Source organism: Melopsittacus undulatus, chromosome 5 (assembly GCF_012275295.1).
Source record: "Melopsittacus undulatus isolate bMelUnd1 chromosome 5, bMelUnd1.mat.Z, whole genome shotgun sequence".
In the NCBI taxonomy this organism is placed as follows: Eukaryota; Metazoa; Chordata; class Aves; order Psittaciformes; family Psittaculidae; genus Melopsittacus; species Melopsittacus undulatus.
Genome location: NC_047531.1, coordinates 52,990,001 through 53,110,411, shown reverse-complemented (window position 1 = coordinate 53,110,411; position 120,411 = coordinate 52,990,001). Strand labels below are relative to the sequence as shown.

General features: G+C 39.3%; 1 protein-coding gene across 1 annotated transcript; it reads right to left on the bottom strand.

Annotated features, from left to right (window-relative positions):
- Positions 1-7,803: 7,803 nt before the first annotated feature.
- Positions 7,804-117,068, bottom strand: DGKI (diacylglycerol kinase iota). Its single transcript, XM_031051320.2, has 27 exons — positions 117,026-117,068; positions 116,389-116,505; positions 110,067-110,153; positions 108,818-108,913; positions 106,632-106,714; positions 105,504-105,564; positions 101,908-102,021; positions 101,198-101,335; positions 100,073-100,151; positions 95,994-96,049; positions 95,180-95,242; positions 94,885-94,958; positions 93,486-93,597; positions 91,028-91,227; positions 78,550-78,650; positions 70,125-70,131; positions 68,339-68,459; positions 66,459-66,503; positions 61,286-61,355; positions 59,766-59,806; positions 58,041-58,168; positions 37,695-37,720; positions 21,374-21,411; positions 19,772-19,892; positions 11,620-11,656; positions 9,627-9,726; positions 7,804-8,241 (listed from the first exon to the last, which is right to left on the bottom strand). The coding sequence occupies exons 2-27, from the start codon at positions 116,479-116,481 to the stop codon at positions 8,125-8,127; spliced, it is 2,208 nt and encodes a 735-aa protein (XP_030907180.2). The 5' UTR covers positions 116,482-116,505; positions 117,026-117,068; the 3' UTR covers positions 7,804-8,124.
- Between the last annotated feature and the right edge of the window lie 3,343 nt (positions 117,069-120,411).

The window sequence follows — 120,411 nt, the reverse complement described above, 5'->3', positions numbered from 1 at the left end:
AGAAACAAAGCTCCCAAGAGCTGCTTAGTCCTTTGAAGGCTCAGCCACTTATTTTCTTTTCTCCCAAAGCTGTTGTGTGATCAAAGGAGGTAGACGGAGGAGAATCACTCTGCAGTGACATGTAAACGGAGCAAAAACCCTGATAAGCCCCTGCCATCTTCCTGTGATGTTTCTGAGTTATATGTTGAGCAGAATACCATACAGTAGCAGGGCCAGCCATTTTGCATGAGAGATCAGGGCATTTGCTCACCCGTTAGAAGCAGATGCCACTTCTCACAAGCATGTAATGGAGCAGCACTATCACATTTGTCTAGGCGAAGATTATTTTACAGGAAAAACAGGGAAGGAACATTAGATTAGACTTTTTTTTTCCTACTGATATTAAAACTAGGTCTGAAAAGGTCAAAATCAGCTCTTCAGGTGTGAAATACCCAAGTCTATCAAGCTTCCCATCTGCTTCAGTCTGAGACGTTACAACTGCCCTCAGAGAAGCTTTTAGTACTGCACATCCAGCTCATTCCCAGTACAGCAGAATTTCAACATGCCTGGGCATGGGCAGAGGAGATCCAACAACCTGCACGGTCAAGCAGAAGTGTTACAGAGGCAAGCAGATAACCAGGATTTTGACCTTTCCAGTCAAAAATGAAGGTAGCATGAGGTAAGGAGAGAAGGGGTGATCAAAGAATAAAGACTTCAGTAAGGAAGGTCTGAAAAGGACAGATAAAAAAAAAAAGAAGGAAGGAAAAGCAAAAAAGCACAAATTTAAACAAAATTATGTTGCATTTTATTCCTGTCACTAGCTGCCAGCAAGTTCACTCTCTTCTTAGCTTTGACACAAACGTACTGCTCCTGCACTTTGTCCTTATGGACACACTTAAAATAGTGCAAGACCACAGGAGAAAACAGTGTGTAACTGCACCCATCTCCTATTAAAGTAGGCACATCAACAACAGTTTTCCCATTCTGATCAAGAAATTATCCTGATACTAGGAAAAAGGCTGAAGCTGGAGACAGGAGAAGAAAGACAGCTATTCACTTTGTGGCCTATAGCCCAATCCTTTCTTTTGTGGTGGCATTGTTTCCAGTCATTTGGAAGGAAAACTTCTGGTACGGCTAAGGAACAGGGAGATGTGTCATTGCATAACTTATGGGTTATGTCTCACTTCCTGAAGCTTCAAGATGTGCAAATAGAAGGGTGTGCTCCACCAGCCTGTGCAGTGGAGAATGGGATACCTCCTGAAGCTGGATGACATAAATATTGGGAGCAGTGAGCCTGGATCAGAAATGCTCCCTTTATTAGAAGTAGATGCATCTAGTTATGGTACATAATTACTCGTTACAGTGATATTCAATAGCTAGCATTTCAACTCCCTTCCCAGAAAACAGCAGTGCTTATGGAAGCCATTCTGTAGGGTCCCCATTCCGAGAGGCCAGCTTGGGGTTTTTTAACTGATTTTGCCCTCTTTCATTTTTTGCATGAATGTCATAAAAGCCCTAGAAAAGTGGGACTATTAGAGCCCAATTAGCCAAGTAGAAATCACTCATGTCTGCTGCATCAGGCTGAAGAGCTTCTCAAGCTGCTTCTCCATACCTACAAACATAACAAGTTTCTACAGTTCCTAGATAGGGTCTGGATTCTCAAATACACATAAGAACAGGGACTGCCTTGTCCCTCTGCTCAGCTACAGGCTGAGGAAAAAGGAATAACTGAATGTCATTAAGGTAGTTGGAACCAGAAAGACATTTTTCTCATTAAAATAAAGTGTAATACTGAGAAATTAATTGCTACTGTGGTTCATGCCTTAGTACTCAAATAATTGCTGCAGCACTTGTCATAATGGAGCACTGAATTGTCACCATGCACACTTCACTGAGTTACACATCAAGCAGACTCTAAGACAGGGACTAATTGAAGAGCCAGGTGTTACACTTTGCCTGAAATAAGAGTCTGGCTCTAGATGAAGCAATTACGTATATAGTACTATACTGCTAAAAGAAGTAGTGCTTATTTCTCGCATGTCAAGATGCTACAGCTTTATGTATTTTGTGTATGAATGATGGAGCTGTTAACATATGGGTGAACTCTGAAATAGCATTCCCAAATCAGGCTTCTGTTTCTAGTAGATGAGGGCAGCATAACAGAAGTGAATTTCTGAAGAAAGTAAGACTTTCGCTTGCATGTGTCTGTCAAGAGAATCACTGCCTTATATTTCACAAATCTCTTTCATATAAGGGATCCAAGAGCATAAGCTGACTGTTTTTAAAGGGCTAAGAACCAAAACATTTTTTGAATTATAGATGTGTTTATGTTCAAACAAATGCTTTTGCTGCAAGGTATCCTCCTTCTTAGACTTAAAAGTAGTCAAGTGCTATATCAGAATGAGGGGTTTTTGAATGAGCTGCTTGTCTTCCCCAGTCTCTGAGTAACTAGATACATGTGTACTGCACAACTGGATAGGATAGATTGTCTTTTTTCTTTTAAAGCAGTCTGAGAAACAAGAAACTGCAGCTGAGTCTGGAATGTGGCACCTTATAAATAAGGCAGGAGACAAGATGCACTCTGATGGCTGAATACAGTAAAGTTATTCAGCTCTAAGCCTGCCTAATCACTGAAGTCAAATGTAATGAATTTACTGGTGTGATCAAGGCCTGAGGGAGGGAATTTTTCCTTTTGCAGGAGTGGCACCATACGCGGGTCAGGAAATCCCTCGGCCAAGGGGGCGGGGGGTGTTGCTCCAGTGCACATGTAAAGTGGATGAGAGAATGCCACTCTCTGTGGGCACCACCAAGGGCAGCGGAGCTGGAAACACACTGGGGAGTGTAAAAGAGGCCCCTGAACTCTGGTCCTCACAGAGGAGATCAGGTAGGCAGTCCAGAGAAGCTTGGTGCTGTGGCACAACTTGGAGTACACTTAGCCATGGCCACTGCTTTAGCTGCTGGGTAATCCATTCCTCCCAAGCCATTTTTTACATAGTATTAGAAGTGAGAAACTGCCCAAGTACTTGACCTACTTTTGGGAAGCCCAAGCCAAGTGCCAAACTGCTCCAGTCTGTCTGTACTGCTAACTGCTCAGCAAAGGCTGAGACATCCTGACTCCTCCATATATTCTATTCACAGCAACAGGGTGCAAGGCTGGGTTATAGCTCCTCTTGAGTCATTTCCACAGTGCAGCCATGAGCTGCATCCTGCTCTTCCAAAGGGAATTGAAGCACTGAAGCTGAAGACACATCCTCCACATAAAATTCTGATCTTTATCAATATGCTAGCAAGTTACTTTTAGCACATTACTGAGTTGCTGTTGTAATCAACAGATTCTGGCAGACACCTAATGGGATTTAAAGCTGTAGCTTCCCGCTACTGAGAAAAATAGTTGCCTACATTATTGTCAAGAAAGCAAAATAAGACCATGAGTACCACAGTAAACCCTGTAACACTGTGTCCTACAGCTCCACAGGTATTCAGAAAGGCACAGGTATATGATAAGCTATCTCCAGGACTGCTGAAATGACTGAAGATACTCACATTTGATGCTTTAGATTAATTAAGAAGCTAATAACCCAATATCATTTCGGTGCTGATTTAGTGAGGAAAAGAAAGAGAAGAAATAATGTCTGATGGATAGAAAATAATAGGTATAATGGAGACAAAAATGTTACTTTCAACAAGTTTAAAAACCATTCTTATAAAATACTTCTATATGGACACTAGTCAGGTGCAAAACAAAAATTAGGTGAAAGAAAATGACAGACCTCAAATGGATCAGCATGAGGAACTGTTTCCTACATGGAGTATAATGACAGAATTGTCACTGGAGTGTTTTCAAGGTGTTCAAATTCCCAGCATGTCTATGCATTTCTTGAGTATCATTAAACTCCCAGCAAGCTTAAAGCTACCAATTCATTGCCCATTTTATAGCTTTTGCCCAGAGTCAGATCATGTTTACATGCTTTTGATATACTGAAGGGTCAACATATAACCTAGAGGAGGCTGAAAGGAAAATAACTACCTTCTAGGTGAAGTTATGCTAGTGACTTTCACTACTGTGCATGTCACTGTCACAGCAAACACAAAGACAAAAATGAGTAAAAGACACCAATAAATACCACCCAAACAAACCTCCTATGGCCACATCATCAGAAAAAAAGCATGTGCCCCATCTATTCATCCACACCAGCACCAGCTCTGCAAATACAGCTGGGAAGATCAATGGCAACAAAACATCAATTTTGTTCTATTTTCTTTGTCTATGGTGCTTCTATATGACAGTTCTCATGTAGCAGGGGACATCTCATGTAGTCTGAATCAAGGCTACAGCATCATGAGTTGAGACTGAGCAATTCTACTGTTGCTGAGGAAAATCAAGGGTGACAGGTGTCAGTAAAAACATCTACAGGCATCTTAAAGTTCTAAAACACAGACAAGCCATCACATGAAAGAATGAAAGAGCCAGTGGAGTCTGAGGCTTGTTTTGTAACAGGCAAAATTTGTCTAGAACTCCTGTCTTACATGAGTCACTCAGCCTCACACCTCACTGTATTGAGAGATACTATAATTAGTGAGAAATGTATGATATTACCATGTCTTGGATAACACAGAAAGATACCTCTAGCATTGAAACATGAAATAATAAGAGTAACTGATGTTATTAAATAGCAAAAGTAAGTTTATTTTGTCAACATTATAAATATTTTCTTTCCCTCCATTTAACTCCAAAATGAGATAGTAAAACCAGTACAATGGAACAATTCAAGAGGTCCTCAAGTCTACTGAAAAGGGTCCCCTTTAAATAACAAATTAAAATGGAAAATGACATTTTGGCAGTCCAGCAACCTCAGTAGCTGAGCATCTCTAGGTACTTTGTCATTCAAGTGGAACAATTCTGAGTGTGTGCACGTATGTGTGTCTATCTATATATATATGCATACTTATATCTACAGACACGCATATATACAGTAATATACACACATAAATAAACAGAGCCACTGAATAGGCACTTTTAATAAATCAAAATGTTTTACATGTCATTTAAGTGGGTTCCCATCTACATACTCAAATTCGGGTCCTGCTCAGTGCAGTCACAATGATACTGTACTGAGTCAAGATCCAAAGTGCTCAAGAGATTCAACACATACATTGTCACCTCTAGCTGCTGCAGAGTCTGCCTGCTTGTGTGGGCTGTCCAAAATTGGGAATCATATTGCACTTGAAAGAGAGTGGGTAAGGAATAATACTGCAGCATCCTGGCCCCAGTCTCCTTCCCTCAGTGAACCAATTTTTGATATCCCTGGCTGTGTGTGCACCATTGCAGAAAACGGTATACATGCTTTGTTATCTACAAATAAAATACATCTCCACTACCTAATGCATTACATGTGCACTGCTTTGGGACACCTTGACTGTTAAAGGCACTACATACAGCAGCTCCTGTCCTATTTCCAGTGCTGGGGTTTATTTTTATCATGCAGTAACTGTCTCCTGCTGAAAACACAGCACAGGCAGCTTTCCAGAGGCACAACATGCTTGCTCTGATCGCAGCATCATATTCTAGCTATCAGTGAAAAAGGCAAGCCAGACTCTCTTGGGTGCTCTAAGCTCCTGTGAGCAGGCCAAATGGCACAAAGGAGCTCAGGAAATCTGCCCATCCTGAAGAGCTGCTCCAGAGCCAGTCCTGCTGCAGCCACTCCACAGGCATGAGGGATGTCTCAGTAAAGGAAAGACCTGACCCTTACCATAATTCACATGTGGGTTCTGGAAGAGCCTGTGGTTAGAGCAAGCCTTTACTGCTCTACCTGCTTCATGGGACTAAAGGACCAGGGAGCTGCAGCAGGCACACTGACCATCACACACCAGTCTGGCCTTAGCCCAGGACAGAACCCAGTCCCTGGTGTCATTGAAGCTTCTTCCATTTCTCACAGTAAAACAAACAAAAAAGATAAAAGTGATACTACGATAATTCTTATTTTCATCAAATATATAGAAATATTACAGTAATGTCTTTCCTCACAGATGGGGAATGATGCAAGGCCTACCATGAAACAACAGCGTGAGGATCTTCCTTGTGGAAATTTCACATACACCAAAATTATACTCTGGGCTTTTTTATTTTAACAATTGCCAAATTCTGTTCTCATATATACATATTGACCTTTGCCACAAGCCCCTGGATGATTATCAAGGGAAGGAATTTGGCTTTCATATTTTATTTTTTAAACAAGAAATGTAAAGACAGAAAATAAGACAAAATACATTTCATGTCGCCATTGATCTATTGATTACAAATATATATAGTTTCCTTCCAGATGAAGGAATACTAAAGAAATACTTTGCTCATATCAAATTAACTTTTGAAAACAGAAATAAATTTAACCCCCTATTTTTAGCTCCTTCTTCTCTGCCACAACATTCAGTCTTATTTGAAAAAAAAAAGGATCACATTCATTTCATTTCCACTTCTACCAAGGAAGAAAAATTTATCTGAACAATGACCTGAGTTATTTTCATGGTTTCCAAACTGCATGTAATCCTGATGATCACCACCTACCAGGGACCTACACCTAGCAAGGCGCATGAAAGCAAACACCAGTGTATTTTCCAAAACAAACAACAAAGTAAAATTCGAAGAACTATTGCAAGAATTACGCCAAAAGTGTGCCATGAGTGTCTTCATGTTAACTGGTCAAGCAAAGTGTGTAAGTGGAAGCTCTGTTACTTCTGGCAGTTGAGTTGTCTGTAGTGATTGAAAACCTGAAGGAGAACATTTTGCGTATGCCTACATACATTGCGTGTGTATGTATATTTGCTTTTTCTTCTTTCATGGTTATAATCTTTGAGGTAAGACAGAGAACAGACGAGTACAGAAGACACAGTTAGCCTTTACAGTGGCTAAGCAACTTTATGTTTCCAAGCCTATAGTGAATAACAAGGCAAAAAGCTTCTGCTTGTCTTTCTCCAGTGGGATAGCCTCTCTGAAACTTTGTTCCCTTGGGGAATCAGACAGTTTGCAGGTTCAAAGAAGATTTGAAGATTTTACTATTCCAAATGTGACTGAGTGCTGCTCATTTGTTGACAGCAGCAAGCCTAGGCTGACTGCTGATGTTCTAGGTCTCCTTCCCACCTCCAGCCATAATGCAAAAGGGACTGGGTCCATGAGTCAGTCCGTCAGAATCTCCTCCGTCTTGCACTGATGGATCCATCCCAGTGTAAAACTCATACTTTCAAAATTAAAAAATATCTATCAACTCTTAGGCAGGCTTGAAACCAAAGCTGAACCAGGTCAGTCATTATACGCAAAATAGTGGCATGAGAAAACTTACTGGTAACTTTCTGCTTTGTCATACAACATGGTATATTCCATATAATTAATTTCCATACATGTCTCATGTCTCATGAGGATACTATAATTGTGTACACAGCAACAATAGGGAGATAAGATTTTGTTACTGCTTTAAATCTAACTGTTCCCCACACCCTGGAAACAAGGCAATAGGCAGAGCCCTCTCTAAAAGTGAGAAAACTCCCTGATGAGAGAGCACTGAGGACACAATTTCCAAGAGGACAGCAAGGGAGGGAATGCAGCCAGTAAAAACACTGGGTTTTTTCTAAGGGCATCCAGAGCTCCTCAGATTTTATGCTACTGCCTGACCATTTGTGAAGACTTAACACAGAGATAACAGGTACTATTTAACTGATGAGAAGTGAGGGGAATGGGAGAAAGAAAGGAATGCAGGAAACTTGGTTGGGAGTCTTAATGTCCCAGTTAGTTTGGTTCCTCCACAACCTTTTTTCTCTTTCCTTTCTTTTTTTTTTTTTTCTTTTTTAAATAAATTGTACAGATGAACATGGGAGAAGTTCATGCTACTTGCTGGAAGCAATAAAGGTAAGTTTTCATGGCCCATGGATTCCACAGACCTTTGAGTATCCCACCTTATCTATCATGGGCTAACTTATGGAACCTAACTGTTCCGTGGCAAGACTCAGTAGCCCTTAGAAACTGGTGGCATGTCCTCAGGTATTTTCCACAAGAGTGAGAGACACGTTGATTCCATCAGCTTCTTCTTCACACGACGCCCTAGTGCTCAGGTGCACTTTGCAATTTCCAGGGATCCTCTTTGACATTTTCAGACATCAGACTGCTGTCTCCAGATCCTCATGGGAAACCATTTGGTAGTTTTGTTGACTCTCCAGATAGGAAGCCAGATCTGGGTCACCAGCTTGCTGAGCCCTGTCACGAGGGGTCTTACCCTATAATAAAGAAACACGAAGAGAAAGTCTTGTGCTAACATATTTAGAACAGGTGAAAACATGACCCAGAGAAATTACTACAGGAAGGAAGGAAAGAAACAAATTTAGATATTTTAATTATTTATTCTACAGATTGGTGTTAAGTCAAGATTTTCTATTAAAGTCACAAGATCCTGAAGCTTTTTAAGGTCCTTGTGTGGTTTAGAACAAATCATGCAGTTCTGCAAACACATGTTATTTGATACATCACACAGAAGGGCTCACATGCTGGAACTGATTTTTCATTTTATGACTATGATCCCTATGTAATGAATATGACTCACAGTACTGTAGCTAACACTTGAAAAGTGTACTTCAGAGACTCCACACTTTGCTAAGGATGTGTGGAGAGAGATGCCCAACATTTGAGATGAGTTCAGCATGTCTCATTCTACCTCAAGTACAGATCAATTTTCAGTGCATCAATTTACCACTCTGTTATCTGAGTTACCTTATAAGTGCTGTTAAATTGAACCAAGAGTCTTGATCCTGAACTATGAAAAAATATTGGAAACACCTTAATGTAACAAAGGTAACAAACACACCCCTGCTCCTTGGATTTCTGGGCAGATGAAGAAAAATCAGAATCCACTTGTCTGGATTTCAACTGTTGCAGAAATTATGTTTTTTTTGTCATGTACAGTGTTCTCATCTGAAGAAGGGGTGATCTCTGTCCCCCTTAAAGGTGATCCCATACAGCATAACATGGTAGGAAACTGTTTTATTTGTCTTGTTACAGCAAAGGTGTTTCTGACTTGGGAACCTAGGGACACAACCACCTCTCAGTTATGATCAAGAATGCTTACGTTCAGAAATGTCAGAGGGGCAGCTTTTGGACCGTTTCTAAGTAAATATTCCTATAATTTTGCCCAGACTTCCATCTCAGCCAAGCATACACCAAGAGGGGGTCGTGTCACATCAGTGAGCATAGGGGCAAGCAAGGGCAAAAGAAAATGGTTAACCATCTTCACAAAGCAAGTCAGCCACAATAATGAAGCCTCACAGACACTATGCAATCACAAACCAAGACTCCCCCAGGTGGTCTTTGCCCAGAGGCCTCTCTTGCGACCACACAGGAGGAGAAGGATGCTGTGCCACAGAGATGCCTCATTCACACCCAGTGTGCCATAGAGTTTGAGGCCAGGCTGTAACTATGGTGAAGATGACCCATGAGCTGGGTTCTGAAGTCTCTTGTACTTGTTTAAATTAATAGAGTTTTCTAAATAAAAAAGACAGCTGCTTTTGGCGCACAGGAGGAAGCCTTAATCATGCAAACAGCAGGGATGGGTGCTGATCAGTCCCACTTGGCTGCTGTATTTTATAACTGGTTGATGGGGCTGGGTTACCTTTGAGTCTGTCTTTCTCAGCGAGGCTCCTGCATCCACCAGAAGCTGGCAAATGGCACGATGGCGCTGACAGGCTGCCTTATGTAATGCTGTCTCACCCCTAAACCAAAGTAAAGAAACCAGCAATGAGACACATCGCACCATTTTACGTTTACAAAGTATAAGGTGCAGACGACAGGCAGAGAAGTATGCTGTATTTCTGCAAGGTTCCCTCTTTCTGGCAGAGGTAGACTTGTGCACTCTCTCCCTTGGCATTTACATCCTTTGACTCAGTAGGAAAGCCTGCAATGCACAAATAGCAGACAAAGAACTTCTGAGGGGTGGGAAAGAAACATGCACTGGTTTTATGTATTCAAAGGGCTGAATGTGCCATCCAACCACCAGCTCTGCTATCTGCTGCAAAGGCAAAGTAGCCACCTTCTTATTTCTCAACAGGCAAAACACCATCCGTGTTTGTTTCTTCCTGCAACTTGTTCAATTCCTTCAATTTTCTCAGCCTTATTCTTAGATGCATCCTAAAAAATTCCTGCCCATGAAAGGTGTGACTGGTGTACTTGCTGGTCTGATTCTGATACTGTGCTCTTGGATGTAGAAGAGCAAGAGCTGTGGTTTTGTTTTCTGTCTCTGGACTGCTGAACTACTGAGGAAGCTTGAACATAGGCTTTTCAAAAGAGAAATCTGTGGGAACAGATTTATTGCGAAGCTCCTCATTCAGGCTGGGATATGAGTAATGGGATTATGAGACTGACTGTAGTACAGAGGATAAAGAAATGTATCTAGATTCTCCTAGGAAGAGAAGCAACTTATACTTTGACTGTGTAGAAAAGTTGTCTTTAATACTAGCATCTAACAAGTAGGGCCATTACATAACCTCCAAAATAATAAATGAGAAGAAATTTGTGTGGTAGATCAAATATTACACCTACCTCCCTACCCACCCAGAAAGTGGGAGTGCATAAAGGAGATGCAGCTTCAGTTCACAACAAGGCAAACTGAAATATTAACAGTCAACCTTGTAATGAATCTGCCTCTACTGCATGAGAACTAGATTCAGAATGGGATACTGTCCGGTTTCCCCCTGATGATCAAAAGACTGATTCATGTTGCCAGTTACAGCTTGAACCTTCCCTTTTCAAGCCTTAGCGGTAAAAGGACTTTTGTAAAAGGAAGCCCTTATAGTCGTGTTCATTTGCTCTTTATTTCAGAGGCTGTGCTATGCTACTGCATGAAGAGAAACAGTTTGTTCATCCAGACTTCGTCACTCCTGGATTGCACACATGCATTCTGGTGCTTTCCAGTAGCAGAGGACGGCACTGTGGAATGAGGAATGGTAGGTTTCACCTCTATGACAAAGGCAACTTTTGCTTCCTATATATTTCATACAGTTCCCAGGATGGTTCATCCTTCCATTACATACTCTTTGTAACACCTTGATTATACAACAAGACAGAGCAGATTGGAATGGCAAATATGTTGGCTTTGGGTTGTTTGTTTGGGTTGTTTTTTTTAAAACAAAAGAGGTGATTCAGGTTATAACTACTTGAGAGAAATCACAACTGCACAGCTCGTGGCCACTAGGGACAGCTAAGGCAGAGCACCCTGGGTGAATCGTGAAGGGATGGAAGAAAAGGTGTAGAGCAAGAAAAGTAATTTCCTGACATCTGGAATTTACTCTTCAAGCTGGTTCTTCAGTAACTGGATGCCAGAAAGATCAAAGCAAAATGCAGTACTTGTATTCCTCTAGAAAGATTAATAAGGTGTGCGAAGCAATAGAGAGGAAGTTCTTTACAGAATTCAAGAAACATTTGGTTTAGGCCAGAAAGCCACATATGAGGTAGATGTTTGGGTTAAGGGAGGCTCTAATTTTCTTGCTTGTTTTTGAAAAGCTGTGCCATTTTACAAGCTTTTTTATTTTAAATTTTGCATGTGAAAAACAAGAGAAGTCTGCTAGGCTAATGCATATAATGTGAAGGGTGGGGTAGGCTGTACTTACGTTTCACTGTCTATCATGTCCAGTAATTCAGACGGACCTGCAAAAGATAGTCAGGTACATCATATAGACACTCATTTGCATGATTAGAAGAGTACAACTACTATAAGAAGGTTCCTGGTGAAAATACAAACAAGAAGCCAACTAAAGCACAATTTGCACAAATATGACAAACTTCAAGGTAATATTTGCTTGGATGAGCCCTTGCACTAACAAAATTCTGAATGCACAGTCACTGCTGTGGGGGACTATCAGCCTTTAAATTATACTGGAAATGAATATTCATGGAGTTTATTTTCTTACACTTCACCTTGCTCAATTAAGTGGTTCACGTAAGTACAGGGCATTGGAAATGCTGATATACTGGAAACCCTGATATATTGCAAGTTAAAATCTATTGTTAGTACTAGAGGGAAAATGTCATTAGGAAGTTGAAATTAGCCAGATTCTGTCCTGAATGACATCCCTGTGCTATTCCATTTAATAGCGTTATACAGAATGTAGATCAGGGTGGAATATTCCCAGCAGTCTTTATATTGATATGCAAATCCTGTACTCTGCTGGTTAGCAATGATCAGGAAAGTAAGTTTAAGAAAAACAGAAAAGATTTTTGTTAAGTGGGACCAAATGATGCATTTATGCTAATGTTCTTTTGTCCTTGATATTCAGTACAGGCAGATGTTTATAGCTGCAAATTCCATCTCTGAATTACAGTGATATGGAAATGCTACGATCTGGATAGCATTTGAACCAAGAAAAACTTTTCCCTTTGCAGTCTGTTTTATTATTCTTCACTCCTCTGGAGCATAGTGCCAGTTGGTATGGAGCAGTTAGCATGGGGAACAGGGAAACTTTACATGGATTTTCTTTCCTACGCATGAATATTTCTCTTCAACATGCTTTGACTTTGAAATTCAAGAGTCCTCAAGAGCTTACAGCAAATCTCACCTGAAACTGAAGAATTTCACACTACTTGTTTACAAAGGCCTACACACAGCCTCCCTACACTCCTTTCACTCTGAGTCTGTGTTAAAATGGATCAGAGCAGCCCGTCTCTCCCTCACTGCTTTTACAACACATGCACTCAGTATCACTGGGGGAAGCTGGCTGCCTTGGCTCCTAAAACTGCAAGGAGCTCTTTCACTTCATCTTCTGTCATTATGAGAAAGAGGTGGTCAAAAAAGTAGTCTCCATACTTAAGTCTCCTGTGCACAGGACATTGCATAACTATCATGGCAGTCCTCCAAAGTATTTAGCCATTCTCAATTTTTAATGCACAGCACCCTGATACTACTGCCACACATCCTCATCTCCACAGCTGTGTTCACTCCTCCCTATCAAAAAGAAGAATGATTCATGCTCCTGTAAGTATGAAGAAGAATACAGGGGGCTATGCAAGGCCGGTTGCTGATATCAAAGAAAGATAATGCCTGTGCAACTAAAAAGGAAAAAAGCAAAAACAAAACAGAAAAAAAAAACATTAAAAAAAAGACTGCTTTACATCTCACAGGAGAGATCCATGTTCTCTCAAAAATAGAGGCAACTTCCCATGGCTTGCTGCAATGCCACATTCCACTAAAAGTAATCAAGAATGACCAGCAGTGTTTTAGGAAAGATACTGTCAAGTAAACTATTATTTCCATTCATGGATGGGACATGGAAGGTTGTGACGCAAGGGTGGAACAGGATGTAATGGCTGCATTGGGCATAGAGGTATCTGCCCTGGTAATTGGAAAAAGGTGTTCAAACATTTGGAGAAAGAAAGGAAAGAAGTTAGAAGAATATGACCGAAAGGGAGGAGGAGATGGAGCAGAGCAGTTCTGGAGAGATAGGAAAACAAGGATAAAGGAAAACTGGTCTAGAGAAGGAAGAGATAGCAAGGCTAAGACAGAGGAGATGAGTATTGAGGACTGAGCAGGCAGCCTGTGGGTCTAGACCTGAGGAGGTGCCAGGTACATCCCACCTGTCTGCGATGAGTGCTCTCCCAGCTACTGTCCCAGATAAGACGTTTCATGGGAGTGCCCCAACTCTACCCCAGTCATACATAAGGGACACATATTGGGGTTAATCAATTAACAGCACAACATGGTACCAGGATTAGTTTCATTCTTTCTGGCCTAGCTGTGGAGCTGGAATGCCCCAACTCACTCACAGCCTGAGCTGTGCCCTTTACTTCTTTATTTTATTTTCGCTTGTGCTTCTCTTAAACCATCTCACGCCCTCCTTCTAATTCCTTTTCCCCTCTTTTTTGGACCTCATTTTTACATCAGTCTCCCTGGCGCTGCCAACCGACCATTCCAAATCCCCCTCTGCCCTGGGACAAAAGCTGCACAGATGTGGGAAGGGCTGGCACTGGGAAAGCTAACGGCACTGTCATCCTGACCCAGCAGGGAGGCAACTGTTTTACTCTGGGACAAGAGGCAGAGAAAGAAAAGGGGACCAAGGCGCAGAGAGAGTGAGGACAAAATAACCCAATAGAAATCCGGAAGGGAAATGCATGAGTGAGATTTCTATCAAGGAAAACAGCAGGGGGGGAAATAAAAACAAAAGATAGAAATGTGTGGAGAGGTGGAGGGAGGAAAAATAGAGAGAGAGAAAGAGAGAGTGAGTCTGGGGGACTAAAGAATGGCAGGATGGGGACAGGGGGGAGAAGTTTGCATGAAAGGAGCTGAAAAGCATGACACACTGAGGGGAAGCCCAGCTGAGATCACACTCTTTCCTTAACATCTCTGATAGACTGTCTGTGTAGAATTATTAACTTTTTCCTTCTCTCCTTCTGGCCCCTTTCACTCCACCAAAGCCCCTCTCCATTTTCTTAGGAGGCAAAGCAGCCTGGGCTGGAGATGGGAGGAGGGAAGGAAAGGAGATGTTCAAAAGCAGCTGCACTTTCACTGAGCTCACTACAACATAAACAAGAGACTAAATGACCATATTTCACAGGTATTTCCAAAATATAAAATACCATGCAGTCCAAAAGGCCTCCAGGACAACAGCACACTCTGCCCTCCCCAGTGCATGTGGTTACGGCTACCCACAGGAGACCCACAGCTATTAAGCCCTGCCAGGCTCTTGTCCTTCATAGAACTGGGGAAGAAGGGTATTCAGTTTAAAGCAGTTGGACATAATCAGCATTTCTGGGTGCTTATCTGTCAAAACCCTCTTTGCTTAATAACTTGATTGAGGTTGTTATCTGGGGAATAAAACTGAATTCTGTTCCTTATCTTCAAAGTGGGAGTATTTTTAAAATAACAGTAATCTGCAAAGTCAAAACTATTTAAAGCCTTTCCCTCACTCCACACTCCTCATTCTTACCCAGTGTGAAGATTAACAATGTCTGGTTAGTACTGTTAGTCTCCCTTAACTCAGAATTCCTGCTGCAACATAGATGGTAATCAGGTTATGGGAGCATGCATTCCATTGTAACTCTGTCTCAGTCACATTGACCTAAACTTGTTAAACTTGCAAATTAAAATAGACTGGCTTATACCTTGTACCTTTACAGGAAAATTAAGTTATTTTCTCCTTAGGACCCTCACAAACCTTAAATCATTCTGCAAATCTAGACATACTAAGAAAAGTCAGACAAATACACTCTTCTTCAGTCCTCCTGATGACTATTCACACTTTGTGCCTGACATACGTCTCTGTCATGGCAAAGTCTGCTTTCCAAAAGCTTTCTTTGAAACTTCTGAATCTGGTCAGGATTCAAATCCAAACTCACTGTCAGCTCTTCATTGTCGAGTTTATAGCACTAATAGTAACGAAAGACTTTCTTCTCAGAGGATGTTATCTAATGGAGCAAGGATGTTGAGGTTTGAAATGTTCATGATGGAATGCTTTACTGACTGTTCTAGCAGAAGTTCCCACCACAAACTCCTAAAGCAGCTGCAAAAAACTTTCTTCTCTTCTGTTTAAAATTAAAATACCCTAGATGAAATACTGAATTCTTGCTTGTCCTTTGAGCCCCTAGAGAAGAGGAGGAGGCAAACAGAATGTCTTGTACAATGGTTATAAATAATAAGTAGTTCACAACTGCCAGATAAAGACTCAAAGCCAACTTTGATTCCAAATACAAATGGTGATTTAGGAGGTCCTTTTTCTAATGGAGCTTCTTAAACCTTCCTTAATTCTATTTGTGTCTTCCTTAATGCGCATGCATTATGGTGTGAGACAGTTGCTGACTGCAGCAATAAACAGATGTGGTTCTTATATCTACTGAGATTGGCCCTTAGTTTCTAGTTGTGTTTCTTAGCCCAGCTACAGACAGATCTTAAAAGGTCACCTTCCTACTACAAGCAAAAGACCCCTAATTTAGTTAGGCAGTCTTGAACAACAGATAGGTCTGTGTATCTGCCCTTCCTGCACAGGGAACAGAGAGGAACTGTTTTGCAGGAACAGCAGCCAACACAACTGTTCGTGCAGCAGTAAGCAGCTGTTGTCCTGACACCTACTACATTGGTGCTTCAGCTGCTATTCCAGGCTTCAGCTAGTCCACTAAGTATCTGGCGATACTGCACAGCAGTCTCCTTGTATGACTCACCTCTGCTTTTTCTAATTTAAGAAGGGTTATTTTCCTCCCTTCAACATCTGAAATCATTCTCATCAAGATCACAGGACAAGCTCTCATATTAACATACCCTGCATGTTTGCAGAAAGCATAAAACCATCTCCACTGTATGGAGCTTCAGCATCACTACAACATTTTCTCTCCTGCATAATCACAGTGCTTGGACCCCACTCCTGTATTATATTTTATTTACTCTGCTATTTTCAAACTAGGCAGTTAAAATTCCTGGTGAAATGATTTTTCTCCTGTGCAATTTTGTTGTTGCTGCTGTTTTCTAAAGATATCCAGAAGATTCTCTTTGTGTCATTAAATAATAGGTTTTCTGTCTTGTATGCTGGAGAGTATTTTACACTGGAACTCCTATTAATTCTCTCCAGATATGTATGGGAAGCAAACTACAGAGGAAGTATAGCCGGGCAGAGGTAACTGCCAGAACAAGAGTAAGTCTCATTTTTATCAAGGGTGGGTATCAGCAGAAATGAGAAGCTAGCTACGGGGAAAGCCTCAGTTATTAGTAGCATTGGATTTAATGCAGTAATTAATGTTGAGAAGATGCCAGATACAAGAGATGCAACAAAAAAAACAAGGGTATTGTGATGATGACGATTCAGCAAGAGAGCTTGTTTGTGAGTAAGAAGTGCCCAGGGTAGAAATGATTGCTTGGTGGGTGAAGAGCAGAGGCCTCTATTAAAGCATTGTCTCATGCACTCTGATCCCTAGAGAATGTTAAACAAACAATGCATTTGGAGAAGCCCAGAGGACGTATGTCTGGAAAGCTGCAAAATCTTCCTGCCATCCTTAGGGATAAAGGGGAGAGAGAGGAACTGAGCTGACATTTGTTCAACCTTCTGATTTGTCTTTGTCTAGCAGTCCGTAATCCCTCACATTTCTCTATTAAGTTAAAAAATTCCCAGGGATTGCCTGCTCACATCCATACCAGATTAACTGGTCCCATCTTAAACCTCACTAAAGAAATGGTGACTGGGTCAGACTGACTAAGTTAAGGTATATGCATCAAAGAAAAATCCCAGAGAAGCAGCCATGACAGTGAATTAGCCCAGGTCACATACAGTGTGAGAAGAGACCAGAGGCAGTAAGAAAATTGAGTGAAATTATGTCTGTCTACAAAATTCAGAAGCACGTATAACGGCTGTGAGTAATGACACAATCCACAGAAGTTAAATAGAAGTTAGAGTTAGCACTGGCAAGGCTTGTCACAACTGGTAAGAAACTAGACAATATTTGGATATATGGGCAACTTAGCTACCTATATGTAGGTATCTATACATAAAAAAGAGCAATTCATCCCCCCTTAGTCTGGTATCTGGGGCACAGTTCAGTTGCCCACTGTCATGGTTTAAGCCCAGCTGGTAAATCAGAACCAAGCAGCCGCTCACTCACTCTCCCTCATTATCCCCCCCTCCAGGTGGGATGGGGAGGAGAATCAAAAGAATGTAAATCCCACGAGTTGAAATAAGAACAGTCCAGTAACTAAAGTATAATAATAATAATAATAATGGAAATAGCAAGGGGAGAGAATATTAACAACAAAAGGGAAAGGGAAAAGAAACCAATAAACACAAATGATGCACAATACAATTGCTTACCACCTGCCAACTGATACTCAGCCCAGCCTGAGCAGCCATCTGCCCTTACAAGTGACTCACCCCAGTTTATATACTGGGCATAACGTGCTATGGCATGGAATACCCCTTTGGCTAGCTTGGGTCAGGTGTTCTGTCTCTGCTTCCTCACAGCTTCCTTGCCCCTCCTCACTGGCAGAACATGAGACTGAAAAGTCCTTGATCGGAGTAAACATTACTTAACAACAACTGAAAACATTGCTGTGTTATTAGCACTGTTCTCAGGCTAAAGTCAAAAACACAGCACTGCACCAGCTAGAAAAGGCAGGGAAGCTAAAAAGGAGAAAAATAACTGTTTGCAGCTGAACCCAGGACACCCACACACAGACGTTTTGTGCCATTTGATATGCCTACAGACAAGCCTTGGGATGCATTTGGAATGAGAGGGATGTTTGCTTGGCCTCAGCTGACAGTCTAGCATGGTCTCCTACACACCTTATATGTTACCTTGTAGACCCATGCATATGTCCTGGCTATCCAAGAGAAATGACATTAAATAGTTATGTTTAAGTAAATGAACAAAGTACACAGGCAACTGTCAGCTGAATCAGCTGCTGGGCTCCAATAACTACCTTGACTAAGGTCTCCCTTGAGCTGGTTATGATAGAAGTCTGCTGCTATTAAAGATGCCCTCCTCACTTCCATCTGCCACTGAAAAAGGGCAGATCTCTTCTAGTATTTCTGTCATACATGTGCAAATGAACTCAGTCATAGATCTCTGTTGACAGTCAGGAACTTAGACCCACAGGTTATCTGGCACCTGTATGTAAACGTATAGCTTGACAAATAAATTTAAGAGTCAAGCTTAAACTGAATCCCACTCCAATTAACACATATACTAACAGATGGATATTGCCTCTTCCTTTCCTGTGAATTGTGCTTATTTCTTCTCCTTTTACAATTTCTGCAGTAACTTTCAAGCATTAGCTAACACTTACTCCAGTTGCCAGAGGCAGTCTCTGTGGTTAGTGCTAACACTGCTGCTGAAATAACATAGCTGATTTTGACATCTAAAAGTCAAAATAGCCATTGATATTTTGAAGAGGGATCAGAGAAGAGCTACAAGAATGTTTAAAAGACTAGAAAATATTTCCTACAGTGCAGCATGCTGATCACTGGGACTTTAGCAACAATATTATTGTGCTACTCTCCAGTAATCAGTGAACAAGATTTAGGCAGTTCAAGAGGCAGAAACTCCTAATGTGGCTGTCTCAAATTGCTTCATAGCCTGTGTAAGGATGCCTGCAATGCTGTTACTGACAAAGGTAAAAAGAATCAAAAGGAAAAAAGGGAAATAACACTACCACAGTCTAAATATAAAAATATAAATAAATGTAAGTATAAAATATAAGTATACATATAAATATAAATATGGAATGGAGATAAAGAATCTTTGTTATCAAGTCTAACAGAGAAACTTTATTATCGAATCTAACAGAGACAATAATGAAGGGTTGAAAACAAAGCTAGGCAGGCCTATTCTACAAATAAATGCAGATTCCTAACCAGAATGTTACTAAATATTGAAATAACATACTAATGGCTGGATGGGCTTTCCACTGATGTAAATGTTTTAATGAAGATTAGGTACTTTCTAAATTATATGCTCTAATTGAAAAACAAATTCATTCAGAGGTTTCATCTGCTACAAGTTCTAACTAAAGCATCATACTGTTTCTTTACAGCCCCTCAACTGATGCAACTGTGAAAATACCCACCCTACTCAAAAGCCATCTTTATTTTCATTTCCATACTTTCCCTTTATCTGGAGCCATCACTGCCACTGGTGCCACGTTCCTAGCCTCCTGCTCACACACGCTGCAGATGGACATTTTGCTGAGGGTGACCACAGATGACTGAGGGCACTCCCAGCCACACGGAAGCTTTACCTGACTGTCATTTGGCCAAAGTACAGCACTCTGTGGATTTGCCCACTGTGACTCACCATGTTCCAGGATGTATTTCACAATCTCACCGTGCCCTGTTTTGGCAGCATGGTGCAACAAGGAGCAGCGATCGGGTCCTTGGATTAACAAATTGGCTCCTTTTTTACAGCATTCTATGAACTGGAAACAAAAGACACACAGAAGGATAACATGTGAGGACCAGAAAAACAAATTTGCAAACAAATTATTTACTAATTTGAAATAAAATATTAAAAAGCCAGCTTTTAAGTCCTAATGAAAAAAAATATCTAAAACTAGGAGTATTGAAACTATATGTGTTAAGAAAAGCACTTTGTATTTTCTAAACAATGAGACTTTTTGACTCTACTGGCAATGAATTATTGCTTGCTAGTGATGTTTGCAAACCACTTCTGGTGATGCTGTTGAGATATTTTAGACTATACATATTTGATAGAAAATTCTGGCTTCTCTACTGAAAATTCCAATTTCTCCTCAGCACAGAAGACAAACACTTTCTGACTAAACCAGAACTCAAAAGTCTACAGGGAGGTGGGATTCAGGTGCCCCACATTGCCCTTCTCACTTTTTGCTTCCTCCCTAGGGCTGGCAGAGCCAGGGTAAGAACAGGCAGGAAACAGCAACCTGCCAGGTCTCAGAAACACTGCAAAATCAGGGGAGGAGGGAAAATGCAATGCAGATCACTGCAGAGAAGAGGGAGAGGACTGCAACAGAGAGAACATAATTTCCAACGCAGTACATCTGAAGAAAAGCAAGAAGTTTCCTTGTCAAAGCAAACTTGGGCAAAAAGTTTTCGAGCAGCAGAAAGGGGACAATATTTTTATGACTTCTGGTTGAAGGACTGCTTCATAGATGCTGCAGACACAAGTGCAGTGTCAGAGGTACAGAAGGGGCACCTGCAGGCAAAGAGTTGGCCTAACAGTACTGTCATTTTTACAAATGGCTCCAAGCTTGCTTCTCAAAGATAAAATTGCAATCATTAATCACAGTCTCCATCCAAATTCGAGGGCGTGTTTTCAAATCCTGACTTGGCTACTGAAAACCACAGCCTGAATGTGGAACTTCAGACTTGGGGCACAAAATGGTTTTGCACGGGTACCTTTTCCTCCCAATAGCAGACAATACCAAAACACTACACGTTTTGAGACATCCATCAGGTGATAAAACAGCAAGCTAAGGCTTGCTTTACCTGGTCTAGCAATTGTCTTGGTAGAAGTTAAGAAAACTCCAGCAACTCTAGGGGCTTGGCCAGCAACCTCAATGCCATAAAATATCCTTGACTGTGTAAGGCTGTGTCAGAACTACCCTGCTGTTCAGTACTGCATTTGCCAGTATAGTAATTTCCCTGTTAGTAACTGACACATTGCTCTGTGCAGTGCATTATGAATCCTGGGCTGAAAGGTGGTGTCTAACACCAGATCCTATTCACTTGTATTTCACACCTCACCTAACTGATGTGTTCCCCTAATATTCAGGGTTTCCTGGAAAGGCTGTAAAATGGCACTTGCCAGCAGTCCTTACATCAGTCTATTTATGTTTTGAGCAGAGGTGTGATAAAATTTACAGTATATCAGACCTGCAAAAAGCTGTGAAAAAGGGGACACTCAGTGCTCTGTACTTACCTTCAGTAGATCACCAGCTATGACTGCCTGTAAAAGTGCTGCAAAAGACAAATAGAAAACTAATGTCAGGCAGAAAGTATTATGCGTATAGCCTCACACCTGCAAACATAACTCACAGTATGTTAGGACTGCAAGTTAGGACCAATGCCTCAATCCACTTGCATTCTCATATACTACCAAAATCAATGCCAAATCTGCACTGACACACATTATAAAGGCAGAAGACTGCCCATGTTGCATTAAAGCTGTATGGACATCAGGCCAGCATTGCCAATTCTGCCCTGGAACTGCATGCTTCTAGCTCAATTTTCCCCTTGAGACACTTCAGGGACCTTTAGTAGTGTCCATAGGGTGGGTCTAAATCTCAAGCACCTGAACCACCACTGAAGATATCAATGACAAACACTGAGAACCTGAAAGTATCCTCAGACCCCTGAGACTTTTCATACTGATGGCGGAGTGATTGGTTATCCTCAAACACAGTGAAAGTCCCGAGCTGCAGACGATTAAGTGGCAAATGAGAAATTTCCTAATAATTATTACAATTAAGTATTTAATTGTAATATACAATTTAATTATATAATACAGTACAATTAAGTATTACAAAAACATTTTGACATGCCGTGTGCAGCAGGTGCCCCAGGTTTGGCAAGGCAGGGTCAAACACAGAGCGGGGGCTAGTCCCCACCTTTGTAGCCTTTGCAATTTAAACAAACAGAGAAGGAAAAACAGACAAAGAGAAGCAAACTGAGCAAAGGCTCACAGCAAGGCAGGACAGAGTTCTACACAGAGCTGGGAGCTGCTCACCACTCACTACTGTCTGCCCTGTGCCCATTACAAGGAAGGAAGGCACAAGCCTGGGATGCGGCAATACCCTATCTATAGGCTGCATTCAGCTGAAAATACCATGGTGACAAGTAACCATAAACATGAGAAGCTGTTACAAATCTACTGCTATGCTCCTTCTCCCTGTCATGATATATATAGTAAAAAACAATTATGAATAATCTTTCTGAGAAAGCACTTATTTGGTTTGCATCTTAGAAAGCACTAAACATCTGCCTCGGTTCATACATTTCAAGAGCACCTACGCCCTTTTCTATCTTCAAGTCTAGGCACTGCAATCAAGTTAAGCATTTATTGAAGTGCCATCCTTGATAAAGATACCAAAAGCTCACATAGGGAGAAACAAGGGGAAAAGAGAACCATAGCATAGCCTGGCCTATGAAAAATAGCATGCAGGAAACTGCACAGTGTGAATTCCATAAGGAGCTTGTTACGGCTTCAGAAATGACAACACCTCTGAGCTAACCACGGCAGAAGAGGAAGGGTGTGCAGACAACTCAACAAATGTCCCTTTCTTTGAAAACACCTGGTGCTGTGCGTTGCTTTCTGGTCTCAGCAATGCCTCATGCCCTGGCTATGCAGCAGCAGGAAAAGCAAAAACATAACCCAGTTAAATTCTGACTTGGGAAAGCAGTAGCAGCAGTTCTTGTAATATTTTACAGTGACTATGAATTAAACTAAATCCTGAAAATCTCCCTGGTACCTAAGGGAGTATGAACACACAGATCTGAGGAAAGGAAAAAGACAAACACCAGCAGATAAGAGCTAGAGCTGGAAAAATACATGTACATCTTTTCTTCAGATTTCATTTTCAATGGTTTAAGTCCTTTGTTTCTCCCCTCCCCACTTCGATAGTTCTAATACTGGCTTAGCCCAAATTACTAGCAGAGCAGAATTTAACCCTTGTGCCATTCATTTTATTTAGTTTTTCTCCTTTTTTGCTGATCTGGTCTCACTGTCACATTTATTCTGCAGGCTACTGCAGTCTGGAATTATATTAAATAATTTGCTCTCCTAACACATATGAAAATCAAATGAACTGGTAACATCAGCTTTTCATTGCCTTCTACATCCTGTATTTTAAGACATGGCTTCCCAGAGGTTACTTCCTAAAACGTGGAGATACCTTTACTTGTACAAACCATGCTCAAGATTACAGTTCAGAAAAGCCAGAAGAGACATCTAGAAAAACATGAAGTAAAAAGAAAAGCCTGACAAGCTCTGAGAAATCTTCCATATTGAGTATTCATAACCAGAAGTTGGTCTGATGATAAGGCTATTATGATAAATCAGCTCTAAACCACATTCAACATTATTAGACCAATCTTATCCTCTCTTTCCTGAGCCTCCAATCCAGCAAAGCACTAAGGCAGGTACTTAGCTTTGAGATAATCACATTCCTTCACCAAATCTACCTGCACACTTAGGTGCTTTGCTAGAGTAGAGCTTATTGCATAAATGAATACATTACAGATCAACAAAACCAGCTGGCATAACAAACAGATTAAACTAGACTAAAATAATTCAGTGCTGTAAGCCAGGATGCTGGAAGACTTAGTTATTGAACTAGAAATGCAGGAAGGTTCTTTAGAACAGAGAACACATTTACATAAACATATGAATATTGCTTAACACACTAACCCCATAAACCCAAATGGGACTGCTGGGCATATTGACAAGGAGGGTGAAGATGGCAAAAATCACCTGGTTGTTAAAGTGGTGGTAAAACAAGCAGCAGATGGCATTAACAAGAGAGAGCAGACTGAGAAATTGGACAAAAATTCTGTTAACATGCAATGCCAGGCTAGCTTAAAATTAAAAACATTAAAGTGAGAATGGTTTTATTTCTTCTGAGCAGCACTGCACCACTGGTATAATATATAACATGAGTTATGCAATTGTTTTATCATATCCTAAAATTCCTTCAGGTTTTAAGGATGGCTCAAAAAATAACTTGATTTAATAAATATTTAAATCTAGTAATTATTTTCTCAACTTATAAGTATTTGTCATGACTAATAAAAATGTCTTATTACCTTTTTCATTTATTTAGCAAGCAGATTTATTGCTAATGAAAGATGACAGCTTGACAAAACTAGAGACTGAAATGCTCTGTCCATATAATGAGGAAGTACTCTGTCTGGTAGTAAACACCCCAGGCTCCCTTTTCAGCAAAGCTTTACTTCTACCAGTACACCCCTTCGGACAGCCCTTGCTCCATACCTGCTCTATCACTGACCTCTCTGCTGAAACTGCCAGCAAATGTATCTATCAGTCACTGTCCAGGGTGATGCATCTTGACAGAAACAATTACCTGCTAGGATATGGACAGCCAGAAATGCAGACTATATGTGTAACAGCTGCTAGAGACTACCAAACTGTAAGTTTCCACTGGGTAAATTTTGAGATGATGTTCTAACCACCCCTGTGGTGACCTTACAAAAGAAACCTCATTAAAACACACACACATAGATAACAACCCCCAAATAAACAAAATTAACTCCTATACTTGACTGAGAAATTAGATGTTGAATAGCTACAAGTGGATAGTGTATTAACAGGAAAAGAAAAAGCCACATTAAAAAGGCAGCTAATTGATTCCTGGTAATGCTGCAAGCTAGTGCAGCTTGAGACACAGGAAAAACATCTACTAATACACCTACACATGCTGAAAACAATAACTTTCCTGTGGCATGTGTCACTCTTCATTTCTATGTTAGTGCCCACAGTTTCTATTAGAAACAGCTATTTTTTATTTCATATTCTAAAAATACATATTAATGCATTGATTTACAATAAACTTTTTGGTTTCCCAGTCATGAAATTAACCTACTAAATAACAGTTGTTCTCTGGTTCTGCATTGGAAGTAAATAGCATTAAAAGAGCACTGCAAAATAAGTCATTAAACACTGGGAAACTGATAATGAAGGAGGAAGGCATTTGTACCTAGTAACTCCACTGGCTACAAGATGCCTAGGACATCTCACAGGGCTGCCTGGATAGTCAGAAGAGAAAATAACCCTCCATAGAAAACAACCTGGTGTCCTTGCAATAGTTCGTAAAGGGTGGGTGTCAGGATGATGGAGCTAGGTTTTTTTCAGTGATATCCAGTGATAGGACAAGGGACAATGGGTGTCAACTGGAGCATAGGAGGTTCCACGTTAACATCAAGAAGAACTTCTTTACTTTACTTTAAAGTACTTTACATACTTTACTTCTTTACAGTACTCACTGTACTTCTTTATAGTGACAGAGCACTGGAAGAGGTTGCCCAGGGGGGTTGTGAAGTCTCCTACATTGGAGATATTCAAGGCCTGCCTGGACAAGTTCCTGTGTGATGTACTCTAGGTTACCCTGCTCTTGCAGGGAGGTTGGACTAGATGATCTTTCGAAGTCCCTTCCAAACCTTGGGATTCTGTGATTCTGTGTGCATCTCCCTTCACAGGCTATAGAAGTTCTAGGGAAAATTACCTCTAACTCCCAGTACCTAAATGATGAGACAAACTAGGACAGAGAGGGGATCCTTCAGAATGGCATCATACCAGGAGGCATGTCTAATCACCTGTGACAGCAACAAAAGAAGAGCAAAATGGGGCTTCCTCTTTTTTTTAAGAGCTTTAAGAGTATGATACTCCTGGGACCAGGCAATGATTACAGTCTCAGAAATTTTAGGACCTCTCTGTATAACATAGAGATGCATCAGGAGAACACCTTGTATAAGGGCTAACAAAGGGAGACACACAACTTCAGCATAGTAAAGCAAAACAGCAGAAGAGGGACAGAAGTCATTGCTACTATCTCACTCACTTCGAAAGCAATGAAAATGCTTAGAAGCAGCACAAGGAAGAAAAGCTTCAATCAGCAACTACCATTTTCCATTTGCCCTGCAGGAAAACTCCCTCCTGATCCCAGAGATAAGCTTGGTCAGCTCAACACCAAGGACATAAGCAGGGCTCAGCACCAGGCTACTGTAATGGAAGAATTTTGCTGCCAAAACAGTTTCAGAAAGACCATGGAGAGAAAAAGCAAATCTTATAAAGCCTTGTAAGCAACATCTTAGGATCACAAGGTTCTTTGTTAAAAGTAGGTTGACATGGAAGATGTTTAGTAAGTTAGCTAAATAATCATTAGTGAGTCAGTGGGATGAGTTGGCTTTCACTGTAAAGAATCTCCAAGAACAGTACAGTTCTGCAGTCTGCCACTGTCAGTGGTACAGAAGTAATGTGTCTTTCTACATGAAGTATTTATAAGCCATAAATATCTTCCAGATTTTACCAGTCATATTGCATGTTTGATCTGACCCTTTCCATACTATATTTACACCCACTGCTGCTGCACAAACTAAGCCCTGGTGAATGCTGTTAAACATGAATGGCTATTCTGAAGCTTCCACCATCTCCAGGCAATTCTTCAGTGTGTTTAAGAACGGTCACAGGAGGGAACAGAATTATTTAAAACTATGTTTTAGAGAATAAGTATCACACAAAGGAGTTGTCACATCTGTGATTAAAATGCAGCCAATTTGAGATCTATGAATGAAATACAGTGTGAGAGCAAAGTATTATTTGCAATAATACATCTTACCATGGGTTAAGAAATACCAGGCTAACAATGCATCTGATCAGTGTGCAACAACATTTAAGAGCATGGGAAATTATAGCAGAGTTCAACTACCACAACTCCAACAGAATTAGGGCTCATAAAACTTTTAGCTCTTTCAAAAGACGCAATAAGACAGTTGATGATCTGAAGTGCTCAGGACCTTGTAGAAACCTCTTTTATCAGTCAGTGCCTACAACTGTCCAGCCCTTTCTAAGACACAGCTGATGCACTAACTAATTCAGTTCTCGGAATTAATATGCTATCCCCATTTCGGTACTGGATATTTCTTACCAGCTAAAGGCAACTAATAAAACAAATTAGACATTAGAGCTTTGGTGTGGGGTTCACAGAATTTGAACCTCAGTGTCCACCACCATCTCCTGCTAGATTTTCTCAGGGGAACTCTTAAGGAACACCTCATTAAATACTGCTTCTTTCAAACCCTGCTGAGCTGATAGTGAAGAAGACACTGCAGAAGAAGGTGATATAATCAAATTTCTTGAGTTATTAAATGTAACTTGGCCTTCCAGAACATTTCCATCTCTTTATTGATATTGTAGACTTTGCAAAATTCATAGAGTCAGAAATTTGAAGTAATTACTGGTTTACATGTTGAGAAGTTAAAAGATGGCCTTGACTAGAAGAGTGCTTTTACACAGCTGGAGTCTTTTGAGCTGTTAAAGATCAGTATTATAGAAATGATAAGAAAACAAGCCCTCATTTTTAATTTCCCAATAGTTTTATACAAATCAATAATAACTTCTATTTCAATCACTCAAAAATCACTTGAGTATGAAGTCCATATAGATTATCATTCAGAAATACATTCTTTTCTCTGTAAACAACAATTTGCTTGTAATAGCTTTGTGCAATCTAGTTAAGATCAAATCTAATATAAAAAACTGACAGCAACATAACTCATCCAGAAATGTACAGAACTGACTTTTCTTCTACTCTAGCTGTGAACTTTAACCTTGGCCTGCAAATGAGGTGGAGGCCATCACGGGGAATTGGTTTGTGAACTACTTCCAATATGATAATGAAAAACAAGCATCTAAGATACAGAGCAGTACATAGGCTTGACATTTCTGAAGGGTCTGCAAGTCCTACAGAAGAGTTTTAGAGATCCATGGTGAAGAAAAGTTGTAAATCTCTGCATCCGAGCTTTCACAAACCCTTTACTTGGTCTCAGTATTTAATCTGCTTTTAATGTTACAGAAAAAAAAACAACCAACCACCCAGCTTAAAAATATGTATGCTAAACTACCTACATAACTGAGAAATTAAACTACAAAATTAATAATGCCTTGTTGGAATGACTGTGAACTTGCAGGTCTTTGATCTGCAGGCAATATCAAGTCTCTCCGAAGCTGACAATACTTAAACATTTCTCTTTGAAGCTAAGCTGAGTGGAAGGAGCAATTAAATGTTTCTTCATGTATTTCATGCACCTGCAAGTACCTGAAGCTACTACTGAAGACCATGAAAAAAGTAAATGCAAGTTAAGCCTTATGTGTTGAGGGGTCTCCCAGTGCTGTCAAAAACCTAGAAAACGAAAAGCAACAAACAATCCAGAAATAAATGGTTAAATCTCTGTGTGGGTATAAGAGAGCCAAAATGCTGGCAAAAATAAAAGCAGCAAAACACCCACTATGCAGACTTGCTTGAACTTCTACACAACAAAATCACTTTTTCTGTGTTCACTGAAAAAGGTCTTTACATCAAACAGCTGTCTGACTCTTTCAACCACATTTTCCTCCTGATAGAACAGGGCAAAGGTGCCTGAATAGTCTAACTGGTTAGGCAAAAAAAGAAAAGCTGTACCAAGCCCCTATAAGGAGTACTTACCTGCTTCGGAGCCTGTTATCATACATATTATTATGTCAAGGTAAGGACACGAACATTTGGTTCTATATAACCATCAAGAATTAATTTTCCTTACAACTAAGCACAGGAAAAGGTAGTTCAGGAATTAAAAAGTCAGTTTTCATGAGAATACCCTGTAAATGCAACACATGTACTGATAAGGCATCTGCCTGATCATAAAGCTTACTAGTGCTGTACTTACTAGTGCTTTGATGATTAATAATGCTGGGTATATCTGTGTCAGGTGTTAACCTCCATCTTGTTCTCTTTTTATGCTGATTTTTAGCTCTACATTGAACTACAGCTGACTTGTAGTAAAAGAAAGAAATTCTCACACCAAACCGAAGAATATTTTTTTTTCATGATTTTTAAAATTTGGTGTTGAACAATCAAATTGAACATCTTCAGCAAAAAGATGGCTAACAGAACAGGAGAACCAGTCTCACATTGCAGTATGAAGAGAGGCTGAGAAAGTTTGGGCTGTTCAGCCTGGAGAAGAGGAGGCTGCATGGAGACCTCATAGCAGCCTTCCAGTATCTGAAGGGGGCCTATAAGGATGCTGAGGAGAGGGACTCTTCATTAGGGACTGTAGTGATACAACAAGCAGTAATGGGTTAAAACTTAAACATGGGAGGTTTAGATTGGATATAAAGAAGATGTTTTTTACTGTGAGGGTGGTGAGGCAGGGGAATGGGTTGCCCAAGGAAGTTGTGAATTCTCCATCCCTGTCAGTGTTCAAGGCCAGGTTGGACAGAGCCTTGGTTGGCATGGTTTAGTGTGAGGTGTCCCTGCCCATGGCAGGGGGATTGGAACTAGATGATCTTAAGGTCCTTTCCAACCCTAACTATTCTATGATTCTAAGAAAGAGGTTGCTTTATAACCAAACAAGGGGTTATTTAATGGGGAACTTGATTGCCTGTAAGCCTGTAGAGGCATCAACTTATAAACATCGGTATAGCTTAAAAAATTGTTTCACTAGCCATTTTAGAAAGTCTAGCCCTGTACGTCAGCAGTATCTCTTTCTATCTAACATCAGCTATCAGAAAAGTGATGCTGGCTGTCTGCATCTGAAGCAGCTGACTGGCATGGGAATGGAGAATGGGCTTCATGGACTTTCTAGAGGAGTTCTGCCTCAGCCTAAATATATTGTCAAAACCATGATGGAAATATGACTGCAAAAATGCTCTCAGTTTAGAGGCCACCTGACTAGAACATAGTATCTCTTGTGCTAGCTAAAGCAAAGACTCATTGATGTTTTAAAATCCTGCAAAAATATACCTGTTCACTGCCGCTATCCACTGTCCTAAAGAAACAGATGGCAATCTAGATTTCCCCACAGCTTTGGGAAAAGCTTACATCACTTAAGAAATCTAAGAGCAATGGCATAAGTCTAGGTAGCTCACGACAGCAGGGCTGTGAGGCACTACTTCCATGAAAGACAATTAAAAAAAAGCCTGAGAGCTCAAAATGCTCCCAAGAGATGAACAAAACCAACAGTGCAGCAACCTGCTGCAACCAAAAGCTCAAAAGCACATCAGCTGAACAGCAGCCAAACACAGATGTCTGATGACTATTCAGCAATGGGAATTTTATGGAGACCTTCACACAGCATCTCGAGCTAATCTATCTGAACAGCAAAATGTGCACATAAGCACGCATCCTGTGTTTGAGAGACACTTTTCAAGAATGCTGGCCCTCTGATTAAGTCATACCTCAATAACATCTATTTCTAGGATTGCACAAAGAGGTAGAAAACCCTTCTGAAATATTCATGGGCTGTCTTTTAGTTACAAAAAGTACTGCATCCTGTGCAGATTCAAAGGAGAGAAGTGACACAGCTTTGACTGCACCTGTTTGCCTAAGTTGGGAATAGGACAAAAATTTTAACATGCAAAAAATCATCCATTACTCAAGTAGTTATAAATATGCATTACAGACTTCTTTTAAGAATTTCAGATTCAAACAACATATAGCATTAAACCATTTGTTTAGAGAGAAAAAAAGAAAAAAGTAAAAATAACCACACAAGCTTGCTGGAAGGAAAGAAAAGCTAAATTCTCACTTACACAGAAGTCCCTTCATGCAACTCTGGAAGGATAAAGAGTCTTTCAAGCAGATGTAAATTACACTCAAGCTGCCTTTAAGGTCCCATTTGCACTGTCAGACTAGTTTAAAGGTACTTTGATGCTAATTAGAGTCCACCCTGAATTGTTTATATGGCACTGATGCTGAGTTGAGAGTGCAATTGATAGTTAAGAATGGAAATATACAGACCCTAGTGCCAAACTTTTCCTGCAAGACTGTTTAACACAGATTTACAAAAGGAAGGGATGTCCAAAAAAGAAAAAGGACTTCCTTTGTAAATGGTCCAAAAGCCCAAAGAACAGTCGCAGATAAACTAAGTACCATCTGGCAAACATCCTCACTTTTTTTTCCTTCCTTTTTTATTTTTATTTTTAAGCCAAGACAGGAACAATTAATGTCATTTTCTGGAGTGATGTAGTGGATGAAAATGGCTCTGATTAAGCAAGAACACAAGGCAGGGAAGACTTTGGCTGACTAATGCAGCCACTTTATCAATAGAGTGGCATTACTTCGGCAGGAAGAGAATTCTAGGTAAAACAATTAAGCAGTGGTTTATTTTTTATTTAAAATTAAAAGGGTAGCAATAAAAGGACCACTGTTGGCCATGTTGTTCCTCCCCCTTCCCTGACGTGGTGGACAACTACTACCACAGGCTGGCTGCAGTGTCTTTGCCTGGAAGTATCTAAGTAGCTCTTCCTCAACAAGCTAGGTCTTCACAGTAGGAGTAAAGAATCTGAAAGTTAGTTCAAGCATTTATTTGCTGACCAAAGTCTTTGATGGGTGGAGCAAACTGTTTTTTTGTTTTAGTTAAACAAGTTTGCCACTCTTATCTGATCATGGGCAGCCTCCATAAGAAAGAATAAACAGGAGCAAAGTAGTTTGCAAGGTTACCTAGAGCTTCTGCTTGAAAATAGGTGCCCTGATTCAGACAGCACATTTCTTACACCTACTTCCTCCTGAGGAGAAAGGGATGACAGAGGCTATTTGGAAAGAAACATTTCCTGGTTTTCCTCTGTTACTAATTCACTTATCTGAAAATCTTTTCCTCCCAGTTGCCTACTGACCCTTCAGACTGATAAAAGGTGGGGTGCAGGAACTTTTTAAAGGTTTTGGGCAGAGAGGACCTCCCTCAGACCTAGAGAAATGCTTTGGTAAAATACTTTCTCTTGCTACAGGTACCACAGGTCTGTGTTGATACCAGCTGAGCTGAGAAGTAAATGAACAAACTCAGAGCACATCTCCAAGTCCGAGTTGGCTCAACTGGCCAAAGACTATTTTCAAAACACTATCCAGGAGGGCTTCCTTCCCAAAGTGGCTAATTAATCAAAATAAATACCTGCAGTCAGGAGCCCCCCACTATACTGTCTTTGCTCAAAGAAAGTATTCCAAGACATCTCAATTTGTTGCTAGGTAAATGGCTGCAACATCACCTTGAAGAATATGGCTTTTGAGCTGGAGCTGCACAAAACGGTTACTCTTTTAAAGGAATCTAGTGTAAAAAGCAGAGGTGCTTAAAAAAAGCATATATCATTTCTTTTTTTGTTTTTAGTTCTACTAGGACTGAGATGTTTGGGTTCACCTGTAGCACCCTACTCATCCTTTTATTCACGAAAGCAGGATGCTTAAAAAACTCTTGAGGAGAACACCCTTTTACAGGCTATGACCAGCAAGATTAGTGGGCAGTAGCAACAAGAAGAAAGGAGGTTGAGAGAGTAAATTCCATCTTCCTGCAGGCCTCCAGGGAGGTTTCTCAGCTCTTGTGCTCTTTTCTGGGACTCCAATAGACATCTTCCTCTTCACATGAGTTCAAGACTTCTCTTTCATGGAACAGACAACATTGGAGAAAATACCATAGTGCACAGAACATTCTGCCCCTGAGGCAGCAGCAGATATTGCATAGCAAATCATTTTGCTGCATGGGGTGGAGCTGCCACTGTCTTCCATGCATACACCTGATAACTCCCTTCCTTATAATTCATACAGTAGTTCTCGCCATCCTGAGGGACATCTAGAGACAGAATTATACCTTGCCCCAAGCTTGCTTGCCTCAACCTTCCAGTTTGAAGCTGCTGAAAGCAATCCCTGTGGAAAACTCTTCCAATAGAGGCTAATTTGAAGGTCACCTTATAAACCTACTTCACTGCTAAAACATTCCTGGCTCTACACAAATCCCGGCTGAGGATAGGACATCCAGACTGGATGACTCTAAGTTACATCGTGGAATTACCATATGCCAGAATCTGAAAGACCTTTGAGTGTCAATGTTAATCTTTCCAAGCAGAAAATATTTCCCTCATCTTCATCTTCCATATAAAATTAATTAATTCATCTTAGTTTCTCAGTCATCCCCTATTCCCTCATGAATTTATAACCAATTACAGGGGGAAAAAAACCCAACAACAAAATAACCAAAACAAAACACACCAAAAAAAAAACCCAAAAAACGAGAAGAAAGAAACACAAAACCACCACCACCACCAAAAAATACCCAAACCACCACACAGCCAAAAAAAAAAAAAACCACAACACAGTAAAACAAACCCACAAACCCAAAGTTTAATCACAGCAAAGCTTCCTAGAAATTATGCTGATGCAGCAAAAAGGCATGCCTGCTGGAAGCTAACAAGGCAAAAAGCCCAGTTTCATGGGTTTATAGAGAAACAAGAATAAAAGAATAGAGACAATATTTGGAACCTCCCTTCTCCAGATCATAATGCATAAGGATTAAGCACAGAGGTTGACTGCTACTTGAGGTGTATTAGTATAGCCACTTGAAACTGAATAGTTCAATCAAAGGCGAGGTTCCTCTGAAGTTAGGCAAACAAGTACTGAATTGCAACAGATCCAAGTTGCCAGTAGGTAATTAACGTATGAATGTCCACATGCTGTTAATAGCATACTCAAGAGTTTGCTAGTACTTTTCTTTCAGAAGACTGAAATGGAACTTATTGTATTCTTTTTAAGAGCATTTCCCTCAGTTGCTCAGGTGATGATGAACAACAATCAACTCACAGGGTAACCAAAGAATGACAAAGATAACCCAGATGAAGTTAGACCAAAGGTAATGTAAATTATGAGATTATTCAATGTGTTTGCATTGAAAAATTTGTAGACAGACTTTTGCAGGCCAGCTGTGAATAAGAGCAGGCAACACATGATCTAGCATACATATGATGTACAGAGCAGTACTGAAAGGTGCTGGATGAAGGAAGAGTTTGGTAAACCTCAGCCATTCACTAAATAATCAGGCAATGACTGCATACCAGCCAGGCAATGCATCGGAAGCCTACAATCCCACCACAGTATCACACCTGATCTAGAAACAATGGATTTGGTTTCTTTCACTAATTTCCAACAGCTTCAGACATCCTGAGCATAAGACCTGGATTTTTATAGAGTGAAAATACAGCAGGTGGTACCAATTACTAACAGTAGAACTGCCTTTTCTCCATCTCATGACATCCACCAGGTCTTCTGTGACCCTGCCACTTACCCACTGTTGACTCTCTTCAAATCCCAACACCCAAAGAAGACCACGGTCCTCCATGGCTGCAGGTCATGTAAATGCACTGGGGCCCACACAACTGAACAGGTAGCCCTTACATTCCTTTCTTCATAGTCATCGCTCTAATCTCCTGTCTAAACTAGTATGCTTTGGCATTTACTTAGCTTGTTCCATTTTGTCAGTTAGTTAAGGAATTTGGAGGCTAGAGGTTTTTTTCTTTTTACATTTTTGTTTGTTGGTTAGTTTGTTTTTCTTTTCTAATTAAAAAAAAATTAAAAGAAAGAAGTAGATAGATTTCACTCTTTAGTTTTCTACCTATACCAAGAACAAAGACACAAACCTCTTCTATAGTCTTTAAGAGATTTTGGGATTTTCTAGCAGTACTGTTTCCCTTTCTGTGCCAATTAAAATGGCTCTGGTTTCTAACTGATAAAGGTGCTTTTAACATGTGTCCACAACAAGAAGCATTGCATGATGTTACAATTGTTTGATAGATGTCCATTCCCATACAGATGGTGCTTTATCCTCACCCTCTCTTCAAGCCAGAATAATGCATTGTCCTAAAAGAGATTAATGGAAGTGCCATCCACATTAGACACTAATGCTGATACTAGCTCTGTTACTATACTACAGACGCAACTAACGCTTGAAGCAAGCAGTCCACACTGGAGGAGAAGTGGGACGTTCAGAAACCAAAGTGAGGAGCACAGTGAAAGAATCTACGTAGAATGAAATCTCATGGTCAAAGGGAAAGAGACATTAGAAAAGGAAGACAGAAAGAAGAAAAACAAACAACAGAGAAACAGTGGGGGGGGGGGAAACTAGGACTGAAGATTAAAGTAAACAATACAAAGATCAGGAACTGAATGGGAAGTTAAAACAAAAGATCCAACACAGCAGAGAAAGCTCATTTTACCGGCCAACACATCATGTCATCAGAAAATCAGCACTAGAAAGCAGCTGAAACACAGTGATACCAGGGAGTGTAAGTTATTCTACAGCTGGATCTTGCCTCATTGTACACCCCAAGATTATCACCTTATAAAATTACATGCAAATGTTTAACATCTTAAATAGGCAAAGAGTTGAGCACTGATTAATAATGAAAGTAAGAATCTCAAAACTGATTCCTGGATACCTACTCCAAGAAAAATATACCAGGAGAGGTCTGCACAAACACTACAAAAGAGACAATTCAGAGATAAGTTTTCAGCTCTCTCCTGGCCTCTCTCTGGTTTTGCTTAGACAAGAGATTTCAGATTCAAGACTAATTTGAGATGCTCCCACACATGCATAAAGTGGACTGAGAAGCAGCTAGGCTCAAAAGAGCTCATGCTGTAGAACTTTTGTCATATTATCCTTCTAGTACTGTGCTCATTTACCGCGATCTGAATGTGGCATAACAGGAGAGAGGAAATCTAAGTATTAGACCTCTCTGTCTAAAAAGTCACTGGGGTATGGATGACAAATTTAGTTGGATACTACACTGGCATGAAACACAGAACTCCTAATAACTATTACTATTACATCACTAATTGTTCAAAGGCCTCTCATCTGCATTTCAGAGGTTTCTTATGAGAGAAAGGGAAAATAGGGAAGGAAAAGGCTCTTCAGAGATGTTTATCAAACCTGAAAAACCAGACCCTGGCAGCAGATGGTAGATGGCAAACAGGAAGGTTTTGCAAAAAAAAACCCTAGAACAGTATAAAAATACTGGAAAGAGGGAAATTATTATGACAGCAGGAAATACTAAAATTTAGAGATACACAAGGAAATGCATTTACAATGTCTGTTGCTCTATTAATAGATAAAAATGGAGCAATAGAATAAATGCAAGGGAAATGAAAAAGCAAGAGCATTCTGTCATTAACAAGTTTATGCATTGACAAGCAGCTTGAGTCCAGGTCTTGAAATAGTACATTAGACCATAATGTTTTCAAATTTCTTCTGAGGATTGGATAAATGGCGTATACCATTAATTCTTACAGGTCCCCAGTACTTTATATTAAGAAGCTGTGCTCACAGTGAAAGAGCAGGTGAGCTATTAAACAAGAAAACTATCACTGGTTCACAGCATCAATGAGCTGTAAATCACCAGGTACTCCAGCAAATTAGAACTATGCTTCTGCCATTTTTGTGTTCTTATTCATCAGTGGATCCACTCTTATCAGACACTAGGAATGGACTAGATGGGCTAGATATATTGTGTGACATATTTGTCCATTTTTATGGCTGTGTTGTAACTTCCTTTACAAAGAAACGGCACATCAAGGAGATGGAAGAGAATTTATTAATGACAGCATATTTCACAACCACTATACTGAACTAGAAAGATCTTGGCTGGAGGCAATGATGACGTAGGTCAATATCTAACTAGTCACTCCACACTCCAAGTGAAAAAACTTCAGTGACATGCTTCCAGGTTCAAATCTCCTTACATCTCTGTTTGCTATAGTCCTTACTATTCCCTATCTGGAACTTTCTTGAATACTACTTACTGTATTTTCCAAATTTTTTTTCTGATCATGTAACTGCATACAAATTGAATGCCAGAAGAAAATAGATATTTATTTCTCTTGTAGTACAAAATAATATTCCTAATTCAGATCTACATTATGATCTTTCTCCTTTCAGTCTGTTTAGACTCTTTTTATTTTTTTTCCCCATTCCTTGCGCAACCCTGCCAGTGCAATTACCACCTCATTTGCAATATGCCTCTGGATTTCAGTACCAATGCAACCATACTTTAATGTACTTTAGAGGGATGTTTATACCACCTAGCTCTAAGAACCTAAGGTGGTCAAATTATTAACCAGCTAGTCACTGAAAATTTCCTCTTTCATCCATGGAAAAAGATTAGATCTTTCAGTCTTCTTCAGAACAAGTATATTACCACAACCTGCAACTCTTGCTACTCAAGCCATGAGATTTCTACATGTAGAACCTCCTAGCTGTGCTAAAGTCCACACCATGCTACCAAATTGTCTTTAGTGGTAACCCAAGACATTGAGTTCAAGCCTTTAAAACATAATACACTCTCCTTTTCTACAAGTTAAGAGTCAAGAGAGAGAAGCTCATCTTCAAAAAACCATATATTGTTCTTTAAGCCAACACATAATTTTCCAGAGGTGAAGCCTTACACGGTTGTGTGAATAAATTGCAAACACTTGCAATAGTTCCATTTCATTGAGCAAGATTCATTTTACAAATAATTCAACACAGGCTTAACTTCTGCCAGCCCCAACTAAATCAACTAAATGAACAAGCACTTGATGTTTAGGTGTCGACAATGTTTGAGCAATATCAGAGTTTAATTTTTATAAAGTAATTTTTCTCCACCACAGCTGTTAAAAAACAGCTAACTAGCTTTAGTCTCATTTTTAGTATGCTCCTAGTATCTATACAACAGATCTTACCTTGATCTTCTGAAGAGACCGGTGACCTGGAATAAAACAACAAAGTCCAGTCAATCTTTTGGTTTGAAAAGGCCACAATTAAGTTCAAGTGTCACTGTGGGGTATAGGATATGGAGGAATTTAAAGGTTTTATTTTAGGTTTTATTCTTTAATCCTTAGAAAAGAGGGCTAGAAGGTATTTGATGAGAAAAGAGTAGAAAAGGGCAGACACCTACTACAACAGCATTCTCTGCAGACCAGAGTGGCAGTATGGAGTCACATCCAAAAGGCAGCTGACAGCTGCACTGTTTAGTATTCATGCCAAAAGTGTCTGTACGTATTTGGCAAAAAAACTGATCTACTACTGTTACTGTTGGAAATAGCTGACATTACTGGTAAGAAAGTCCTGATCCTCCTGATATTGTTGAAGGGACCATAATTAAGTGTGGCCCAGGAGAAAACCTCACAACTAGGATGGCTGAGGAAATTACAGCTTCATGGGAGCTCACAGTCATTAAGGTGACCACTTTTCTTGCTACAAGTCAATGCAGTGGCCAGCATAAAATACTAGTCATAATCCTGGTAGTTCATGCTATCTTCATAAAAGCAACAAAGGCAGACACAAAAAATACACCACCAAACAAACCCCACCACACTCCCCCCAGAAAAACAAACAAACAAACAAACAAAAAGAAACAAAAAAAGCCCACAAAAAACCCTCAACAAACAAACTAACTAATCAAACTAAAACCAGCCTACCAACCAAAAAAGTTTGGACAGATGTAATTACAGCAAAAAGCAACATAAGAGCAGCAACGTAAAAGTTACAGGGTTCCCTAGCCAGTGGCTTAAGCTTCCGATAATATACCAAGAGTGGGGGGTTATAAAACATAGAGAACGTCTCAGTGCACCCAGCGATGAGCAGAAGAACCCCATTGAATTCCAGGGACTTGTGTCATAGCTCCCATTACTAAGGATCACACTCCTCATTGTTTTGGTCAGCACCCACAACAAAGTAATATAAAGAGCTGTAAAATATCATCTCTCCATTTTCCCCTTTGCTGCAGTACCTTGACCTAGCAAAACTGGGGCTAATAGTACAGCCAAATCTGTGCCTTGGTTGTTCAGACTAGATTGACAGCACACAGTGAATTGGACCATTTCCTCAACACTTCCCCAGCAAAGATTCTCAACTGCATATATAGCCTTCCCCCCCAGATAACAGTGAGTTTGTGCCTGTGGTGAAAGGGTCAATCCATGCTTCCTTTCAAAGTTATAGTTAATTTTGCACCAATGTACAAAAATAACAAATTGCTAAAGCTTTAAAAATGTTAGTGTTGCCAGCAAACAGATCAAAGCTGACATGAAAAGCAGTCACAGAGGGGTGAAGGGAAAAGAAAGAACAAAGAGTAAAAGAACACATGTATATTTAACTGAGTCAGCAGGAGATGAGGTCTGGACCAGGGGAAAGAAGGGTTAGAAACCGTGTATTAATAAAGGAGCTAAGGAAGGAGTCATGATCTCATTCCATAACAGAGGTCTGAAAATGAAGGTTGAGGGATTATAGAAGTACAGAAGCAGATATGCAAATACGTAGGTGCTAACAGGAAAGATGGAAAGAAAAGAGGGAAACTTTCCTAATGAGGTATGCAAATTTTTAGGTTTAAAAAGAGCGAGAGATTTGCAAAGAAAGAGAGGAAAGAGTTACAGCACAGCTGGAGCAATGGTCACTGTGAAAGGAAAAAATGTGATTGCCTAATTAAGATTCTGACTGTGCAAGAAGCCAATGTGTCTGTATGGATCAGAATTAATTAATCCCCTACTCCCATTAAATCCTCTGATTGCTGCTGCACATCCTATGCATGTATCCAGCTCTGCTGCTAACCAGGCCAGCTCTGCCCTTATTCTTCAGCCATGACTGTGGAAATACAGTAGGAATACAGGTAACACAGATGATTAGCAGGCATCACTAGGACTCTGTCCCACTGCTTTGATCAGTCAGAGGTCTTCCTGAAGGTCAAAATAGACAGTGTTTCCTACAAGGTTAAAGAATGCAGAATGGCCCATATCAAGAGATGCAAATTTTTAGGTATTTAAAAATATTTTTACATTCAGGAGTCATGCCAGGTTTGTTAGCTCATGTATCCTGACTCTCTGCCCATTGAAAATGCAGTATCTCACAGCATCAGTAGAATTTATTCCTTTGTTTTGTTTCTTAATTGCACAGTTTCATCACCTTTCCAATCATTATTTGAAACAATAAAATAAACAATAAAGATTATCCTACAATTTGGCTCTTCTTTATGCCTGGTAAAACAGATGTCATTATTTCCTTAAGGCATCAACAACAAGAGAGATACTATTACTGCTTTCTCAATTAAAACATTGTAGGGAGGGATGAAAATTATGAAAATGCATACTAAGTAACCCAAATTACTATGTATTTTTCAAAATACTACTGTCATATACCTTTGTTTTATGCCTTCAAAACAGTGGTTAAAAACGAAAGAAATCTAACAGATACCATTGTTGCTAGTGAGAGTGTTATCATTTAAAAGGCTTCATCAAGCATCTTTTGAAACTGTGCAGCCTGGTATCCTGAGAAAATAAGGTTTATATAATTGCAGCATCTTGATATGTACATGTGCACCTCTGCCTCATCCTAATAAAGTTTGAGCTTGTTGGCTCATTTCACCTACTGTTAACAGAGAGGCTGGAAAACCAATTCTTGCTTTCTCAAGGAAACAAAATAGCAAAAGCTCAAACTTTCTGCATAGCTGTGAAGCCATAGAGGTTTTGAATATCTCAGACACAAGAAAGCCTCAATGGGAGCTTCTACCATTGCAGATACGGAAGTTTCAACCACAATAAACTAGGCTTCTTTTGTTCCATTATTGACATAAAATATTTTGGCAAAGAGCAAAGAGGACTTTCAACATTCTCCTACAATTTCAGGCCATACATTTTAGCAGGGGGAGGTTTTCCAAATCGTTCAAGTACAGGCCTAGGTACACCAAGGGGAATCTTGCTTATAACTATAATGTAAGAAAATAAGGCTGCTGAAAAGTCCAAGCTAATAATGTTGGGCATTTTATGCATTGTCTGTTTTATCCCATGCTTATGACAGGCTCTAAGGGAGGAAGGAAAGCAAGTCTAACGATCTGCTCCAAACCACATACACTCATTCCACAGGCACAGGGGACTTTCCTGATAAGAGAGAAAAAAATCAAGTAGATGCTCATATTTCCGGTCACACGTCTTTCTCTCAGGTCTGTAAGAAGTGTGAGGGATATCCTGTGGCAGCACCGGTCATGAGATGGGTGTCCTAAGGAAGGAGGATTCTCAGCTGCTAACATCCACATGGTAACCATCTATCTAGCACCTATCAGCTGCCCTCCTTGTATGATTCTAGCTGTTTGACTGTCAGTAAAAAAGCGAATCATCTCACAATGTCCATGACTTAAAAAAAGTAGAGACAAGTCAGAGATATTTCAGAAGAACTAATATACTGTGAAGATCTGTGGTCCCACCTGGGCCAACACTTGGCCAAATGAAGTCTCAAAAGGGTTTTCATTTGGTTAAACAAAACAAAAACTCCAAAACTGCCAGGAAAAGGTTCGGACACTGCAATATCCTGTTCTTAGCCATTTCATAACAGAATAGCTTATTTTTTATATGAACTGCTAGCTTTTTCTGGTTTTATCTTGATGTAAAATTAACATGTAGAAAGGCTCATCACCTCCCCAGGAGAGTAAAGACAGGCCAAATTGTCTATGACTGGCTACATTTCCAGAATAATGAGATAAAATTAGCTCTTCTACAAACAATACTCTTTTCCCATGCATAAATGTAAAAGGAAAACCCAATTCCAAGTATTTTCACAAAAGATATTAATCTGACTTTTATACTGCCCTGGTTTGACAGATGCTTTATGAAGAGCTATTGAATGACTAGTTAAAGTGAAGACAAATATTACTATGGTGACAGGGAAGGGGATCAGAAAGGAGGAGAAAAGAAAGTATGTTATCACCTCAATTTGCCTTTTATGCTGTTCATACTCCTCCTTTCTCTATAGGTCCTGCAGTAGTGTTCTCCTGTTGTAGGGTTGCAAGCTCTACTCAAGAGCTGAAACAGAACTTGCAAGCCTCAAACTGAAAGAGGAAGCTGTGCATTGCCCATTCCTCCACTAACTATGCAAGTAAAGCAGAACCTTTTGTGCTTAACACAAAATGCGAAAGGATTTCCCAGGAAATCATAGAATAGTTAGGGTTGGAAAGGACCTTAAGATCATCTAGAAATGAGGTAGTCATATTTAGAAATGTATTAAAAAAGTCATAATAATGTAAAAAATATCTTACATTCACTAGATTGCTTCCAGAAAATTGGAAAACTTATGATACTGAAGGCGTGAGACATGCCCACCTAGCACAACACTGTGCCTCAGAGTTAACGGCCTGATCCAAAGCTCACTGGATTTTTTCCCAGTCACTCTTACAGGCTTTGGATCAATTGCTGGCAAAAATCTAATCCTCAGAAATAGCCAAGACAGCCTTCAATAACATACAAGCCTTCCCCAAACAGCGAAATACTCACAGCTGTTTCCAAGTGCACTCTCCGATGTGCAAGCAATCGATTTATTCAGCACTGGAAGGGTGGAAGAGGGAATATTCATTTCTAAGGAGGGAAGGGCAGGGACTGTCACAATTTCGACCCTAGTCAACCAAGGCTTAGGAACCTCAAGAAATACAACCAGCCTCCAGCAGATGAATTCTAAGAAAATTTCAGCAAATGGGTACATTACTCATGAAGACAAAAGCCTCTGGAGAAACAAAGCCGGAGCTGATGTAAAGCAGCTATTTTAATCAATAAACCTGTAGCAGAAACCATCTGCACCAGGCCTATTTGAAACCAGACATTTACAATTTAAAGGCCAAATAACAATCTGCATGCAGCAATTCTGCTGGGTTCTATGACCATTCCATTTTTTCCCTGCTTAAGCAATGTATTTCTGCAAACTTTCTAATTTAGTCTGACAACAGCTGCCTGTGACAAGGGGAGGGGAAGAGCTTTCAGATTAAACTTATTCCTTCTCATATTGCAGATAGATCTATTCAGAATCGAAAGTGTCATCCCTGTTGGGATTTATTCACATATTACCTGGTTGTAATTAAAGAAAATTGTTAGAATATTTTTTTTAAATAAAGGTGAGGAAAAGCCCCATTTCAGCAGTCTCTATCAATGTCTCTGGGAGTCACCTGCAGCCACAGCTGTAGGATGTGCCTTGTATCTTACTGGCAGAAAGGCAGAACTGCTTGCTTTCCTGGTCCCTCAGCATCTTTTACTTGGAGACACCCAGTAAGTGTTAAACATAATGCCCAGCCAGGACATCACCATTTGCTGCTGTGGCACCTGATAAAAAAATAAGAATTACTGAGAGGTTCCCCACATTTCTACTTCAACCCTATACATGCCCAATTCAGGCTAGAGAAGTGGGCTAACAGTAGCCTAGCAAGCTCAACAAAGGCATGTGCAAAGTCCTGCACCTCAGGAGGAATAAACCCATGCAATAAGACAGGCTGAAGGCCTAACAGTTGGAAAACAGCTTTGCAGAAAAGGATGCAGGGCATTAGCAGAGTACAAGTTGTCCATCAGTCAGCATAGCTCTCTGCAACAGCGAAGGCCAATGGCATACTGGCCTGTATTCACAAGAGCACAGCCATATGGTAGATGGAAATGATTTTTACCCTCTACTGAATGTTTGTGAGACTTGAGAACAAGGCAGACATTGATACCTGGACTGAGTTCCACAGAGAGCTGCAGAGATGGTGAGGGGATAGAGGAGGAGTGAGGGGCCTGATTTAGTTCAGTGAGAAGAGAAAGCTCAGCAGAAATCTTATTGCTGCCTTCAACTACCTAATGGGAAAGTATAAAGAAGACAGAGCCAGAGTCTGCTTGAAGAAAGAAGAGTTGAAAGAAGAGGAGAAGCAACAGTAACAAGTTAGGACATGTTACTTCATACAGACTGGCTACTAGGAAAAAAATCACCATTCAGATAGTCAAATACAAGAACAGGCTGTGCAGAGAGATTGTGGAATCTCCAGCTTTTCAAATATTCAAAATTCATCTGGAAAAGTCTCTGAACAACTTCATCCAGTTGGACCTATTTTGAACAGAGGTTTGCATCAGATGACTTTTGGAAGCCCTTCCCAACCTAATTTTTTCTACAATTCTGTGAGTCTCTTTACAAAGTTTTCTGCTTTTACTATCCCAGCTTTCCTGTCACTCTTTACTTTGAAGTATTTCACACAGACAATGGCCATACTGTCTCACAACACGTGGGAAAATGCTGACCAACAATGCTCCCTGAATCTAAAAAATCCCATCCAAGTTGTTCATTATTTTGCAGAAATACGTTTAGACACGTCCTGTTGATTTGTAACAACAAACTGTAGCTCCTGATTTCTTCTAATTCTGCTAAACCAAAGATGAGTACTTTTTCTACAATCTCTGTAACTTCTATCAGCAGCCTCAAGCCTCTACCTGCACATAAACCACTGCCTCAGCCTCTTCAACAAGCAGTCCAATATACAGGAATGTAGCTTGGTGCTTCTTAGGAGAATAAGAGCAATATTCCTCACATGTATTCCTTTCTGTGTCTCAGGCACGTCTGTGTCCCTTATATTGTTCGATATTGTCTCTTGTATTGTCCCTTATATTGTTCTCATTATTGTCTAACCTTTTACCATTCCTCTGTCCACTGTACAATATTTCGAATGAAGGCTTGGGACACCACAATGCAGCTATAGCTGAAGTTGTACTGACACCCAGAGGAGTTGCCTCTGAATTGCTGCTTAACAAGGGAATAAAGATTTTCTTGCAAAATCAGCTGTAAACGCAAGCATACCAATAATGATTTAAAAAGAAGGAGGATAAGAGAGAAATGCTTTAACACATTCATCTTGAAAAAGATAGTTCTACCTTGGAATCTAAGTCAAAACATGACCTAAGAAAGCTGCCTTGTTATTTACTTGAAAGGAAAGTATTTCCAAATGACCAGCAGGATCACTTTAGGGTGATTGTGGGTTGTTTGTTGTTCGTTTTTTTTAAAAACTGTGTCTCTCTTTTTCTTATCTCCACATGACATCAAAATATCTCAGGGGAATATAAGGAATTCATTTTGAAGAGGGCCTGATTCAAGCTTCTTTGAAATGTTGTTCTTCCATTTCTAGATTTGAACTAAATCTGCAAACTCCCCATTGACCTGCTTGTCAACTGCTCAAAATCAGGGGGTCAAAAGGCAAAAAGGAAAGGCAGTAGCTGATATGGCTGCAATCCTAAAAGAAACAATGAAAGATCTAGCTACACCATGTAATATTTTGGTCACACAACAAACTGGATGCCCAAGCACTGGATGCTGTTTGAAACAGCTCTTTATTAAGAAGACCTGGAACAGGAGCTAAACAGGTTAGGTATATGAGCTTTCTTAATATTCTACACTGAATTAAGGAAAAAAAAAATGTTGGGTGCAATCAGGTAATAAATTATTCGGCCTTTTTCCTCAACAGAGGATCTGTTTTATTTTTTCCAGGAAAAGATTAACCCAGAGGTCTTTTTACTATTACTTTAACTTTTTATTTAACCCAGAGAAAATAGTGATTTTGGTAACCACAAAGACATGACAGCCACACTGCAAACACATCAGTTACATTCTGATTCAGAAGATGCGTCCCCAGTTGGCCCTCAGGCTAGACAGACTCATAGAATAGTTTGGGTTGGAAGCAGCCCAATTACTTGGTACCTTGAGGTACCATCAAAATAATCTTAGGCCAGTTTGGGTTTCTAAACAATCTAGAAGCTACCCTAAGTGGTGTGTTTGTTATCACAAAGCAAACCACTCAGTCCTGACAAATAGCCTTTAGTGGTTTTAGGGAAAGACAGACTGAATCACAGGAATCCCTCAGAAGTAGAATCTTGCAATTATGTTCATAAACAAGTGGCCTGACCTTCACAAGTGCTAAGCACTGAGCAACCCTTGCTTGCCATCTTTAAAAAAATGTAAAAAAATAGAAAGATCACTTCAGTTAATGTGCATAACACACAAGTCCTAGACAGTGCAGAACTGCTGAGCTCTTGCTTTGAAGTGATTAATGGAGAACAAAACTTGTGACCAGAGTTTCAGGTATGGTTCTGTGCTGCCCTTTTAGACGCCTGGCACAGAAAAGAGAATCTAGGAGTCAGGGTTACGCTGGCTCCAAGCCATCTTTGGCTGATTTCAGCTCTTGGAATAATTTAAGCCAGGTCCATCTGTCCCTGCTTGCCCATGGGCATCAACACTGCCAGGAACTTCAGCAAGGCTATGTGTCATGGCTCCCGCTCCACATGTATGTCCCTCCCTTGCACACACCTCTGTGCCAGCACTGCTAAACACTCCTTCAGCTACTGAGGCAAAGCTGTGGGGTTTGGTGCTCCTTTCCCAGGGCAGAGGAGCAGAAGGTAAGCAGGAACACGTTTTCTCCCTTCCCATTTGAATACTTTTGGGCTTTCAGAAGTTTGTCTTCTCACACAAGAAATCCTTTGGCAGGCATTTTAAGAAGAGACAGTAACTCCTATACCCTGACATATAAGTCTGCAGCCAGAGGACTAGGAGACACACTGGACATGGAAGAGCAATGGCAGCTCCCTGCAGAGCGGCCATGTCAAGATGCACAACCTGGGAAACATGCTCCCTGTGCCTTAGCAGTTCCTACATGAGCAAGAGAATCTCTCCCCAGCCCAAGAACATCAAACCCAGCTCATATTCATGTGTACTTTCTGTTTCAAGCAACATTTCCCAGAAGAAATAAACCTCTTGGATGCACACATCCACCAAGTAAAAACAGCTCACCAATGTATTTTTCAAGCAGTCCTACTGAAAAAACTCGCTTTTAGTTCAAGGAGTCAATCAAAAGCTCATGTCAAAAATACTGTTCCCAGCCTCATCCAAACACTTGAACTTTGTAGGTCTAAAATACTAAACCACAAACTTCAAAAGATGACCTATTTTCACATCACTATGCTTTGTCTCTAGCTTTTTGTTGCATGATACTTTGACACTCTAGTTTTCAGCCACAGCTGAAAGCTGAACATGTAGCTATCTGAATTGAAGTTAGCAAAGGTTTGACTTGGAGTTTAATGATGTGAACTCAGGCAAAGTAGCACTTCTGTGTGATAGTCTAGAGCAGTTATTTTACCAAACTACATCTCTATTCTCTTTCCAAGCATGTTAAAAAGAATTTAGGAATATGAACAGGGTATCAATAAGTACAGTCTGAATGCATATTATGAGATGTCCTAGTGTGAAAGCTTGGACACGCTGTGCATCCTAATGTGTGTTACATATGTACAGGACACTGTTTCATACCCATGTCCTGAAGCTTGTTAGTTTTGTCTTTGATAAGACAGCTTGGTACTGAGTGAGAGCACATTAAGAACCAGTCTCCTCTTTGAGCAGATGGCAGTTCCTTATGGAAGGGACAGAGCATGTGGACACAGGCTTGCTATTCCTGTGTAACACACAGAAAGCGAGAACTGGGATGGTTTGGGTGTTTTTTTCCTTACTTCAACTCTTACAAATAAGTAAAAAGTACACACAAATACAGATGTACATACTACCTAAAACTACAAGGTTCATTTCTCTCACAACTTTTATTAGACTGCCATGCTGAAAGATACCTAGCCTATATTTATACTAGTGCTTAAGCAAGCCCAGAATACATTTTCTTTCTGTCAGTCATCCTATATGAGGCCAGTAAACCCAGCTAGCCCCTCTTCCAGTGCCTTTGATGTCACTGGGGGCCCTAGGTCTGCTGTTTCCACTCCATAAAGCTGAAGAGAGGGATGTTCACATCCTATAGTGGCATCCTTGGCTCCCATGTCTCCTCTGTCCTTCTCTGTCCAGGTACAGTTACCATATGCCTGATGCTTGCAGGAAAGCAGTCAGCCCTAAAGACTGAATCACCAAATGTCATTTTCTTTTACCTAGCCAAATGGAAAACAAGAATACAAGAAGTGACTGCCTTGATCCGTTCCCCTGCATTCTTTGCTGTAGAGCTGCTTTACGTTTCAGTGCAGATTCTGCTACTCAGTCAAAGGGCTAAAGTAAGCAAACAAGGATGGAAGCAAAGGGGAAAAAAAGATAAAGAAAGAATTATAACAAGAAAAGGGAAAAAAGAAGGAATTGTACTGCTTCATCAGCCTTGGTTATCAGCCAAAGGGTGGAAAGCTGATTTATAGCTGTTATGGTAAACCACTTCAAGAAAACCAAGGTACACAGCTATCTGTATTCTGTCCACATCATTTTATCCTTTAAACATACTCCAACAACAACAACAAAAAGAAAAACCACCAACAAAACCCCTTTACATTCCACACATAAAACTCTTTTCCCTGCTTTTATCTACTGGAACTATTCAGAAAGCATTGTCAAGGTAGCTGGTGGTTGACTTTTTCAGCATCCAGGTAGGAAGGTCCCTTTGTCAAGCACATGAATATTCTTTTGCTTGAAATCACTCCAAGTTGAAGAGGAGAGCTGGACTGCTTGCATTTCCCTTTTGGAAAGCAGGATGCCAGTCAAGAAGCAAGATCTCTCTAAAGAAGCCAATTTGTAGTCTTATGGTGCGTGGGAGTGTTTTGCATGTCAGTATCTGCCAAAATAATTTGTCAGCAGGGTGAATTTCTTCAGCTGTGCATCAGGTGTTGAAACGCTACAAAATTCATCAAGAGCCCTCATTCTGAGAGCTCAGGGGCAGGTGGGTGGGAAAGAAGGAAACTAAAATTCCACCCAGTCCTCTCTGGGGAGCTACATTCTGAATAATAAAATTATTTGGTAATAAGTACTGATGAGAAAAAAAAAACATCCTACAGGATGCAGTATGGGATGTACTCTATTTCCGCCACATATTGAAGGGGAAGAAACACAAACCCACCTCATCAGATGTGCCTACTGTTGCTAAAACCCCTTAGCAATTCAGCACCTCAACAGCAAAGGTTGGAGAATTAATCCTGGAAGGAAACAAACACTATTTGCACTGCTATTACATACACAAATAAGGCCATACACATGAAAAACTAAACCATATTCTGGTTTCTTCCTTTTCCAATTACAGTTAACAAAAGCAGAAGCAAAAGATGATGTGTTTAAGCTCAGTATTGTTGTGAGATGGGTTACCAGGATAATGTTTAAGTACCAATTACTAATGACTCGCAGAAATTTCAAGGAGGAAAGAACATTTGTTTTCCTACACCCCAGTTATCTGTAGATAAGGAGAGATTTTGGCAGTACTGACATAAAAATTCTGCTAATTAACAGGGGCAGAGGTGGTTAAATAAGGTTTTTCATGTCACTTAAAACTGACACCAGAGGATTGCTGAAAGTTCATGTTAAACAGTTTCCAGAACCATCCGATTCTCACTGATTGCAAAGGTCCCTTAGGACTTGGTGAGTGCAATCACCATAGAGCCATGGCTCATCCCCTGACCTAGCAGGGACCATATGTGGTAACACTTTTTCTGGTTCTGCTTCCATATCTTCAGACATCAGAGCAAAATGACAGGATCTTCCCATACTCAGAATCATCCCCAAGATGGTAACATCATGGCTGAAGTAATGCAAATCCTCTTGAATCCTGAGTTGAGAGCATCTGTTCTTGTGTTTACCTCACATTCACAGTCTGTACATGACACACTTAAGATATACCAAAGATATGTCTCATGAAGGCTAGTCTTTTAACAGATATTTTGGTGCCAACATTCCTCTCCATCCCCTGTGATTTTAGCATTATTTTCCTCTCTAAACTGTGCTCCTTTTTTTCTGCAACTGAGTCAAGGTGTGTCTATTAAACCAAGAGTACCTTCTCCTGGCTATGACAGGAATGAACACCACTAGAATTAGAGACATTGCTTGGGGAAAGTGGACACGGATTAAGTGACAATGAGGGGAGAGGCTCAAATTTAACTTGTGAATTAATATTTATCCAGGTAAAAGTCTTACTTCCAGGTTCATGGAAGTAAGTTTGGCAAGTTCATGTGTGTTCTCTGTTCTAGAGATGCACTTGAGTTTGCTGCACAAGCAGCTGCAGAAGGAAAAAGAAAATTTCTAGAAAAATTGTAAAAGCTGGACACTGAAATTAGCTTCCAAATAGTAACAGATACCAGCAGCAGTAGCTGTCCTTCAAGAAACTTTTAAAATCCCACGGGTCTCAAAGCAGCACAGAATACAAAGCAAGGTTTTTCTTTGGTGCCAGTATGGAAAAAGTATGAATTTCACCGGGAAGTATTGCTGTCTGCAGTGCTACAGTCTCCAGATTGTTTTCATATTCAATGATTGCACCACAAAGTAAAAATAAATATCGTGGGTTTGAGTAGCTTTGTACTGAACTGACTATACAGACAAAATAAGAGTTTTAAACTGTTTCTGGAAAATCACGATTGTAAAAACATGGGGATCTTACAAAGAAAATACACTTCTTTTTGCCAGCCAAATTCCACCATTTTTAAAAGCTTTCCTATAGTTTGTCAGGCTGAAATTGTTTTCTTGATGGCAAGAAATGAAGCTTCAAGACAACTTATTCAAGCAATACCAAAATTCTGCTAGTCTTTCACTGTTACACTGTAAGCTTTTAAGGGAATGAGAAGGGCAGAATTATATCTTTAGATCCACAGGCACATTTCCTCAAGATACATTTCCAAAGGAAACCAATAATTATTTCTTTATTCCTCACTGAAAAATCTCTAAAAATAATGAAGGCGCCTAAAATCCTGAAGCATCTGGAGAGAATTAATATCCACGACAGGAGCATAAAGTACATGAAACACATTCTTTTACCACACCTGGGAACTAGAGTTGCCTTTGTCAAGAAAGTCTCTAGAAATAAAGGTAGGAGATTTAAGCAGCAAGAGAAGGAAAGATTTCCTAACGACAGACAAATTGTAGTCTCTGCCTGGAATGTGCACAGGATTTTACATATTGTGACTGCATCATGCTGCCTATAGCGAGAGCTTTCAAAACACAGGACCAGACCCCACACTGAGATGCATCACTTTTGCCCACTCAGTCTTACTCAGGGAATTTACTTCCCCTTAAAACAATTTATCTATTTGTTAGATTTTATTTCTCCTTCCTTCCTTCCTTCCTTCCTTCCTTCCTTCCTTCCTTCCTTCCTTCCTTCCTTCCTTCCTTTCCTTTCCTTTCCTTTCCTTTCCTTTCCTTTTTCCTTTCCTTTCCTTTCCTTTCCTTTCCTTTCCTTTCCTTTCCTTTCCTTTCCTTTCCTTTCCTTTCCTTTCCTTTCCTTTCCTTTCCTTTCCTTTTCCTTTCCTTTCCTTTCCTTTCCTTTCCTTTCCTTTCCTTTCCTTTCCTTTCCTTTCCTTTCCTTTCCTTTCCTTTCCTTTCCTTTCCTTTCCTTTCCTTTCCTTTCCTTTCCTTTCCTTTCCTTTCCTTTCTTTTTCTCTTCTTTTCTTTCTTTTCTTTCTTTTCTTTCTTTTCTTTCTTCAAAGTACTTTCACTATTTAAGCCGTGTTTACCTTTCCCTGAACCATTCTGTTCTCTTTACATCACCCTTCTTCCTCTTCGAGTTCACATCTTTCATTTCGCTAACACCTTCTCGATTTTAATATCACTTTCCTAGTGAGAGGTGGAGAGCTGCTTTAGGCAAATTTTCTCATGCTTCACTTTAAGGTAGTGAGAATGATACCTTGAAAGCTATATGTGAAGGTATTTAAGACAACAGAAGAGAAAGAAGAGTTGAGCATAATCCTACACCTGGGTCAGAGCAATCCCAGGCACAGCTACAGTTTAGGCACAGAACAGATTCATGGTAGCCCTGCAGAGAAGGACTTGAGGGTGTTGGTCAATGAGAAAATGAACATGAGCCGGCTTCAGTGTGTACTCACAGCCTAGAAAGCCAACTGTATCCTGGGCTGCATCAAAAGGAATATGACCAGCAGATCAAAGGAGGTGATCCTGCCCCTCTACTCTGCTCCTATGAGACCTCACTTGCAGTACTGTGTGCAGTTCTGGTGTCCTCAACATAAAAAGGACATGGAACTGTTAGAACAAGTCCAGAGGAGGGCCACAAGGATGATCAGGGGACTGGAGAACCTCCCATATGAAGATAGGCTGAGAAAGCTGGGGCTGTTCAGCCTGGAGAAAGGGAGACTGCATGGAGACCTCATAGCAGCCTTCCAGTATCTGAAGGGGGCCTACACGGATGCTGGGGAGGGACTCTTCATTAGGGACTTTAGTGATAGGACAAGGGGTAATGGGTTGAAACTTAAACAGCAGAGGTTTAGACTGGATATAAGGAAGAAATTCTTTACTGTTAGGGTGGTGAGGTACTGGAATGGGTTGCCCAGGAAGGTGGTGAATGCTCCATCCCTGGTGGTGTTCAAGGCCAGGTTGGACGAAACCTTGCGTGGCATGCTTTAGTGTGAGGTGTCCCTGCCCATGACAGTGGGGTTAGAACTGGATGATCTTAAGGTCCTTTCCAACCCTAACTATTCTATGATCCCATGATTCTATAAACAGACAATGAATTTTGTTATGCTCTAATTTTCTTATAAGGACTACACAGGAGCATGAAGGTGAGATGGTGATTTATGCCTTCACTCAAATGAAAATTGTTTGAAAGCAATCAGTACTTATGAAGCCTCGTCTGGGATTTTGAACAATGGAAAGTAATTTGTATAGGTGTACAAATAGCTGCTTAAAATGTACACACTTCACTCTTGTGGCTTAATCTTAAAAAGGCAGCTTGAACTAGATTTGAACCAAAAAACTAGTTCAGATTTTGCTATCAAACATACAAGGGCAGACTATTATGCCTATTTAAGAGCTGATACTGTGTTTTCCAATGCAAGTGTTTTGGGGAAACATTTGATTTTTCAAGTTTCTACCAACCTGTGATATTTTAAAGGTTCACCACCAGTAGGCAACAGCTCCTCCCTAGTGTGTCCAAATTCTTTTTATATTTTCTTGACTTTCACTAAATGAGCATTCCTCCTCCTTTCTGTGTGCAAATTTGTAACCCTGATGCTCTTCTCACCTTGTACCACACAAATATTTCTTTTGGGAAAAAGAAAAAAATAAATAAGTAACATAAAACCAAAGCATAAACCACCCTGTAACATCTGCACTGATTTCCTGGGCAATGATCTGATTCTTGTAGCTGAGTTAAAACATTTGGCATTTAGCTGTTTTCTTCTTTCTTCTCAGTAACTAGGCTATTATTGCCTCATAAAGCAGTGCTGGGTGGTATTATTAGCTAATTAATGTCTATTTAGTGTAAAAGGCTGCAGCCACCTTCCAGTCTCTACAGGCATTTTTTCTTCCTCTTCCTGACAGAACCAGATGGCATTTTGGCCAACCTTCACCCACCCTTCACAATCCATGCATTCAATCCAGACAATGCAGCTAGCAGTTGGACAGATGCTAAAAAAGTGGTTCTTACAGCCCCAATGTGAAAATTAATGACTTCAGTTAAAAGATGTAGGTTAAACTTTTACCAACGTATAGCAATCCTTTCAATTTTGTATGCTGCTGTGGTTATTATTTTACTTAATTTCTCAGCTTTCATTGCATAATAGGGTGACAAAAATGTAACTAGGAAGAGAAATACATGGCCAACAATGAATGCTTACAGCCGGCAATGAGGGAATGTTCATCCCCATCTCAAGGCACCATTTAATTGTAGGATAAACCAGCATGATGATCTAATCCATGTTCAGAGGAAGAATCCAAAAGCATTTTCAGTGGAATCAAACCAGAATACTTCGCTCTCTTCACGATCAAGCACTAGTAGTCCAAATAATTGTCTTCCCATTGTTTTTCTTTTATATGCACTGTTCACACTAATTTGATGTCCCTATTAAGCTACAATCTGCCCCAGCTCATGGTTGCTGCAACAAGACACTGTTTCATGTCGTGCCCACTCCACAAATCATTCACACACCAAAAAGCCATCAGAAATGGAGTAAAACATAAAATATCATTAATCAAAAGCCACCTGCAAATTAACTAACATGAAGCTTTCTTAATTAAAAACAAAAACATAAGTAATTTTCTTCCAGAAAGACTCCTGTTTCAAAACCATTACATACAAATTAATATTTTCTCCAATAGCTTGTGATCAAAACCAAAACCAAATATCATTATTTTTAGATAACATATTTTTTCTCTTTTTCATTTATTGAAATAATTTATCATATATTTTTATTTGCATACTTTGTCTTTTTAGCTACACTCCTCCATTATCAGAAATAGTTAAAAGGTGTTATTTATATATGTACACACATATGTATATATATACATAGTGATTCCAGAGACACCAGGGAGACTACAGCTATACTATGACCAGCATGGTCTAATTTGCCACTAACATCTGAGGAGGGTCACTTCCAACCTCTATTTGGAGGAAAATGACCACTGAGAAAACAGCCCCAGTGGGTCAAATGATGACACTTTCTCTCACAGCAAGTCCCCTCTCACTTACCCTAGTGACAGGCTGCAGGATATTGCACTTTGAGATAGAAGTGTTGTACTGTATTTCAGACTAGACGTAAAACACTGGACACTGATGACTCTTAAAAGATCCTTGAGAATTCTGTGTACAGGAGGAATTGTCTCTTCTGTGCTCTGCCATATTCTTTTTTTTTTTTTTTAATTTTGCTAAAATCCTTTCTGCAAGTTTTATTTGAAAAATAATTTCTGAAGGGACAAACATTGCTAAAGAACCTGTGAGCTACTTCAGCTGCCAAAATGCAGCAGCACTGTCTAAGTTTTTCTTTAAAGTGACAAGTCAGAAAGATTTTATAGATTGCAAAGCCAAACAACCAGAAGCTTTGAAATGCTGCAGCTTTTGTCACCTGAGCACCATACTCCAGACCTATTGCACTCAAGCATTTTGACAATCTTTAACCACATTGCCACCTTCTACTTTCTTCTATAAGACTCTTGCTTCAGTTAGAAACCTAGTTGATATCATTTTGTATGTGCAATGCACAGCCTCAATATTTGTTTGGTCTACGTGACCAAAACTGTGCAGAGACTGTAACATGATTAATTTTCTCCTAAGCATCTCTGACAGACTTTCTCCACAGTATCCAAATTTCTTGCGATCATGAAAGTTACCCTCACTCTAAGGTGAGGATGCAATATTACCTGAATTCTGCAGCTGGGCAAAAGAGTGTCAGAAGAAAGGAAGGCACAAATTTCCCACTAATTTTAATAAAACAACCTCAGGCACACAGAATGCCTGTTTCTTGCTTTCCAGCCCTCCACTCTCTTTCAAAGTCTTCTTGCAATGGCTTCCCAGGAGCCCATTCTACTTCACAGTGTCCATACATAGAATAAGGAGCCCATTGTTACTGGCCATTTGTGGAAAGTTTGTTGTAAATCTGCATCATTCAGAACTTCTGTTGGAGAAACTGAAGGGAGAAGCCAACCCTCCAGAGCAGCATTCAACTGTAACAGTACCTTGCTTTTTCTGCTGCAATCCCTCGCCTCATTTACTATACAGCCTGACAGTAAGTGAGGCAGTGTCTAAACTTCAGAGCTTGCCTCCAGGTTCGGGACAGAAGCAGCCACCGACTCTTTCCTCCATGCCCCTTACCATCTCACTCACCTCTTATCTGTCTGCAATCCATGTCCTCCTGTACCAGATGAGAATCCGTATGCCCCCTGTACTACTAATTGTCAGCTCCCATCCCCTAACTCTGATCCCCAGGTTCCTGCACACACTCTCTTTCTGCTCCTACTCCTTTCACTTTTTCAAATCACTTCTCCCACTACAGAGGGACATAACACCTCCATGAGCATGTGCAGGCAGAAACTTTTGAAAGCAAAGCTTTTGAACCTGAGGTATCTCCAAAGTGCATGAACAACCTCATGAGCATGGCAAACTCAGGGGTACTTTTCTCAAGAGAGCAAAGGCATCTCCCTGGTATTATGGTGACACTTTATTAAATGTCAAGCCTCCAAAACTTCATTCCAATGAAGTTCATTCCACTAGCAGCACTAAAATGCCTCAGGATACAAGTGCTGGATTTCTTTTTTCTTTTTCATTTAAAGCAGCACATTTCCCACAAATCTTGTCTTCAGAAACAATGAGCTTTTGTCTAAGTTTTAACTAAAAGAAAGAAAGAATCAGTCAAAGACTGAATCTTACCATGAAAAATTTCAGGCAAAACAATTAAAGCTTAGAGAAGCTATAAAGAAAACAATTTGTTATAGCAGGCAGTGACAAGTACATTTACTCTGAGCAGTGCTACTGACTTTGCTTGCAATTAATAAATCTACCAAAAATAATTGTTCCAGTTAAACAAACATTTCCAGTTGCAATGATGTAAACAAAAACATTCCTCTTATCAATTAGAAGTTAGTCCACATGTTTTCACCATCTCTCCACACTGCCTAAAAGTGTTTAAGCACCATTTTTCTCCCAGCTTTGCCAGCTCCAAGTTGCAGGCCCTGCCATTCCAGTCTGTGGAAAACTGAATCTGAACTCACCATCCTTCACATTACAGAGCATAAAAACAAGAACTGATCCAGAATTGCTCAGGCTAAGGGGAGACAACTAGGTGAGTGTCTCTTGGCAGTATTATGAGGATCACCCTTTCTTGCCACAGCATCTCCTCCTGCTGCCAGCAGTTTCCGGTTTGCTGGGAAGTTCTAGGCTGTAGCCAAACAGCTACGCAGTCTCCCATCCACACTGCACCTGCAGTGGAGCTGTACTCGGCAGGCACCTTGCAGCCCCCTTCCACACACACAAGACAGAAAGACAAACTGAAACAAGGACCACATGGTCAGTATTTCTAATTTTTCTATAGTAAATTTTAAAACCCATCCATAGGGATTCAGATACAGTAGAACAAGAAGCATAAAGCAGAAGTGATAGAATTATAGATTATGTACCTGGGGGGAAAAAACAACCCCAAAACACTAGAAATTTTCAAAGCCAACAATAGAGTTCAGACAAGTGCCTCCCATCTAAACCTTGATAGAGATTTTACGGATCAACTGCTGGTTTTGAAAACTTAAAGCAAAAAGACCAAAAAGCTGAGAACCACTTCTGAAACAGCCAAGAAGAATGAGAGAGACTCTTACACAAATCTGAACATGACAAACGTGATTGTGGTGGTAGAAATCTCTTACAGGTAGGAAGTATCAGCAGGAAAAACGCTGTTTAGACATGCTACACCAGCAATGGTATTTCTGATTCAAGATTATGTAAAAACTATTGCCTACATCTCTGAAAGTAAGCAGCAATTGTAGAGGCTTCTGCTTTGTCACATTGCATCAGAGCTACCTTAAGGATGAGTGCTTTGGTCTTTTTCATAGCCATTTGCTATGAAGGTTCCTTTAGCTGGAACTTCGGCATCCAAAATAACATATTTACTTTTGGAAACTTGGATCTAGGTTTATTGAGAGTGCAGGGTGACACAAGGAAAAATAAAAAGCAAGAATATATAATAATGGAGAAATATGAAGAAACAGAAGGGAAGAGCAAAAGAGAAGCAGCAAAATGACTTCCATAATTTCAGCATGTTCACACAATCCATTAAGCTTAAAGCAGCCATTAGAAGTTGCCTGTGGTAATGGTGACAGTGCATCATTAGGAAGAGAAATGCAGAGGGTTCTTACTGCAGCATATGTGTCTGGTTGGCATCCTTCTGTTTGTCAGGTACCTCGTAGTGTGGGGAAATCTTGCCAAGGCCACTGTCGCTCAGCATCCTCTTTCGGACCGCAGGGTTCCACCGATCTGATATTCTAAGGAGGCAAGAATGAAGGGAGATATTTACACCTCAGAAATTACCTTGTGTGCTCCATTTTGAAGCTGTCTTATGCTTACTGGCTCCCAGCATTTTTCAGCCCATAGCAAGCCAAAAGAGCTCAATTCACTGTGAGTACAAGACTTACTAAAGGCAAATAAGACTGTTTCTTGTCTGCCCAGATGATGAGAAGAAACAGAGACACTTTTACTATAATGCTTAGGTAGAAAGGGCTTCAGGGCTTTATACAGTGGTATCAGAGCCCTGACCATGCAGAGAAGGAGCTTGTAACTCAATGGATACAGATTTATGGTGGAGCACAGTCAGGGAGTGTGAGGAGATCAAAAGGTGCCGAAGTGCATTAGTCCTGCTGTGTCCTCCAGGATGCTTAATGAAATAGATGTTATTCCACTGTCCTTCTCTCATTACCATGGCTGTACCTGATCCTGTTAGCTCTCCACCTAAGATCTGCCCTCACACATCTCCCAGTCCTTCAGAAGAGGGGACTAGAAAAGACATGTCCAACCCTAATATACCTGTGGAAAGGTAGACCCCAGCACCACTCACCCAGAGGCCTGCTCCACTACCAGATCAGGCATTCCTGGTGGTGTCCCCACCTGCTGTGACATTACCATCTCTGGGTCCAGAATAAAAATCTCGTCCTGCGAAATTTCCGTCACAAAGTGCAAATGTTCCTGTTGGAATGATAGAAGGAACAAGTAATGAGCTTGCATCACTCCAGGTCTCTCAGAGCACCCAGATCGCTATAGGAAAGTTGGGTGCACATTAGGATCTCTGAAGAGCATTCATGGGACTCTGTCTGTGTATTTATATAAGTGCACACACATGCACTCGCACTAAAACCAATGCCACCACAGTCACCAATAAATATCCAGTGATTTCAGGCCAAACAAGATTCCCAACCGGCAAACTTCACACTCACAGCAACACTTAAAAGGCTGCTACTTGGCGGCTCTGTCATTCAGCTGGAACCTGGAAGCCTACCCATAAAGCCAAAGTCTGCATTGCAAAATGAGGGTGAACACTTAATGTTTGTTCTCCTATGATGGCTGACAGAAATTTTCATTGTCCTGGGATATTCTCCCAGACTTCCACTGCTTTTATGACTTCCAGTGCTTTTATATTCTGGTTCCACCTCTCCGTTACCAAAGCTTTCTCTCTCAATTCCTCTTTTTTTTTTTTGGTAGTGACACTGAAGGCTCATTGTCCTTCAAAAAACACCAAGTGTGAGTAGGCTTGTCTATGTAGGCAAAATTTCCCATCATTTGTGTACTGGGACTATCATACAGTATTGATTTTTTCCATCACAGAAACACAGGGCAAATGAGTAGGAGGGAAAGATGACCGTTTGTACAAAGCCAGGTATTGAAGAGACACAGAATAAGCCAAACAGCGTAACATCCTCCAGTTTAACCTGTAGCAGCACCTTCTTCATCCTTGTTTTCCAAATGTTAAAGTGCAACTTTATCAAAGCATTTATATCACTGTGCAAACAAATCTCATGGTGGCTACATGCAGACACTGAACCTGGGACTTCTGAACTAAAGCCACGGCTCCTTCTGCTTGAACTAAAACAGCAGCTGCTCTTGCTAGGAAACAGTCATATGTTCATGTGATTCAGAAACAGCTTACACGGTTCTCAGGGGAACCAGTTAAAATGACCACTGTGCTAAATCAACAGTTTGCACTTAATACTGAGCCACTAATTGGCCTGTTCTGGCTACAAATCAGAAACACCAAAAACTCTGCAAAATTTTCAAAGTGTCTTTTAGAAAATATATTCAGACTGTCAGATCTATACCACAGGTTTCAATTCAACAGAGCTACGCTCTGTTTTGGGGTTCTTTGGGAATATTTGATACAGCTGTGTTTGTAATCCTCAGCTTGCAACATCACCTTAATTTTCACATTACACATACAGTATCAAGATATCTGGTGACTAAAAGCATCACTGAAAAGATAAACTCAAATACTCTGGTGTCACATAGATGCCCCTGGTAAGATTCGATAAGGATGACAAATGTAGAACATTCTGATCTGTACATCAGATTGGTAGTAATAGAAGGGCAGATTGTCAGCAGATATAAAACTTCAATGAAACAATGTGAATTACATCAACTGCAAAATGGCTCAGAATTTTTTCTCTACTTTTCCTCAGACATCAGTAGCATTTTATAATGCACAGGAGGAATAGCAGATAATTCATTTTAAGCTGCATTTGACATAGTTTTAAAAAAACCCTATAGAAATTGTAACTGAGCAAAGATTTACCTGAGATCTGTCAATGCGGTAAAAACGGTCAGCAGAAGTTGCTGCAAGACAGAGAAACAACAAAACTGCAGTGAAGAAAATGGCCTGAGCAGAACTCCATGGACAAGATGGGCTGAACTAATATCACTACCACTAAGATAACCTTTGTGTTAGTGAAGTCACAGTGGTTCCACAAGAATATAATCTGATTAATTCATTAAGTCCATGTTCTTACCACTTTAAATGGTGAATTTAAAGGCTAGGCTTAACAAAACATTATTCAGTGAAATTATTAACTTGAAATTGATATTTTAAAAATATATAAAATGGATTTCAGGCTTATAAGAAGAATTGATTACATTAAAATATGTGACAGAAAATGTTGCATTGTTTTTATGAGAATGCAGCAAGCATATAATAAAATCAATGTGTCTAATACGATTAATTCAATTTTTGCATCTAAAGAACAATAATGTGCTCTTTTATATCAAATGCATGGCCACAGATATTCATCCTGAATTACCAATGCACTCAAGGAAAATGTGTGCTACTCACAAAAACTCACACGAAAATTCACTAAATAATAACTTCATATGAATCTTATCACTGCCACATAATTTACATTACTAAACCAAAAAGCATTTTTTCGCCTACAGCATTCTTCATCAGATGTGGTTTTTTTGTTTGTTTCTGCTTTGCATTTAGTTTGGCAGGTAAAATCAGATTCATTCACTCTGGAGTTTTGACACAAGAGCACAGTGATGTAGCATTGCAGGTTTTGGCACTGCAAGGGAATATCAAATCCCTAAAGACAAAACCTGAATGTATCTATCCACCCAGATTTCTCTAAAACCCAAACAGATTCTCAGTATGTTTTTTTTATCAGTTTCCCTTATGAGACACAAACAAGAGTGATTAGAAATTGCCAAGGAGAAATTGTTTTTGTTTAAAACAATAACAAATTCAGTTTCCCCACACTGAAGCTTTTGCAAAAGCAGATGCTTTTAGCTGCTAATTTCTGTGCTCTGGAGCCTGATGTAAAGCCCAGATAAGCTGTCTGCTTTGTCAAAGTCCGGGTGAAATACAAGTGCATCTCTCCAGGGAGTTACATCAAGAGCAGCCTTACAGGAAAAGGGAGGTTCATTTCTATAACCTAAACACTGTAGTACTTTAAGGAGAAATAAGAACACAGCCTTTACCAGCAGCAGCACATTGCCACAAACAGCTGCACTCTGACTCCAGGCAATGCCATGCAATAAGTGCTGCTCATCATAGCAGAGATGCTAAACCCTAAACCTCTAATCAACCTTAGCAGAACACGTCTCCTTGGGGTGACAAAGCTACAGCAGACATTTTGTTTGTTAGATGAAGGGCCTGTTTTATTTTTCGGGGAGGAAAGGGGGTTCTTAGCTCCTTTTTCACTTACTCAGTGTAACAAGCACAGTTACTCTGCCATAGTAATACTCTCAGATGCACTATCCTTCATGTGCCCACCAGAAGCAAGCAGTATGCTAGGCACAAGAAATGGGAGATGTACTTACCATCTAGGAAGCACCATCTGGGAGAGAGTCTCTGAACAGAAAGTACTCTGGGAAAAGAGCTTTCCTGGTCCTGGATAGGGCAGAAAAATTATATTAAAAATAATAAACTTTTTTTTCTCTAAAAAGGACTATTTTCTAGTCTCTGCTTTTCTTTTCATTTTGCTCTACTGATATTGGACAATGTGCAAAACCTAGATAACCCAAACCCACTGGATTTGCTTCTCATTGACATCAAGGTTTGACTATAATATAGAAAGGAGTAAACTGATATGGTTAGTTCCAGACACATCCTCAGCTATCCCCTTCCCTTCAGGTCAAAATACCAAAAGGCTCTGCATCAAAACCAGCTTTCTCAGCTGACTACAGCCCCACTTATCTGTGGGGACACAGGAACAGAGAGAGGTGAAAAAAGTCAAAGACACACACATCACTATTATACAGCTGTGAACAATCATATTTGCTTCTTGTGTCCCTGTCACCTTCCTTTATTCTAGCTTCACTTTTTTTACACTCTTTCCCTCCTCTACTGATCTGCAGCTTAAAGCAGTTATCCACTTTGCCTTCCTCTGGTGTGTTCCAAATTCACATAAAAGTAAAAAACCGCATTATCTTCTACACCCAGAATATAAAGAGTGCAGACCTGGGGACCACCACCAGCCAAACAGATATCCTGCATCAATGTGTTCCCATTCTGGCTAAGAACACCTGCTCCTTGAGAACCAACAGACATTACTTGAGGAACCAAACCAAATGAGTGGGAAGGAACAAAGACCTTCTTCCTGACTTGTACTCACCAAGGAGTCAAAGAGCTGCCCCTTGCTTATTCAGCTCTCACTGAGCTGGAGAGGTAAAAGGGATCTCATAAAGCAAAGAGTGGTCATGGCTCTGCTCCATGCTTCCAGTGAATGGTCAACCAACTTCCAAAAGCCACTGGGACATTACTTTTAAACACAAATAGATCTGCACAGTGCTAAGCACAATGGCATGGATCTCAGGCACACATCCAAGATCTGTATAGAGGCAGATTCTATCCTTATTTGCATCTTAGGCAGTAAAACCTGCACATCTGCTAATGATGTGAATTCACGCACAAACTGGCTCAAGTTTAAACTTTACTCCTCCTTCAGACAGCAGATCACAGAGTGGTATACCAAACCACAAGGCAAGAAAAGTAAAAGAAGCAATGGTGAAGAAAGGTAGCTTTGAAAAATGTATTGCTGATACAGAAAGCCCATGGGCACAGATTGGTGAAAATAGGCCAGAATACAATGATATCTCACTGGGGCTTCTCAGAATATCACACAGGAGCCCAGCACCTTTCCTGACAGCACTATGCAAGACAAACAACTGTTGTATTGGGAACTGCACAGCTATGTCAGTAGTGGTTTGAAGGTCCAGCACTAGAAATTAAAGCTGGCTGAAAGAGTGAGTTCTAAAAAGAGATTTAAAGCAATAATGGGGTTTCAAACAGAAGGGACAATGAGGCTATGAATGCTTAACTCCCTGGCATAACACAGAATTCCACCAGTCCAGCCTGAGCTACAGCAGGCCTTTAGAAAGGCACCCTTTAGAAGCCTAAGTGAGAGATTCCAAGTAACAAACCCTATCATTCCCTCAGGCAGCTGGCACCATGTATGTGGTTTCAAGGAGAAAGCAGGCTTCTTTGTATACAAGAGGAAAAGTGCAGAAAAAACAACACCACAAAATTAAAGTTTACAGTGCATCAAACCAACACATCTGGAACATTCATATAGATTCTCAAAGGTTCAGTTTCCTATATATTTTCCTCTGTTTACACTGCTTTGTGTTTATAACATTAAGAAAATCTAGAAGTAATAGATACCTCTCAGACATTAATCTTACTTTTTTGCAGAACTGACTTATTTCTAAAATACTTCTTATCTGAGTAGCCATGTGTGAGAAAAAAGTTATGAAAAAAATAATGTGTCAACAGAAAAATGGGAATTTCATCAGTTCAATTCCCTAGGCTACTGGTAAGACTATGGGGAAGAAGTAATTTGCTTTCTTAAGCTGGAGAAAATCTCAGAGAATGCTGAAGGAAGTTGTCATTTCAGTCAGACTTGGTAAAATAATTTCCAAATTGAATACAGAGCAAATAATGCCCTTATATGTTAAGGGGCAGACATTGCTTTTTGATTTACTTAAAAGCATCTGACACTTTTTCAGCTACCTGATTAAAAATGAGCTCATGTTGATGTTGTTCAGATATGTACCAGCTCTTACCATCCCCAGCTTCTTGGTCACCAAGGTGCCTGCATGCACTATGTGTTGTTTTTCAAGCAGCTCTGATAATAATTAGCATTTTGATGGACACTCATTTCTCAGCCAGATGAATGCGTATCAGTGCCTGGCATGATACTGTCACAAAATGTTATTAATTTCATTTGGTATCATGACAGCTTTTGCAAGACTCATCTTATTAGCTTCTGTCTTGGAGAATGACTGGAACTTGCTTTACTTCCTTTTCTTTCTGGTTATCCAGGACAGAAATGCAAAGATGACTCCAGACTACTCATTTGTTGTTTCCTCAGTGCCCTAGAGTTTTGCTAATAGTCCTGGCAACAGAACTTGTTTGAAATGTTATCACAAAAACCTACAGACTTTGCTATACTAAAAAAATACATATGCATGTTTACTTTCTGATGGACGATATCTGTGTCTGTAGCTACCCTGGCAAAAATAAAACAGTCTATTTTTTTTCCCCATATTTAGACTCATGGATTGATCCCATAAAACTTGCTCAGGTTTTTGTGCAGTTTTTTGTTTCCAACTTCTTTGCGCTACAGGAGAGATGAAGACAATGACAACATAGCAGTCCATAAAGTGAAAAAAAAATCCATATCTCAGTGGTTTAAGCGTTAAAATTAAAATGCATCTCTGTCCTTCTCTAATATGAGCTTATGGAGTTGTGGGATGGAGTTATAGATTTACTTGTATGGCAACTGAGGTTTATGTGGGAGTGTTATGAGTTTTCTGAAATCCACTAGGTTTGCTAATGTCTATATATCTACATGCACAAAGCTTAATGTAGCTTAATATTTATCCCACTATTTGCAGAAAGGTGAGCACGGGGATACAAAAGGCAAAAGGAAGAAAACATCGAAAGACAAAGGTGCATACTAAAAGGGCAGATTATACAAAGAGGAAAATTAAGTGAAAATTCACAGACCTAGCGAAGTACATAATGCCAGGAAAATGAAGATAGAGATAATGCTAGTAAATGCAAATTCAAGTCACAAATTATACATTGTGATATGTTCCTGCCAAGACTTATTACAGTTCAACTGCAGAACTAGCTTGGGAAGTCTCAGGACCATGAGAATGATTTTTTTTGAGCAGTAAATTCATTAGAGAAACAAAACAGAATGAAAACTAACTCTAGCATAATTTATCAGAGCTTGTTGATGATTCTGCTGACTCTCAATGTTTTGAGTTGCAAAGGAATCACACAAGAGAACTGCATTTATGAGTCTTAAAAGTACCCGTGATACCTTATTAGTGAGGTAAGAAGATGGTGCCATCAACTCAAATATTCATGCTCTTTTTTTTCCTGGTTTTCTCCCTAGTTTTCCTCCCTTTTTGCAATATGCAGAGGGGTACCAACAAACACTAAACAAATCTCAAATTAACCTAACAAGGTAGTGTTTAAGAATGACCCATTGAGAATAAACCAATGTTCAAAGAATCAGGATAAGCAAATACTGAAGAAAAGACAGAGAGGGTGGTGCATTCAAATGGAAGAATCATTAAAAAATGATAGTGTATTACGGATTTCACACTGATGTGCACTAGAGAAGATGCCTAGGCAATTAATTTCTATACTGATATGACTGCAGAGGTTAGAGCCAAGTATGGAGCTGATTTCTGACATTTTATGCTCTCTTTTGGCCCTCTCCATACATGCAGATTGAGCTCTTCATTTTACCTCAGGCAGTTTCCTACACATGGAGCAGTCAGCAACCGCTTAGGTTAATTTATAATCAGTGGAACAGAGTAACACATGCTGGTTTATTAGCCAATTCACTAGGCACTAACACTGCTCTGAAACTCAGTTCCCGGGCAATGATTGATACACATGTAAAAAATATGAGGTTAAAATTGGGCAGGAAAATGCAGAAACAAACCATGAGCTGGAATGAGAAAGGCAGCTCCAGGAAAACATGCCAAATTGCATTTTCTCAGAGTCTTTTCTGCATTCGGCCCATTTACAGGTATTTTTGCTAAACTGAAATTCTGTATCACCTAGGTAATCATTAAGCCCCAAGAAATTATCTGCAATTTCATTGCAGTGGGTTCCTCTCAGCTGGATGTCTGTATGCTTTCCCAGTGAACTCATTCCTGCTGCTCCCAAACAAGACTTGCATTGTTAAATCTAGGAAATGGCTACTGAGACTGTGAAAACTTGTCTTGTGATCTTAGGCGCTGTGTCAACTGACCATGGTTTGTGTCAAGTCTCAGTGCTAATGTCAGATCAGCTCAGGAGTCAGTAGAGTTAGTCTGAGTTAGTTTACACCAAATCTAAGCATTTTACTGAGAGAAATATACATTCCAGAACAATGCTTCCAACTGTAAAGGCAAGTTCTGTATTGCATAAATTGTAGAATAATGTAAAATGTACAAAGATGGCAATTTTAAAAACTAGTTACCTAAAACTAGAACCTGTTTGTTACATGCAAAAGACATATTTGTGCCCAGGATGGAGTAAAAAACTACTCTGAAGATTATGTTAAACATAGATGACTGTGGTGCACACAGTTATTAAAGGGTTAGGCTTGCTAGCACACCTTTTTTCTTTTATAACTACAGCTATGCAATATAACGTTATTGTTCGGTTTCTCAGAGAAACACTTTTGTCATTTGTCTCACAGGTCACATTCATTCATTTCAGTATGCAAGGCATTGCTATTGAAATACCACTCACATCATCATGCTCTGCTAATTTTAAATATGATACCATAAGGTTTGCAAGGAAAAGGATTGTCCGAGGAAAAGGGGAAGGAAACTCCTCCATTTAAGAGTAAATGATAATCAGAAATTCATCTAACATACAGTTATCTAACAAAAAAAGAAAACCTGGGTTGAAACACAAAGAGTGCGGTCCACATTGCTAACCCTCTTTTTGTTCTGATACTAAAAGGGAAGTTTATCTTACCTGGTAATGAACTCTCTGTGTCGTAGAAGTTACTGACTGTAGGTCCTAGCAGGAGGATGAAAGACACAGCAATGATGAAAAAGATTAAAACAAGAACTGCTTGCAGTTTTAATATCTGAAGTAGTTGGGAAACACAAATAATTTTGCAGGTATTTCTCACAGGTTTTAAACATGAAACAAACACCATTAAATAGTCATGGAAAGCTCACCTAAAATTCAGATTTACATGCATTTGGTAAGAAAAAAAATGGTTTTAAAATATAAAGGTTATGTTAATGGAACTTTACCATATCACAGAGGTATTTATTCCATGGAAACTATCAAAATTTACAGTACCAGCAACAAAACATGCTAAAATCTATACATTTCTATTGTATTTTTTTTTTAAATGAGTAATTACTGCACTAAAGAAACCCACTGGCAGTTCCCCCTGATTTAAGACAACCTCATGTCAGGGAGGTCATATCAGAATGACCCTGATATTTAGCACGGTTTGGGAATCTAACATATTTTAATAGAGATTTTGACAAACAGTTTTATCTCATGACATAGCCTACCAAGAAGCCTGACCTACAGACCATAGCTCCCCAGTTGGTATGCAAGTTGGCAGAGTGTAGAAAACCTTGGCATCTCCATTCCCAGCAAATGGGTCTGAGCCAAATTAAGGACACAAAAAAAAAAGCAGCACAAACCCTGCAGAAACTTGGAGAAACAGAGCTCCTCCACAGCCACTATGGGTAATTCAACCAGAACTTCTACCTGTGCTTACTCCAGGGCTGTACTACTCGCCATCTGATACTTGCCATTAAGTTGCCTGAGCTTAGTATGAGATCACATTTGTAACCTGACGAGAATATCATCACAATTATTTCATTGTAAGTTCCCAGCACAGAATACTTCAAAGAGGTATCACCTTACAATACTGTTTAATGACTATTAATAATAGTACAACTGAAGTCTGAATATTCAGAACTGCAGTTGATGAAGGGAATCCTGGCTGACATGCAAAAAAGCAAAAGCCTGTAGTGAAATAGTAAGGCCCATATTCAGGTTGCCAGTGCAGAGTTTCAAAACCACATGGAAGCCAGTGGCTCCTAAAGAGTCCAGTGTGAGAGATGAGGTTCATAACTCCTGTATAAACTGGACAACCTATTTAGAAAACTACATAATGTCCTCACACATGCAAATGTTGTTGAGAAAGATCAGTAAAAGATTAAAACCAGAGACAGTATGTTAATGAAAATCCTTTAGTTATATTGCTAAAGGTATACACACCACAATTTGGAGTCTCCAAATCCCAGGCTGTACTGTAGAATGATCTCTCAAGACAATAAGGGCAACATTATTATTAGCTGCATCAGTATACTTTTCCGTATACCTGGAAAAATCTAGTTGTTATCTGTAGTGTTTATTGGTGTCTCAGGTTACTCCATGACAGTCTCAGAGAATGAAATTTACATAATTAGACCCACTTGAATATCATGTTGTGTATCCTTACATAATACACTTTCTAATCAATAATTTATATAGTTTCAGCAAGGTATATGGAAACTCCTAGTGTTCCATTTCAGTTCAAGAAGTAAACATGCCCATCAATGTCAATTCTGTTATCATTTGAAAGGATTCAGTATGACTTTTCATTTCCTGTTTAGAAAATATTTTTCCATGATACTCCTGCTTTTATTATCATACATATTATGTTATTATCATACACTGCATGATATTATTGTATACAATAACTCTAAAGTTTTACTTTCAATGGTAGGCAAATTGAAATACTCTCAATATATGGTTGTAGCAACTATTAAATCTCTACACTCAGAACTGGAAGAAGCAGAATAGAGTTTAAAAAATGATACCTGAATTCTCCAAAACCTCACCTCTTGTAGACGGTCAATGTACATACGACAGGTCTCCAAGTCACAGTCTCCTCGTACAACTATAATTCCAAGAGGAATGGCTGGAAAATCAAAAGCAAACAAAAAACTCTTTAACCAAAGCCTCTAGAACTTTATAACATTTACAGTATGCTTCAGGGTTTTGTTGTGGGTTTTGTTCTAGGTTTTGAGGAGTTTTTTAATGTTTTAGAAAAGCTTTCTACTATCTAAATCTTAACAGCTATTTAAAAGCAGGAACATATTATTCATCATTAGCTTCATCCATTTATAGTTATCAAAGATTTCAATTTTCATCTCTTTCATACCAACTCTTTCATACAAAGACAAAGATTCAGTTAAATTGCTTACTTCATTTTCTGATGTCAACATCAATTATTAACTGCAAAGAAAGGAACATCCCCAGAACAAGAGTTTAAGATTTGCTCTTACACACTGAAATAAGAGAGAGAGATTTCTTTTTCAGAACTCTTAAAGATCTACAAAAATGATTTAAAGTGGTGAAAGTTACAGCCTAATTTCAGAGAAAGCTGTCCAGCACCATGTTATTTTGACATGAGGCTTCTTTTAAATCAAAACAGACATTATTCCATCTACACTCAAAATTGATGTATCTCCATATTTTCTCAGAGAGAAGAAGAGAACTTGTAAAAATACAGTAAATAATTCCTCTCAGGCAGCATTTTTTATAACAGGAGATTTAGGTTTCCACAGCCATTCCATTCTTGCAGCCAAAAAAAATCCTAAACAAACCCACAAAAAGAACAAAAGACAAAAAAGTGTATGTGAGTCCACATGGAAAGTACCAAGAGACCTGCCTACTAAGATCTCATTAAATAAAAAGAAAACATGTGAAATCTCTTGAGTACCTGATTATCTATAACTGAATCACTGAATGAAGTCCTTTTTTCTCCTTGGAGGTCTTTAAACAAACAAGAGCACAAAAAAGTAGGGGAGTAGCAGGAAAGAGATTTAAATCCTCATATGAAGTATCCCAGAAGGAGAAGAGAATATCAACTCAAGCTATTTTGGTAACTGGATAACAAGAAACAAAATAAAGTCACCAACAGTTCTGAGATAAATAGATAGAACAAGTGTGCTGCAGCCCTTCCTTCCGTTCAAAAGAAACTGATTAAGAGGATGAGATTTATCTACTGAGAAGCTTTTCATCCTGATAAGAGAACAAGACAGCACTAACAGTTAATGGCGATTATGGCTCTTATTTTTTTGTGGCCCATTGAGACTAGAAGCACAAAGAGAAGCTCAGTGGTTTCAGGGAAGAGAGCAGAGGAGCACCCATGGCAGTCAAAGTCCTTACAGTCCTCATAGGCCAGTGCAGGACACTGGGGACACATCAACGATGCTGCAAGCCTCATGTTTGAAAATCAGTTCTAACACCAGAAGAGCTATGAACCCAGGAAAACTAGAAGCAGGGGAAATAACTTTTAGTGAGATTCAAGAATATAAAGCAGAGATAGGCAAGAAGATGGAAAGAAGAAGAGCTCACGATTCTCCTGAAGCAACACAAATATCCAAGAGTGATGCCAACCCTCCACATTTTCAGAAATAGACGGGAACAGTGCTCATTGTGACCTCGCAGAATTTTTCCTTACAGAATTGGGACTGAGAGACCAGTGAATGGAAGGCAGGCCAATTACAAGATTTGCTTTATGTGCTCTGATGCTCTGGGTTATAGACTGATTCAATTTGCTTATTTATTATTGCTTAACCTGTTCTTACAGGAGACCCTTAAGGTCTTTGTAGATACTACTGAATGGCTATCTCATTTCAATTCAGCAGATTCCTCTGCAGCCCTTACTGAAAGAAGCATTTGCTAAATTCATTTATAGAACTAAAAAAGTGAATTGCAGCAGACACAAATACACCTCCACAGAGTACTAGGGAGCTATACCACTGGCTCATAAACTGTCCCCACAGATGAAGTCTTTCTTCTATTGAATTCCTTTCTTTATAGAAGAATACATGTGTTTAACAGGGACTAGAGCTTTGACCTGTCAAAACAACACAGCTAACACAGAACTGAAATCTTTAGCTATCATCATTCCTGATAGTCCAAAGGAAGAGGACCTTACAAACACCTGGAATTTAAAAAAAAATCACCAAAATGCTTGAAAACAAAACACTAATATGCGATAGATAGCTTAGTGCTGACATTTGTGGGTTTCATCTAACAATTGAAGAAGAAAGTCGTGATTCACAAATTTAATTATGTCCCATCTATTCTTGGTGGTTATAGAACAATTCTGGGCTGGGTGACTTTGTCCTTACAAACATTCCCAGCCCTCACTTTTATCATAAAACACAGCAAGTATGCACAATGCACCACACAGCCAAGCTTTTCAAAGTGCTTCATTGCTGCTATTTGAAAACAAAAGCAAATCCTTAATGATTGATAATAGGATGATAATAGGACTGAAACTATGGGATTGTTGCTCATTCTAAATATAGGGTGGTGTTGTGCAATAGAGGCAAAAAGAGTTAAGTTATAATAAATCAGTTAAAGGCATAAAGTAAATTCACAAGGCATTCAATATCATTGTGGATGTTTTCATACCGGAGCAAAGAGGCTTCTACCTAACTGCGTGGATAAGGATGTGCACAGTACAGAACAGTGCTGTGAGACACAGTGATTACTAAATATGTCAGGTGAGAGATGAGAAGACAAAGTCTTACATTAAGAGCACAGGCAGTGCAGAGCAACTTTCCCATACACCCACACACAGTTGGCTCCTGTGACTATATGGATACATCCACACATGGGAATATGCCAAAAATAAGGGATAGTCTCAGATCGTGAGCCAAGTCACATCATTCAAGTGCCAGACATTTTTCTCCTGAGGCGCCTGCTTTTCTGACCACTTGCATCCAGTTTCCAGTTTTTTTTGTGTCCCCCTGAACAATGAAAAGGACTTTGTCCAGGATCTGTGGATACAGACTTTAATGCTGCAGTGATGAGCAGCAGTGCAATAACCCCAGGAAATCAGACATGCAAACAGTTGCTTCATATTCTGAACCAATACTGTGGAAAGATTTTTGTTCCTAGCAGCACTAACTAAAATCACATATCAGCAGGAGGAGGGTTCGTAGATGCAGCAGTCTTGCTAACATGATTCTCTAATTAACTGCAAAATTAGTAGTGATTTCTTAAGTCCTCATGAAATTAGCTATGGAATTTATAAACAAACAAACCTTCCACCTACTAACTGCCTATTATGCTGAATACTTAAACCTAGAACTCTTTTATACTATTGAGGACAGAAATGGAAGAAGTCTGAATATGCTGTGTATGGCACCATGGAAAAAAATAAAATTCAATTAACTTCCCCATTTATTGTTATGAAAAGATTCAATTTGTGATCTAAACACACTGATTAAGCCACTCAAATCCCAAACGAAACAGCCTCAAGACAGATCATTAAGGTAGATGTGAATGCCACAAAAACTCATTCCAAGTCTGGCATACCTCAGGGGACTAGGGAGATTAGAAGCTGGGCTGTAAATGTTTAATGTAGCAAATAAAGGATCCTCACTACTGAAGATGTTATAAGAATGTCATTGTCCTGAGGGGTTTCCACTGGTATTAGAAACCTGAAGGATCAAATAAATTCTTGGGAGAGAATTCTAAAATATTCAGACATTTATATTAAGAGGTTTGGCTTTCATGGTATGGTTTTAATATAACTGAGTTTGTACAAAAGGATTTTCTAACCACCCAAATCTAAGCCATGTGTCTCTTCAGAGCCCTTTTGTTCATTGCACTAACAAAACTAACCCTTCTTAGGTTTGCTGGTTACTAGAGTTTTTTAACACTACTGATTCAGTTTTAAAATCCTCACATGTCAGGAGGTGAAACACAGTGGAGGTTATCAGACTAAACGAAACCAGTTTTTAGAAGATAGTCATCCCCTTCAGGCTCTCATTTACTTCTCCAAAGCCCTGCCACAAAAAGGAAGAAGCTCTCTAATTCAGATGAAGAGAGAACTGATCAAAAACACCACACCAAAAAGAACAGGTTGTAAAAAGAAAACTAGAAAGAGCTGAGAATTGAAACTGGCAGGGAATTGATATTGACCTGAAAGAAGAGGTCTGTCTGAAAAATTAACAAGGATTTAGGATTAAGAAAAAGAATAGGAAGCAGAGCTGTGAGATCTATAGAAACAGACTAAGACAGGCAGGAAGGTTGTGTGTGGGATGAGACAGCTAAAGGGGACAACTGGGACTGAGGAGGTAAAAGGAAAACAAATCAGAAAAGTGATAAGAAAAGGAAATGAGAGAAGTACAACATGCACAGAAAAATCTCACAGAAAACACAAACTATAGCATGATTTCCTGGAAATTCTGAAATGGAACATAATGTTCTTGTGTCTTCCCACTCCTCTAAGGTAAATATGTGTTTATATTTTTTTAGAATAGTGTCCATCTCTTCTAGCTTAAAGGATTAAAGGAAATCACAAATTTAGAGATGACATTTTCCCCACTAGCTCAAAAGACAGAAGGCTGACTGTGTTGAATGTAGATATGCACTATGTGGTATCAAGAGAGAGCAGTTTTAGATTAGGTATTAGGAGAAAAGTTCTTCCTGGTGAGGGTGGTGAGACACTGGCCCACGTTGCCCAGAGAAGCTGCAGTTGCTCCACCCCTGGCAGCTTTCAGGGACAGCTTGGATGGGGCTTGGAGCAACCTGGTCTACTGGTAAGTGTCCCTGTCTGCCCATGGCAGGGGATTGGAACTGGGTGATCCTTAAGGTCCCTTTCAACACAAACCATTCTATGATTCTACTACAACTCAAGGATATGAGATGACATTTAAAGGGTTCAGATTTACTCTTTCCACCAAATCCAGGCAATGACAAACCCTGTTAAATGGATGACTACAAATTCAAGACCTCAAAGTTAGAAAAAGCCAAGATTAAAAATGTGTATTTTTGCACCTATGTGTATATTCATTCAATTAAAGGCTACTGCCTTTCATTATCCAGACACATCCTGTTTTTTCTTCTGTTGGACTCCTGTGTCTTTCTAATCTTTAAGAGAATGAGAAAAATTCTGTGTGTGTGTCAAAGTGAGAAATATGATTCACTGTGCTCTCTGGACAAAGCCAAAGAGGTCTCATCCATCAAAAGGCAAAAAGAGATATGTCCTTCAACACAAGCAATCATTTACAGTATTTAAGTCTCTCCTGACTTCTAACCTTGGTTTTGTTTTCATTTTGCTGGGTGGCTTTAAGCAACCCATCCAATCCTCTCAGTTTCAGAACTTATTAAATCATTGTGACAGAGAAATGCATGAATTGGTGCTTCCTTTACATGATGGAAGAGGAAGTCTGTAGCTACACAACCTATCTCACCTAAATCCATCCAGATCAAAGTTGCTTCCAAGCACATGAACTTAGGTGGCTAATCTTCCATGTCCTGACTCCATCTGCTAATTCAGGTTTCCTTCATCATGCCACCTAGCAGGAGGTCTTACGATTTTTTCTGCCCTTTACATTATGGGTATTCAGGATGTAAATACCAAGTCCTCAGTGCTAACCTTTCCTTATTTATCTAGTGGTATAAAGAAATCGTATGGTGTATTCTCCAAATTAACTTCCTTTCAGATCCCTGAGCTTTAAAGAAACAGAAAACATTTCATAGATCAAGGGTTTCATAAGCTCAAAATGACCCAGCAATGTCATACATGCAGGCTAGAAAGACAACCGTATGCTGGGCTGCATGAAAAGCAACGTGGCCATGTCACAGGACGTGATTCTCACCCTCTACTCTGCTCTTGCAGACTGCATCTGCAGGCCTGTGTTCAGCTCTGGGGTCTCCAACATAAGAGGGACACGGACCTGGAGCAAGTCCAGAGGAGCATCATGAAGATGATCAGAGGGCTCAGCACCTCTGCTGTGAAGACAGCCTGAGAGAGTTGGGGTTCTGCAGCCTTCCAGTAACTAAAAGGAGCCTGCAAGAAATCTGGAGAGGAAATTTCTACAGGGACATGTAGTGATAGCACAAGGTGAAATGGCTTTAAGATGACAGAGAGTAGATTTATACTGGATGCTAGGAAGAAATCCTTCACTATGAGGGTGGTGAGGCACTGGATCAGGTTGCCCAGAGAAGCTGTGGCAGTGTTCAAGGTCAGGTTGGATGGGGCTTTAAGCAACCTGATCTAGTTGAAGGTGTCCTGGCCTGTGGCATTAGGTTTGGAACCAGATGATCTTTCAGGTCCCTTCTAACACAAACCATTCTATGATTCTACGGTTCTCAGACTGTGGTAAGGTATGAGGAAGCTACAGTATCTCTGCACCTGTATACATCCCAAATTACAAGCTTGTGACTCCATGTAGTTGATAAGAACTCCTAGGATGACCCCAAAACCCTCAGATAATCCACTGAAATTAAAGGTAGACACACATGCATTATAGATATCTGACTAATCAGGGAGAGACAAGAATTCAAGGCTAACATCATGTCGTGTTACACCACCCACCCACCTACAAAACAAGGAGGTTGCAGATAAAAGGATTTTTAGATTATAGATAATTCAATTGTTATACACATGAAACAATGCTTTCTTCAAAAATTGAGTTTTAATCTAGTGTACCATTTTATTCAAGAGGGGATAAGGAACAGCTGCCTCTGTGTAAAAGAAAGTGTGGGAAACCTGCAGGTGTTAGAGCTGAGAGTTATTTCTCAGTTGGGTATGTCATACCCACTGCAGTTGGGTATGATTTGTTCTTAATCTTAGTAATATTGAGCAAACTAAGATTGTTCTGCAAGCAAGGGCATACAAAACAAGAAATTAAAAGCAGTAAAAAATGACATTTTAAATAAAACAGCTGTGCTGTTACTGCTGATGGTGAGCTATTTCACCACTCCATCTTCGTGATGCAAATGTACAATAGTGTTGGCAGGAAGGACTGCGAAGGGTTGAAGGCTACACTGCCACAAACTTATCTATGGTTGTTGGTTTGCTGGTTGGTTTGTTTTGGGTTTTTTTAAATTTGATTAGTTTCTGCACATAATTCCATTGTCAGGAATTTCTTAGTAACTTTTGAAAGGGGATAATAGAGTGTCAAACAGAAAGATTTTACTATTTTAAAAATAACTCAATTGTTCCCCCTCAATGCTGCTTTGGATCACACTTTCATGCAATAACAGGGAATCAGAGAGAGTACACAGAACATATGCAGGCAAGAGAGGACAGAATTACATTCTATCCATCTAGAAAGAGAAGTCCAACTCACTTTTTGAATATGATAGTCTTGGTTATGGTTATGTAATGTACAACTATCATACCGGGCACGAATGGTGAAGCAGGTAATAAGTGCTTGGGGCATGTATAGGGAGGTGTTAGAGAAGACAACTGCATTTGCAGAGAAGAACATCACAACATAACTAAAATGCTAACATATATCTCTTTCTCAAAAGGGTGTATGAAAGCATTCACCCCTCCTTGCCAAAGGATCAATAAGCATCCACTGTACCATCATCAATCATCTCACAGACAATACTGAGATGTTGACAGAAGAAAGAACGAAGGAGAAAAGAAGGAGCATGGGGGAGGAAAGAAAGGGTCAATTCAGAAATGGCATCTTGGTTAAATGCCAGCTGCAGTGACAAGGAAAGCAGAAAGCAACAGAAGGAGAATGGGCTAGAACAATTGTGCCCTTCAGGGGACAAAATGACATTCTTTAATTGCTCAGGAGGCTTTCAAAATGAGGTGTCTACCTCCAGCAGAGTGAAGATTAATCTTGACAGAATAGTTTGTATGACGAGTTGTTATGTGTCGGGAAGTGCAATTTTAGGTGAAGTGGCTGATAGAATCAAATCAGTATTTCAAGCAAACAAGGGGAGTGAAATGTATTTACTGATGGTTAAAATGATACAGATTATTACACTGATGTCAGAGCTTTCAAAGCTCTGTTATGGAGACGTGTAACACACAAAAATGATAATAGCACCTTTGTTATTTTTCCTTCAGGGGCAACTCATTATTAACTGGCTTACTTTTCCTGCTCGGATTGCTATGGGATTCTGGTCTAGTTTTCACATTATTCAGGGAGATAGAAGTGGTTTTAGTCCTGTGGACAGGGAATGAATATTAAGTATAGTATTCCAGAGTTCAGTTGTACATATTCTGCCAAAGGCTGGACAAATATGTAAACTGAGTCTCTGTAAACAAGCATCCTGTGAGACATACATGGACCTGAGAGCTACAGTCATGATGAAATAAGTTAACCACACTTACAGGAACAGGCCAACAGACATGCTCTTGTATTTTGTTAGTGCACCAGTATTATCTGCATTTAAACTTTCAATTCAGATTGACAAAACTTCAGTTATTCACCTGACATGCAAATTTATTCATTTTCACCCCCCTCCCAATATCTCTCTTTGACAAAGAAAAGAGAGCTGCTTCTCCTCCCTCAGCCCTTCCCTCCTTCTCTCTTTGTCAAGTAATTTTCAATGACAGTGCTCCATGGAATGATTTGCTGATTAGGACATAGACAGAACATTTATTTCATATAAGTATTAAGCATACGATAGACCCAGCCAGGTATTAACCCATAGGCCTACCACCAGAGGACCATTTAAAATTTATCCAATTAGCTGTGTCAGAGACTTACTGCAAATGACCTGCCATGACCAAAAGCAATCATTTTAACTCTTGGTGGACAGACAACTACTTTTTCAATGAAAACTTCTTCAGCACGCACTCAGCACATGAACAAATGTCTGAGAAACCTAAAGCCAAATCTCAGATGCACTCGGTCATTCTCTGGCATTTTTTTATCTCATAGTTGTTATGTTTTTTTTTGCAGCTGACAACAAAAACACATTTATAACTGCAGTGAAAACAGTATAAAAAGGTGTATATTTTTTGTCAGACTATGTAAATGGCTTTGAAATACTAAAAGCACACACACCGATTTTACATCCATAGTGGGGATGGAGGAGGATAGTTCTCCTCAGATGGGAAACCATAGGAGGTACCATAAAATAAACAAGGTTGGTTTTGACAGAGTTAGATAGATGTGGGTTCAATATAGCCTGAAATCTACTCAAGGTCAAGCTCTCAATTTAAACTTGAAGAAGATTCTTCTCCAGTGAGCCATAAATCTCATTCTTCTCAGTCCAGTGATGAAGGTTTTGATTGTTTTAACTATAAGCAAAATTCAATAACAGAAGCTTCATTAAAGGCTGTCAGAACCTATATTAAAATCTAAGCCACTTCAGTTCTTCTGTCACAAGGTGAGCTGGGAGAATAAGCAGGGGTGGGACTAAAGGAGTGAAACTGAAACAGTTTAACTATCTTTCAATAGTAAGATAAGCAAACCAATTAAAAGGATTGTCATCCGGTAATTGCCAGAGTGCTCTATATTACAGAGGGAGTTGAAGTTTTGTTGCACAACAAACTGTTATGCTTGTAATTTTATATGAATAATGAGCCAGATGCATGAAAAAGACTATTAAATTGTTATCACAAGCAGCCGTGTCCCTCATTGATTAATGACTCTGTGTGTCATCAAGGAAAGGAACTCCATTTTTAAGTGTGGATTGTCATCATCAGTGTTGCCAGAGCAATCACTGTCTGCTTTTGACTTACCCCTGTATGTGGCAATCAAACCATTACACGAGCAAACAAAACAGTGATTATTCTCTTTAACAGAAAGCTGTTAAAGAGTAAGAGACTGAGGAAACCGGATTTGTTTCCCAAGATAAATGTACCTGAGCAAGAATCACGTTCAAGGTCAGGGCACACACTTAATATGAAATTTATCATAGTCCCACACATTGTTTCAAATTTGATGCTAATCATACAATCTGGAACAGTTTTATACACTTGCAGAATCCCAGAAGAACCAACAGAAAGACATGAATAAAAAAACCCACAGATGTTAAAACCACTTATTTTACAGTAAATAAAATCAATTTACAGAACACATAGTTAAGAAAACAGGTGAACTGTCTATATATGCCCTTTATACAAAGGTTATTTGTAAAGAGAGAATACATATGTGCATACGCACAAATAGATGTACAAACATTCCAAAATGTACACTTGACCCTGCGCTGGGGGCTTTTTTTTTCTTGTTACTGATTTGGTTTTAGTGGGTTTTTGGTTAATGAGACATCTATACAGAATGTTCTACCAAAAGCAGCTACAACCCAGCTTCTTCAAACTTACAAGCTTCTCGGAGTTTCTCTTTGTCATAATGTAGCCCCTCATATTCTTGTAAATTGATCCTGTTCACTCTGATCCGCAGGCGATCTGGGATGGAATGAGGACTGCAAGAGAAGAAGAAGGCTTCTTAAACAAAGTGTTCAATTGAAGAGCAAAATGAAAACAGGATATGAAGTTATTTTAGCACTTTCTGAACATTATAATGAAGAGGAAAAAAGCAAGTCCCTTCAAGGCTGGGTCAAGTCCTCATTTTGCCCATTGCTGCATTTAAGATTATGACTACCCACTGCACAACAACATAGATGTGACGCCTTAAGTGCTAAGATAACATTTGCTGTATGTGTGGTCTGGAATTGCAAAGGTTTTCCTGATTTCTCTAATCTCCATATACCTACCACTCCCCTCTGCAGTTTGCTTTTTTGTGCATCCCTTGGCCCCTACCACAGCCAGTAGATCTGCCAAGCTGTGGTTCAAGACACAGATGCTTTCTTGGGAACTCTCTCAGGACAACCATTCTTCTGTCCATGAGAACATCCACCCTCATTCCTGGAGGATCCTCATTCAGCATCTCTGTTCTGGGAAACAGGCAACAGAAATGTGGCAAAGAACTGGATTTCCAGAGTAGTGAGTCCAATACATAGAACCCAGGAGGACTTTCAAAAGCAAGTAACAGTACAGGAATCTCATTTCTGCAGAATTCAGCCATATCTAGATACCTTAACTGTCTATATAATTTGAAACACTCAATAGGTCCCTATCTATAAAATTAAGCATCAATATATTGATAGAAAATTGCCCTGAAAAGCTTTGTTTTGGTTTCATTATGGCTTCCACCTTGTAACTAACCTATTATTTGATTTCTTAAGTTTAGCTGAATACTATGTAAATTAACTTAGCCACATTTGCATTTTTTACTTTTAAAGAAAGACAGATAACCTGTGTATTATAATGCACATGATAAATGTCTGTCCCATAAGAATTGGCCCCTGGGTCAGTTAAAATTCTATGCTTCCACAAAAGGTCACCCATTTTCTCTGTTTTAATCTAGTTAGTTACAGAACTCTGCCAGTGGTATTATTGCCTAATATACACACTGCCTTTAAAAGTTAAAATGTGCGCTGTCATAAATATGCATATTCACTTCTTTGTCTAAATTTTAAAGTATTTGACCTACAGCACTTTCACTGTTCATGCAGGACAGGCCACATCTCACAGATGAAAAGGTTTTTTTCTTTTTAAGCAAGTGAACAATTTTCTTATTAGCTAGAAAGTACTGCAGACCTAACAAAACGCGTGGTTTGTGGCCATCTCTTGGTAGAGCCTCTGGGACTGCGATTAGCAATTATTTCAGTGTTATGTTATTGCATGCTTTCTCTCTATTGGTATAAACAGCTCTGTCACATCTGAACAGATGAAAATGAAGATTGAAAATCAAGTCCCAGTTAGAAAAAGCTTTATTGGCACAAGTTCTCTTTGCCTAAAAAGTGATAAGGATAAGGAATTAAGTGTGCCTCCAAACCTGGAGTGCAAAACAGCCCACTGGAAGGAACTACACTGAAGAAATTCTCATTCTGAACAGAAGTTTTTATATTAGTGATGAAAAGGAACCTAAGATACATGAAGAATAGCCTAGAAGAAATCATAAATAATGAAAAATAAATACTTAACAGTGGAGACAAGACTGACACACTCAGAACCATATGAACCATATAGAGTACCAAATGTTTCCCCTAACAGGGTCTATTGTGTTCAAATGCCCCAAGATACCAGAAAACTGTCCATACTTAAGACAAGCTTTCACAGTCTGATGACAGATGGTAGCTTCCAGAACAGCTTCAGGAGGCAGTTTTAACCCAGGTGCCATTATGTCATCCTATAAAAAGGTATTCTCCACCTGCAGGCTCTACTGCTGTCTCAGCAGCTTGGAGAAGATAAGTGCCTGCAAATGGAGGGGAAAGGTGCGCAGATGGAACAAGAACATAATTGCACCAAGTCTGACACTTTATTTTTTTCTTTTTAAAACAAGATTGAATGTCACATCACTGGCTGAAGAAATGAACATAGTCTGGGGAACTATGTCCTCTTTCAAATTCTATAAAATGCAAGTTTCAAAAATGAAAATCACAAGAGATTTTATTTTTAGCCAAGAAATAACGAGAAAATACTTAAGTCAGAAAACACAGGAATTTAACTACGTAGTCTTTGTCTGAAGGGAGAAAAGAAATTCACTGCATGTAGTAGGGTTCATGAAAACAGACTGACAGTTTTGAAAAATTGAGTCTTTTATGCACTGGTACAAGACAGGAAGAAGCTATGTTGCTTTTCCCATAATGTTCTGCCACTGCACATTAGATGAAGGTAGCTCAGTCTTCTAGCTACACAACCTGGAGTTTGTTCATAGCTTCCTGTTCACAGATTGTTCACAGTTCACAGATTCCAGACTGTTAGCTTCTAGTTCACAACCTCGGGATGGTTGGTAGCTTCCAGTTCACAACCTGGGGATTGTGGGTAGGTGTCAGGAAGAGATTGCTTGTGAATTACCTCTACTTCTTTCAACTCAGCTGGGAGGAAATGGGATGAGAAAACAGGTTTGTTCTTGATTTATTTGCAAATACTCTTTGCTCTGTCAGAATACAGTTGTTGGTTGACATTATATTATGTCTCACTAAATTCTATTACCTATTCAATACAGCTTTGGCTCTACAATTCACTGTGTGGGTATTGATTCCTTGTGATATCAGACTGGCAATTAACACCCAGGGATGTTGTCCTCACAATCCAGCTAATGAACTTGTTCACTTGCAGAATTCGTGAGCACCATACAGAGATCTATTCAGTGCAGCTGAGCAAAATGCTTCCACTATCAATACTTCAGTTGTTTTCACAGATACTGTATAATAATCCACATTATTATACAAATTGCACAATTTATCTTGTTCAAACTCAGTGTATTTAGAAACCACAAAGATTAAGTGCATAAGCGTGTCCACGTAAAAGCTAATAATAGTGAGATGAATGTCACTGAGAGCAAATATTAGCACCACATTAGTAGAAATGGATATTAATAAACACTGTATAAAACAACTTGCTCAATTATAATGACAGGAAGAAAAGCTTTCCAGATAGAGCAGCAGACTATAAATTTGGGGAGATTGCTGAATTGCAATTCAACCTAAAATATTTAACTTTCTTACGCCTATTATTCTTCAAAACAGTGTATTACATAGTCAATGAAAAGTAATTTAAAGTATAGATGAATTAATTCCATTACCTCCTAAAGAATCTAATTAAGAACCTCATTCCTCAAACTCACCAATCCACAGAATTACATCCTAAAGGTCATATACCCTATGGGACCATAAATACAGATTGGGGTCAGTTGAAACATTCTGTTCATTCATGTTGATTAGCTATAATGATTTCATTTAAACACAAAACCTAAATATCAATCTTCTCAAATCAGCAACACAGATAGGGTAGTTTACCATATTGAATTTTGTCTGATGAAATTTTGATTGGCATGGACCAGCAGTGCACATTCAAGGCATTATGAAATAACAACCCAAATGAGCCTTGTAAAAAAACTATGAGCATTATTTAACTGGAACAAACTATGAAAGATTTTACAGAGATGTCATAAGGTCCCCTCCAAATTATTTCACTCACTAAAAAATAAAATTATTTCAGTAATAGAGAACTATTTTCTTTCATTTTTTAGTTGCAAAATGGCTGAACAGCACAAAGAAATTGCATTACCTTCTATCAGTAAAACAACATTTGACTTTATCAAGAGAATACATATTACCACCTAGACATTGAATAATTCCTATTGTAAAATAAAATGCATGCTTTCTGGAAATTCTTAAAACTTGCAGGCATTCATTAACATAAATTGTAATTTAATTTTGATGTTTTTTCCTGTGAAAGGATATCCATTCCATGGTACACAAGGTTACACATCAGAATCAGAACCACACTTTTTACTGGGATAGGTCTTAGAAAGTGAAAGTAGGTCTTAGAAGGTGAAGACATTTTTAACAACACCCACCACCCTGCTGGAAAGTGCTTACCAAAGAAGAGATATGTGTTTGTTTCCCTCCTATGCTTGAACTATAGCATTTTAGGGATTCTAGAAATGTTACAATAACCACCACCACCCCAAAAAACCCACAAGCAACCAAAACATCCAAACCTAAAAACACAGGGCTTTGACAGGAAAAAAATGAGCAGTGTTTGCTTTTTTTTTTTTTTAAATCACTTTCATTCCACCACCTGTGGTTCAAGGCCCCAGAAACAAAGCCACGCTTACCTATTCTGAAACCCCCAGGAGAACATGTTCTACCTTCTTTCACTAAGAAAACATACTCAGCTTTTGATGAAGCTGTGACTTCCCCCTCTCACTCCCATTAATCATGCAGGAACAGGCAATCCAGAATCCAGCCAACTCATTTGGAGCACAGCTGGTTTTCCTAGGAAACATACTCCTATCTCCAGTCACCCAGGAAAGAAAACAGGCAAAGCAAGCTTGGGTCCTGCCTAAGGCTTGACACTCCTGCACAGAAACCTGATAACTTTTCTGCCCTGCCACCAGGTTGATTCAACTGGGAAGACAGACTTTTAAATTATACAAGACTTAATCCATATATCAATAATTTATGAAACCTGTGAACCATTTCTTATGCTTTGTGTCTGCATAGAGGAAGAAAAGAATAGTAATAAACAGTCAAACAGCTTTACAGAATCCAGCAACAAATTTCTGATGCATCTAGAATACAGCCTGCACCAGCTTTCAGGCATATAGATTTTAATATGATTCAGTAAGCAGAAAAGGAAAAGGAAATCTTCTATTGCCCCTCCCTTGCAAAAGATAAACTTTAGAAAAAAAATCACATTCCTCTGAGGCACACTTGAAATGACAGATTAATGAATCACCTATCTCCTACAGAAGAAGTAAACATCCAAAATTAATTAAATGTACCAGCATTTAGAACAATCGTAAAATGGAAAGCAGCAGCCGGAGGACAAAAGAAATTTACCTCACTTTTGAGATTGCATTGGCAGAGCTTGGAAATGATACATTAAAAATTAGTATGGCTTTGACAATATATACCTACTTAAAACATAAGAACTGCCACAACACAGCAGAATCATCCAGCCACTTCTGATGGACAAATTTCAATGCTCCCCAAAAGTCCACTGCTGTTTTAAGGCAAAGCTCTTGGTAAGCTTTTTACTCACTGATTACCCCTAAAAATAAAAGCTCAATCACATATTCTTTTTTCTTCTATTCGATAACTGTTATCCCAGATAAACCAGGCTAACCCAACTGTAATGAACCTTTCTGTACTTTCCCACTGCAAGTGCTTGAGCGTTTTGCTGTCTAAAGGCTAGACGCACACATAAACATAAAGTGTACTGAAGTGCCTGGTAGAGTCCTGGTCTTCGCTATCTTTCTCCTTCCCCGTGCCAACCGTAGTTCTCTCACACAGTGGATTCTCCGATAATAATGATCCCATTTAAACAGAAGGCCACACATTAAACCAGAATAACTGACAGAAAAGATGAGACTCAGTTCCCTGTAATTCATGAAATGGTGAAAAGGAAGAGGATATATATAAGCATTTTCATCCTTAACTACATATTTGAAGAAAAGCTCACTCTTTAACTCTTTCCCCCTTATGCCTTGTCTCCTAAATTCTGTATTAGACTCTCCACCTCTAGACAATACCCAAATTCAGCTGATTCTGTTTGGCATTTGGATCTCTAAAAGCAGAAGTTTATTTGTTATTATCCTTTTGATATTCAGACAGATTTTATATGCATACTCCGCTGCAGTCATTACCCTGTAAACCTTACAAGAGAGTACTATTTACTAATAAACTGATAATTTATGCATATTCTGCAATTAAAACTTAAATAAATAATAATCACATCATATCTACAGTGCTTATTCCACTTGTAGAAGGATGACAGGAGCTATGCAAGTTAATTATGCTCTATTTTTCAAACAGTAATTTTTCTCAGAACTCCTTTGCATCAACTATATGCTATGCAAAAGTACTCTCACATGTGCATCCTTGTGCATCCTTCTCATCTCTGAGCATCCAGGTGGAAAATGCAAGTCTTTACCTTCCTTTTAAAAGAGCCTCAATTAAAAATACCACACTTGTATTTTAGTTATGCATCTTGTTTAAACATTTGAAAGGGATTGCACTATAGTTCAACTGTCTCTGCAACAAGACCATATGTGCCTAATACCTTTGGCTGCCCCAGATTTCCATGCATATCCTGCTGCAGAAAACCTGAAATGTATCTGAGATAGGCTGTATCCATCAGCAAGTCTCAGCAGAATCTGCCCGGCTGTTCAGTACTAACTGGAACACAGGCTCTTTTCAATGTTGTTAAAAAAAAAAAAGAGTATTTCAATCTCAAAGCCATCATAATCTAAATCAAATTTCCCTAATACCTCACGGGTTCTTATTTTAATTTGCCAGACTCATTAATTGGCAAACACAGTGCAGCAGCATATTTAATCTATATTTACAGATTTTAAGATACAGAACATCTTTGACTTACAGATTAGTTTGGGGCTCACAAGTCTCCCTCTCTCCCTGCCTTATCCTGAAAGCTGATATCAAATGGGACATTCAAATGAACTGTATCAAAACTTGAAGGTCATTTTCCAAGGGATATCCCTCAACTTGGGAACAATACCCATTCTCCCAGATGCACAGCTTAATGTTCTGTGCAAGCAACAAGATGTACCTTTTTTTCTAGATGCTTGCTTAGCTACTGGCTCACTGAGAGAAGCTGTTTTTATTACTTCCTGCTCCTCAGCAGAGTACAGCAAATAAGACCACAGGATAAGGCACAATGAGCTGTAAATCTTTCCTTGTTTGTAAAATAACAATGAGGAACTTGCAGCTTTCTGAAATTTCACAAAGTTGTACAGTAGTTGAGGTTGGAACAGACCTCAGGAGGTCATCCGGTACACCCCCTGCTCAAGGAGGGAACACTTACAACAGGCTTCCCAGGACCTTATCCAGGCAACTGTTAAGTATCTCTAATGATAGAGATTCCATAACCTGTTTGCACAACCTGTGCCAGTGCTTGTTCACCCTTACAGTAAAATCACTTCTCCTTATGTTCACAGAGAAGCTGTGCTTTAGGTTGTGCTCATTGCCTCTTTTCCTGTGGCACGGTATTGGTGAAAAGAACTTGGTCCTGTCTTCTTTATGAGCTTCCTTGGGACACTGATTGTTTGAATAGCCTGAGCCTTCTCCAAGCTAAACATTTCCAAATCTCTCAGCCTATCCTCTTAGGAAGAATGCACTTCAGTCATCTTCAAAACCCTTCACTGGACTCTATTCAGCAGCTTCATGTCTCTCTCGTACTGAGAAGCCCAGAGCTGGACCCAGTACTCCAGGTGTAGCCTCACCAGTGCTTTTTAGAGGGTAAGGATCATCTCCCTTGATCTACTAACAACACTCCTAACGCAGCCTAGGATACTATGCTAGCCTACTTTGCCTCAAGTGCACATAGTTTTTTGCTGACTCATGGTCACCTGGGCGTCAGCTTAACTTTTCTGCAAAGTTGAAATTTGCTTTTTAAATTTAAAACTTTAAAAAGTTTTCACAGATAACTCCAGGTTTGTTGAACATTTATGAGCCATCTATTGCATGTGCTCAGTCTCTAGAACGGATAAATGTTGATGGGTTTTCTTTTGACATTTACCACCGACTTTCTTTTATGATAGAGTAGGAATAATTCTTGGAATTAAGTATCTGCTCAGAATACCTGAATTTGTAGTTCTGAATTTGATATTTTCCAACATGTATTTCAAATTCATTTATTTGATAATCCTAACCCATTTGAAAAGATGTCCATCATGAATGGCAAAGCGAGAAGACAAAAGGGGTGTTAACACAAACCAAACTCTGGGTTTTGACTGAATAGTAAACCCAGCATTTTTGAAGACAAATTACACTGCCTTAGTTGACGTATTATCTCAAGCTGGGGTTTTTGTTTGGGTTTTTAAAAAAGGCATTAGGCTTTTGCGTAATTTAGCTGCTATCTAGTAAGTTAGTACAGTGAAGTTGCTGCAGCCAGTGTCACACCACTCCTCTGAGATGGGGACTTCATCTCATCTCTGGGGATCAGCTCCATCTGGAGATATGAACTGTGGCTGAGTTTATTCACAGTAAGCTTTTGACTAAAACTAAAGGACAGAAAGCTCTCATCGCAACTGTTACCAGGAATGGTGCCTGGCACATAACTTCAGACCTGCCTGTTGCTATGTATTTGTCTGGCAACCTGGACTTTTGGCTGAACCTTGTCACCATCACCAGACATGCACTGCTCACCTTACTTGGATACTGTGGAATTATGCCTTTCCTTGTAAGGCCACTGTCGTTTGCCTACCATGCCATCACCTGAGCTTCCGCTTCCCATTTGTCACTGGAAGTGGTTGAATCACACACAGGCTAACAGGAAAAGAAAACCCCAACCTATGAACTTTGAAAGTAAGAAAAAGCAAGGTACTCACACAGTGAAGGAATCAGGGGGAGCTGAGACTCTCCTCAGGTCAACGGACTGCACTTTATGAATACTATAGGCAGCAGGAAATGAGTGGCCAGTAGAAAGGCAGTACACAGCGTGGACAGACAAGGAAAAAGAGAGGTGGGGGAGAGAGAAAGAGTAGAAGAGGAGAAAGAAAGAGAAGACATACAACATTTAAACAGAAACAAAAGGAATGTGTCACATACAAGTTGAATGAAGACACATGCAGAACTCCAAGTTCACACTAGGAAGCCAGGAGCAACAGAAGACATGCAAATGGAGAAAATCACTGCTACATGACACACTGGAGCTTTCTAGACACAAGTGATTAGGACCAATGAGAAACGATGCACACTGCTATACAAGGAAGACAAGGAGCCCCATGATTTTTTCACAGGCATTGAAAAATTTCAAGGCAACGTACTTTGGAAGCAGGTCTGGAAATAAAAACAAACATCAAAGCCAATATCTGACCGGATGGAATTGTCTCCAAAGGCTAGCCAACTTTAGTTAACGTTTAAGAAAAATAAAATACCCTTACTGAAGATTTTGTATCCACAATGGCAAATTGCTGTCTCCATTCTTCTTCCATGTACCTTAGGGAAACATGTATTTTACATATAGTGACTCCCAAGACTCCTTTAGTGTTTATACTCAAATGGTCTCTTTGCTCCTCTCAAGCATATGGAAAATGTTTTATTTATAAGCTCTTCCTTCTTCTTTCTGTTCCATTATGTGGAACATTCTCAACCAAAACTAAAAGCCAGTGAAATCAGAATACTGGTTTTTGAGGTTCAGAAAGTGATCATTAAGTGAAACCTACTGAAAAGCATACTAAACTGTAGTTTCTAATCAGAAAAAGACTCCTGGAAAAATTGAACCACAACTGTTCTTATTCCATGTACATTTTGTTTATAGCTCATAAGAACCACATTCTTGGCTTGATCACAGAAAACCAGCTATATGTTGTCTCTTTCACATGTTACCTTGAGCAATAGGGAAGAATAGGAATGACATCTTAGCCAGCAAGTATTTTAAAGGAAGGACAATAAGAACATAATTCACTCTTCTGCAGGGAAAAAAAAAAAAAAATGTTTCTGCTGACCTGAATGTAGCAAAACTTTTCTTTTGCTGGTACGAATAGAAAAAAACATATGAGAAAAGACACCCACATTTTTTTCCCCACAACCCCATTATCTGCCATGTTTTAATCCATAACCCAGTGTGAGCAGCTTCACCTTGTCCTATATATTCCTTGCACCTATGAAGTTGTTTCTGGCTCAAGAATCGTTATTGGGTTGTAACTTATTTCAATCACAGAACACATGATTGGATGAGGAAGAATTCATGCCTGCCTTTTACATTCCAACAACCTCCATTAGAAGCAAATTAGAAACGCTGTAACTGTATTTACCAACTGACAACTTCACACTTCAAATTAAAATGTTAAAGTTATCAGAAAAGCACAATCCATAAACAGGTTATCTTCACCTACATACAAGTAATCATATAATCTGTATGGCACATCAAAACAGCTCAACCTTCCAAAAGGAATTATCAAAAAAAAAAAAAAAATGAACATTTGATGAACACTAGCAAGAGACATCAGCAGTTGCCACAACTAGTCCATGAATAACTGGGGACAATTAATATAATGAGAAATTTATTTCTAGGAAATTCAGCAGTGAAAGAATAAACAACTGAATAAAACATTAATTGCCAGTAATTCACACAGCTATGACAAAAAGTGTCCTCTCAGAGCATCTACAGGTTTTGAAGAACAGCAGCAGCTAGGAAGATGGGTAACTTTTGCAGTTGGAAGAGAACCATGTTTCTAAAGCCCTCTTGCTCACAAGTAAGAGAAGCATGAAATCTCTTCTCACTTGGCTACATTACATATGGGCTGTTCAATTCTAAGATATTATTATTCCATGGAAACTCAAGTGCATCCAACAAGGCAAACAATAAACTCACTATCCTCTCTAAAACCCTCTCCCAAAACCTCTAGAACAAAGGAGAGGGTAAAAGATAGAAAAACAGTGTAAGACTTCTTCAAATTAAGTCTTTTTCTACTAATGATAGTGTACTAGTGGAAATTCCAAAAAGCAATCCTACTACTCTCCTTATCTAGCAAAAATATCAATGCCAACAATAATAGCAGCTCTGTATTACTGTGACACAGATAATTTTTTAATCACTTTACTGGCAAGGAGCTCAAGAACAGCTGTCTAACAATTACGGATAGCTCCAGACCCACTTACTAATCTCACACGTCTAACTTTCAAACAACAGTCATAACAGAACAATCTATCATATTCAATCAAATATAAGGCTTTCTGGGAGATTTCAATGGAACAGGAAGATACATTTCAGATATCAAGTTAAAAAATGTAGATAAACATATGTAATTGAAAATGTTCTCTCTTGTGAAATGCAGCAAATCAGCATCATATTGAATGAACTGCTTACAATGCTCAAATGATTCCTAGAGTTTAACCTTTAACATGTGATTTACTTTCCATCACACCAGGAGATTCAACTCCTCTCTCTCCTTCTCCTTTAACACTTGAAAGCAAAGTACACACACAAACATATGTAGATATACATATAAATATACACACATACCATTTCCAATATATGGAGACTACAGTTCCCAACAGATCATTTGTATTTTCCCAAAATGAAAGTCTGCTGCTAAATCAAAGGACTCTGACAGCAGCATAGTCTACCATAGCACATTTAAATCAAGCTAAACCAGAAAAAATATCCTTTTGATGACTGGCATATACTATGAATCTGTATTTCCCTACCACATTTTAAATTCAGACCTCAAAATCCAAGCCTAACCATGCTAATAATCGGATTGAAACATCAGGAATTTTCTTTTTATATTTGCATTACTCTCCCTCAGTGTAGAAAAAGATGCCCCAGGATTGCTCTCTGCTCAATTCTGGCTTTTGCAAATGATTAAGTCATTGTGGTTGGATGAAATTGGTCATTGCTCCCCACAGGCAAGTGTCTGCTATTCTTCATGGCTCAAGAGAGATTAATATATCTTATGTATTTTCCAGGAAAATAGAAATTGCACATTAGAGATACTTGCTTTATCGAAACTTAAAGCATTAGTCTCAATAAGAGAACACAGAGTGCTAAACTGAAAAGGAAGGCACTGAAAGCAGCCAGGGAGGTTTTGATTGCACGAACAATTTGACAATCACTAGATGACAAGAAGCTCTAAAGAGCTGGAGTCAGAGCTTGAAATGAAGCAACACCTTTCATTAAACAATACTGTTGAAAGACACAGACAACCTGAAGTGAGCCTGAGACCTTTCCTGTTTTTTCCAGGTACATAATTTAGTCCAATGAAAGACATTATATCTCATCATAAACCTTGCCTCACCATTACATCTGCAAGAGCAAAATCCTCCACCTACCTTCCCAGAAAAAGTAAAATGGTGCATGGATGTTTGAATGAAACGAGGATCTTTGACCACTTTAGGTTTGTAGTTCAGTGTCTTTGTATAAGGGACAAATATTGCTAAGGGGTCTCCAATGAAGCTTAAAATGCAGATCAATAAAGTTGAGAAAATTAATCAAAAGAACTTCCAGGGCAAATAACATACATATGCAGAACTGATAGAAGCTAAGAGGCAGACTACTGAGCCTGCACAAACCTCTGTAAATAAATAACTGAAAGGTACAACACCTTTCTAAAAGCAAGACAGAGGGTAACCCAGAAGATAAAAGAATAAAAGAAAATCAGGTATTTACAATACAGTGGAAAGGGAGTTCAGAGATCAGAAAGAGTAATTTTTTTCTTTTTTTTTAATGCACTGCAAGTTCAGTACATGCAAAATCTGTGACCAGATATGCTGCCACAAACAGGCCTCTTGCCATTAGGACATGCACATATCCAACTCACTCATTCAACAAAGGCATAGATGTTCTCCTCTTGCTCTTTTGCACCATGTTGGCTTGGTTCCTTAAGGAGATCCGAATGAGTGAGGGAGCCAATCGACACGGTTCACCATCCACTTGCATGGGGATAGACTTGTATGTTAAAAGTGTCACCTCGCGGCACTGATGCAACCTCTCTCCATGACCACCCACCTGGAGAGCAGCCTGCAAAAGAACAGAAACCAAGCGAACAGTTCAACAAACAGGAAAGAAAAGAAAAAATACCTCAGAACAAATAGTTGAAGCAGTTAATAAATCCAAAATGCAGCTCTACTGACAATATCCATTACACAGTGTTCCATGCATGAAGCATTCTAACAAAGCACAAGGAATGTATTTTCACTTAAGATTTGTAAAGTAGTACTTAAAATTTCACAAAAAAAAGTGGTGGGCAGCAAACATATCTAACCATACACACTGCACAGCTCATCACATACACACACAAACACGTACATGTGCAAATGAATACCTGTGTTCATTCTTAAAGGTTTCAATTTGTTTTGGTTAGTTTGTTTGTTTTTTCACTAACAGTAATGCTACTAATTATTTGCTCCTTAAAACAAGAACCCTAATCAAGTACATCTGCAAGACAGAAAAATGGTTTTCCCTTCCTGAACAGAACACAGTCCTTAATGTGAATTAGACGAATTTAAAATCATTATCATGAAAGCTTACACAGCAACTCAACCACGAGACTAGAGAGGCTGAAAAGAGCAAGCAGAAGGACTTCATTAAAAACAAATAAATGTTCAAGAATTCATTTGGAAGAAATGAAACAAGGAGAGCAAAGAGCAGATCCTTCAAGTTGTAGGCAGACATGTTCGAGTAGAAATGTATTTTTTTAATTAGTATGACTATTATGTGAGTACAAACTCTCATTTCCCAACCAGATGCAGAAAAAAAAGTCCTTTATTAACAGAGCCTAAATACAAGACCTTAATCCTGCTCTCTGTGCTTAATATAATGGATCAACTGATAATATGATCAATAATATTCATAATAAATACTTCTTATAAAGTGTCTGCCTTCCTTGGTCTCACAGACCTTTCTGGTTATGACCAAGCACATCTGGAAGACATATAGAGCAAGTTAGGATTACATTAGTAGTCTAGGGTTACAATGGTTCCTTCAGCATCCCAGCCAATGTAGACTTGTAGACCCTCAGTTCTGAGCTGGGCTTCCTTTAGAGAGAAACAGCAGCTCAAAGGGCCCTACTACTTAAATCAGTCCCAGTTAAACTTGTTATTAGCTTTTGAGATCACTCAAGCCACTGCAAGTCACATTAGTGGCAAACCCAAAAAAGCTTCCAACTGAAAACTGCCAGTTGGTACATGCTAAATAGTATGCTTGCCAGCATTTTCAAAAGCATACACTAGAAACTTCACAAATGAAGTAATAAAGGTTCATTCCACAAGATCTACTAAAATAACAAAATTTTTTCTTACTTGTGGGTTATTTCCCTAATCCACTAAATTCAATGAAAAAGAGAGGTCAAGATTGCTGATAAAGACCACCATTTATTTTTGCTTACTTTGAAGATTAGGTTTGTCTTAATTTCTCTTTGAGGAAAGAAAAACCATTGTCATGGGTATTAACTGAAAGTGATATGCTCTGAGGTCAGGTCACACAACAAATCAGTGTGTGAGTTTAGTGAAAACAGGCTTATCCATGTTGATTTTCACTTAGTCCACACAAGACATAGTGGCAACAAAGGCCTAGAATTATGGACTTAAACATGATCTATACAACCTGCCAGGAGGCCCAATTATGTGCCTTCTGCTGACTACACTAAATTTAATCTGCAGGGCCTTTAATAGATTCATGATAGCACAAGTATAAATAATCAATTCTCTGTCTTTAATCACCCTCTGAAGAGATTGTCACTGTGTTTGACCACTGTGATAGAAGGACACTAGGGTATTTACAGTGAGATTGCTTTATGGTAACTCAGCTTTAGATCCACTTTAAGGACAGCACTGACAGAAAGTGCACTGGCAAAATCGTTAGTTGAATTTTCTTTCTCTAGCAGAACAAAAAGGAGAGAAAAAATTTATGTCAGATACGTTAAAAAAAAAACAATCTTTTAAGCCATAGATTGAAATATACAAAACCTAAAAATAAATATCAGTGATTATGTGATCATAGAACATTGCCACAATAAAAACATGTCTGCATGCTGTTTTTTTCTGTAATAATCCTGCCATTTAACTTGGGAGCAATACACATGCAAATTAGCCATATTTTGCAAATACATTTTTATTCTTAAACAACACTTCTTTTCTTAGAAAATTACTATTTGTCTCCTTCATTTAACAGCAGAGCATGTTTTGGCCTTGGCTGAATACGTGGAATCATGGTGGCTTGCATTCTGTAGCACAGTCCACAAAATTCACTGTGTCTGGAAGCATGTGCAATATACTCACCAGTGAGGCCATGGTGAACCCAATGACTTCAATGTAGCCATCATCATGGCGCTGAGGCTCAAAATCTCTGTGATCTCCAGGGTTTCCCCAGGGCATTGTGCCAGCACAATACCTATAGAAAGAGGTTTGGAAAGCAAGATTTGAGAAAGAAGTTTGTCCTGAGGTGTCCTGACTAGCAACCTGACTATTAGCCTGCTCTGCTGTCCTTCAGAATTATCCAGATATCCATCCCAGGATTTGATTCAGGGACAATTAAAAGTTATGTGACAAGGGCTGGACAAAAGTGAAAACCTGCCTCTGGTTTCCAGACTGGTACAACATCCATGAATGTATCCATCATAATCTTTAGCCTGTTCCTCTGTGAGAGGAAAATTGTAAAAAGCCAGGGAATAGGTAACAGCAGCAGTAATTGTTTGTCCCAGCTTGCTTTGCTTTCTGTAGATGAGCTGTTGAGCCAGAAAGCTGCTTAGCTCCTCTGCTAGGCAGACATGGGCTGCAGCAGCATCTCCAGCATTGGAGATTTATTTCTTCTCTCTCTACCATTAAAGAACAGATGTAAAAGTGATCTGAGAGTGGCAGAATGGGGAACTTTAGAGAGGTGACACCAAGTCGATAGAAGCCTGCAGTGAGGGAAGTGCAGGGCTGAAAAGATCAAGTGCTTGGGACTTCATGTGGAGAAAAGTGGTAGGTTGTCTAAAGCAGTAGTCTCCAAAGCAGGATGAACATACCACAAGGAGTGTGAGAAAAAAGTGTACAAATGACAAGACAATTAGGGTGAAGAAAATATTGTTTGTACTTTTAATAAATAAGAAACAAATAGTGTTTGTTCCACTTTTATCACATCCTTTCTTAATCTTTGGTGTATGTTTTATAATGTATGTAATATATGAGTACAGTTTTTATAAATAAATATACACATATTGGGATGATGCTAAAAATATTTTACTGATAGGGATACACAGTCAAAAACAGTTTTGAGATTATGTTCTAGATAGCAGGAGAGGGACAACTTTAAAAAATACACCTATATTTCGATTTGGGACACATTCTAACATGCTAAACCATCATGTCTTTCAACAGCTCAGTGTTCCTTTACTGGAAAATTATTGATTCTTCCCCTCCTGCTTTCCCTGCTTTCCAGCCTTTTTCCACAGTTTGCTTCTGATTAAGCAAAAGCCCAGGCATCTTTACTATCTCGTTTGCAGGTTAAGTGCACAACTTTTGAAAGTTTGCCAATCACTTCTACTGTCTCTGTATCAAAATATTCAACTTTGCTAACTAAAAGTATTATAAGCACCTAGCTCTCAAGTTGGCAGTACAGTGGCAATACACTTCCTGCACACTGACCCAGACTAGAATAACTTGTAAGTAAGCAAGCAAGCATCTGTCTTGAACTTACCTGGGTATATTTAAAAACACTATACACTGGAACTTCAGCTCCTGGATCTTTGGAGTCAGGTCTGTACCATCACACTACAAAGCCAAAGTGACAGAGCACAGAGAAATTGCTGAATGGAGCCACAGACAAGAGAAGTGTTGCTGCTTTGTAACAACTTTCCCAAGACTTTCCTTGGAATGTGTTGCAAATGTCATGCTCAAAACTGAAAAGTAACAGAGCCATTAAACTCTCACCTCACTCTCTCTCCATTCCTCCCCTCTTCCCACAATATCATGACACAATTTCTTATACTTACCACAACTTTAACATGCTTGGATAAATCTCTCGAGCTTCTTTGCAGAAAGTCTGTAAAAGCTGCCTGCAACAGAAACAAGTGCAGGGATTTTCATTAGCACTTTCTTTCTTTTCTTTCCTTATTTCTCATTCCACCACAGAGCTTATTACCAAAATGCCATTCTTTTGATGTAAATTTTTGCTCACATATTTATTTCCATATTTAAGGCACATAAGTACAGTGGGAGTCATCATCCAGAAAGACATTATACATCACGCATTATCAAATCAGTGTTTCTCTCAACTGCATTTTAGAATAAAGTTCTGTTGATGTACCTCCTAAATGCAAAAGTGGGTAATTTTATTTCATTTTCATAATTAATTATGAAAAATAATCACCCAAAATAGCTGATCTCAGACTTCCGCTCCCCATGACCATATATTCAAGACTACTCCTCAATGATACAAAGATACAAGCCAACACTTAGGGAATTTCTCTAGGAAAGTCAATGACAATGTGCTTTCCAAACCCTAAAAAAGGCAGACTGGCTTGTTGAGAATCTTGCGAGCCAGAAGCAGATGGACCAAGACATAACCTGTACTATGTCCAAAAAAGTGGCATGTCTCTCACTTGCTAAGCTCTGTAAAGCAACAATGCTTCAGGCACTTTTCAACAGACACGTGTGTGGCATTGCCAGAAACAGTATATGTGCACTTTAAATTGCAACAGTCAAAATGGATTGTCATGGGCTTGAGATGTGAGAAAGGAAGGGGAAATGTACTTAAGAAAACATCCAACCAATTAGCATCATTCTGTAAGACAAACCACAACTCACCCCTGCATAAAACATTTTATTTCGAAATCGGCTGTTGAATTTCTCTGGATTTGCTTCTGTGAAAGGATAAAAAGGAAAAATAAATACACCCTAATAAAACAAGTAGATTCCATTGTACCTTCACATTCCCTGCTAGCACTACAGTGCTTTTAGCACACATCACTCTGAAAACATAAATACATCTTTTCTGGGGATCCAGAGACCCCCATCTGTTCCATTATCTGCTATCAGCTCTCAAAACATTGATACTGATATTCTTCCCTTTTCCTGTAGAGTGAAAATAGAAATTTGACATAGAGTTAAGAAGAATATAATCCGTGTACTTAGTATCTCTCAGACTATTCATCTTTGACCCCTCAGTATCATTTGTGAGACTGCCAGCACAGAACAGACATCTAAGAGTTATTAGAAATCCATGAAGCACCCATGCTTTGAAGCAGGAGTAAAGCATTAATGAATTACGAGGTGAAACAGACACTTCAGTTCTGATGCATTACAAAGAGGTACTGAGGAATAGACATCTCTGCTCAAATATTCCTGTAGCAAAAAAAAAGAAGTGATTACTCTGAAACCTATTTAGAGAGCTGTTTTGTTTTGATAAGGCTCCAAGAGATGGAGAATTTTAATAGGGTAATAATGCACATCTAACAGTTAATTATTCTCACTGTTAAAATAAATGTGGAGGGGTTTTGTCATCTTGACTTTTCAGACTTTGATTGCTAACTGCTAAACTCTATTATATTTTTCTGCCAGATTAAAGAGCCCTCAACTATCAGATATCTTCTCCTTGAGTAAATACTTATAGGCAGTGATTGAATCACCTCTTAGCTTTCTTTCCGATAAGCTAAATGGAGCTCCTTTAATCTCCCAATATAACACACATTTCCCAGAATACAGGTCACTCTTGTTCCTTCTTGGAAACTGTTTTCCTAGTCTGTGGCATGCAGAGATTTCAGAAGCAGCACTTCTGATACCATATTCAGTAGTAGTACCAACCACATACACTTGTTTAGTGTTCTCTAGTGAAAACTATTCTCTAGTCAGTGAAATCATCTGACTATCAAGATTGTTCTTCTGGCTAAAAATCACACTTGTGTGAATGCTTCCAAATTGCTACTTCTCAGATGATCCCTTGGAGCAATGCTTCTAGTTCTCCTTGAAGTCACTACCTCTCACAGTATGAGGCTCCATTTTGTAAGAATTCTGTATGTTTCTTGTTTGATTGTTTACCCTGCTACAGTAACATCCATTTCTTGTGTCACAGGTGAGCCTGGAACACAGTCAAGAGCCATCTCTTCTTCAAACAATTGATTTAACCTCATAAGTAAATCTCATCTTGCTTACTGAGCTGACAGCTCTTCACAAAAAGTCTCAACACCCCATGTAAGAAGCAGGAGGATCCTAAAGGCTCAGTGCTGCACATTCTCTGATTTCGCTATCCCTGATGTCTCTGGGCAGCTGCCATCAGAGCACGGGCTTTTACATGGAAAAATACAACAAATACTGACCTGAACCAAAGCCCCAGCTTAGAGCAGAAAAGGAGCCTTTCTGAGGTCAGGGACTCAGCAGTCCTTCAACACACTGAATTTCACTTTTGACATAGCAGATGAGCATGAGCAGGGAGAAGGGAGTCTTTTGTGACGTGGAATAGAGCCTAAAGTTGATTAGAGTGCAACTTTAATTGTAGAAGTAAATCACTGACTGTATATCCAAGGCTCACTCCATCCTCATCATTCTCAATCCATCCAGGGATTAGGAAATGAAACATGTTAGACTGTGGGTGTGTGTAGGGGAGTAGGTGTGCTGCGAGTGAACAATCCTGTATGCCAAGGGATCAAACAGCATGTCAACAGGGATAAGGTAAACTCCATCTTCCCTGCTCCACCAAAGCATAAAGATAACAAAGGATGAAACTGGAAAGTGTTTCTACCCAGAACACTTCCTGAAGAAGCAGAGCTAAATATGTTCAGCTTGGAGCTAACCTTCAAGGCACAATCTGATAAGTCACAAGAAAAGTGTAAAGGTTGCCATGGAAAAGGTCACATTAATGTACAGGTTCCTCCAAGATATCATAATCCCTGCTTATTCCAAATATAACAGTTGATCAATCTATATTGCTTGAAGTGCCATGACAGGCTGAGAGTTGAATTTCATTTAACTTGGTTTAGAGGGGCAATGGGGGCATGGTGTTTGTTTGTTTTAATACTGTATGTGATTGCAACGGCTCAACATAAGCAACTGTATCCAGCCACTTAATAGACCAAGTGCTACAGCTGTGAAAGTGCTTTGAGTTTTGCTGAAGTTGCCCTGGATTCTCATAAATTGCAAATGAGATCAGAAGCTGTTTTTCACTGCTTAATTCATAGAATCACAGAGTAGTTTTGTTTGGAAGTGACCTTTAAAAGTCATCTAGTCCAACCCCTCTGCAGTCAGCAGGGACGTCTTCAACTAGATCAGGTTATTTAAAGCCCTGTTCAACCTGACTTCGAATGTTGGCAGGGATGGGACATCTACCACTTCTCTGGGCAACCTGCGCCAGTGATTCACTACACCCATCACAAAAAAATATTCTTCCTTATGTCTAGTCTGAATATACCTTCTTTTATTTTAAAGCCATTACTCCTTGTCCTGTCACAACGGGCCCTACTGAGAAGACTGTCCCCATCTTTCTTATAAGCCCCCTTTAAGCATACAAAAGCCACAATAAGGTCTTCCCAGAGCCTTCCTTTCTCCAGGCTGAACAACCCCAATTCCACATGAAAAACAATAAAACCAGTAACACCTTCAAAGCTATAAGCTTTTCTCCCCTAAAGTACATAGAACTTGCTTTGTATATTTTAGTATTTGAGAGGTAAGAAAGACCAGCAGTAATGACTTGTAAGAGCAGACACTAGGGCTAGGAAAAGCTCCTGGCCACACATACCCATTCACAGAAGCTTGCTCTGCCAAGTTTTTTTTTTACCCATGTAAATGTTTAAAACACTGGCATCTCTGGAATAACATCTATTCTTTATAGGGCTTATAAGTTAATTATTAAATAATGTCTCCAGTAAGTAAGTAGCTATGCATTTAATCTATACAGTATTTTCACAGTCACATTAACAATGCATACTGATACACATTAATAAGAAAATGCATACAGCTGTCATCATTTCATTCCTGTGCCCTTTTTGTGGCCCTTCATTATGATTCCTAAGCTTGAAGCAGTCTTAAACATTATAAAATATGCATTAGCTCATTCCATCATATATCCTGCTCTTTAGCATGGCATTAGAGTGCTACTTTTTCATCTTGAAATGACACTGATAGTGTGAAAATGAAGATAAGAGAGGCTGATCCAGAAAAAATACCTGCATATGAAGCTGAAATAACCAAAAGCTGAACACAAGTAATTGAATGGGGTCTTTTTACATAAGCATGCTTGCCGGAACTATAGCTCCCATCAGTCCAAAGCCCACCTGTTTAAGCCACATTTGGATCTGTTTGGGGTGATAAAACTGCTATCGGCAAGGGGACAAACAAGATACTACAACAGCTCAAATTCCTGACAGTTTTGTTGACATTAAAACCTTTCACTTGCATAGGCACATTTTGGGTCTGTACCAAATCTAATGATATTATGCTATACTCATACGTGGGTAACAGCTGTTCAGTTTGAGAACGCAATTATCCTCCTGCTACTTCCACAGTCTAGCAGATTTTCTCCTCCCTCCACCTCCACACTTGCACCTGACTTACATTTGTGGTTTTCTTTTCTGCTCTTAACTCTGACACTTCTGCATTAGCATCAACTTCTTTTATAACTGTACTTGGCATACATAATTTTGAAGAGCTCCCCTTTTAGCTCTTTTGCTCCAGTGAATGCTATTTTTCCTTGCACTTTTTTTCTTTCTAAAACCATTAAGTCCCTTGGAAATTCATAGTACAATCTCTTCCTTTCTACATGTGTGTACCTTAGGTTGTTATGTTCCATATTTCCTCCTAAATTGCAAGAACAAGATGTTAAGTGGAACCCTATTTGTAATTCATAAAATAAATGCCCATTCCCAAGGCTAAGGACATAAAAAAGTTTCTATTACCTCTAGATTCATGGAATTCTAGTGTAACATGTGCATCAAATCCAAGGCTGAAGTAATTATTGAAGACACTGAGAGGAAGCTGTAATCAGATAATAAAAAGATATATAAAAATAACATGAATTAAACATTCCGTGACACATGAGGAATTAGCTACTTTAAGCCTGGCATCTCATGAAAACCTACAAAGAAGAAAGTGGAACATATCAGGGAAATGTATGCAGAAGGTTGCTCTGAAGGTTAGTAATGGTTTGTGGAAGAGGATCACATACAGAAGCCAAAAGAACACAAACAGTGCTTTATGATCATATATGTATCTCTGTAAACTCATCAAAGGATTCCTTATGTTGTTATTGAGGTTTTCCATAATGCTGCTCCACTTAACATGTCAATACAAAGGTTTTCCTAGTTGCTGGCACTTCAAACTCAGCATGACTAATGAAACTCAAGCTGTGTTCTTCCTGCTCTCATGTAACTAGGAGCAACACAAGTCCCAGACAAGAAGCCCTTATCCTATTGAGGATGCATGGGGCAGGGAAGCACACATCTGGCCTCTTCATTGTTACACATACCCAGCAAGGCTACAGAGAGAGCACAGTAGCTGGAAATTACAACTTAAGAGGAAAATGGTTCACAGAATAATAATTTATGATCCTAACCCTTTCAACAACTCCAGTCCAAATGCCACATTACTGTAAATGTGACCACCACACAATTTTCCCAGTCTTCAACTATCAAGATACACTAGTGGAATAAAATTCTACATCCTGTTTTTAGCTTTGTCTAGTTTAGGGATGGGTGATAGTCACACAGCTGCATCTCCTGCCATCCCAGGTAAAACAGAGAAAAAACAATGACCTTTCAGATAAAATGCAAGCGATTATTTTCCAGGATTTGGTTCTTGAGATAAATGCTCAGTGACTGGGGGCTTAACACAACAAATAGATGGTTGATATAAACTATATTTTGCCCACCTCTGGAAGGACTGACACATGAGAACTGCAAAAGGAAGAGATTCAACTAGAGAATTAAAAAGTTTAAGAGCTTCCCCATGCATGCAGCTTACAGCGTAACCAAAAGATGTTCTTAAGCATCCTACAAACCCTGTGGGAAAAAGGAGGTGCTAACCTTACGTGCCCCATCCTCCAGCTCATCCTGTGGCAAATCAGGGTTGCGCTCAACCTGGAGATTCCAGCGGTCCAGCTGGACAATGGTCCCATCTTCTACATGGCACAGGATCTTGGACACTGGCTCATCTGTATAACCCTAACAGCAGGGTATCAGCCATGGATAGTGAAACCAAAGAAAATCACTCACCAATTACCTCCCTCTTTCACACTGGCCTAAGACACCAGACCAAACATTCTTAAGAACCTCTCAAAATATTGCTAAATTTCGATATACCAAGTGTTTTAACAAGCTGCTGCTGGGGTACACAAGTCTTGGGCAGGCAAAGTAACATTATAAGGAGAGGAACTCAAAAGTGTACTTGTCATGCCTGGAATAACTCCAGTCGTGTAGTCAAGGATAAATACAGAGAAATAAAATATAAATTATATTTAAATTATATTTAAATTAGAAGCCTGCATATCCTCCTTATTACTTGGCCTGAAATATCAGACAGATACATCTATGTACCACATTCATTACAACAAATAGATAATTAGCAATACTAGGTCCCAGATTGGAAACTGAACCAAACCATTGTGCTTAACTGAAGCAGATCCTGAGCACAGCCCTGCCTACTCTTTTAGTCAAAATGAAGTTCCACTCTACACAACTAAACCAGAACAGCAAGTTCATAGCCCACATAAAAGGGTATCCCAGTCAGCACTTACCCCACCCCAGTTGAGAGTTCGGGCAAGGTCGTTCCCAGTGCCAAGTGGAAGTACAGCCACAGGAGGCGGGGGGTTGAGTTGCAGCTCATCGAGGATGGAAAGGATCCAGCCTACCTATAAGATGGGAAATGCAGAGAGCCATTAGTTAGGAAGAATAAAAGGGATGGAAGTGAAGGGGGGGGGGGCGGGGGCGGGGGCAGGAAGAGACATAATCTGATGGCACCTCCTTTACAAAGATGATCAATTAAAGTGAAAGGGAAAGGGGAAAATTACAATATCTGAAATTTAACTCCACAACTGCCCCATCTGAGGTTTAACTTTTTGGACAAATGCCCAGCAGTTTTCATGAAGCTCCTGTGCAAGCAGAAGCAATGGGATGTAGCCATCTTTAACAGCACACAGAGATAATGAGGAAAGGGAGCACATAAGTTGCTTTTCTTAAGCAGGAAATGAAAACACATAGAATTACACCTCGTATCATAAGGCTGCCTAAACACTGCTCTGGAAAATACTGTATGTGAAGAGGAGTGAATGATAATATGGAGAATTCAATATAATTTTTTAATTTGCCATTCTACCAAAGAAAACTAACCTTTGACAATTGTTAGGAAAGAAAATGTGAGGCACACTTAAAGTGGCATGGCATCAAAGAACGTGTCCTGGAACAGAGGGTCCAAATGATTTCAAGCATGGACCTGCGCACAGGTGTCCCATTCCCAGACAATAGACCTTAATGATGAATTATATGACTCAGTGCAAAGTATTTTTTTATATATATATTCTTGCTATATGTATGTACTCATATACATAAAATAAAAGACTAAAAAGCTGGAATAATAGAGAAAATCTAATCCTCAAGGTTGATGGCTTTGGGTTGGAATAATAAATCCACCTCTTTTGTATCACAAGTTATTAGTTATTTTAGAGAGCTGTTTCTCTCTCCTGACCCTTTTCTGGACTACACAAAACTTTCAAATAGAAATCTAGTCAGAAGGAACAAATTACTGTAAAGTATTTTGGTTTCATTAAATTCCAAGAGGGGGAAAGAATTGTTGCTGAAAATGTTATCAAACTTTTTATGACTGAAATTCTTGCTACAAGAAAATAAAACTATTTCATAAACTATTTCTCACCTTTAAAAGTCAATTACAAACTGTGAAAGAACCCGTGCTGCAATTTTAAATGAAGAAATAAGAAAAAAATAAACATAAAATGATAAAATCTTTTTTTTTCCTGATGCCAATGTTCAAAGGTGCAGTCTCTACTACAAATTATTTGAAATATGATTTCAAATAGATTCTTAACCTAAATTGGGATGGCCTTCACAAAAGACATCCAGCCTAACATGAACATTGGGAATAACAGCTCAAATTCGAAGACATCCCATGGCATAGCCTGATGAATATAGCAACCACCACAGTACCCAATATTCTAGGATTTATCTTTCTACAAGTCTCTTGATGGAAAAATTTAGTGTTGTATAAATAGCATTTATGAGACAGATATTTAATTAGACTTATTGTCTAATTACTAAAGCATTCATCTGAAATGTGATACCATATTAGAGCTCACTGTCTGATAATAGTCATCTGAATTACAACTCATGAACTTGGATATCACCAAAAGGTACTTAAGCCTATCATAGGCCCCGTAGTAGGAGTAAGTAGAGTCCTTAAGGGATTTTGAGAGGTAAGTAATCCTCTACCTTTCAAAATAATCTATCCTTCAGTATTAATAATGGGAGACAGAATAGAGTCTCAGCAGCTTCACCAGGGCCAGCACTTCCTAAAGAGTCCTTTGTCATTAGCTCTTTGTCATTGCCATTGACTTAATCCATACATCTGTGTGTGCCCCAGCCTCCTACTGGTACAAGTATCATTACAATACCTACTATTTCCGTAAATGCTCTTAACTTATAAGAAGAAAATTTAAATTACTAATTTATACGTACGACAGTGCTATTTTACATGAGGTAATTTCTAAACCTTGCACGTTGGTTTTCAATCACAGATGACATAGACTATCATTTGCCTGTAAATAGAAAGTTCCTGGCTGATGTGAAAGCAAAGCTTTTCACTTATGCCATCGAAAGGAACAGCAAGCAGCTAATATGGAAAAGTTATGTTAAGTTCTGGTTCACCTCAATATTGCAAGGTAACATCTGGTCTCATTGAATATTCATTAAGTCTATCTGAGCCAGATTTTTCATTTCTAGATGTAATGTCTTTGGGAATAACTAGATATTAATTTGCTTCAAACTGAGCTGCGGCAGAGGTAATGGTTGAGTGCTGGTTATACTACTGAGAAGGTGCTGCCACCTGTCGCTCATATGCTGAAAGGGAAAACGATGGTCAGACTCAGCCTAGTTGCATTCATTTCTATTTTATTATTTTCATTTTCAAAACATATTAATATATTTTTATTATTTTCTCCTGTTAAAATATTGGCTTTATCAGATGGAAGAAAAAGACTTTCAGAAGCAGACTGAATCACTTACTTGCTCTTATGTCTCCTGCTAAAGCAATGCTTTGCGTGATTCTCAAGGAAAGATCACAATTTAGTAACATCTTATTTTCCCCGGTACCAGCAAGACAATAGCGTAATCATGAGGGTCTTTATTCACTTTTGCAGGGGATACAGTGGTATGAATAACTCCTATAGCTGGGGATTTAAAAGAACCCACAGAAGCTAAGCAGAAAGTATCCTCAGGAGTTCAAGCAGTGATGGGCTAAGGTTAGGTGTTCAGCTCTCTACAAACAACAGTTAAAAAATCCACTCTGTGCTGTAAACATCTACATATTGCCATCCTGGCCAGTCATTGCACCTTGCAAGCAGCAATGCATTATCCTTTACCATACTTACCATTATACCTGTCATCTAACACATTTGGGAAAATGAGCTTCACAGAGATTAAAGGCCAGTTTTCAAATGCATTTAAGTACTCAGTGGCACAGACAGATTTACAAAGAGTAATGTGGTTGTAATACCTCTATTACCACTCATGGCCTCCAGACCCTGTCTCCAACTGAAGGTGACTAAATCCTTTAAAGGTCTGACCCTATTTATTTATCCAAGAACATTCAGGAATTCAGTAACAAAGAAAAATACTGAATCTGGATCTTTCAGATCTCAGGCTAGTAGTATGACCAATGCAATATTCTTCCTCACAGATGCTTTGTAAAGAGAGTGGGAAAACTCACTTTCTTTAGGTACAGAAGATTATTTGGCTGTACTGAGGCATGATGGAGACAATAACAGGAAGGAGCAGAAATTAAGATTCAGTGCTTCCAGACACTGACGTTACCTGCTAGCCCCTCAGATCTGTGTAAATAGTGAGAGGAAGCCAGAAAAGTTAGTCTTTATTTTCTTAAGCTGTACCAAATCTTTATGCATAAAATCAACAGAACATCAGGATCTGTCCCCTTCACTACACAGGTCAGGCCACAGGGCAAATTTAAAAAGAAAAAAGTAGACTTCACAAGCACATGTTCTCTGGCTTTGCAGGCATCATGAGGTGGGAAACCCATAACTGCAAATGGCAAGGAGTTTAATCACTTGGCTGATGACCACGGGTCAGCCAGGGGCTGGCCACCTACCGTCCCATCCCCACCGCAGGCCAGGATCCGCAGGTTTGGCACTTTTCTGTACAGCTCCAGCCTAGTCAAAGGAAGAAAGGGGAAAAAGGAAAAAAACGTCAGAACCACGAGGCAGGCACTTTTTATGCATTTTGTGGAGTGACAGTTTAACTGATGCTTAGTTCATTTTCAAATATTCTTTGCTAAGGATGTGTATGGAGGCAGAAAAGTAAAATAATAATAAAAAATAACACAACAAAAACAATCTCAGCATTACTAAAAACCTTGGCAGTGAGAAGACATCAGCAGGCAGCATAAGCACCCTGAGCCCTGTGACTCACTTCACATCTTTACACACCCACAAACCCACTAGGACATGAAATTGGACCCTCCTCCAAGGTTAGGCAGCACCTCCTAAGAAGTACTGGATCAGTTTAGCATGTTCCCATGCTAAACCTGAAAGGCCACATTCTCATGTTCTCTCTGGAGATGACAGAAATCTTTAATTTTTCTTATGCTAAAGCAAATAAATACAGGCATGGAGGTTTTTAAACAAAAATTAGTGTTCCTCATCAGGATTTGCTCAGCCACCATTTCTGAAGCATGCAGAACATGGCAGCATCTTCAACCAGTAGTTTTTTTGGGGGGTTTGGTTTTGTTTTTTTTAACATCAGAGAAGGCAAGTACATCTAACAGAGGTCTTTCTCTGGACAGCTGATCTAAGATACCAGTGGGAGAGCCAAAACAGCATCCGTGGAGGACATGTTCCTTCAGTTACTTGAAAGAGAGGCTTAATGAAACACCTAATGGAGGTGGCAAATTCAAATGTAAAGAGCTGAGTGACCAGATGACCTAATCCTCCTTTAATTCTATTATACCGCTCTGAAAACTCTATGTCTACCTTAACACTTCTCTACATCATGAGAGGATCAGTAGTGGAGGTGTTTCTGCAGTAATGAAAAACTTGGGTGTCTTGAATAGCAAATACTTGGACACCTCACACAAGCCACTACTGCGGCCCTCTTCGCCACTACCAAAACCTGGATACACAAACCTCATACAAAGTCTACTGGTCTAGCTAAGCTAGATCTTTGCTCTTCTGATTAGAAAAGACTTATGGTCAGCAGCAGTGAAGGCTCAAGAACTTACGCATCTCTTGGCCCTTCCTGAGAGAGATCAAAGACCTGGCGTGGATTCAAATACCACATAAACATTTGGAGAACCTTCGTGCCCTGAGAGGAGAGAAAATCAAAGGAAGGGAAACTGTGAATAGTTTAATGATTATTAGAAATAACAGTGCTTAGTATTCACTATATTTGTATTGCTTTTCTTTTTCAGGGCTTTATAAAGCCTAAAAAAAACCTAAAAAAAAAAAAAAAAAACAAGCTAGAAAGCAGTATAGCACACAACTGCTCTATAAAATAGCAACCACCAATCTGGCTAGGGTGCACATGCCTACATATTAACTAAACTTAACAACACATATCACTAATGGTTCATAAGAACAAGTGTTTGGAGTCAGACCAAAGGTTCAGTTCTCACAGCAACCTTTTCTCCTGCCTCTCACCACCTGCAACAAGAAGAAACCTTTGTTATCCCACACCACCTTTAGCCATCCATGACAGCAAGATGTTGAGCAAGCTTGTGGGCAAAATCACCATCACATTGGACAGTGTCCTGCTCAACATCCAAGCAATGAGACTACTTTGACCTCCACCACCACCATGAGCACTCATAACTGTAGCCCTTTATCATCTAATGAAGCAGGAGTCACAGAATCACAGAATCCCAAGGGTTGGAAGGGACCTCAAAAGATCATCTAGTCCAACCCCCCTGCAAGAGCAGGGTAACCTAGAGTACATCACACAGGAACTTGTCCAGGCAGGCCTTGAATATCTTCAATGTAGAAGACTCCACAACCCCCCTGGGCAACCTGTTCCAGTGCTCTGTCACTCTCACAGTAAAAAAGTTCTTCCTGATGTTCACGTGGAACCTCCTATGCTCCAGTTTACAGCCATTACCCCTTGTCCTGTCACTGGATATCACTGAAAAAAGCCTAGCTCCATCATCCTGACACCCACCCTTTACATATTTGTAAACACTGATGAGGTCACCCCTCAGTCTCCTCCAAGCTAAAGAGACCCAGCTCCCTCAGCCTCTCCTCGTAAGTCAAATACTATATGGGGCTACAGCTGCCCCAGTGCTCCCTCACTCATTGTAATGTGAACAGCCTATCACCTAAAGATATAATTTCTCCAACTCTGGTTTATATTCCAGACACTCAATTTCCTTTCTTCATGTTCTGCGCAGACACAAAGTGGCAGGATTTCTCTCTAGCAGAAGAGGGCCAAGAACCTTATGGGGGTTCAAACATGGCCTGGGGGGTACAAGTCAGGAATTTACAATAGCTCCCCCTCCAGAAGAATGGTGCTTCTATCCAACACCTTCGCCTAAGTGGAATAGTGGTCAAAATGCCTAGAAACAGAGAAAATTAATGTGATGATTGCTGTAGGTATTTTTCCAACCTCAGCTACTTGCAGTTCAGGAACTTTAGGAACCTTCAGGGTTTTCTCTAACAAACTTCTCCTTCAGCCCATCTAAACTTTTAGCACACCCTATTGCAAGGAGGTTTTGCAGCTGAACTACACACTTTGAGAAGCACAAACTGGTTTCTTTGGTTTGAATCACAGTCTTCACCATTTCATTTTATAACCTCCCTATTTCTTCTAAGAGAGGAGAAACTGAGCGGTGGCTATGCTGACCTCCATGATCTACAAGCCTTTGTTGTACCTTACATCAATCTTTTCAACTAGGAGGCTCTGTTTATCAAAAAGTATTCTGATTATTTAAAATTCAAAAAGTGGCAGAACTAAGCTGCAAAACAGTCACTTGGGTAAGGTTTAATTCCAAGAACCTAAGAAAGAAATCTGCTGCACTTGGTTCCATACAGTACAAGAGCAGTAATGATTTTTTTAAATGCTGTAAAAACATGTCATTTCACATTCATTAATTTCACAAGGCTTTCCTAGTAAAATTAAACTGCTTTTTGGATAGAAGTCTAAGATATTATTGGCAACATAAATTTTCTGTAGAAGGAATAAGTCTTCTGAAAACTTCTGAACTACTAGCTTAGATTCCTTTCAACAGTCTGAAGATAGGAACACATCTCCTCAAACACCCAAGTATCCATTCCATTTTCATGAAGCAGAACATTAAAGAAGGACCTCTTCTGAAGACTGCAGAGTTTTTCCTATTTGACTGACCAGAAACTGGTCTCATTTGCAATGAGTAGTTAAACCAAAACTTTGTGATCTGGATCCAGACGATGCTCTTACCTGATTCCCTCCACTTTTTGGATTGACAAAAACCAGCAGTGGCTTCATGAGAGGAGAGGAGATAGGCTTTATCACAAACGGCCGACCTTTGTTATCCTGAGAAACAGAAACAAGCAACAGCTTTAGTATAAGCTATGATGTTTTCCTGACATAACATGTGCAGGAGACCTAACTGAGCTCTGACAAAGCTACCTCACATACTGGAAATAGTACAGGTATGTTAATGTGGTGCACAGCTGTGACTAATTTATCCAGCTGGGACAACTGAGTAAGAAAACAAAAAGGGGGAAACATCCCTTCAGGCCAGTCCAAAACTATTTTAAGATTTTACATAAAGTTATTTCATAAAACCCCCCAATAATTCACACAGCACTAATGTACAAGATAAAGCCCTATTTTTAATAAGAAAAAATTTCCTGTGGAAAACAGAATAAGCTACATATTTCATTAATTCCAAGTAACAGACAGGTTCTATCAGCATTTATCTGCAGATGATCTGCTCTTGAATTCTTGGCCTTGCTGCCCTCCCATCTTTGAACAAATGCCACAAGAAATGAGAAAACTTTTTGCCTGCATACACCTGCTGGACACAAGAGAGCCCTGTAGTGAGGGCTTTCTCTTGGGATGTGGCAGGTACAGATTTAAGTTTCCGGTCTGCAGTTCTTCCATGATCCAAGTGAGAACCTTAACCAGAGAGCCGTCTCCATAGAGAGGTGAGTCTCCCTCCACCTCTCCCATGAGGCTCTTCATCTATATTAACTAATCCACTAGGCAGTTTCTGGAAACAAAGTCTCCTATAGGTTATATGGTAAATCACACCATCATATTATTCATCTGTTTATTCCTTCTCTGTGATCCAATGTCAATTTTCATGCAAACAGAATATTTCCAATATGTGATCTGCTGAGGGAGACACCCTCAAACTGGACCAGACCCTTGCATCAGTGCACTCACCACGGATTTCATAACCCCAGTTTCACACGCCTGCTCTGCCTAGTGGAAACCCAGGGTTCTGAGCTGCATCTCTTACATTCCAAGAGAATGATGTTTCATTATGCTGCTGGTCCTTCTGGAGTCTGAGATGTTGTTTCTTGAAAATTCTCATACAATTTTTATCAAAACTGATCTCTTCTCACAACTAATCCAATTGTGTAGATTTTTCCAGTGGAAAAAAAAAATATATTAAAAAAATAAACTTCAACAGATACACTTTGGCATTTAAACAAAAGGAGCCTGATTTCCAAAGCACTTGAATACTTACTTCATTGCCTCTTTTGCTGGCTTTCCTTTTAAAGGATGTTCTCTTCTTTCGCCGTGTTGAAGTCTTTAATGAGTTCTACATCAAAAGAAAAAAGAATACATGAAAAGCAAAACAAAATTTAGAAGACAGGCCCAGACAGAGCCCCTTTACGAAGCTCTTCCATGCATGTCCACTTGGAGAATGATAAGAGTATCTGGCACATGCTCGAGATTTAAATTACATGCGCTGCATGCTTTACACTTCCACACCACCGTTTATGGAGAAAGCCACACACGGAGACCAGACTGGTGCTTTGGAACTGGAAACTTTCCCACGCTGTGAGGGGGGAAAAAGATCAGATGCTCCCATAGACTCACATAACACCACATGTTGTACCTGCCAACCCTCCCAATAGGGGTAGGAGACTCCCGTTTCCCCTTCGGGGCTCCAGTCTCCTGCCCAATCAGGCTCGTCTCCTGGTATGGAGACCACCTGCATAAAGATGTAATAAAAAACATGATAAATGAGATATTTTTCATGTTTTTTTCAGGAAAGAAAACAACAAGTTTTAGCTCTGGCAACCACTATGACTCAACATAACATAGGCCATCATGGCGTATGATGCTGGCACTGTGGACTCAGTTCCAGCCTATCAAGAAACTTGTGTAATCATCTGCTAAGGAACAAACTGAGTTGTTAACATTAAAGGAGTTGAGTGAGGGAGGTGTTTGTGGGGCTTTTGTTTGTTTTGTTTTTAAATAACCATATCACTTAACTACACAGAGAGTGGAATGTGGGGGGAGACACACAGACCATAAAACTGCTTGCATTTTTGCAGAACCTATTAAAATAAAACTTGTATCAAAGCTATTCTCCAGGCTGGCAATAGCCTGCTCAATGATACTGAACCAGAAAGTGTTCTGGTGTAATAAAAACAGTCCAAAGAGGGTAATTTTATTCTTATTTCTTAATCATTTTAATTCAGTAACTGAAGCCATACCTGCAGGAAATCTTAACCCTTTTCATATGATTGAAATTTTTAATTATAGGAAATACTGTAAATATTTTCTCAGTATTTCAACTCCAAGTCTAGGCATCACCAGGAAATAAACACAGGGAATTAGAAGAAAGCTTATTGATTTTTTTTTCTGGCTTCAAGAGGGAAAGCAAGTTCCACCCAGCTCATCCAAAAGTTTGTTTCTGTCCTGACCCTTTTCAAAAGTATACCATTAATGAAAAAAGTCAATGACCAGAGATGATCAAATCTGTAAACAGTGACATCTGTTCTTAATTCTGCTTGCCAACCAACATCAAGAAGAATACCTTCTATATTCTATTTAATATGTAACAACCCTTTCAGAATTTCAAGACTTCAATACAACACATCAGATATGGAAGTTAATGTTTCCATACCTCTGAGAAATTAAGAAAAAATAACAGCTATCTAACTTAAATACCTAAAGGCACTGCCCTTTTTCACATAGATCAAGAAAAGCCTGCTGTAGAGTGCAAGGTCCCATACTTTTTATCACTTCTCAAAATTCTTTGTGGACCAGGGTATAGTCAGGCCTTGTTGCTTACTGAAACTACTGAAGCAATTACATGCCATTTGCCTTTTTATATCACATTTTGAGAAAACACCTAAAGAAGTCTCTGTACTCAGATGTAAAGTGATCTTGAAAGCATGATAAACCACAAAGACTGCACTGACTATGCAAGTGCATTGGCAATATCATCTGCATAATCTGTTACTGTCCTACCTCAGTAATCTAATCGTCTGTAGACAAAAGTCTTTATGTCAATAGAAACACTGGGACATTACACTCAAAGCTGCCTCCTGTGGGTGTCTTAGCCCAGTTCCTCAGCTGTTCTCTGGTGAAGGAGTCTCCCTGGAGTGGGGCAAAATACAGGACAAAGAGGTACCACTGGGATAACCACAGTCTTGCCAGCAATCTGCTGAAAGGTCACAGGCATGTGAAGCCTTTTCCTGATGGTCCAGCCGCTTCAGGTGTAAAATTCAAAATACTTATCCTGTTGGTAAAGTGCAGTGAATTTTGTTAGAAAATATTAGTCTGTAGCTCCAGCTAGTATCGTACTAAGCAAATACTCAACTCTACCTCTGGAAGGACAGTGTTTGTTATTCTGTTTCCACAATGGATGCACCTAAGCCCAGTGAAGGTCTTCTGGAAAGGGCAAAGATAGTTTAGTAAAATCCTGACTAATTTTAAAGAATAGAGAATGTTTAAATGGAGTAGTCATTAAATCCCATTATAACATATCTTTTCTCCTGCTTATGGGTGGGGCAGGAAGAGGCATGAAGCTATACTAGAGAAACAGTTTTAGTCTAAGCTTTTATTCATCATTATCTCAATCTTCATTTCCGCACTCAAAATGGCACTAAAGTATGCTATTTCACAACCATGTTATTTTGCTTTTTTTAAAAACAAGAAGCTCCAATTTTAATAGCATTAAGAGAACGTAAAACTTTGCTACAATGATTGCAACGGCATGTCCATAGCAGATGAAAGGTGAAAAAACCTGATTAAAACATATGTAGGTTTTTTGCAAACATGCAGAAAAATAACAGCCAAGAGTAATCATCAGCCTTTGCACACTGAGGAAATGAATGCATACTCCCTTGTCCACATAACAAGGTGATGAGCATTTTTGTGAATATATAATGCTATTCAGCAAAGTACCTGATAGCAAAGCATACCTTTAAATGGGCACCATATGCAAATCCTAACTTGCCTCTAGAGAGGAAACCTCTCCTTTGTGGATGTCAGTTTGGCCATCTTCAAAAAGAGATTTTTGGTATTATTGAATGGTCAGTATAGGTCTCAGCAAGCTTAGCTAAAGGAACAGAGCTGAAGTCCTTGTACACTGCTGGATGGTGTGAGGGCCACAGACTACCTCAAGGAAATCCTATGGGTCCTTTCAACCTTTTCATTTACAAAAATTCAGCCTTCATTTTCAAAGACTTTTAGCATGCTGGGCTTCACATGACTTCAGACAACAGCCTCTGGGAAGGTCAATCTTGACTGTCTTCTGGTGTTTCACAAACCACAATAGGACAAGGCAACTGCACTAAGCAATTGATAAAATAAAGAAATAACCTGGAAATATAAATACTCGCTAGCACTTTTTCAAGGTCCTCAAAAGAGAAGAAGAAAACACCATGCTTACCTTGAAGGGAAAAACTTTGAGTTTTACAGTTACTGCCTTTGCCTTCCCAAACAAAAGGCTGAATCAGTAAATACATCAGCCAAATTCTCTACATCATTGTCTAATAATTACTTTTCTCCCACAGTGCAAGCGTATAGCAAGTCTGTTCCCAGACCTAAACACCACTTGGGCTACCAAACCTCACCTTAAAAACAATACCACCAATCTACAGGGGTGACCTGCTTTCATGAACTACGAAATAGAATTGGTTTGAACCCCAGGAAACCAGAACTGGTATCAAAGTGCTGCTAATGCAGTACAGAAACAGTGGAAATCAGCAAAGTTACAGAAGTGGCTTACAATATGAATGACATGGAATAGGTATTGGGAGTTTTCCATTCATGTACATGGCTCATTATACACAGGGCTACCACCAATTCCAAGGCTGTTTGAATCATTCCGAATATTTATCTTGCAATTAATTGCTTACAAGAAGCAAAAGCTCCCCATTTAGACTATAGATTGTCAGTAGAGATTTGTCCTTAACCAATCACACCATGATGCTTCACTATCACAATGTTGTTGGTAATCAGAGGGGGAGTGTGCTCTTCGTTCAAGTCCAATATTTGAAAGGTAGTGAGCCACATTGTATAAAATAAGCATGGAAACCCATTTTTGTAGCAAGAAAAAGAAAAATCTAAATTAAAAGTCAGGCCAAAGTTTTGCTACAAAAAGCCATCTTATTTGCTTAAAAGAAACAACCAACAAACAGGATGAAGGCATCACTAAAATCAGTTTCATATGAGTAGGGAATTCAGTCCAGGAGTTGCCTGTGACCAATGTAAGTAGTTAATTAGAGCTGAGGAAATATTTTATAATGAAATGCTTCTAGCCAAATTTATTCCAATTGTGGAACATATGAAAAACAGATTGCTGCTTAAACATTTATTTACTAACTGAATTTACAAAAATTTGCAAATATTGTGTTTGTATTCTGTGAATTGAATGCAGTGAATGTTCCATAGTGTCTACTGAATGTTCATACAGGGTGAAGAGGGTCATAATACACAGAAGGAGAGCCGGCCAGAAACAGCAGGAGAGGAGAAAATATTTCTTAAAAAAAATAAAAATAAGTAAACAAGACTTCTGCCAAAAATCTGAAAACACATTTGAAAGATGCAACAGTATTTTCTACAGCAATAAGGATGCATACTCCAAAACTAATATTGCAATGGGTACTGTTAAGAAGTTTCATGGCAGTATGCCCACTGTCTGTGCTAAATACCACTGTGATCTATCTAATGCTTCAGTTACTCAAGATAAGGTTTTTGCATGCTACTAACCATGAATTTCAAGGGCTTGAGATGTGATGAAGAGGGAATATTAAAGTACTTCCTTCTCTACTTACAACTCAGGCACACAATTCTGATAGATATATTATTTCAGTGTAATATTTTAAACCCTTATTTAAAAACATTTTTCCCATGAATCATAACTAACTAGATCATATTTATTTTCTTATTTGAACTTCTGTGAAAAAATAATGCACAAGAAAGGTCTCTGCAAATAGTACAAGGAAGATACCCTGCTTTGGCCAAATGCCAAATCAAAAGAAAACTACAAGTGTCAAAATTTTTCTTTTTTTTTATTTTTAGCTAAAAATTAAATAGAACTAAAATGTAAAAGATCAAAGAAAGGCTACAATCAGTAAGGTCAGATATGGCTACGGCTATCAGATACCACGCAGGTTCTGAAAATTAGCCAAAGAGATTAAGTCCCTGCCAAGAACTCACACAGATTCTTCAACAACAGATGAAAAAAGATTCCTCTGGAGGAGGCTGCAGTAAAACTAACAAAGAAAGAAGAGTGTGGGGAATAAATACAAGTACTAAAGAAACCTTTTTTCTTGGAGTGGAGGTGTCTAGGAATCTTGCCTGCTCTCTCTGGGCCTAAAGAAGGAATTTTCAGTCAGGAAGAAAGTCTTTTCAGTCGACTTTTTGATTATTCTATATATATACTTCCACTTCCTTTCTCTTCTCCCCCCTCATCTTTAATATCCAGCTTGTTAGAAATGCTACTCATGCACAAATCTGACAGCCATATCCCTAGACTGAAAATAAAAACTGAGCAGTGTCACAACTTCAGACCTTTTTCCAGTTTCATGGGACTTATTTTGTCATAATGCCGTGCCTACAGCCTGAACTTCTCAGCTTTTTGTTGACAACCAGGACACAGAGCCAGAAAGCCCTGGGTCAGTTCCCAAGGATGGACACACTGACATTGAGAACCCCACAACACTATAAAACCAGCATTCCTGTCAATGGAGGAAAATTGCAAGAAAGCATGGGTGGGAAGCTTCAATATCCCAGACACTTCATTTCAGAAGTAAAAAGGTTTGTTTCAATGCTTTTGAAATAAAACTTTTACCAGCATTTCTGAGCCCCTGTTAAGTTCAGTTTCTGTCTTTTTCAGTTCAGTCTGGAGTGAAAACAGACTTTTAAACAGGGATTAAAAAATAATACTTTTCACATGATGTGAATCCCCTTTTAATTTTTGGCCAGCTCTCTTTTGGATCCCTTTTTTCCCTATTGTGCTCACCACTCAATTATAGTCTTGAAGATATATCACATTAGTTGCAAAAGCTTTGAAGTCTAATGCTCATTACCTGCAATTAAATGAGCACATGGGCTTACTGCTGACTTCCAGCAAGCACTGATGTAAATAAGAGATGATTGTTTAATTGTCGATTGATGGCAAAATCAGAGAGATGCTAGTTCAGCCACAGCCAATTCTTACTGCAGTTCAAGTTAATGTTTGTGAACAGTTTTTCCCGTATTTGCTCAGCTCTATTTAATGAAACATGCTGGATTGCCTACAACACAGGGGATTTTCTTGCAATATGCTCACTGAACTCACAGTTACAGGAACAAATCTGAGCTGGATTTGCTCAGAACAAAAGTCATGTTTGTTGCTAATCGTCCCAAACAGGGAAATCTACTGAAGGGCTGAATGGAGGGCAGGAGTATACAGGTTCATAATCACCATGGATGTATGCTGGGTTTCAGGGTTGAACAAGCATGCCTTAGTGAAGGAGTACTGAGCAGCGAAGCCAGGTTGGCCCTGCACAGCCATACAGCTTCAGAAACAGACATCAGCATGCAGTTACCTGAGGTTTCTTCACCTTAATGATCCAGGTGGGAGGCACAATGACAGCAGCGTGAGCCCCCAGGGAACATGGCTCCTCAATGTGATGTAGCATGAAACAGGTGACTTTGTTATGAAACTGGAAGAGAAGAAAAGAGTAGAGTGGATAAGACAGCCAGGAAAGACAAAGAGGAAACACAGAGAGAAAGAAGAGGGTGGCAGTACAAAAACTGGAGCAACATTCCCAACTCTACCACCTTCAAACCCTTCAAATCGTGGAGTTTTAGGAGCATATAACTAAAGATCATCTTCCCTAAAGACATTTTCCCATACCTTCTTACAAAAATATCACTCCTACTTAAACACAGATCAAAGACTGAAGATCACAAGCTAGTCTAATGCAGCTATATGAGCTAACAGTGGCATAGCACTGATGGGAGGTAACCAACAACTATATTGTGCAGCAAGACTCTTCTAGGGACCTTGTGTAAGCCAGGTGATGCTGTGGTGTTTTTGAGGGAAAGAAACAGAAACAGCAAAACTGGGGGGGGGGGGGGATACAGAGAGAGGGAACACTAAGAACCATGAAAAACAAAATTACTTGCACTGTGGCTGCTCAGTGAAGCTGCTACCAGTCTCCCTGAGTAGTGTTCACTTACCGCCAGCTTGCACCAGGAGCAACTGATGGCCACAATCTCTTTACTATGGAAGGAGAATTTCTGCTGAAAGCCCTAGAATAAGCAGGGAAAAAATTGATTAAATTCCTCCTAACTACAATAAAATTTACATCTTTAACTCTTGACAGGTGACTGTGCCAGGCTAAATCCATTCATCTGTCAGATACATTGGCTCATCCTCCAAGTTCTTTCTGGGGGATAAATAATGACAGGATTCATAGAGAAGACTCTTCAACTGGTGCATTTTCACAGACACTTTTAGAAATACATATCCAAAATTTTATGCTGCTTCTTAGGTTTTACAGTTAAAAACAATGAAAGAAGAAATAGAGAAGGAATGCCTATTGTAATGGATTTATACAGACCTGACAGATTCAGATTTTCTGTTGAGCAAAACATTCTCTCCCTGCAGACTTGTTTGCTCTAAATATAAACAAGAATTTGGTTTTGTTGGTGGGTTTGGGGTTTTGATTTTTTGTTGGTTTTTTTTTTTTTAACTACAGAGTGGAATCAACTACAAAGTCTGTGTGGAAACGATCTGATTGGGAAATTAAATTTATTGTTCTATTGAGCTGACTCAGACCAAAATCTTTTTAGTAAGTTCCAAAAAAAACAAGATGGTCCAATTCAGATCAAACAGATAAAATATTTCTTTATAGTTTTAAAAAGAAGAAAGTCCATCGTTACCAGCAGATGTGAGAATTTATTCCCCTACAGAAGAGTTTCGTTTTGTAGAATGCAAATGCAGTTTCAGCAGACATATCACTTCACTCTAAATTCTAAGGCTGGAAAAGACCACTGGGTCATGAACACACTTCTTGCGTATAACACAGACAATAAATGGTAAGTTCCAGCCTAAAAATCTGTGTTCAGTTAAAGCTTGTTTTAGTCAGAGAAAGAATTGAAAAGAAAATGATTTTAGCGAGAGGCAGAAAGTCCAGAACTTCATGGAACATTTTATCATAGTCACCCTCACTGCTTATATTTCAGATTTGCAGTTGTCTGTATATGTTATCATTGGATTTTATCAAGCCTCTTTATACTACAGATTGCAAATGAACCACACCACCAACTAAGGCCTGTTCCTAAAGAGGCTTGTGTCATCTCTGCCTAGAGTTTTTCTATTTTTTTAAATCCTTCCCCTGATGCCTCAGGTTTTACATCCAGAGAAATTTAAAAAAACAGATTCTTCACAATGATGTTGATTAGGAGCATTCAGGTTTAGTAATAGGGCATGGTCAAATGGCTCCACAAAGACAAACTGGCCAACTGCTTCTGGTCTGGCAGATCTAGTTTGCCATTAAGTGTGGGCACAAGAACAGAGTGACAGTAAGTATGATATGAGTGCTGGAACGGGGGTCTGACAGTCGACAAAACGGTCTATTCTCATTCATTTATCCTAGTGCTTCTTAACATTTCTCACATATCTCACTCTTTTTGTCCCAAAGTATAATAAGAAAAAATTATTTCAGCTCCTCGTGGGCATGAAATGTTTTCATTTGTTCTGCCTTGTAACAACCAAGGGAGAAATTGTTCTCTCCCAAAACCTCCACTAATAAAAACCTTAAATTCAGTACATTAATTCCATGGCCCATCAGTTGTGTCTTTTAAACATATGGACTGAGCAGCTTGCCTGGTTCTGGATGGACCGTTTTTCATTTATTCAGTTAGCCATTTGGCTTTTAGAGAGTCATTAGAGAAAAACGTACTGATGACAAGTAGCAATAAAATGCCACTCTTCTTCTTAAAATTGCTTTACAAATGTAAGTTAATTCTTCCTAAGGATACATGTTTGAGGTAAGATAGCAATAATTTGAAAGCTAGCTTTACAAATAAAGGAACTAATTAAATAAAGTTATGCACTGCAGGTCACAGTGAGTTTTAATGCAGACCCCCCCCCCATATTCCACCAAAAATTATCTTTTCTGCCTTCTCTCAGTGAGAAGGAAGACAAAAATTCAGCCATACTGTTCCTGGGTCACGCAAGGAGGCCTTCTGCATGAATTTAGAAATTTTAGGATAGAAAATTCTTTTCATCTTTGTGAGAAAAGCAACCTAACAGTACCTGATTAGCTCTGATTCACTGGCACCCAATTCCAGAACAACACATGAAATCCCATGCTTTAAGCTGCTCCTGTAGAAATATGCAGTGGCACATACCAGAGGAAACATATTTTGAGGAATCTGAATCCCTGTCTTGCATTGACAATTACATTTGTCTAAATACCCAGGATCAAAGTCCACATTAATATAGACAGACACCCATGCGCACAAACAGAGCACATAGGGATTACTAGCTCCAAGATGGTTTGGTTATATTCCCAAATGTATGTATCTTTAAAGAGTATTTTCACATCAGTGTTAGGGCTACTAATATTCTTTTTGGCACATATTTTCCAATGATATTTATTCCCTTTTTAATGCTCTCAAAGATATTTCAATGTAACATTACTGTAGGAGAGCCATGTATCATTACAACTCAAAGCCATGTAAGGATGTTGGGAAGCATTGATTCCTTAATTAATGTTTATGAATTGAGACATGAGATAGCTATATTTTAAATACTCTCTTTACTCAAATTATTATTATCATTAAAATACTTAATATCCAGTTCCAGCCATAGGATAAGACTAATATTACACAACGAGACCTACCAGAATCACTAAGTATTCCATGAATATTGCTTTGTTTTAATGCTTTAAATTTACTGCCATTCCATGAAAATGATAGGGTTTTTTACCTTTGTTTTGTGTGACAAGAGAATATATAAGATGGTTCTCAGATGTGTAAAAAATGTAACAGCAGAGCACAAGACAAGCAAGTATTTTGCTGTAATAGGAGACTGCTTAACCAATAAATATGAGATATTTTTTCTTGATGTTGTTTTCCTTAATCCTTTCTGTTTCTTGCCAAAGGATAACTCTACTAAAGCATACCCATGTTAGTCTTAACTGAATATTTCTTATTTAAGGGGGAAACTGTGAACTTCTTCATATGAGCTGATAGGAATTATAGGATGTACTAGTCATGTTGCCCACATGAATGTACCCAGCACAGGTTTTGATATGATAGCTAGTAAGTACTCTTATTGCAAAATCAACTAACACCTCTAGGGTAGATCCAGGCCAAAATGGCAGAGGAGGAAGGCAATACCATTTCAAAATCACACCATAAGAACGCTGCTCGCCACATGCCTTGCTGTACTGTTCCCATGCTAATGGCCACGAAAGGACATCACATTGTTAATGCATGCCTTGTTGCAGCTGGTAGCTGGTGATCTACATCAGTATCCAGATACAAATCTGATTTTCCTCTGACTTAAGTACTGTGCCATGGAGATGAGACACAGTCTAACCAGTTGGTGTTCA

Excerpts from the sequence above, each read along its gene's own strand:
- DGKI (XM_031051320.2), bottom strand. The coding sequence starts at position 116,481 with ATGCTACATCACATTGAGGAGCCATGTTCCCTGGGGGCTCACGCTGCT. Across the intron at positions 95,243-95,993 it reads ATAAAATGTTTTATGCAGGG|GCAGCTTTTACAGACTTTCT; the intron begins GTGAGTTGTGGT and ends TTTCTGTTGCAG. Across the intron at positions 8,242-9,626 it reads TGAGAAAGACAGACTCAAAG|GGTAAGACCCCTCGTGACAG; the intron begins GTAACCCAGCCC and ends TCTTTATTATAG.